General features: G+C 39.8%; 1 protein-coding gene across 1 annotated transcript; it reads right to left on the reverse strand.

Annotated features, from left to right (window-relative positions):
- Nucleotides 1-31257: 31257 nt before the first annotated feature.
- On the reverse strand, nt 31258-97970 carry LOC122787774 (glucose-6-phosphatase catalytic subunit 1-like). Its single transcript, XM_044054673.1, has 5 exons — nt 97648-97970; nt 59401-59510; nt 52140-52245; nt 43525-43640; nt 31258-32484 (listed from the first exon to the last, which is right to left on the reverse strand). The coding sequence occupies exons 1-5, from the start codon at nt 97875-97877 to the stop codon at nt 31973-31975; spliced, it is 1074 nt and encodes a 357-aa protein (XP_043910608.1). The 5' UTR covers nt 97878-97970; the 3' UTR covers nt 31258-31972.
- Nucleotides 97971-144179: the final 46209 nt, after the last annotated feature.

The raw sequence follows: 144179 nt of genomic DNA on the forward strand, positions 1-144179 counted from the left end.
TAACTGTGAGACATTTTTCATGTACCACACATGGTCCAGCAAAGGGAAACACTAAGCCCAATTCTAATGGTAAGGACTCTATTTGGCACCAAGCTAGCCTCTGCTTGTATGGTGATAATCAGCCAATCAGAACTACCTCTCCCTTACCTCCTAGATAAGCACGTGAGCACTGACTTTTCATTCCCACCCCACCCCAACCCCTTTCTTCCTTTGCCTGAGCTTCTAATCTAACTTGGGTAATTTAGATCAAAGTGAAAGCTTTAGTCCTCTACACCACAGATCTAGACTATGCTAATCAACACCTTTGACAAATAACAACAAGAGGATAGGAAAACAGCTGTGGCAGCTGCTGTATTGAAGGTTCAAATGTGGAAGGAGTTTAATGGGAGTATGAATAATAACTTTTAAATGTCCCAAAATGGCTCTGGCAAGCCACTCTGCCTCATGGAAGGGGAGGTGGGAGAGGGACTCCTGTAGATGTTTTCAACTAGAGTGGAGAATATTGACATTGACTTTGGGCACTATTGGGAGATGAAAGGAGGAGTAAGGAAATCCTGTACCCACTGGATATACATTCCTTTGAAGAAGCATAACCAGAAACAACTGGAGGGACGGGATCAATTTCTGTAGAAAAGTTTGCAGGTGTGGCTAAGTTGCTCTGCTGTGACAGCACAATAAGAATGGATAACATGCATCTGGTTATACTGTGAATATTTCTTGGGATGCTGTAGCTAATGCACCTTTTCATTGTTATGAAGAAGGCAGAACTAGTACCTTCAGACTGGCAAACTGAGTGGTAGCCCCATTATGAAAAAGGGATCAGGAAGGTGCGTCCTATTTAAGAATGGCTCATGTTTCTCAGTTAACTTGGGGAAAGCTATGATGTATTGTCTAACAGCTGCACATCTGATTAAAGAGGAATAGTAAACAGTCTGTCATAGCATTTATTTGAGTACAGACAAGGCAGTTGTCATAGTAGCAAATGAGGGGAGACTGGAATAAGCTGAAAACTGAGATAAAAGAGAACTAGTGGAACACATCAATATCTTCAAGTATCTGGGAGGAGTGGTTGATGAGAAGGCAAGTCTGAATAAGGAGGTCAAAGCTAGAATCAATGATGCTGCCGCCAACTGGCATAGAGTTTCACAGGTAGTGTGTGACAGAAGAATGCCAAAGAAGCTGAAAAGTAAAGAATATAAAACAGTGGTGAAATCAGTAAGATTTTATGGTGCAGAGACCTGGGCAATGAAGGCAGAGCAGTTAAGGAAGCTACAGCTGATGGAGATGAATAACCAAAGATGGGTGCTATGGTGCACACTGTGGGACAAATTAAAGAATGAGGACTTCAGAGCAGAAGCCAAAGTAGCTGCAATTGCAGAGATGGTCAAAGATCACAGATTATAGTGGTTTGAGCACATGTGCAGGAAAGCAAAAAAAATTATTTGGTAATGGAGATTTGGGAGAGGCAGGAAGAAGGCAAGTGGAAACAAGGACATCCAGCAAAGAGATGGATGGATGGATTACATGAGAGTAAACCCGTGATGGTCAGGCATGATCATCAGAGAAGGTAGGAGAGTGGCATTGAATCAAGAGAGATGACTCAAAACCCTAGCTCTATATAGAAAATGGAAAAAAGGTGGTTTAATGATGATGATAATAATAATAATGCTGAAGTCAGAAGGTATTCTGAAAATAATTTAAATTAAAAAAGGACATTATCTTTGTTAAGAGAAATAACCCTTCTGATATGTCAACTGTTTCATCCACAAGTTGACTTTCAAGGTTATATGCTTAGCAGAAAATATCACCTTCCATGTGTCACAGGATTAGTAGCACATGCCTTTGACCTATATTCTAAAACATGCCTATTTGTTTTTATTACTTGATAAACACACAGCATTCAGTGCACAGGAAACATTATGTCTAGTGGAGCGGGTAAGGGTAATGTCCCTTTTCAGCTGATTTATCATCTGGAGTGAAGAGTAATACAGAACTCTCTCCCTGCCTTGCCTGTTTAATTAGGAAAGTAGAATGGACTTTTAAGAAGGCTTCTACACAGTGGTGACTGGTCAGGGTAGGATAGCAGTGAGCAGTCGACATTGGCTTATCTATTCTGGTGAGACAGATGGAGGGAGGTAGCTTGGCTCAGTGCATTGTCAGTACCTGCAAGGATAAAGGTATATTGTCACAGTATGAAGAGCATAGTATACTCCTGCTACAAACAGTTTGCCACTTAGCTGAGAGGTTGTGCTTGCACAAAACATGCATGTACCTCTCAAGGCAGCTGTACCAATGCTCACAGACTAGTGAGAGGGTAGGGATAGGATGGCCTGTAGACTTTGCAGACCAACCAGCTTCCTAACATGTGGCTCTTGCCTCCACTAGGGAAAGATTGGATTGAACAGCGCTGACCACGATGTAGGAATAAATGGGTCTGTTGGTTGTATGGAGGGGAACCGCTTGTCCAATCCTTCATAACAAACAAGAGAAAATATACTATTACCATGAGACCAAATCAGGCAGATTGTTGCATGCATCTACATTATTTTCTTAGATACAGACAGCTACTTGACTTACTACTGGGACTAAAATGGGTGATAGTGGGCATCACAGGTAAAGCCCCAATGGACTACGTAGCTTACTTCTGTTATAGTGAAGATCCCCAGGTGAAACATTTGGTAAGTTCCATCTACAAATTATGACAGCTGGTTGGGATTAGTGATAACTGATGATGGTCAATGAAAGAGGCCTGGTGACTGCATTACCTCTGTGACACTGGGTTAAATTATGGCAGCTGCATCAATATGCTACCAAATAAGAAGCATTTAAATCATCTTTTGGAAATGTGTTCACAATTATGTTTTTTCCCACTTCATAGACTGAAAAGATTATAGTCAAGTTTATACTCAGGAGTATACTTTGTTGGAGATGCTTACAGAGGTGTAATGAAAATGAAAACTTTTTTTTGGTAAAGTGCTTCCTTGGAGGAGTTCAAGAGAAGTATTCATAGTTGTTGTGATATGATTTGGCTGATAGAGTAGAATCAAATGCTCTACAGTTTCATTTTGCATTTTTGTTTAACAGGGACAGACAAAAAATTAATGAGCTTTATTATCATTTTTGATGTTAGCAGGAAAAAAGACAATAACAAGGAGATTGAAAAGTGGGATTTCCTCACTGAGCACAAAGTCAAACAAATATTGAAGGAAATTTATGCAAAGAAAATTGTCTTAGAAGATACTAAGAAAAAGGAAACACTCCGAAACAAACGGGCACTGCCTGTAGTGAATGGTGGTTGTGGACAGTGATATGGTCCAGTTTACTATCACTTACTTGAAAGTACTGCCTCTGAAACTGACATGACCATCACGTAAAATGCAGAAAATCATATAGTTGGCAGTTGAAATGTCGAATACTGATTTTTGAGAGTGCAGTTCCCTTCCCATTGAGATATTGTTGTTGACCATTGCAAACGGGGGAGTTAGTCTTTTCCGCACTGTAGTGCGATCTCGGAGTTGGAATATGCAGGAGGTGTGGGGGGAGGGGGGCTTGGCCCCCTAAAAAATATATGACTGTCAGCTCTTTGTAGTACGGATCTGGTCCGTATTGATTGCTGCTGAGGTTTTTGTACGGCAGAAGTCGAATTCGACTTTGGTTGTAGTAGTTCCAATATTTTAGCCGGTTTACTGTTGTGAACATCGAACATGTGAATAGCATTTTTGATAAGTTTACGTTCACGTGTTCGATGTTTTGATAGTAAACCATATGGTCCAACTCTATTAAATGATATGTGGGTCAACCCTTTCAAAGAAGTCGTTAACCCTCACCTACACTGACTTACAGAGAGATAAATAAAGACTTTCATAGATTTAGACTATCCAGTGTGACCGAAAAGATTCACCGTCATCTGTTTAAAAGAAAAATATGTATGAATTTCTCTTATAGTCATATTCTTTATTGTAATTTGAATGGGTTGTTAGGATTTGCTTGCTTTCTTGTTAACTATATTGCCAGTGTTAATAAACATCCCAGCCAAATAAGGACTAATATATTTTCAAAATTTTAATGAGACCATGTTAATAACTGATATATTGGTTGTATTATGTTACCTGTTGTCTTATTATTGGAGATGCATGTGATTATATTTTTTGTGATTTTTAGGTAAATTGGTCTAGCAAATACTAAAGATCCCCCAGAAAGAAAAAAAAAGTTAATTTACTGAGAAATTAATGTCTATATATGAGAAGTAGCTTTAAGAATTTCTGGCAAACAGACATGAATACAAATAAAACATTTACTGCCTTTTGATATATCAGCATAAATGTTACTGTGATGCCATAGAAGAGAAACAAATTTAAAAGGTGATGCCTGTATTTTTTTTTCTTTCTTTATTTCTTTTTTTCTTTCTTTCTTTCTTTCTTTTTGTTTTCCTATTTCAGGCTGTAACACACTTGTAAGCTATATTCAAGCACTGTGAAATTTGTAACAGAAAGTGCACTCTAAAATTACCTGTTCAAGATGTCTTAATACTAAGAGGCGAATTATATCTGTTCTCTTGGGTAATGTAGAGAAAAATATGCACTCTGCTGGATACATGCAACAGTTTTATGATGAAATGCAGAGGAAGTTCTGACACAGGAAATAATTTTTTACAGGAAGATTATAAAATGGAACAGTCAGGAAACTTTGAGTTACGGCTGTAAAAGAACCAGGTGTCAGGAGGTAACAACAGGTGAAATACTATATTTATATCCAGCTATTCTTTCTACTGTGTTTTTTGCTGCAAGTGAGGAAAACTGAGTTAATTACCCCTGGTTCCTGTGGGAAAGAATTGCACTAATATATTTTGAGCTGAATCAAATGTACTAGACAGCTAGTCTTGCTGGTCTACCTTGGTATGTCTGTGTAAGTTGCTGTTGACAAATGTGCCTAAATAAAATTTTGGTAACTAAGCCCAGCTAGGCTGTAATATTCTTTAACATAAGTCAGCCAGGTTATTTACCTATTGTGAGTTATTCTATTTGTGATATTAATTACCTTTCTGCGTATTGTGCAAATGTATACCTCTGCATATTTAAATTGTATCAGTTTTGTCTAGCTTCTTTATTTTCCAATTAAATTTATTATTCACTTTTACAATATTGTGGCTGGGTATTTATTTGTGAATGTATGTATGCTTTTATTTACTTATTATCCAAAGTGAGGGCAGTATGTAGCACTGTGAGTTGGCAAGCTGCTAGGTATAGGTTTATAGTTTGGTTCTTTATTACAACGTTGAACTTGTATAAGTTCGAATGTTGTAATATCGAACCCAAAAGTCTGAAATCCAAAAATAGTGAAGCCACGGCACACCAATTTTTTTCTCAGGGAAAAAAATTGATTGGCTCTTTTCAGGGCTTTGCTATTTCCTCCACTGTGGTGCGATCTCGGAGTTGGTATATTTAAGTAGGGGGTGTGGGGGGCAAAGCCCCCTCAGTTTAGTTTAAGTTTAAGGTTTATTTTTTTTTTTTGTCTAGGAAAAAATCTCTGTTCTGTGTTTTTGTTATTATTAGGTTTTGGATTTTTGGGTTCAATATTACAACGTTCAAACTTATGTTAGCTCGACATTGTAATATAGACCCTTATAGTTCATAGGTGTGTACTAGGCTAATGACAACTAGAGTCCTTATAAGCCTAGCTGTGAAACCCAAATGTGACCCAAAAATTGAATTTATATACATTCTGATTTACTGACTGTCTCTGTCCATCAGAAACATAGGTGACAGACAAGGGATGCCTTGTATGCGAAGTAAAGATCACCACTCAGAAGTGTGTATAATACCAAGTAAAGAGACAAGACTTTGAGGTGATCAGTGTAGGGCATTGTCTTTACTCCCTGTATTCTTTTTCTAAGGAACCTTTGTGGAAATTCCAGTTGCAGCATGTGTCTCCTCAGATACATACCTAAAGGTGTATTATACTCTATGATGGGTCTGATGAAGGCCAAATGCAGTAGTACGAAGACCTCTCTGGACCTAGATGCCATTCTGTGTCTTATAAGCTGAGGAACATAGAAGGATTTTCTTACTACCTTAACACATGTTGGTGAAAGGCTAGGTTACTATCTACATGAGTTCCCAGATCCCTGACTAATGAATCAATGTTTAGGGATGTTTTATTGATGATGTAGTTACCCAGGAAGACCAAATTCCAAAAGGTACTATAATGCATTTCTTGATATTAAATTTTAAGAAATGGCTTTGGCACCAAGCATTTGTCTGTGTTAGACCTTCTCATCTTGGAAGGATTCAGTGGCTGCTCCCAGTTTGCAATCATCTGCAAACGTGGCTAGCCTGATACCTTTGACATTGGTTTTGACATCTGAGAAGTAGATGATAAAGATGAGTGGGCCTAGCACAGAGTCTTGGGGGATGTGGAGGTGGCCTCATCAATTCTAACATCCTGGATCCTGTCAGTAAGCCAGTTTCATAAGTTTGTTTTCAATGCCTGAGTGGGATATTGTATTAAATGCTTTAGCCAGATCTAGGTAGGCAGTATGCACGGTTTTCCCCTCATTCATTGCATAAGTGACCTTTATAAAGAAGTCCACCAGATTTAGTAAGCATGACCTTTCATTGACAAAGCCAAACTGGGATGGATCAGTGTCTGGAGGTCTCCTATAGCCTTGTTGATAATTTTCATGGAAATTCTTTCCATGGCTTGAAAATAAGATGAGTCAGACTAATAGGTTTGTAGTTTCAAGGATCTGTTGAATGTCTTCCCTTATGAAGGTTATGGCCATTGTAGTCCTCCTGTCATGTGGCACAAAGCCAGTTTTAAGACTATAGTTAAATAATGACTGCGGGGGTCCTGATAATTCATATTTTAGACTGCTCAGGAGGCATCCTGGAATGTTATCAAGACCCATTAAGGCTGTGTTGTTATAGTTGGAAGGGTTATGTTTAAAGGCATTTTGGGAGGATGAGTGGGGGTGAGAGGGGAGTAAAGTTAGAACTGAATTTGTCTGCTAAAAGGCATACTGTATCACTAGGCTCAATGAATGCAGCACCATTAACCATCAGTTCATCACATTATTGTGAGCAACACTTGAGGTCTCTGACATAGCTGAAGAAAGCCTTGTGATGATATGAGGTACTGCCAGCCATGCCAGAAGTACGGCAGTGGATGTATAACTTGTGCCAGTACAGTCAGCTAGAATTTTGCAAATAATTATATGTCATTTGTAAATCAAACTGATTTGTACAGATGCTTGTGCTGAAGATGTATTTGTGAGGTTTACTTGTGCACCCTGCTAGAATGAAAGGAAATGTATGTGTATTACTGTAACTAAATTAAATGTATATGTTTTAGAGGATGCTGAGACAGCAGAGGTTAACCAGCTAGCTTACTTTAAAGAAAAACATAAAGGAAATATAAATGAGCTGTTAAACCATTAAAACGGCACCATACAGTGCTGAATAGGACTGGAGATGGTGGGTCTGGAAGAAGCCTTTGCTATTTAGCCCAGTAAAAACAGTGGAAGCCACAGGCACTGCCATAAACATTTAGATGTGTATTGTATCCATCTATGCTAAATTCCTGTCTCAGCTTCAAAGGGGGATGCTGTGAGAACCTAGAGTCAAGTGACCAGATGAGGTCATTCTGCAAGCCATCCTGGATATTATATTTTACAAGGAGTACTCTGAGTATTGAGTATTTTGTTTTGGGGAACCTGCCTAGAAAGACTGCTCACGTATTTCACTGTGTCTTGCTCTATCAAGTAAGCTATTAGGGAATAGAACTTTTCCTAGATTCAGTCAGGAATATAGTAAAGCTTAGGTTAGAGATTGTTTTTCTTTATTTGTATGAGTCTGCCCATCAGTGTTAGTTTCAATATTTCCTGTGATTTCAATTCTGTGGTTTAATGTCAATATATATATTCAGTATGTTCATGTTCATTTATTATTTAATACTAAATATATTTAAAACTTTTATTATAGCTGGTCCTTGTAGAAAGTATTTAACCTTTGAGAGATTTTATCTCTGTTTTGCATTAATTGTTTTGTTGATTTGGTTAACCAAGGGGCATAGTTAGATTTAATTTTTGTAGACTGAAAGGGTACAGGTTTGTTAAGAATTTCTAAAAATGTAGTGTTAATATACTTGCCTACACAAGACAAACTTTAAAATAAAATCCTGAAGTCCAAAGCAACAAAGCTTACAAGCTTAAAAGAGTTGTAGTTTAATGTTGTAAAATTGAAGCGCTTTTCGTCACGGTAAATGCGGTAACTTCTTCAGAAATGATGTTACAATGACCAAGAAAAATACAGGTGTTCAAAAAGATTTTTAAATACAAGGAACAAAGTATCACATGGTCAAAATCCACCATTCGGATGGAAATACCATTGGTGGCAACAATTTAAAGAAACAATGTACACAAAATGTTCCTGTTCATCTCATAGTCAATTTAAAACATAAAAAATGTCCATTATTATACAATCACAACTATCCTACATAAGACTAATAATCAATAATGGATACCAGTAATATACAATGTAAACAAATTGTCAATAAAAATTGTTAAACCCATTTTAAAAATAAATGAATGAGTGCAACAGGTACATATTATCTATTTAAACTCTTCCATTTCAATAAACAAGAAATGTTACAAGCTTCATTTAAGCCTGGAAAATAAAAGGCATTTAACAACAACTGCCAAACTAATTCACATTTCACTAGAGCAAGGTTGTAGGCCCACCCCTAACATCAGGTTTAATTTGATCAATAGCTTTAAAACTAAATTTATGTCCACCATAAGAGTAGGAATGTTTAGCTAAAGCATTCTCACATTTATTTTTATCTATGGCATATATATGTTTGTATATTCTCTCACGGAACTTGCGATCCATCTTACCAACGTAAAATGCCATGCAGTTGTTACACTTTGCAATATATATATCACTGATTTAGATTCACAGTTCAATTTATGCTTAAGTTTTAATTTTTTATTATTAATGGTGAAAGAAGCTCCTACTTCAATGTGTTTACACATTCTACATGCACGACAACTAAACATACCTACATTTTTATTATAATATGGTACACCATCAGTTTGCAATACGTTCTTTAAATTAGACCCCCTTTAAATTACTGTACTAGGGAAATTACCCAACTTTTCAAGAAGAGAATTATCTCTACTGATGAAAACCCAGTTTTTATACAGTATAGAACACACATTTGAACTATCTTTACTATAAGTTGTAATAAAACTGGTGTTGTAGTTAGGTTGTGAGATAACATTAGATTTAATGTATTGGTAAATGTTAGGATTAAGATTAAGGTTACTGGAATAACCAACGTTAGAGGCCCAAGGTAAAGTGTGACCTCTTTCCCACATAATATAGACTGAAAATAGCCATTGTACCTTTTACACTGTATCTCATCAATCAATGAATTTAATAAATCAATGGGGTATCCTCGTTTTTGAAACATACCACTGAGAAAGTTACATTCATCAAGAAACTCTTCATCAGTAGAAACCATCTTTGCTGCCCTAATAAGTTGGCCTTTAACAATAAACCTTTTTTGTGCGAACGGATGTCCGCTAGTAAAATGAAGAAATGAATTACAGTAAGTGGCCTTATTAGGTCCTTAGATAGTTTGACATCTAAATAGTCAATCATATCACTACTGAAGTTGAATGTAAAGTTGAAAAAATCAGTGGTACTATTTAAGTAACTAACAAATGTATGTGCTTGTATATCGTCGCCTTGAAAGATGATAAATATATCATCCAAAAAATGGTCGTAGTATGTCAGGCTCGCCATGTGTTGAGGTTTACTGAAAATAATTTTTTTCTCCCAGTAGGCCATGACAATCTTTAAAAATTTTTTTGAACACTTGTATTTTTCTTGGTCTTTGTAACATCATTTCTGAAGAAGTTACCGCATTTGCGGTGATGAATAGAGCTTCAATTTTACAACATTAAACTACATCTCTTTTAAGCTTGTAAGCTTTGTTGCTTTGGACTTCAGGATTTTATTTTAAAGTTTGTCTTGTGTTTTCGTTGGATTCAGTTTGTTTTTTGGCTTCGTTTATGGCATCTGGAGGTCCTGGCAGTCCAAGCAGTCCTAGTCTGTTTGCTTCCATGCAACAACAGACAAATGATATGACCCTCACAGTGTTACTGAACGCATTGTCTAAATGAGTAGATTACATCGCAACTCGTTTGGAATCAACTAATGGCCAGAACAGTAGGGCAATGCAGTCTAGCAATGGTATGTCTCTGGCTCATGACACAATACAAGGGACTTCAAATCACAGTATAGCAATTCCTAATTCTAATTATTCAATTCCTTTGGCACAACATTCAGGCCCACGGTCGGAAACCAACAGCCCCAGTGTTAGTAACAAGCCTATGCCAGCACAATCTGATGTTATGGGGCTTATCGGAGCTCCGTGTTTTATGGACTGGGTCAATGATACTGCAAAACTTTCAGCAGGGTTCAGTCGAATGCAGGAGCAACCGGCTGATAACATCTCGGCTCCCCAGGTCAGTGCACAACAGTTATCTGATAAACTGAAAAATCTTGACCATAAATTATTGAAACTGAAAAAATTACAACTTGAAGTTGTTTATTTTAAAGAATGCCTGCAAGAATGAATTGTACCAAAGGGCTTGTGGACCTATCAATATCCAACGGGTCTTGTTCCTGATTCTTTGTTTCATCTTGAATTAAACTCTTTATTTGATCAACAAGGCGTTGAACTTATGCAACTTATGATTAAACATTACACACTTCAGATTGAAGCACTTTCGAAAGAAGTTGCTGTTTTAGACAGTGACATTAACTTAGACATTGATTTTTTGAGATACAAATATGATTACACTCAAGTTTTTTCCAGTATTGAGCAACTAATGGAGAGGCTCAGGTGTAACAAAATTAAGAAAATGAAGCGTGACTGTTTTTCATACAGTAACGGTACCGCATATCCAAAGCCATCAACAGCACAGGTGTGGCTATCCAATGACAATTCTAATGTTCATAATGGGAACACTAACATTACAATTATTGAAGAAGAGGGGGTAGAAGTGAACAATGAAGTAAATCCTGTCAGACATAGTGAAAGGATTCATAATTACAATAATGTTAATTACAATAATATTCCTGACAAGCAGCAAGAGACTATGTTTAATCAAAACAACCAGAACTGTCCTAACCAAAACCAAAATTTTCACAAACACCCAGGTGCTATTCTGAAAAGACAGTCTTATCAAAAGCAAAAAAAAACAAAAGAACAGACTGCGCAACAACAGACGCAGGTGTCAGTTTAAGATGAAAGTGTTAAATTAAACATAGTATAAAATACTACTGGTGACTTTAACATCTTTAATTACTCTTCAGTTAATATTAACCCGGTATTAATTGACTTGCTTGCAAAGGGTAACACTTTTGTTCCTATCAGAAATATGAACATTGCAAAAAACATTATTGATTTAAAGTGTTTTGTTAGGAAGCTTAATTTAACAGCTTTATTAGGTAATTCGATAAATATAAATCGTCCATTTAAAGTTTCTAGTATATTCAACCCCCCACTTCATCCAGTGTTAACTGTGTTTGAAAATGTTTGTGAACTAGATTTAAGACATATGGCACAATCAAATTTGGTTAATATTGGCAGAAAATCTAGAAAAAGTAATGTTAAGAATGAGGAAATGCAGGCTTTACAACAGTTACGCTCTTCACAAGTGAGAGTAATTAAGCCAGACAAGGGAGGGGGGCTACCTATTTTCAATATAATTGATTATAACAACAAAATGAAGGAGGTCTTAAATGGTGTTGCTTATTCAAAAACATCAATAAATGAGATGAATATAGCTTACAATCATATTAAGGGATATTTGAACGATTTGTTAATTGATGCTAAAATTGATGTCGAAATGTATAATTACATGTCTATTTCATTTCCAAAAATACCTGTAATGTTTGGCATCCCAAAGGTGCATAAAGATGTGTTAAATCCTTCTATGAGACCACTTATAGATGGGAGGTCTTCCATCACATACCCTTGTGCTAAAGTGGTCGATGTCATTCTACAGAAGTATTTAAAGTCCGAAACACAAATTTGTGAGGACTCATGGACCTTCTTACAGAAGAGAAACAGCTTAGAATTTAGAGAAGATAGCAACTTCTTAACCATTGACATGGTGGATCTTTATACTTCTATCCCCCACCTTGAGAGAGATGAATGCTTGAGCCTAATGTTAAAAGATAAAGGGGCACCATTGTCAGAAATATACTTGATAGAAGAATTAATAGATATCATTCTTACTAACAACTATTTTATATTTGATGGGGATTTTTACCTCCAAAAAAGAGGTGTTGCTATGGGCTCGCAATGTGGGGCCAGTTTGGCCAACCTAGTCATGGCCTACTGGGAGAAAACATTTATTTTCAGTAAACCTCAACACATGGCGAGCCGGGCATACTACACCCATTTTTTGGATGATATATTTATCATCTTTCAAGGCGATGATATACAAGCACATACATTTGTTAGTTACTTAAATAGTACCACTGATTTTTTCAACTTTACATTCAACTTCAGTAGTGATATGATTGACTATTTAGATGTCAAACTATCTAAGGATCTAGTAAATAAAAGGTTAACATCAAGAATCTTTAGGAAGGCCACTTACTGTAATTTTACTAACAGACACCCATTCGCATAAAAAAGGTCTATTGTTAAAGGCCAACTTATTAGGGCAGCAAAGATGTTTTTTACTGATGAAGAGTTTCTTGATGACTGTAACTTTTTCAGTGGTATGTTTCAAAAATGAGGATACCCAATTGATTTATTAAATAAGGATACTGCGGTGGTGGTGCTGCGGTAGCGTTATCGCCTCATAGCAAGACGTTGTCCCGTTCGATTCTCAGCTAGAGCATCTTCTGTGTGGAGGCATACGTGAATGGGGCGTGCCTTCGTTGAAGGTTGTGCATCAGAGCTGGTAACCCGGTATGTAAAAATCCACTACCAATCATTAGCGGACCAGAGTTCCGCTGTGGCGAGCCCTAACCGGGAAAAGCCGAAAAACACAAACAAACATTGATTGATGAGATACAGTGTAAACGGTACAAAGGCTATTTTCAACCTATATTATGTGGGAAAGAGGTCACACTTGACCTTCAACCTCTAACCTGACATTCCAGTAACCTTAATCTTAATCCAAACATTTACCAACACATTAAATCTAATGTTATCTCACAACCTAACTACAACACCAGGTTTATTACAACTTATAGTAAAGATAGTACAAATGTATGTTCTATACTGTATAAAAACTGGGTTTTCATCAGTAGAGATAATTCTCTTCTTGAAAAGTTGGGTAATTTCTCTAGTATAGTGTTTCAATGGGGGTCTAATTTAAAGAACGTATTGCAAACTGATGGTTTACCATATTATAATAAAAATGTAGGTATGTTTAGTTGTGGTGCATGTAGAATGTGCAAACACATTGAAGTAGGAGCTTCTTTCACTATTAATAATAAAAAAATTCAAACTTAAGCATAAACTGAACTCTGAATCTAAATCAGTGATATATATTGCAAAGTGTAACAACCGCATGGCAAGACGGATAGACGGTAAGACGGATCACAAGTTCCATGAGAGAATATACAAACATATATATGCCATAGATAAAAATAAATTTGAGAATGCTTTAGCTAAACAGTCCTACTCTTATGGTGGACATACATTAAGTTTTAAAGCTATTGATCAAATTAAACCTGATGTTAGGGGTGGGCCTACAACCTTGCTCCTAGAGGAACGTGAATTAGTTTGACAGTTGTTGTTAAATGCCTTTTATTTTCCAGGCTTAAATGAAGCTTGTAACATTTCTTTTTTATTGAAACTGAAGAGTTTAAATAGATAATATGTACCTGTTGCACTCATTCATTTATGTTTAAAACGGGTTTAACAATTTTAATTGACAATTTGTTTACATTGTTTATTACTGGTATTGATTATTGATTATTAGTCTTATGTAGGATAGCTGTGACTGTATAATAATGGGCATTTTTTATGATGAACGGGAACATTTTGTGTACATTGTTTCTTTAAAATGTTGCCACCAATGGTATTTCCATCTGATTGGTGGATTTTGATCATGTGATACTTTTTTCCTTGTATTTAAAAATCTTTTTGGACACCTGTATTTTTCTTGGTTGTTGCAACATAATTTCTGAAGATGTTACCGCATTTGCGGTGAGAAAAAGCGCTTCAATTTTACAACATTAAACTACATCTCTTTTAAGCTTGTAAGCTTTGTTGCTTTGGACTTCAGGATTTTATTTTAAAGTTTGTCTTGTGTTTTCGTTGGATTCCAGTTTGTTTTGTGGCTTCGTAATATACTTGCCTACGTCATCTAGGGCAATGGTTTTCAGGATATTTCAATCCATCTTTTTCAATAAGTTGATAAATGTCTGAGGATTAAAGTTTGCCAAATTCCGTATTTATTTGTAGTGATGTTCTTTTTGAAGGGAAAGGGATATTTTGAGCACATAAGCAGGGAGCTGATTGCTGAGAGTATTTGGGAGAGTACCTGCTGAGGAAATTTTGTTTGGGCCACTGACAAGTATCCAGTCTTAGATGGAGCCTTCAATATTACCTTTATTGAACCTACTTGGGGATGTAATTAATTGAGTAAAGTTAAATAAGTTGATGTTAGACGATGGGACTTTGGTGCAGAATTGTGACCAGTTCATATTAACATCTCCCAATATAATGGTTTCATTTTTGATTGTGCTAGAGATCCAGGCCAAGATATCTTCCAGAATGGGTATATTATTGCCTGGGTTATATACAATGCATAAGTGTTTGGTTTTATTTATTTTTAGGAAAGAGATGAGAATTTCTGCAGTAGAGAATTGCGGAATGGTGTTAAAGAGGTTATTTAGTAGGATTTAGGAAAGAGGAATTCAATGCCTACTTGTTTCTTGTGCTGCCTATCTAGCCTTCTAGTGTTGAAACCTGGTGGAAGGAATTCTGAGTATTTTATGTTTGGTTTGAGCCAGGTTTCTGTTGTGACAATAATGTCTGGTTGTTTGTGAGATGTCCAGGCATTGAAGTCAGTGATTTTGTTTTGAATACTTTGGAAGTTTAGTGTGACTAAATGTAGTGATTTTTGGCAGTTATGTTGATGGGAAACATTTCCAAATGCAAGACCTGGATTGGGTTGGATATCACCACTGGGAAGAATAGTTGAAGGTCTAGGTGTATAAATGAGTGGCTGTTGGTGTTTTTTGGGTCTGCTAAGGTATAAACTGTTGATGACTGTTTGAAGTGTTACAGATAGAAGTTTACATTTGGAGAAGAGCAGTGGCTTTATAGGAAAGAGGTTAGAATATATATTAGAGTAACTGTTTGAGTATGATAAAGGAAGATGATGTAAATTTTGTGGGTTTAGAGGGAATGGAGATAGGGTTAAGAGTTGTGAGTTGAACCAGTGCAATGAGAAGTAGGAAAATCTGATATCAATCCTTTATGGGGAAGGCAGTCTCTAACCTGCAGCCCAAATAAATTATTGGTCTCTTCCCATTCTATTACCTTTCCCTCTCTAATTATTTGCTCCCAATACCTTGGTTCTTTTGCCAGTTTCTCCAGTAAATTCCAGCCCCTTCTTGCCTATTGTCTGTATCCCTAAATGCAGTCATCCCTATCAGCAGAATCTCTTTTCTCCATTCCTGTGTTGGCTTAGTTCTTAGAATACTTTCTGCTACTTTATAAATGTAATATTCTGTATGATTATTATTATTATTCTTAATGATTTGCATCCAAAATCCCAGTCTCTCCTTGTTTCTTGAGCTTCTCTCCTATTTTGTCTTCTTCCCTCTCCACGTTGAATTTTAGGTTTTTGCTTGTGCTATGTATAAGAGCCTTAACTGTGTAACTCTGAAATACCCCTTCAAATCAGGTAATCCCAGACCACCTTGTTATATTGGAAGAATCAGCTTATCCCAATTGAATCTTGCTGTCTTCCCTTCACAGATAAAATTATTCAGCTCTTTATTAATTGCTATACACAACTTCTCTACTTGATAAAAATATGCCTGATCTCTCCATAAAATTAAAGGGACTAACACATGCTTGTATTTTGCTATCCATATCCATAAAGCAGAGCTTCCAGTTTCTGAATTATTTTTTGTTTAGTCTTTTCCCACATATCCTTAGCTGCCACACCAGAATCCTTTTGAATCCATACTCCTAAGTACACCATTTTATCATGTCCCCATAAATATGGATACTGCTGAACCAATTTGTGTGCAGATACATCATCTACAGCTATTGCCTTTGTTTTAGCGTCATTAATTTTGTATCCTGAAAAGATTTGAAACTGTCTCAAAATGTTCCACAACACTGAAATGTCCCTTTCTGGTTTTATCAGGTATAAAATATCATCTGCAAATAGAGACAGATTTTCTTGATTACCATACCAGTTATATTCTTGAATCCCTTATTTTCTTTGACGTTTCTAAATATTATGTAAATAGCAAAAACGAAAAAGTACAGCCTTGCCTGGTTCCTCTGCTGAAACAGAAATTACCAGAGAGGAACTCACCCACTTTAACTTTCACGTCCCTCATATACATAGCCTACTAATCAACCTTATAATTTTATCAGGGAATGCAAATGCTTCCATGGCCCTGCTCATAACCTTCCAGCTTACTATGTCAGATGCTTTCTCTGTATCAAGACCTGCTAACAGTAGTGGTATTTTCTTACATTCAGCTTTCTTCTGGATCATCAATATTCTGTATGTCAAATGTTTGTCTCCCCTCCACAAAACCACACTGATCCATGTCTATCAATTTTGGCATCACCTTTGCTATTCTTTTAACCATTATAGACATAAACACTTTATAATCATGGTTTAGGATTGCAATGGGCCTGTATGAAGCTGGATCTGATGGATCTTTACCCTCTTTATGTATTACAGCCACCACAGCTTTCTTCCAGGAAGTTGGTGCTTCTCCTCCTTTTAAAATATTGTTAAACAAAACCTTCCAGATTTTTATCAGTTTTTCCCTTCTAGCTTCTAAACTTCTACAGGAATACCATCTATTCCTGGGGACTTTCCTGCGGATTGGTTATACATCACCATTTTTATCTCATCTCCTCCTGTCCTAACTATTAGTAATTGAGCCTCATCTACCTCTTACCCTGGCATATTTAACTCTTCCATAAACATTTCCATTTGTACCTTTTCTTGATTTCCATATTTCTCTGCTGTTTACAGACTTTTATAAAATTTTCAAAATATTTCTAGTACCTCTACAGGATCTCTTGTTATCTTCCTTGTTATAGGCTCACTAAGCTTTAGCAATTCAGCAAAGGCTGCTGTGTCCTCAGAGGTTAGGAGGGGCATTGAATTTTGACAAACCATCACTTAATAAAAGGTAATTTGCATTGTAATAGTTCATATTAGTGGTTTTAATGTCATTATGGAGAGTTGATTTTCTTTTTGAAGGAGATCGCTTTATGGCTGGACATTACCAGGGAGGATGAGACATTTGGGTGGGGGGTGCAGTGTTCTCCCATATCTGTGAGCATAAAGTCCAGAATGCTGGAGACGCTAGTGAGCATATTCAAGGGCATTTGTATTTACAAAGTCCAGGAATCTCTGTCACTGTACATTTGTGGTTGTGTAGGATTATCAGTCTACAGAGGGGTAATTAAAGTCTCCTATGATTAGGGTGTTAGGTTGGATGGTAAGTGTCTCCAATAAGCCCAAGTTTGGATTGTTAGCTTTTTGCAACATGGAGGGTGACATATAGCTGGCCAGGATATGGTACAGGATTTTGTCTATGGCGATCTGCACATGGAAGAACTGCAGCATGTCATACTGTTTGACCCCCTAGAGGTATGCTTGTTATTGATGTATATTGAGATGCCTTGACCTTTAGCTCTTATCTGTGCAGGTACTGGTCTAAAAGTGTTGAAGGCACAGAAACCTTGCACTGCTGGTGTACTCTGCTACGATTTAAACCATGTCACGGTAACTGCACAGATGTCTGTATTCTCGAGTGAGTGGAGGGCTCGGAGGGACTGAAGTTTTTAATTTAGAATTCTGGCATTGAGCAGTAACACGCTGAGGTTTATTTGAATTGATTTTGTTATGTCGGTAGGTTTGTCAATTTGGCATTGCCTAAAAAAGGCACAATGAGAGTGGATCAAGTTTTAGCCAGTATTCAAAAGCCTAGAGGAGTAAGGCACAGACCGTCCTTGGCAAAGCAACATGGTTTGTTAACCATATCCTCCCAAGCTGACACGTATTGGATCCCCTTTATTGGATCCCCTTAGAATGACACCAGAAAGACAGCCAGTTTTTGAAATCAATAATTTTTTGCTCATATTTTGGTCTCATCCTCATTGATGGTCATATGCTGCTCAATGCTAGGCTCGTACCAGCTTGAGACACATAGTCTTAAAGCTTCATAATGTCTTTCTTCATATAGTCCATGGAGGTACATCTCAGGTCATTTAAACCTACATGGGCTTTGATTATAGCGGTATCTGTGGCATAATGACTTGAGTGTGTGCATGATTTAGCAGATCCTGGCTCCAGATAAGCGACTTCTGTTGTCTGCTCCTTGTTCAGCCTTGTTAGAGGGGCATCAATATATCTTACAACGGAGTCCCTTATGATGAGACCCCTGAGAAGTTTGCTTGTTGCCTTAGGGGCTTAGTGTTTGGGGCTCAGCTGAGAGTGACAGTATGTCAGTATTAGATGTTGTTTTTTCTGAGTGCCTTTAGGCTTGCTGAGGCATAGCTTTGAGAATGGGCAGTGTAGTTGATCTTTGTTGTTTAGCAAGATTGCTTTTAAATGCCTCAGCATACATTAGTCTGTGCATGTGTTGTATGTTCTGTGAGGTGGGTGTTGTGTGTGTGTGTTGTTTCAACAACCTTATGTGCACTTGTGTGTGAGAGTGTAGCCTCTAGTGTCGTTGTGTAAGTACACCTCTCACAAATTGTGTCAGCTTCTTTAAGGATAAAGTGGTTGTCAGTAAACATGAGATAATTGCTACATTATCTCAAGATGCCCATATCCACCAAGCCGGCTACAGAAACATTAGGAAATTGCATCTTCATACTGTCCAGTCCTTTGATTGGTGACAATGGCTACAAGGGGCTGGTGTATTGCGGTTAGAAGCCTATTAAGGCTTCTTTGTTGGTGCAAACTAATAAGGGTGCTTTATTTTGGTGGATTATGCTAAACAATACTAAAGTCTACTAACTTTAATGTTTACACGCTACTGAAGTCTACTAAATTTGTAGGTATTGCCACTCAATGCCCAACTAGCTGCTCTAAGCTTGTTGGCGCACAAGGTATTTGCTTTATATTATTATTTTACAGGATACAGTTTTATGGACAGTTCTATAGGGAAATTTTTCTTTCTGGGTGTTTGCTACTGTAGAGGTTAACTCATGCAAATTTGCAAAATTTATTGCAGCACAGAAAAATCAGAAAACTAAATGAGCCCTCTGGCCAATAAAATGACTACACTGTCAGTCCTTTTGTGTATTTCCCAACTCAGATAGACTAAGTAAAACACCTCCTGTCACAAGATGAATAAACCCAGTCCTCTTAATGTAAAAATACAGTAGAACAGACCCACAAGTACAATGCTACCACAAACCAATTTAACAGCTAGCTGGAAATCCATTGCTGAAGGTGATTTCAAGACATTCTTACAGCAATGAAAGTGAAAGGAAGAGAAATTTTGTTTTACAAAAAGTACAGTGAAATGCACACACAAGAGCAGGAAACAGTAGTGATCACTCAAAATAACCTAAGTGAGTAGTATCTGCCTCTAATTTGACACAGCACTCTATGAAGCTGCAGTGGTACAGCAGTAGCATTGCTGCCTCACAGCAAGAGGTTCTCCTGTTCGATTCATGGCTGGAGTGCCTTCTGTGTGGAGTCTGCATGTCCTCCCCGTGGTTGAGTGGCCTCCAAAAGACATGCATGACTGGGCGTGCATTCGCTGAAGGGTGGGCGTCGGGCTGGCAACTTGGCACCATAAAAAATCTACTGCCAATTATTAGCAGACAGGAGTTCCGCTGTGGTGACCCCTAACTGGAAAAAGCCAAAAAGACAAACAACAACAACAAACTCTATGCATTACCATTTGAGTATAGTATTACTATTTAGCTATTGATCAAGAGTGGCACAATAAGTGGTGGGTTCCTAACCCAGTCTGGGGTGCTGCCAGAACTGCTTTGCCAGGATGAAAGCTGCAGGTAATTTGTGTTGGTTTGTATTGTGTGTCTATTGTGTAAGCATGTTTGAGCAATAATATGTTTGGAAGGCAGTTACCATGAGTAAGGGAAACTGGAGGAAACTGAAGTTCAAAGACAGACTGGTACGAAAGAGAAATGGGGTGCTACACCAAGTTCAGCAAGTGGTCAACATGGAGTCCTAATTGGAATTTGGATATTGAAAGCCAATGCCCAGGGCAGTAGTGCATGTTGCTCTATGCTGTTGTGGCAAGTATATATTTGATTAATTCTTTAGTGAATCAGATTTTATTTTGCATCTTTTCTGCTTTAACCTGCTAGGTTCCAGTGGTGTTACTTGGTGGACCATTTCTCTGATGACCATCAGACATATTAGTTGGCAGGATTGTGCATCCAAGGACTACAGCACATGTGTCAAACATATCCAGTACTTTGTTGGTCAGCAGTGCTGGGATTCAAACCCAATCTATCTAGCAATCAAATTTTTGTGGTGACACCGTTTAAAAATATATTTTTGAGATTTTGTTGACTGCATAAGCTGATTAGGATACAGACATCTTCCCAAAAGCATAAGCATCTGAATCAAACAGGTTTGATCACTTTGTTGTTTCCCAGTGTATTTCCCTTTCCCATTCTGATTTTGCCACATTTAAATAACAAAAGTATTTGAATATTGACAAAATTTGAATACACCCTGTTTGTACATATATGTCAATGTTGGAACTGAATATATAATTTAAAGGGAGTGTGCAGGTAAAACTCATAACGTGATAAGATGCTTGCCCTCTGCAAAAAAAAAAAAAAAACACTTTTTTTAGAACTTTCTGTCTTTGTTGTCCTATGATCAGTATTGTCACTAGTTTTTTATTCTCAGACGAGAAAGCCATAAATAAATCTTTTTAAAATTTTTATAATTTATGTATTAGTTTAAAAACCATTTTGCTTAATGTTTTTATTGTTTTTTTTAGACTGGAAAATGCTGCATAATGCACAAAGAAAGGTATTAGTGGAGGTACTACAGACTACATTTGCATGTGTAAATAGTGAACAATCACCGTTGTAAAGATTTCTCAGAACAATAGTAAGAGTACTCAAGGCTTGTCATACTTCTCAGCTGTCCAGATTATCACAGAGTGTCCTGATTTTTTTGTCTCATATTTTTTATCTGTTCCTCATAAAATGTTGTAGTTTTCTGGCAAACCGCTGGGGTTTGAAGTCATTAAATAATGACAAACATTTAAGTTTAAGATTAATTTCCTACAGAAAATGCATTCTAACACCATACTTGTTATTCTAACAACATTGTAAATTTATAAGAGTAATATTTAAAATATGGCCTTATTTTTTAGCCTTTGTCCACCATTATTTTATGGCTTTGCCCGACTTTCTTGCACTAACAGGTTGAGAAGTATGAATCTCGTTGGGATAAAGCTCTGTGAGTGTGGCTGTACTGAGCATCATTACATTTTATGAATTCAGTACTTTCACTTTTAAAATGAACTTTGTTAAATTCATACCACTGAACAATCTAGATTACAGTAAATATCATATTTTCTTGTTTTTATTAGAAAATGTGCTTCACACAACAACAACAATACGTCATATAATATGTGCTACATATTCACACTCATTGTTTTATAAGGGTCACAATATTGCACTGTGTAGGTGATGTTAAATAAATAGCTTCATATAATGACAAAAAAATATCTGCAGTATTTGGCCATGTCTTAACTCCTTACAAATACACAGATGCCAACTTATATTTTCTGTCCCTGAAACCTGTGTTTCCTAAGTATCACAAGCACTTAAAGTGTGTACACCAAGAGATTTAACATCACTTTATATAGTTGTGATGATTGGGGAGAGATGGGCAAAGGCTGCCAGCCTAGTCAAATAGAATTTGATACATAATTCTATCAACTGTATAAATACATTTAAAATACAGGCATGTTTTCTTGAGTGTAAAAGAATGCTGTGAAATGTGGAACAGCAAAATATGTGCCAACATTGCACCCTACTGGCCCACTGAAGCATGTTATGACCCTTTCATGTTTTACAAGTCAGCTCCAGTGCATCTGGATGAAGGTTTCATGCCCATTGTTTTAAGGCTAAATTTTATGACCAGAATTTACATGTGGAAGGTGCTTTATTGCTCTAGTTTCTGCTAGAGTGTATATGTGAAATGTCTTGTATTGTTGTAGTTTACTGAGCAGGTGTTAGCTTGCTAAATAATGCAGTTTGTGGCCTGAGAAAACCCAAGTGTCAAAATGATGTAATTTGGGAGGGCCTCAGCAGAGCTGTTGGTTAGTGTTTAAAAACTATTGTTCAGTGAGAGATTGGGGCATTTTGACTTTGGACATCTAACTCAAAACTTTGCCTTATGCTGACATGTAAGTTTTAGCACGTTGATTTCTTGTAGGAATAGTTAAAGCTAGTAAAGATTAATTAGGTATTTTTCTTTGAAATCAGACCTCTACTAATGTATTATTTTAAGTTTATGTGTGATCTCTGAACTCTTAGATATCTCTGTGGTGTAGTAGTGTTGTCTTGTGTTTTAATTATTTATTATTAAATATTAAAAAAAAACTCTACCTGTGGCTGGTTTATGTAGAGATAAAGTATGCTTTAGAGTACATTATATATTTATAGAGTTTATTGTAATACGCCCTTCCAATAAGCCTTGAGACTGATTAATCATACTACCATTGGATTATAATATTGCACAGTAATAATTGGACACCCTTTTAAAGGCCTTTTAGTAGCTGTTAATTAACTGGGTGGTGGCAGGAATTACTACCATATGGTCTGGGTAATAGGGGCACAGCTGGAGAACGTGTGCCAGCCTTTTCCCAGGAAAGTCTATGTGGTTGTATAACCTCTTCTCAAAGTGTGTGTGTGTGTGTGTGTGTGTGTGTGTGTGTGTGTGTGTGTGTGTGTGTGTGTGTGTGTGTGTGTGTGTGTCTGTGTGTGTGTCTGTGTGTGTATGTGTGTGTGTATGTATCAGCTACCTGGGCAGAGACACGAAGCACTGGTTGGACAGAGAGGGTACTGGAGGTTTTAGCTTGCCCAGTTAGGCTGAGACCTGGACCCTATAGGTGTGCCAGTGGGGAGTCTTATTGGGGACCTGGTGAGCAAAGGAGCAACCAGCCCCAGACTGACTGTGATCTCTATGTGCACTTAAGGGAAACTGTACTTTACTGTGTACATTAGTTATCCTTTCCTCTTCCATGGAGACGACCTCCTTGGTGTTAGTGGTGAGGACTGAGGCTCCTTAATTGCTGCGCCAATGCACGGCCATCACATGTGGTGGCAGTGGTGGGATCTACTTCACATACTAATTGGCTTGTAGTGGTGTGGGGTAGAGCGAATTCCTGTAGCTTATGTACAGTGATCTCTAAAAGTGTTTTGTACTCTAAAACAGCCATGCAGTGTATACTCAGAGTTCAGATCACAATTGGTTTATTTCTTTTGTTAACTTAGTGTTAGTCAGGGTGAGCAGGCAGCATGTCAGCAGAAGAGTATGGAAAGCTGACAAGGAGCCAGCTGGCGGAGATGTGCCAGACTAGAGGACTGGTGCATGGAAACCTGACTAAGGAAGACCTGATTGCAGCCTTGGTTACAGCTGCATCAGAAAACAGCAGCCTGGAGGACAATCAGACTGACAGTGGAGATACAATATCCTCAGAGAATGGACAGCTCAACCTTTCTGTAGTAGACTTAAAAATCCAGCTGGAGCTAAAGAGACTTGAGTTGGAGGCCAGGCATATGGAGCTAGAAGCAGCTGAGGAAATGAGGAGTCTACAAGCTGAGGAAAATGAACGTCAGAGGAGGCATGAGAGGGAAATGCTGACTCTTCACCAGAGTCATGGAGGTAATAGGGAAGGGAGTAACTGGACCCCAGAAGCGCAAAAGGTCAGTGCATTTCTTCTACAGTTTAAAGAGGGGGACAATTTTGATAGCTTCATTCATATGTTTGAGTGGGTATGTAAACAGTATGAAGTCGACCAAGGGCTCTGGGTATGGTTCCTGACCCCCCTTACTCCATGGTAAAGCTGTAACGTCTTTAGCAAAAATGCATGACACTGACTGTTTTGATTATACTGCTGTAAAAAGACACTTGTTGGAATGTTTTAAGCTAACACCTGAAATGTATAGGAAAAAGTTTTGTGAGCATAGACGCAAGGCAGATGAAAATGTATGTGAATATGTTGCTGAACTGAGCACTTTTTTTCATAGCTGGGTGAGTGAATGTCAGGTCACCACTTCTGAAGGGCTGACAGACTTTTTGGTAAGGGAACAAGCCCTTAGCACTTTGCCTGAGGACATGAGGATCTTGTTAGCTGATAGACGGTGTGCTACATCAGAGGAGTTGGGGAAGAAGGGAGACCCATACCTAACAAGCAGGGCAGCCCTGCACAGAAAAGGGACCCTCAGTACTGCTCATGGGACTAAAGGAACCCATGGTGGGCAGCACAGATTGCCCCAACAGAATCCACCTGTAGCAGGGGAAGCCACTAGTCCAGGTATACGTCCAGGAGCTAGGGTTAAATGTTTTGAATGCAACCAGTGGGGCCATGCGGCATACAGGTGTCCACTGAGGCAAGGAGGTGAACAAAAGGTGAAAGAGACAGTAAGTGGGAAAGACAAAATGTCAATAGTAGGTTGTCTTGGGACAACAAGGGTACCAAACTACCACCAGAGGTTATATCCTATTGTAGTGAATGGCAAGGATGCCATTGCTAAGAGAGACACAGCCTCTGATATAACCATTGTAAAGCTTGCACTGGTTACAGAGGAGCTCTACTTGCCTGGGCAGTCTACTCCAGTCAGGGCTTTAGGAGGGATCCCATTCCAGATGCCTTTGGCTAGGGTTCACCTTGACTGAGAGGGTGGAAAAGGAAGCCAGCAAGTACGTGTGTTTGAGGATATACCTGCAGATGTCCTGATAGGGAATGATTTTGATAGTGCAGTACCCTGCGCTTGTGCAGTTACATGCAGTCAGGCTTGGAGACAAGCATGTAAGTCTGGTAGCCTGAGGAAGACCCAGACAGACTGCACACTTGCAGCCAGGACTGCTGAGGTGGTTACTTCTGGGAGGGAGCTGCTCTGCAGCAGTGAGACTGAAGGTGAGCCACAGCTGCTTGTGGGTACTGATGGTCCCTTGGACAGAGTGACTGCAAAGGTAGAGGTGAGTAGTAGTACCCAGGCTGACAGTGAGGCACCACTGTCAGAGGATGCCAGACTTCCTGTGGAAGGGGAGCTGGGAAGGGTTACAAGTAGAGCTTGAGATAGGCTCAGCTCTCAGACCCTACATTGCAAGGCCTGAGGCAGGTAGCTAGGGAGGCACCTGATTCTCAGGGGAAGAGAGAATCCGTATACTGGGACAAAGGGTTAATATACAGAGAGTGGACCCCTGAGGGAGGGCTAGAAGGTGAGAGAGTAGAGCAGTTGGTAATGCATAGAGCTTACCAGCTGGCGCTTCTAGCCATAGCCCATGATATTCCCTTTGCAGGTCATATGGGCATAAAATGTACAAAGAGGCATATTATGCAAATCTTCTATTGGCCTGAAATTTCCAGAGATGTAATAGGGTACTGCAGGACCTGTGAGCAACGACAAAAGGTAGGCAAGGCAGGAGACAAGGTGAGAGCTACTTTGATGCCTTTGTCTGTGACTGAGGAGCCATTTCAGAGGGTAGCTAAGGATATTGTGGGTCCTCTGAGTACCCTAAGTTCCGCAGGGAAAATGTATATCCTAATGATTGTAGATTATGCTACACGATACCCTGAGGCAGTGGCTTTGTCCTCCATTGAGGCCGTGAAGGTGGCAAATGCTTTGCTAGAGATTTTCAGCAGGGTAGGTTTCCCAAAGGAAATACTGTCTGACAGAGATGCCAATTTTATGTCAGACCTGCTGACTTGTCTGTGGAAGTCCTGTGGGGTGAAGCACATGAAGACCACCCCTACCATCCCCAGACTAATGGTCTTGTTGAGAGATTAAACTCTATAATCAAGTCCATGCTACAGGCATTTGCAGATCAGTTTAAGTGGGAGTGAGACAAATATTTGCCCCATCTGTTGTTTGTTTACAGAGAGGTTCCCCAGGAATCCATGTTTTTCACCCTTTGAGTTGCTGTATGAGCATAGGGTGAGGGGACCTCTAGATTTAATTCGAGATGAGAGGGAAGGCAAGTGTGAGTCTCACAAGGAGTCTGTTATGGCATATGTCCTGAACCTCAGGACAAGGCTCAGGGAATTCATGGGCCTGGCCCAGGAGAACCTGGCAGAAGCCCAGCAACAGAAAAAGGTGTGGTATGACAAGAATGCTCGAGCTAGGGAATATGCTGTGGGGCAGCAGGTAATGGTTCTCATTCCTGTCAGACACAACAAGCTGCAAGCAGCTTGGGAGGGACCCTACAAGGTGGTAAGAAAAGTAAGTGATGTTAACTACATGGTGGAAGTGCTAGGCAGATGGCAGGGGCACAAATTGTACCATGTTAACATGATGAAACCTTACCAAGATAGGGAGGCCCTTGTGCTCCACATTTGCAGTGGATTGCAGGAGGAGTCTGAGAGAGATCTGGGGACTGATCTCCTCAGTGAGGCTCGGGCTGACACCTCGGTGGAAGGGGTAGCAATATCCCAGCAGCTATCTCCTACTCAGGTTCGAGAAATCCAAGCAGTGTTGCAGGAATATGGGGACGTGTTCACTGGGAAACCAGGGTGCAGCCACCTGGTGCCGCACCAGGTGGATACAGGACCCCAAAGGTCTTTAGACAGGCCCCTTATAAGGCGCCTGAGAGAGTCAAACAGACTCTGAGGGAAGAGGTACAGGAGATGTTGGAACTAGGGTTGATTAAAGAGTCCAACAGTCCCTGGGCCTCACCAGTGGTGTTGGTGCCAAAGAAGGATGGCAGCACCAGGTTCTGTGTGAATTACAGGAAATTAAATAGTCACACAGAATCAGATGCTTACCCCTGCCTAGAACAGATGAGGCCCTAGAGCAGCTGGGTGGGGCTAAGTATCTTATAACCATTGATCTTACCAAGGGTTACTGGCAAGTGCCCTTGACTCCCAGTGCTAGAGAAAAGTTAGCCTTTGTGACTCCTTTTGGCTTGTATGAGTTCACAAAGATGCCCTTTGGGATGAAGAATGCCCCAGCAACTTTCCAGAGGCTGGTAAATCATATCTTAGCAGGAGGGTTTGCCCTTGCTTACATGGATGATATTGCTATCTACAGCCATTCCTGGCAAGAGCACCTTCAGCATGTCGGGGAGGTGCTCAGCAGACTACAGAGGGCAGGGTTGATCATTAAGCCGAGCAAATGTCAGGTGGGTATGGCAGAGGTCTCCTACCTACGTCATAGAGTGGGGAGTGGTAAGATAAGGCTAGAACCTGCCAAAGTGGAGGCTATTCAGGCATGGCCTGCACCTGTTACCAAAAAGCAGGTGAGGGCATTCTTAGGGACAGCAGGGTATGGCAGAAAGTTTGTTCCCAATTATAGTACCATAGCTGCTCCCCTCACAGACCTGACAAGGAAGAACAGGCCAGATAAGGTAGTGTGGACCCCAGCATGTGAACAGACATTTCAGAAGCTTAACGAAGCTTTGGGAGGACCCCATGTGTTAGCCAGTCCAGACTATAGCAAAGAATTTGTTGTGCAGGTGGATGCTTCAAGCTATGGGGTGGGGGCTGTTCTTAGCCAGATTTCTTCAGAGGGAGAAGAGCACCCAGTGGTTTATCTAGCACTACAAAACTTCAATCTTATCTGTATGGAAGAAAATGCATTGTGATGACAGATCACAACCCTCTAACATGGTTAACCAGAGCCAGTCAGCAAAATGCTAAGTTGCTAAGATGGAGCCTGGGGTTGCAAGCCTGTGATATGTCAGTGCAGCACCACAGTGGGAGTAGCAATGCCAATGCAGATGGGCTCTCAAGACAGGGAATGGGATGAGGTACACCCAGATAGACCTGACACTCTCAAGCGACGTTTCTCAAGGGGACTTGAAAAAATAGCTTGAGTTCCCTGAGGGGAAGAGATGTGACAACTGGGGAGAGATGGGTGAAGGCTGCCAGCCTAGTCAAATAGAATTTGATACATAATTCTATCAACTGTATAAATAAATGTAAAAAAGGCATGTTTTCTTGAGTGTAAAAGAATACTGTGAAATGTGGAACTGCAAAATATGTGACAACATTGCACCCTACTGGCCCAGTGAAGCATGCTGTGACCCTTTCATGTTTTACAAGTTGGCTTCAGTGCGTCTGGGTGAAGGTCTCATGCCCATTGTTTTAAGACTAAAATTTATGACCAGAATTTACATGTGGAAGGTGCTTTATTGCTCTGGTTTTTCTGCTAGAGTGTATATGTAAAATGCCTTGTATTGTTGTAGTTTACTGAACAGGGGTTAGCTTGCTAAATAATGCAGTTTGTGGCCTGAGAAAACCTAAGTGTCAAAATGATGTAATTTGGGAGGACCTCAGCAGAGCTGTTGATTAGTGTTTAAAAACTATTGTTCACTGAGAGACTGGGGCATTTTGACTTTGGACATCTAACTCAGCGCTTTGCCTTATGCTCACATGTAAGTTTTAGCACTGTGATTTCTTGTAGGAATAGTTAAAGCTAGTAAAGATTAATTAGGTGTTTTTCTTTGAAATCAGACCTGTACTACTGTATTATTTTAAGTTTCTGCGTGATCTCTGAACTCTTAGATATCTCTGTGGTGTAGTAGTATTGTCTTGTGTTTAATTATTTATTATTAAATATTTTAAAAACCTCTACCTGTGGCTGGTTTATGTAGAGATAAAGTATGCTTTAGAGTACATTATATATTTATAGAGTTTATTGTAATAAGCCCTTCCAATAAACCTTGAGACTGATTAGTCATACTACCACTGGATTATAATACTGCACAGTAATAATTGGACACCCTTTTAAGGGCCTTTTAGTAGCTGATAATTAACTAGGTGGTGGCAGGAATTACTACTGTATGGTCTGGGTAATAGGGGCACAGTTGGAGAACCATGCCAGCCTTTTCCCAGGAAAGTCTGTGTGGATGTATAACCTCTTGTCAAAGTGTGTGTGTGTGTGTGTGTGTGTGTGTGTGTGTGTGTGTGTGTGTGTGTGTGTGTGTGTGTGTGTGTGTGTGTGTGTGTATCAGCTACCTGGGCAGAGACACGAAGCACTGGTTGGACAGAGAGGGTACTGGAGGTTTTAGCTTGCCCAGTTAGGCTGAGACCTGGACCCTATAACTGTGCCAGTGGGGAGTCTTATTGGGGACCTGGTGAGCAAAGGAGCAACCAGCCCCAGACTGACTGTGATCTCTGTGTGCACTTAAGGGAAATTGTGCTTTACTGTGTGTATTAGTTATCCTTTCCTCTTCACTGAAATAACCTCCCTGGTGTTAGTGGTTTGGATTGAGGCTCCTTGATTGCTGGGCCAGGGCACGGCCATCACAGTAGTCATTTTTGTTAAGCCTTTATGACATGCACTGGAATTCTGTTGTACTTATATGGGTTGTGTGTCAGTACTATAGCAACCAGGCAGATGTTTGAACCTCAGAACCAAACTGTCAGCATTGTTTGAAGAGAGAATCTACCTGTATACCCACAATTCCTTAGTGAAATTGACTGAGCATATTTACTTACTGTTCAGTAACTGTCCCTTTAACCTATATCCCCTGAGTGCTGCCCCTTTGACCAACATCCCCTGAGTGCATACAAAGTAGGGTGTTGTCATACTCTGTATAGTTTGGTAGTGGTTAATCAATACCATATGGTTGAAAATAATTGTGCTACTCCTGTACACACCCAAACCTCATTAATGAGCATGAATTCCCAAAACAGACGACATCTCAGGAAAATATCTGTAAGTGGAGTTCCCTCTTTACATACCTTCTTGAAGGGAGGCTAAATCCCCTTGTTCCATACAACTTGCAGTGTCTCCTCACTTTTTGTTTCTCGTTGAAAAAGCACCATATAAGGAAATACCATCTCTCAGTATCACAGATCTCCAACCTTCCTGGAAAATACATGGTTCAGCCAATGACTAGCAAAGCTTTCAGTTCACCTCCATAGTCATTTGCTGACTGAATCACAACAAATATGCATACATCTGCTCTGGACATTTCTATATTAATATATTTCATATTACAATCAACATTTCCCAAATAAAATGGGTATGAGTTTTCAGTGTTTAAACAAATGTTTTGCAGTCTTCTTGTTTGCTTCAGCATGTGTTGATCCAACTTTCTGAACAAATGTGAATTGCACAATTGCTGATATGCAGCTAGATATTTTCTTTATGTCTGCTGAATACGTACACTAGTTCAGTCATTTTGGAGACCTTAAGACAAATATGGATTTTAGTTGCAAATATCAAGTTTAAAACAAAAGTTTTCATGTATAACAGAGAAAGAGAGAAGACAGAGAGAGAAATAAAAAAGGCACCAACTAAGAATTAAGGCTCCTCAAGTACTTCCAACTTACTGTGATGTTACATAACACAGTACTGCATTTCTGAAAAGCTGGGAAAATGATCACTGAATCAGATATCTCTTCTACATCAAAATGTATGTGGATTACAAAAGCCTAATGTATTAAGGAGAAGTAAGAAATACTGTGATCTGTTGAAACTTTTAGGGATATGAGAATTTGTAGTGGCAGAGGGCATCACGCAGACCCAGGACATTTTTGAGAGATTATATCTTTCTACTTCATAGGAAAACTATGATCCCACAGAATGAGCTGGAGACATTAATCAGCTTGCTGCCCTTTAACCTACACTATTACAAGTGGTTTAGAAGATGGCGGGAGGGAGGGGGAAGGATGGAGGGAGAGATGGATGGATGGATGGATTGATGGATTTTTTGGATGGATGGACTGATACCATTACTATAGTCATTGTTAATGGTGTCACGCAGGGTTATTGTAATACAGGAAATTTAATGTCACAACAAACTAGTATTAGTCTTGTGAGTCCATTTTGAAGATGTTCGTGTATTTTGATTTTGTACAGTGATTCACATATAATTAGTGCAAGTAAGCAGTAAAAATGTGACATAAGTTGTTACCAGTGTTTGCTCAGCTGTAGCATTCATATCAGAAGCCATGTTCCATATAAGTCAGTTCTGTGCACCCCTATTTACCATTGTTTACAAACACTAGCTTGCATCCATACTCTACTGTCCCCATTATACACATTTTTTATACAAAAAATTGAATTGTCAATAGTATTTATTTATGAGCCGAAAATGTGCGGGTAATAGTATGTCTGAAAATTACTAACTGCTGTGTAGTGATGAAAGTAATACACCATCAGTTCAAACAGCCTAGTCTAGTGAAACATGTATGCTTTGCCTTTCTCTCACTTTCTCTGCTCTGATATTGACACAAGCCAAGTTCTGTAACAGTGATAATGTATAATAAATACCATAAAGGGTATACTCCATTGCTAGTTGTGATAGGCCCCTCATTTCCTCACATAATTATGTGAAGCATTTTCATTACAGGACAGCTTTTCTGTCTACATGTGAGCATTTTTAAATTTCATTTTGCTGGAGATAAACAATGTATTTGAAGCGCTGGGTGTACTATTGTCTATAATTGCTGTACAAAAGAGTTTTTAACATTTCTTTTAATGTGAAATGGGGCCATGAGTACTTTATGGGAAATATAGTTCCAAAGTGTTTACTTTATACCATTTTTTTATCATGTGTCCTTGTGATGTGAGAGATACAATATGGAATGATTGCTACAGCTGTCAGAGGTACAGCAGCACTCTTGCAGAAGGACAAGAAGTAAAACAGCAGTTCGATCTTAGCTGGTGGCTTGAATGAATCAAATAAATGTAAAATTATCAAGGACGACACAATACAGTACAATTTGAATTTGAACTCTTGTCCTTGTTTTCCTTTACAGCTTTCAGTATAAAGTTGGGAATTGAGGGCTAACCCCAAGCCAAAAAGGGTCCCAAGGTTCCTTAGCAGGCCGGCAAAGGGGGTGGTATCAATGTGAACCCACTCAGCATTGACACACCATCTCTTAGCTTTCTCCACAGACCATAGAAGATCCACTCCAAAGACTTTCAGGAGAAGATAAAATCCAAGTGCAAAGAAAAAGAGGAAGAGGGTGATTGACACATATCGCTTCAGGCTTGCCCTGTAGATCAAACCGATGTGACCAAATGCTTCTGCGACTGCCATGCCTGTAAAGAGAACATAGTGAGCAATTATAAAGGAATCACAATCTTACTTAATTATCGGTTAATGCATTATATGGTAATGCTGTAATAAAGCTGATTTTACTAAAGAATAAGTTATGTACTCACCATAACGTTCCATATTGGTAGTCCATCTCACCCTTTATTTTTACATATGGGTTCGGAGCTAATCCTCGGCTCCAACTCAGCTGATTTTCAAGCTCAAAGACTTCTGGTTGGCTCATGGCTAAGTAGGTATCCCATGGTGCACCAGTGCAATCCCCAAATCTTGTTTGCTGCTCACTAGCAATAAAAAGAAATAGAAAGAAAGCCCTAACCAACAAACCAATACTAAAGGGTCGCCAACCAAGAAATTTACAATATTACCTCCAGATCTTCTAGGATAGGGGCAGGAGGGAGGGTTGGTAAAACTGAAGGGTGAGATGGACTACCAACATGGAACATTATGGTGAGTACATAACTTCTTTATGTTAGGTAGTACAATCTCACCTTCATTTTTACATATGGGACAGCACCCCTAGCGCCTTATTCTTGGGTGGCTCATTGGAAGATACTTCTGAGCACCGTGGAGCCAAAGGATGCTCTATCCCTAGAAGCCAAATCCAACTTATAATGGGTAATGAAGGTGTGAGGGGTAGCCCACGTAGCTGCTGCACAGATATGATCAATTGGTACCCTGGATTGAAAGACTGTAGAGGTAGACAGAGACCTGGTAGAGTGAGCCTTGATCCTGTGGGGTAAAGGTCTGCCCTCCGAGCTGTAGATGAAAGCTATGCAACTCAAAATCCAGTTAGACAATGTCACCTTAGAAACTGGTAAGCCCAATCTGGAATCAGAAAAGGAAACGAACAACTGGTCTGACTTCTGAAATTCTTTGGTCCATTGCAAATAAAAACGTAGCTGTCTGTGAACATCCAACTGGTGAAAACGATATTCCGCTGCATTGCTATGATTGGGAAAGAAGACTGGAAGCTCAATGGACTGGTTCAATGTGGCAGAAGAACAAACTTTGGGAACAAATGAAGGGTTGGTGCATAAAGAAACCCTGTCTTTATGAAAAAATAAATAAGGTGGCTTAATAGACAGGGCATGCAGCTCAGAAACATGTCTGATTGATGTAATAGCTACCAAGAACACAGTCTTCCAAGACAAGTACTTTAAGGAAGCTGAATGAGATGGTTCAAAGGGAGGGGATGTTAGTTTGGACAACACAAAATTTAAGTCCCAAGAAGCCACAGGTTCCTGTAAAGGTGGTCTCAATAAAGTGGCTCCTCTCAAGAAAGTTTTACATAACTTATGAGACATAAGGTTAACATTTGGAGATCCCAAATAAAAATGTGAGATAGCCACCAATTGTACTTTGATGGTGGCTGTGGCAGATCCCTTCTGAAAAAGCTCCAAAAGGAATTCCAGAATTACAGGAATGGGAGCGGTGTAAGGATCCACTTTCATTTTCTGTGCCCAAATAGAGAACCTTTTCCATTTACTGTCATACAGCCTTCTGGTTGATGGTTTATGCGAGGATAAAAGAATATGGGATACTGATGACAAAACATCATGAAGCCTGACTAGAGATGGAACTGGAGCAGCCAAGCTGTCAATTTGAGGGTGTGGAGAGAGGAGTGTAGCGAACCCAACATGTGGGTCAATAGATCTGGAACTGGGTCCAGGATCCAAGGATCATCCAGGAGAAGAGGCTCGAGGAAGGAGAACCACACCTGATGAGGCCAGTAAGGAGCAATGAGGATCAACTTTCTTCCCACTCAGTTGGCTTTCTGTATCACTTTGGGGATAAGAGGGAATGGAGGAAAGGCATAGAGAAGTCCCATGGGCCAGTCGTGGACCAGAGCATCTCTGGGTGCTTCCCCCAGAGGGTGAATTAGGGAAAAATAACTGCTGCACTTGGCATTGACTGGACTGGCAAAAAGGTCGCAGCAAGGTTGTCCCCATTTTCGGAAAATTTGTTCCACTATTTCCCATTTCAGAGACCACTTGTGGGGCAGCAAGATTTTCTGGCTCAGCTTGTCGGCTATCACATTGGTTGTCCCCGGAATGTGCATTGCCACCAGAATGCGCTGGGAAGAAATCACCCATTCCCAAACTCACGTGGCCTCTCGACAGAGTGGGTAAAATCTGGTACCAGCCTGTTTGTTGATATACCACACAACCAACATGCTGTCTGATTGTATAGCAATCATCCCTGGAGGAAGAAGGTCCTGAAGTGCTTGCAACGCCAGAAGCACCGCTCTCATTTCCAGAACACTGATATGCAGATGAGCCTCGTGTTCTTGCCATGTGCCATGGACAGTCCTGCCAAGATAATGCCCCCCCCACCCAACCTGGGAGGCATCCGTGGTCACAGTGGCAATGGGATGGGCAGGCACAAAGGGAGCTCCCATGAACAAGTTGTTGGGGGCTATCCACCAGCAAAGGTGATTCGCATGATTCTGTCAGCAGAATAGGGTGTGTCAGCGGTAGATATTGGAATGACCACTGGGAGAACAGGAGCCATTGAAGGATTCTCGTGTGAAACCTGGCTAAAGGTATTAACAGAATGGTTGAGGCCGTCGTTCCAAGAAGTTGAAGAATCCACTTTGCTTTGACCTTCCAAAGTGGGAGAAGTCACTGAACTTGTGAGATGAGGTTTTGTGCTCTTTCAGCGGGAAGGCGAACAGTCATATCCACTGTGTCTACCTCTGCGCCTATAAAAATCACAGATTGCGAGGGCAGTAATGCAGATTTTTCCCAATTTTTGGAGATCCCTAGTTGAGCACAAAGCTGGATGGTGGCGTCCCTGTTTTGGAGAAGTAGATGCCTGGTGGGGGCGGTCAGGAGCCAGTCATCCAAATACGGAAACACCTGGAATCCCTGACATCTCAGGTGAGCTGTCACTACTGCCATGCATTTGGGGAACACCCTGGGAGCTGTGGTGAGACCAAAGGGCAGAGCACGAAACTGAAAATGACTGGCTCCCAGCTGGCAGTGCAGATACCTCCTTGATGTCTTGTCCATTTTTATATGGTAGTAGGTGTCTTGGAGATCTAGAGAGCACATCCAATAGTCTTTCCCTAACAACGGGAGTATCAACTGCAGTGTTACCATCCAAAACTTGTCCTTTTTCACAGATTTGTTTAATCTGCTGAGGTCCAATATTGGCCTCCAGTCTCTGGTTCATTTTGGGACTAAAAAGAACCTGGAGTAAGTTCCGGATCCTGTCTGGTCTGCTGGATGGGCTGGATGACTCTTTTTGACAGCAACTTGTTGATCTCCACAGTTGTCTGATCCCTGTGATTGGGTGGAACATCTAGGATCTTCTTGGGAATAAACGGTGGAAGGGAAAAGGGCGTGGTATAGCCTCTGGTAACAACTCTTTGTACCCACTTGTCTTGGGTTATATTTAGCCAGGCTTCTGAATACAAAGAGATGCAACCCCCGACTGGCCCCAGAGAAACACTGTCAGGCCCCACATCAGGAGCACTGATAAGGCTGTCCTCGAAAGGAACCACAGCCTTGCTGGTATTGTGGACTGCCCCTGCCTCTAGTGCGATGTCTACCATTTCCTCCTCCTCTGCCTCTGAAGGAGGATTCACTCTGTGTGTCCGGAAAGGCCCTCTGGGACTTTTTGAACATCTTACCTCCCCTTTGACCTTTGGGGTATGGTCAAGATGGGATGGTAAAATGGGCTCCCAAGGCAGAGAGTCTTTCCTTCCTGTTCACACCGAGTGAGTGTTTCTTTCACCTTGGAACCAAACAAGGAGGAACCATCAAATGGGGCATTGGTGAAGGTGGACTTAAATGGCTCCACAAAATTACACAAGCGCATCCAGGAGTAGCACCTAAGGGCAACTCCTGAACCCGCTGCTCTGCTCGCTCCATCAGCCGCATGAGATATAAGCCACATGGAGGAGTTAACTACCGAATTTAGGATGGACAACTGAGCAGAGATCCTATCCGGGACTCCTTCAGGACAAGCACCCTGTATGAAATCTCCTAACTCCTTGAGGAGATCCCTCTGCAACCTCGTGAAATGGGTAAGATAGTTCAGGGATCAAAGTGTAAAAGCCGCTGAACTAAATACACACTTCCCAAATCTGTCCATCTGTCGAGACACCTTGTTTGGCAGATGAACAGAGGAAGAAGTCAACGCCAACTCCTTTGTGGCTGCCACCACCACCATGGCATCTGCAGACAGGAACTTATTTGGTCTTCTAGGGACTGGCTGCATGGCATCGGGAGTATCCCACACCTTCTGACTAACCAGATCCATTAGCTCATCAAAAGGTGGAGACACCCAAGAGACAGAGGGTTGAGACATGAAAGCCTTCAGGTACACTAACTCCTCATCAGAAGGGTTGAAAGTGAGCCAGTCGCACCTCTGTTTAAGGATCTATAGAATGTCCACAAAGGAGACATCATCAGAGGATGACTTAGGGGACCCCTCCAACTCATCGAGGTCAGTGTCAGAAACTCATCCTGGGAGTCAATATGCTTCCTCTTGCATACTCTCTTCCAAGGGGGCTCCTTGAAAGGACCTTCTGGGGAGGTCCCGGAAGAGTGGGGGCCACCAGCCGGTGGCTCCTGAGGCTGTGGGTCTCTGCTGTCTCTGGAGAGAGTAGGTACTGAGACCAAAGTGGGAGCCCTGGGGGGGGAGTGCTTGTACCACTGGCAGGGGGGTGTAGATTGTGACAGCACACTCCTCATCACCTCAAAAGCAGACCTCTCCAGCTCCGAAGATCGTCCCGCTCTGAAGAGACAAAGGACGGTGCCGGAGCCCAAGCCATTGGCTCCGAGATAGATGCAGGGTCCGAGCTCACCCTGGCGGATGCACCGAGAGGAAGGCTCAGAGTCAACGAAGATCGATTCAAACCCTCCCCCTCCCTGGACATGATGGGTGGAGCCATATGTGTTGGAGCCAAACTCATCTCCAATGCAACAGCAAGGGGAGCTGGAACCGAGGGTTCCTCCATTGGTAACAAGCACTCTGGCTCTGAAAAACCAACATGGCTTGGAGGAGGAATCACGGATGAGGACAAGACAGGTTCGAGTGGCTCCAGAGCCGATTGGGTCGGAGCCAACAAAAATTTAGGCAGGGCAGATGACTTGAGGAGTCTCAGTACTACCCTCTCCACATCTTCTTCCAAAAGACTTCTGGAAGATCTGGCAGATAAGGTTGGGGATCTTGACCTAGCAGGCACTAGAGATTTGACCATCAAGGAGACTGGTGGGGACTCTACAGACTGGCTCCAAGAAGCAGAGTCAACTATTTGCAAGGGTTCAGCAGTCAGCACTGAAGTACCTGTGACTGACTCTGAAACCACGGTGCTCTCCTTTGGCTCCGAAGACTGAGGAGTCGAGGAGGCAGGTTTTGTTAATTTGGCAGGCAGCTCCGAAACACTAGCTGGTGCTAGAGAAGGCCTTTTTTAACCTTTTGATTTTGAGTCAGATCTTGACTTCGAAGACTTAGACGAAGAAGCCAAAGAAGGTTGGCTTCAAAAGACCTCTGAGTATCAGTTTGTTCTTTCTCTCCTGCAACACTCTATGAGAGAATGCATGACAGAACAAACATGATTCTTGCAAATGGATGGCTCCCAAATTGTAGACACAGCTACTGTGGCCATCAGTCAAAGACATTTTCTGGGAGCACTTCATACATTTTTTAAACCCAGAGGCTTTGTGCTCCTTGCTATCCTTAGACATTGCAACACACAAGCAGCCAGAGGGGAAGATAAAGAGAATGACTGAGGACTAGGTCCTCTAACTAAAACAGGCCTAGCCCGGCAGAAGAATTACATGAGGACTAGGTCCTCTAAGTTAAATGGGCCTAGCCTGGTGTAAGAAAAAAAAAATTAGGTTTTTCACTAAACAACAGACAGATTCAGTCACAAAGGAAAACATTTCAAATAAAAATACAGTGAAGTAGCAACACGAGGACTAGGTCCTCTAATTTAAAAGGGCCTAGCCCTGTGAAGAACCAGGTCTTCTAATTCAAACAGACCAAGAATACCACAACACACACACACACACACGCTCAAAAGGTAGGAGCAAATTAGCAACTGTAAGTAATTAAGACTTTAGCGGTTCCCCGCTAAAGAGCACCAGTCAACAATAATCGCTTGTCAGGAAAATAATCAATAGGAGCTCTTATTGATTAAGAACAGCGAAATCGCCAAACTAACTGTCTAGACAATAAATCGCAACTGCGCCTAACTACTGATACACAGGACACTACTAATATGGGTCACACAAGGCCACAAGGCAATTAAGGTAAACCCTATCTGTATACTTTCCAGTGAATAACAGGAAAAGGTGAAACTGTCAAAACTAACGATTTAGGCAAAGCACAATTGTGCCTAACTACTAATACAGTCACACAAGACCACAAGACAATAAAGATAAAGCCCTATATATGTATATATTCAGTAAATATGCAAAAAAAAAACACTAGATAATGAAAACTGCAAAAACTTAGCCAGAGGCAAGAGAAGCACATCCAAACTCATCGACACGGCAAACAAGATCTGGGGATTGCACTGGTGCACCATGGGATAACTGCTTAGCCACGAGCCAACCAGAAGTATTCGAGCTTGAAAATCATCCGAGTCGGAACTGAGGATCGGCTCCGAACCCATATGTAAAAATGAAGGTGAGATTGGACTACCTAACATCAAAGGTTGTGTAAAAACTAAAGCAAACATTACTGGATATCAAAGCACAGAAACATCATTGTATGTCAGAAACACTATCATTAGTATAAAAGAAGACACTCCCCAAACAGATTTTTTTTTTTTGCATGAGGGTGGTGACACTGTTATTCTGTAAAAAGTATGACATGTGAATCAAAAATGCTGAGAGTGATAGTATTTTAACATTGGTGTAGGTACTACATTTATATATGAGAGAATGACATTGTCAACTTGTCAGTTTTTATGCCCTAAGACTGCATAAGAGATCACCTTTATGAGCTCAGTTTACTTTTCACGGACCTATTATATAATGTATAGTATCATTTTATCATTGATTGAATATAGTATCAAATAGAAGAGATGCCATTTAATAGAACAGTGATTTGGGCTCCAAATATAGAATGTTGGCTTTTGGGAGGCATCAAGACACTTGAGCGGGAATTCCATAAGCAAATGTTCACTGTTGGCCAGTTGCTTTAAACATGCCACTGATTACATGCAGTCAAATAAAAAATCAAGAAGCAGCTAGGTATTGCTTGGAAAAACATCCGTAACCCTATGCTAGGACAATGACAGAAACGTGACTGCTACTTGCACGGATAGAATAGGGGGTTATCATTCACTGCCTGTGCCTGTACAACAAGCCAAGATGCATTACAAACATTACAAAATAAAATCTGCTCTTTCATGGCACTTCTCCCAAAAAGAGAGCATCCATAACTCACAGCTGACAAAATCAACTATCTTTCCGCTAAGGAATGTCCTAATTATCTTTTCTGCACACTACTATAAACTTAAACAACTAAATCACTGCCCATACTGACAAGCAGAATAAACAGCTATAAGTTCAGCTATACCATGACATCCAGTCTGACTACCCAGTACAGCTGTTCCATGCCTAGAAGCTGCAAAATTAAGAAATAACATTGATGCCTTAGAACACAAAGCCTGGTTATTACTATCAGTTTAGATAAGATTACATGAAACCCTGTAGAAAATTCAGTTAGTCTATATTAGCAACTCATAGGTGCATCAAATTGTGGTCTGGCTTGTACTCCCCTTAGAATGACCTAGAAACTTTCCCCAGGACATCAATATCCTCTAAGTGCAGGTGCTTCAAACCCTACATGCTATGGCCAGTCATATTAAGAGAGCTTCTCTGCTTGGTCATAATATAGTCTCTTATGTTATATAGTTATTTCAAATTCCTAGTAATGCACATGTTAACATTTCAGTTGGTATTGGCTTTAGAAAAAGTTGTCCTTGGAAGAGATAATGACATTCATTAATACTGAATGTTATGGCCTCTCGTTATTTATACTTGACAGTACTGGACTGCTTGGGATCAGCATTCATGAGTGCTATTCCATGGTATGTTAATCTTGCTTCTTCTCCCTTTGTGGGTATTTATATGGGGGTGTGGTTTTTCAGCTAGAGTGAGCAGAGGTACTGCGGTGGACAAGCTTTACTTCTTTGCATCCTTTCTTTTGTGATGCAGCCCACATTTTTGTGCATTGATTTGTGTTGGTCTTCTTTGAGGTGTGCGTTGTGCATATTTTACTCAGCACTATTACTTCACTTTTTTGTTTTTTTTGAGTATGAGGACAAATAGAGTGACATAGAGACAAATAAACACACACACACACATCAAACATGCAAGCACACACACATATGCATGCACATACACAGGTGCACAGGTACACCACAAACGCACATGCATCATGTATTTTTATTCTTGAGATTCTGTAACCCATGAGTTCACAGACATTAAGAGTCACAAATACATTTAGATATACTACAGGACATGAATGTATGTATTGTTGACATACCTTTCATCTTCTTTGCTTAAGAATTCTGGACAAACCCAAAATAATGGATGGAAAAGACTCAGAATTAAGGACAATTTTTAAAATATCAGGCTAATTCACTTTAAAGGTTAATAGAACAACATATTTTTCATCAGCATGCATTTCTGAAGAATCTCAGTTGTCAGACATTACTTACTAACTGTAATCCTTATTGATTTACAAGAAAATCAGAAAAAATCTAAGGAAAATAGGAGGCAAAATCAGGGACAGCTGATAGGTATGATTACTTAATTTACAGATATTTGCCATGTTGATCCACTATCTAAAATATGCAGTCATTAAGGAAGCATTAACTTATTTTGTGTCTGGGTCTGCAATGATGTTTTTCTGTTAGAAAGTAAAAGTTTTATTTTATACAGCTCTGTAATGCATTGCTGTAAAATCTGTTGATCCAGTAAGGAATATCTTTTTTTTCTATCTTGCTGTTTTTGAAAATGTATATGAAGAGTTTTGATTATTCTTTTATGTTGATAATGAATGATTGTTTTGCAGGTTTGTGTCAGGAAAAAAAAAAAAAATATATATATATATATATATATATATATATATATATATATATATATATATATATATAAATAAATCCTATGCAATTTACTATTAATTGTTTTCAATAGTTTGGGTGTTAAAAAAAAGGATTAATTTTTTCCACTTCCATGATACTAGTTAGCAGTGTGCACAAAATAATCAGTCACTTCTCAGCCGGCGCAAGAACCTTTTCCTGGAACCATCTTAAAATGCTTGTATAAAGCATTAAGTGATTAAATGTGCTGTCAGTTGTAGATTGGTCTGGAGCCAAAGGGAGGCCAGTGAACTAAAAAGCATGCATTTAACTCCTAACAGGCCTACAGTCTGTCTTATTAGTGCCATAATGCATCTGCAGTGTGCATCTGTTACTGCAATGACATTTCAGACTGTTTAAAAGTGAGGCTTTAGTATTGCAAACAGGTGTCATTTCAAAATACTTTTTATAAAATGCTTTTAAAAATCTAATCCAGTTAAGACTCAGTTTTATTTAAGGAACTATGGCACAGGCTTTATATAAATCTACCAGTACCTTATCCCTTCTAGCTGATAAAGCTGCAAATATGGGGCATAAATATATCTATGCTTACCCTGTGTATACAAAATGCTGCATAAATATAGCCTGTCAAGTACAATCACAATAGTTATTTTAATAAATTATACCAGTTTTAGCTAAGATATTTTTTTCAAAATATGTTGAATGATCTTTTACTTCTGTCTGGAAGCTGCACCTCATAAACATTTTGAAACTGATTAATAGCTTGATCAAAGAATCATAGTAGTGTCATACTAGTTAGCCTGCTGTGAGTAAAAACAGACTAAGTATAAAATACTCAGTTTATTTGTTGAAAAGGTACCCAGTATATCAGCCCCTTTAAAGTACTTACTTAAATTATTCCTTAAATTTCTGTGTGTGTGTGTGTGTGTGTGTGTGTGTGTGTGTGTGTGTGTGTGTGTGTGTGTGTGTGTGCATGTGGGAGTGTCTGGATCTTTCAAATTAGCTCTTGGATTTGCGTGTGTGTGGGGGGAGGTCACAACTTTTCAGCTATGATTTTAAGATTGTTACTGATCTTTGCTCTGTGTGCTGTCATGTCTGTAATTGATCTAGTTTTTACCTGGTTAAGATGGTTACCATCTGAGTGAACTGGCCTATATCAAACTCTTTTCTGCCACAGGAAGAAGAAGGGCAACTGGATAACTTACAGTAACCAATCCCCTAGTCTGACCAGGGAGTTAGAAGGAAACCAGATTACCTGAATAAAATTGAATGAGGCACAGGCATGCCTCTCAGCTGTCTAGAACTTTTCAGAATGTCCTCATTTTGCCTCATATTTTTTGACCTGTTCCTCATAAAATTTACTGTTTCCTGGCAAATCAGTGAAGATTGCAGGCAGTAAATAATGACAGCCATTTGAGTTTCAGACTTCATATCCTTTAGAAAATGCATGCTAATGCAAAACTTGTTATTCTAACAATGGTTTTATATTTGTAACAGCAATATTTAAAACCTGTCCCTGATTTTGGCCCTTCTTCTCATTATTTTTGTTGTTGTCCAGAGTACTTGGGGAAAGAAGTTGAGAGGTAAGAGCACAGGGAGAACTAACAAACTCTACACAGACAATGACCACAAGTTAGGATTGAACTCTGGACCATCGAAACACATTAGAGGGATTTGATCCCCTGAGCCCCTGTGCTGCCCTGTTTCTCTTTTCTTATTATTATATTGTTCTTCAAGTCTTTTTGAATAAGCCTACACATTTAGTTTATTCTAAACAACTTCATAATGACAGCACCCATTTAAAAGCCATCAGTAGGTATAGTTTTCTTCAATGTTAAGTGCTATGTGCGCTCCATTTTAAGTGTGTGCTTGAATGCTTTCAGAACCTGCAAGCTGTTGTTATTCCTCTGATGAAATATTTTAGAACAGTACTTGTATTATTAATGAGATTTACCTGAAATGACACCTGCTATGACCTGATGAGGAAAATGAGCTGCCAGAAAGATCCTGGACAAAGACACACAGACCTGTATCCCCCAGAATGCCATCCACAGCATTCCACGCAGACACCTGCAAGAAATGGCAAAAGAGGGATTAGAATACAACTTTCCCACTTCAGATGCTTTAATTGTCTTCTTCTTCTTATTTGTCATTAATTTTGCTTTATTTAGAAAACATTAAATGCTGCAAACAAATTAATCTGCCATAGCAATGAAAACTGTTCCTGGAGATGTAAGAAACCTGTCAAATCATGAAGCCCTCATGATTAAACAAAGGCAACCATGGATAAATCTTTACTATATCATACCCAGGAATTGGTTATTGCTATTACGCAATAACATTATTTAAGAAAATAAATTGCTTACTTTTCTTAAGTAATGTCTTTATGTAATGGCACCATGGTGTTTTTCTTCGTTGCTTCCGTATCTTACTTCTTTGTCTTTGTTGATGTGTTGCGCATGAGTATAGGACTTAGGTTCCCAAGTTTGCCCAGTAAATCAGTGCTTTGGAAAGCAAGCAACAGAGATGGGAAATCTCTGAAGATTTTTCTTTTTCTTTTTCTTTTTTTTTTATTTACTTATTTATTTATTTATTTTAAGAAACTGTGAAATTTGGACAGTTTATGAGTATAATATAGGAGAGACCATTTCAGAGGACAGAAATATCATAGTAGCTATTTGTGAGAGAGGGATAGTCTCCATGAACTAGACTGAATAGTGAAAAAGAGATTTGGTTTTGTAGATTAAGCCAGTTTAGCTGACAAAGGTTTGCATTTGGTGGGATCTGACAGCCGTGATAATAGCAAACCTGCTTTGTTTGTAATAGTATTGCACATTGGTGGGTTGTAAAAGGGGAGATGATAGCAAACTTGCTTCGTTTGTAACAGTATAAGGCATGACTTATCAGTTTTAGAGGTTAGTTAGAATTGTAGACCCAAAGGAGGAGCATAGCATAGGTTGTAACCTATTGGCATTGTTAGTTAGCATACTTTCTGCATGGTGCAGAATACCTATAGCTGATTTGTTTTTACTGCAGCTTAGAGTTTCTATAAAATTAGGTCTTGGTTGATGTTTATTCCTTAATATTTAATGCTGGATGCAGACTCACTGAAGGCTCCAATATCAGTTATTATTGGTGTAAGATAATTTCTGTCTTGATGGACAGTTTTGTAGTCCAGGACCATCTTTATAGTACGAGCTTGATTTAAAATGAGTTCTATATAGTATTAAACCTTAACTAATTTTCTTGGAGAAAGTTTGTTGTTAGTCTTAAAGTCATTACCTGAAAAGATCATTGCTGAATCTTTAGCATACTGACAAAGTCCTTGAAACAAAGTTTCTTGTGGTTGGTAAAGTGCACTAACAAGCACCAAGGATAAAAACTGAGACAAAAGCTGAGTGCACACCACGCAGAAGTAAGTAAAACTTTAATGAATAGACATGAAAGGCTACAAAACAATAAAACAGGCACAAAAGTTAAGCGCTTTCACTACCTGCCAGGTACCTGGCAGTAATTAATTCTTTTATTTCTGTGTGGTAACTTTGCAATGTCTGACTGACAGAAGGAAGTCAACCAAGAAAAGTCAAATCTTTTAACTTTTTTCCTCAGGAATTCTGGACAAAGCCAAAAATAGTGGTGAGACAAATGTCTCTAAATCAAGGAACAGTTTTTAAATATTACTCTAATTTAAAAAGTTAATAGAACATATTTTGCATTGACACGCATTTTCTGAACAATAAGGTTTATGAAATTTAGACCGAGTGCAATCCACAGTAATTTATCAGAAAGTCATACATTTTACAAGGAATAGGGCAAAAAATAAGAGACAAAATCAAGGACATTCTGTAAGATCGGGGACACTTGAGAAGTGTGGGTTCAGGAGCGGATCTAGGAATTCAGGAATTCCAGGAATCACAGAAGGAGGGTGCAGTCTTGAAAGCTAACAAGGGGACTGGAGGGTGGTATGTAAGGAAGTAGAACACTGGAGGTGGGGGCTGTGAAAAGGTCACCATGAGATGCTCTTGACAGCACTTACATATCACTGTGGTATGGTTGAGTAGTGCAACTAGGTCATTACTGTCCATCACCCAGCAAAATTATAGACTCTGATTTTAATAAACACAATACATTCTCATCATTACTGTGTTGCTTTACCTGTATCAGGTGTGATAGGACTGTACTCATAGTGGCAATGCCCAGGGTTGCAAATGGGATGCTGCAATTGATCAGACACCCATTCCTGAATTAATATGGACACTGAAGACTGGTGATCTGTTATCACTGTGAATCCTTTTTTTTCTATTATGCTTAGAGCTTCACTGTCAATCGGGGTATAACGTAACTAAGCTGTTGTGATTGTGCAGCAGATGCATTGGATTTGTTTGTTATACAAGAACTTTTACAAAAGTGTCACCAATTCACCAATTCACCAATTCCATAAGCTAAAGGATTATGTGCCAAATGATTTCCACTGATTCACAAAAAGTCATTATTTTTATTTTGGCAGGTCATCCATTAGCTTGGTGCCTTTTTAAATGCAAGAGTTACTGTACTTTGCCACAAATTTGATCATCTATATAGCTCCATGAAACTTGGCTTAGTTCTGACTCTTTTTAACAGAACTGAGCCTGAAATTGGTCAATACTGATCAGTGCACTATACCAGGAAAACAAATATGAATAAATAAATCAATAAACAAATAGTAATTATCTATAACATTGATTCTGTGCTAACTATTGTAATATCACATCATCTGTCTCTGTTAGGTAAATTTCGTAATTACATCCTAGGAAATGTTTCTTTATACTGCCATATAAGAGTACACTAAAGTGATTGTTAGAATGAAGTGTTTGCAGCCTACAATCACATAGTATGAGCCATTTTGTAATGTAAATATTTCTGAAAGGGGGGCTGAGAACCACAAAACAGCTATCACAAGATTACAAATAAACATTTGCCTAATATGTTTTATGTGAGGGCATTACCCTCCCAAAACCACCTCTGAGGTTTCCATTACATTGAGAAAAGGTAAACATGTTTTTTTGTTTGTTTGCTTTTAACAAAAATATATCATTTGTATTATCCTTTCTGCACTGACTCTGAAATGGAAAAGTAGCATTATTAAATACCTGTCTTCTGATTTGTCCGGCAATGTAACTTATGGACATGCATTTCAAAAGTAAGAATAACTCTATTTTGGAAGCCTTTTTTTATTATGGTCACATTTAGATCACACTTTGAAGAAATCTTATTCATGCAACCCCCTAGTATCCATCTTGGTAAGAATGAGGTTTCCTTCTCTTCTGCATCAAGCTTTGAAGCATTTTTTCATACTGCTAAATTCTTCTGCTTTATGATCTGTGATGCTCGTGCAGACATGAGCCTACTTCATCACCAGAGCATTGTATGTTTACATGAAAAAATCATTATACCATGAATAGATATGCATTGTCAAAGCTGCTGTGCAATAATCCTTTATTTATTGCTGCAGGAATGCAGTGACACTCACAGCTGGGAAAATTGTGCAAGCATTTGCAGTTGCTGTGTAGGCATATGAGCTACAGGTACTGTAGTAATGCAATACTAGCATTGTACAGCTTTTCCAACTGTGTTACATAATAGGGACAGTGTAATTCATGCTTCAGATCTTTATGAATCCTGTCAACCTCTCATCTCAAAAATAAGGAATAAAGCATAAAGTACACTAGGATAAATAAAATGCTGTGGCCAAAAATGATTCATCTAGAAAAGATCAGTTACCTGCTTAGCAAAAGAATTAACAAATACTTAAAGAGGCAATGCAATATAATACATTGTGCTAATTTTAAAATCTTTGTACCACTTCGTAAGGAAGATTCAACATGCATTTTCAGAAGAATACAAAGACTGCAATGTTAACATCTGACAGTGATCATGTATGACTCATACTAAAAGAATGTGTAGGCTCAGGGAGCACTGTGAGGCCAGTCTCGGGGAGAGCTCAGAGCAGACACATGCTCTGTAATTATGCTCATGTGTGTAGCTAGAAATATTTGCACATCAGGATTATATATCGCTATTCCCACTCCCTTCATCAAACCTTCATTTTGTTCTAAGGTGCATTTTGTATCAAAAATGTGTAACTAAAGATAGACCACATAAACCAGCTCTGAGACATAGATGGATAAGGTCCAGACTATGACCCAGTTATTGATTAGAGACCTGGATAATGGAACAGTGAACAATACAGGATACAAAGTGAGAAGCTGATGACATACCTCCTCATCCTGGAAAGTAGGTGGGACATGTCCCACTGCAGTGGCCGTACCTGTGGATTAGACAGTAGGAGTATGTTGCATGTGAAAAATGGGGTGGGGGTGGGGGGGCACAGTCATATGTGTCTGCTGAGGGCAACATCACTCTCAAGCTTAATATATCAGATCCAGGATACCAACATGGAGGAGCTAAACCTCTCCATAGCACCTCCTTCCCCATTCCCAAAAATCCCACCTTAACTCCCCTGCTTTCACTTCTTCCTTTACCATTTACAGACAAAGTAGGAAGTAGGCTGTCCTTTTTTGCAGACCACTGGTAAAGTATTACCCAGGACTAGTGGCTCTTCCAGGTCATAAAAAGAAGTTCAGCTTACAGTTTCAAAAATTCCTAGGCATTCTGTCTTTTCCAAGAGACCAGTTACATCTGATGCTACGAGTAGTAGATAGTCTTCTGGCTCAGGATACTATAGAGAAAGTATCAGAAAGAAAGAAAGAAGGGAGAAGGATTTTATTCAGGACTTTTCCTTGTCCCAAGAAAACAAGGGTCTTGGAGACCAATACTGGATCTGTCAAGACTGAGAAGATATCTAGTAGTTCTAAAAATAAAAATGTTAGCTTTACAAAAGTTTTTATTCCTGATTTTTCCTAGAGACCTGACAGTGACCTTAGATCTGAATAATGTCTATGTACATATCCCCATACCCCCATAGCAAGGTGGGACAGGCAATTTCTATGGTTCAAAGTGGGGGTGTTCCTATTTCCAATTTCCATCCTTGCCATTTGACAATTCTGCTATAATCAGGCTTTTTATAAAGTGCCTGCTTCCAGTAATCACATACTGCAGAAAAAAGGTGTTTACATCTATCCATATGTGGATGACTGTCTCATACAGGCCTCTTCCCTATCAGGGATTCAAATGGCTGTCGAAATCACTATGACATGCTTCCAGAGAAAAGGACTGTCTGAAAATCCAGAAGTCACAGCTCACCCTAGCAAGACAGATTATTTTCTGGAAGTTGTCTTACATTCAGACATGTAGAAAGCACTCCTACCTCCTGACAAGACTGTCTTCCCCTCTCACTATTTCAGCAAGGTGACCAGCTCCATCAGAATCTCAATGAGGAAACACTTCAGACTGCTGGAATTCATGGCATCCTACAAACTGATGGCAGAGTCTAAGGGACCTGGGATAAGCCATTCAGAATAAAACACACATAAATAGTAAAGGAAATGGCGGTAGTCATCCTTGCCATCAGAGCATTCAGAGACATTTAGTAGCTGGGGTCATTCCTGATAGATAATACCAAGTCATGTGGTACAAAACAAGCTTGACATGCAGGTTTGAGAATTGATCCCAGAGGTAGAAATGACACCTACGGTCCAGTATATTACCAGTCAGGACAGCACATTGGCTAGCAGTCTTAGCAGGACAGCATTACATCCCATGAATGGATGCTAAAGAGTGAAGTGCTTTTGGATCTGGTCCACAAGTACATGTGCCAGAGATAGGCCTTTTTGCTTTTCTAGAAACAGACAGCTCAGGAAGTCTTGCAGTAAGATTCTCAAGAAAGAGCCTTGGATAACCGATGCCTTCCACATCTAACAGGTAGGTTTATTTCAGTATGCTTTCCCTCCCATCCCACTAACCTCTGGAGTACTGTGGAAGATAATGAAGGAGAGTCCAAGGACAATTTTAGATGCACACTTTTTCAACAGGCAGAATTGTCTCTCTCTTCTTCAGTGCCTTGATGGAAAGTAACCCCTAATGCTACCACAGCAAGTAGACATCCTGTCTCAGGACAGGAAGTTAGTCATGCATCACATCCTGTGAACTTTCAGTCCAACAGTGTGATCATTTAGCCCCTCATCCCTTCTAAGCACATCTTTTTATAGAAGATGTGATACACATGTCATTGGAGGCCAAAATACACAGCACTAGAAAATCTTACTTAGCTAAATGTAAAAGTTTCTCTCATTGGTACCTTAACAGAAGACAGGACCCAAGACAAGCACAGGTACCCCTATTTCTCACCTGTCTATCAAACATGTTATGTATGATCTGTCTTATGCCTCTGTCAAGATATGCTTTACAAAATCTGCTTGTCCACCATTACCAGCCCCTCTGGTCTCACAACTGGTTATAAAACAGCTCCTGAAAGAGATTCTTCATTTGAGATCTACCAAAAATGATGTTACAACACCTTGGAACCTCAATTTTCTGTTGGGAAAATGTAACCTTCCCTCTACTTTGCATCACCTGCTTCAACCTCCATTGAGTTGCCATCCTGGAAGATTGCCCTTTTGATAGTGTTGAACTCAGCCAGATGGAGCTCTGAACATCTGGGTCTCAGATGTAGAGAGTCCTTCATAATTTCATATCATTTGTTCTTTGACAATATACAGCTGTAATTATCACACAGACACCTCCTTTTCTAAATGAGATTTCTCTTGATTTACTGTAAGTAATATATACTGAAATTGTGCATACACTTTTGCATTACACTCTTACCTTCTCTCACTAAATGTAATTCTAACTTTCTTTGTATTCCCAGACTCAGACTGAAATTGGTCACTTTTAATCAATGCTCTGCCATGGTATATAAATTTTAAATAAATAACTAAATGGATATCAAGCAATTCACCTCAACAGCAGAGCAAAACAAAGTTTGAGAGGTGAATCTTGAAGTCCATTTTGAGAACACATAACTAGGTAGTTATGATCACAGACATCCAATCATAATTCTTTATAGTAGGTGGAGCTTGAACTGCATCAATATACTTACTATCAATTACAGAGAAAAGAAAACAACATACGAGCACAGAGTTTTTTACAGCTTTGCCAGTGGCCAGAAGGAAAGTGTGCTGGTGATCAACAGACAACTTTAAAAGCTTTTACATTTTGCTGTGACACAATTTTTTGTGTGGCAGCATGATGTGTTTTGCACCTTTCAAACTTGTTGAAGGTTTTTGACACAGTTCTGTGGTGTCTGCCATGTATACTGCAGTGTGACTAAAGAATACAAACTTTGAAATGCCATGTGTACTGCAGTGTGGTGCTGTGGTAGCGTTGTCGCCTCACAGTAAGACGCTGTCCAGTTCGATTCTCGGCTAGAGCGTCTTCTGCGTGGAGACATGCGTGAATGGGCATACCTTTTTTGAAGGTTGTGTGTCAGAGCTGGTAACTCAGCATGTAATTTCAACTACCAATCATTAGCGGACCAGAGTTCCGCTGTGGCGACCCCTAACCGGGAAAAGCAGAAAGACACAACAACTGCAGTGTGACTAGAGAATACAAACTTTGAAATGCCATGTGTACTGCAGTGTGGTGCTGTGGTAGCGTTGTCGCCTCACAGTAAGACGCTGTCCAGTTCGATTCTCGGCTAGAGCGTCTTCTGCGTGGAGACATGCGTGAATGGGCATACCTTTTTTGAAGGTTGTGTGTCAGAGCTGGTAACTCAGCACGTAATTTCAACTACCAATCATTAGCGGACCAGAGTTCCGCTGTGGCGACCCCTAACCGGGAAAAGCAGAAAGACACAACAACTGCAGTGTGACTAGAGAATACAAACTTTGAAATGCCATGTATACTGCAGTGTGACTAGAGAATACAAACTTTGAATTGTACATAAAGAAGACTGTTGCATTTTAATGCAATCAGAAAAGTGGGTAACAAGCTTAACAACTGCTGATTTCAGAGCATAATCACTGTGCTACATGTACTACAGTAATGCAGACTTTGTTCCTAGAAGCAATTGTAATTATGCATTTCTTGAGAAACTCACCTAAAAAGAAAAGGAAATGGAAAAAGTGTTTCCAATGTGTATTCTTTCTTTATTATAAATACATGATTGACTACTATTATCTCTGTGTTGCTGACTTTTTGCATGACTAAACAAGCAATTCAAGCGATCTGTTTGACTTCCATTATTTATTTTAATGTGGTCAGTTATCGGATAGTGGCAGCATGTTAATGGCTGTTTTTCCTGGGAATTTTTTACTCTCACATTGCACTTTTACTTTGTTACAGCTTGACATTCATGTGTGTTTGTACAGCTTTTGTAACATCATTACCTAAGTGGGAACAAGGAGCTTAACAGCTTAGTTTTTAGGGCCCTCCAGTGTGCTACAATACAGTAATGTGTATGAACTGCTTTTCTTCTGTGTTTAAAGATTTTGCTTCATGATAGTGTAATCAATCAGTATATTTTCTATCCTATGTATTTGCAATCAAGCTTACAGTGTTTTCTTCACAGATGCCTTTAATCTTTTCAGGACTTTGTATTTTTCAAACATCTTAAAGAAGGAAATTCCTTACCAGTTTTTATAGGATGGCTGACATTTTTGGATAATTAATGTCAGGACTGCAGATACCATCACATAGTAAACTCCTGCTGAACCCATCGAGTGTCCGGAAGGGCTTCCTGTGAGAAAACATGTTCATGAGGCCCATGTTGGAATATTATCTTTCATCACACCCTGTTTTAGTTTAGCATTGCATTTCTTACATACAATATGCATCTTGTTGGGGCCCAGCTACATGGAAGCTGCCCACTTCTGTTTTAAACATTGAGATGATAGTAAAGAAATAACATTAGCATGTTATCTCACAGCATATAATAGCTCGTTATATTCTATATGATAGAGGAAAAAGGATGACTTTTGAGAATGGATAGTGATAATCTATCTTTTTTTAATATTAGTTTAGGAATAGTTTTCAACCCATCACACAGTAGCTAAACATGATGATGAGAAACAGACCTGTAAACTTTCTCTTTGGTGTATTAAAATTATAATTAAGTTACTCTTTAGATAACAAACTGACATGCTTTCCATATCACAGCAATACTTTGTCTTAAGAAAGCTGTCTCCAAACTTCACATAGGCAAGTATGCAGTGTGCATACACACACACACACACACACACACACACACACACACACACACACACACACACACACACACACACACACACACACACACACACACACACATATGGGTTACCTTCATTTGATCAACAGCCCATTTGACTAAAACCAATTTGATCGAAATTTCATTTGACTGACAACCAGTAATTCAGTACACTTCAAGGCAAATAACAGGGATTGGTCCCCCTCACCAATGTCATGCGACCCTGGAGTTGGTATATATAGTTAGGGGAGTGTGGGGTGCAGCTAGTTTCCTTTAAAAGAAGAGAATAACACAAAAAGAACAGATTTTGAATGAAAATAGGTGGGGGGCTTCGTCCCCCACACCCCCCAATGTGGGGGGCTGCACCCACCACACCCCCCTAACTATATATACCAACTCCAGGGTCGCACGACCTTGGGGAGAGGGACAAATCCATATTATTTGCCTTGAATACTGGTTTTCGAGCAAATGAAATTTAGATCAAATGAGTTTAGATCAAATGAAATTTCGATGAAATGAAGGTAACCCATATATATATATATATATATATATATATATATTTATATATATATATATATATATATATATATATATATATATATATATATCATCAATACACCGCACATTAAGTTCTGTTACATCCCACTGACTGTTTTAGTATCTTGTTAACTCTAATAAATTCATAACTTTTCTTTTTCTTCCATTTTATCCTTATATGCTTAGCTCAGAACCAAAAGGGCCATTATAACTAATTATAGCACAAGAACCTAGTGTTAATCACCTGACATACCACCTTCTGTCTTATTCTTGAAATATTATCCTTGACTTATCCTTGACAATCTCATTTACATACAATTTTCTCAGCTCAGGTCTATTTCTGCCATCTCTCTCTACATGATTATCTCCCTGCATGATTATCTGATTGTCCACTACTGACACGTGACTACTGACCAATTTCCTGTCTCATCTAATTTTTGACTTTTTACTCAGTCATTTCCCCCACATTTTATTCACCCCTCCTACGTTTGAGCCCTCCTTCCAAGTTCAGTCTAGTGCTCTTCACTCGCCTCCACACTGCAGCAGGTTAAACAGCTCACTTTTCTCTGACGCCTTCATTGTTCTCCACTTGCGGAGTAATACAATTCTTACCTCATTTGCTGCTGTTGCCACCAGTCTTCTTTAACTCTCAAGCAGCTTTTTTTTTTCATTCTCCATCTCCTGACACAACTGATGCTGCTGAACTTGACAAAATTATTCCCAATTCCAGCTCACACTACTATAACATTATTTTGCAAAAGGACCCAACCTTAATATGAATACAGGTAATATACATCAGCCTCACCTGTCCCTATGCACACTTGTAACTTTCTCACATTGTTCTCAAACCCATGCGCATCACTTTTGCCTCTGTATCATTACACTTTAAAGTACAATTTGCTCAGCTTTATTTCTTCTTTTGTTCTTACTTTTCTTGGGCTTTCTTTAGTCTATCTTTCTAAATTTTCTTTCTATCTTCCTCTCCAGATTCTTTCCCCATTCCCTTCTAATTTACGCTAGCAAATCTCCCGCTGTCCCTAATATCTGTACATTGCTTCATCCTCTGTTTACTTCATCTTACCCACAGACAGTATAATTTTCCTTCATCATCTTGGAATGATTCAGTGTTATTATTTTTTCTTAACAGTTTCCATACCTTACTTCTTATTGCAAATATTTCCCAAAATCCTCACTGCTTAGCTTAAACAATTCTCTCACCTGCTGGATCTATCTTCTGATGCACTCTTTCCCACTCCTCATTTGACTACTTCCCTGCCTTCGTCTCTGGAAGAGGGTGTTTCTCCTCAGCTCTTTGGCCTTATTTGGAATTTTACAGTAGAGGGTGTTTCTCCGCAGCTCTTTGTCTTTATTTGGGATTTTACACCTGATGCTCTTGTCCATCTCTATGTTCTGATACCTTCTGTACTTCTACTGCTTGTAGTAATATTCCCTTCACTCCACAAACCCTTTCCATTGTCTCTGCTTACCACTTTTCTCCATATCTCAAGCAGCCTTCCAGTTAAATATCTCACCTGCCATATCATTTTCCACACTCACCCACATGCTACCATTCTACTACCCCCTCAGTGTTATCAGTATTGCCTGCTGATACTTTATCACCATGCAGTAATGCTGCAGAGCCAACATTTCTTTCCTAGTCCACATCCTTCCACCTGCTACACATGCGTATACATTTTCTATCTTTATCCCATAGTTCCTCCAACTCATTTGAAACCAACATACCTAAATGCATCAGCATTTTCTCTCCCTGTTTTACTTCTAAAACAGCTACTTAATAGTTCTATTCCCTTAGCTGTGCCATCCTCTGGAGGTTCATTTCTAAACCCGATTGTTCTCAAAATTTCCAGATCACTCATATCAAACTTCCCATATCCTTACCTGGCCTCTCCAAATCCAGTACTGAATTATCTGCATAACTCTTGTAAATCCTATTTCCCATCTGCAGCTCATCCCAGGCACCTACTGCACTCAGTCTTCTGTGAAAGTTGTCTAAAGCCATCAGAAAGACCTAAAGCAGCCGTGAGAACCTTTTCTTCATTGTCCTCTCCTTGCCTTTGGTTTAATATATAAAACTTTTTGTTCAGTAACCTTTTCAAATTCAGGTTCTGCATTACACCATCCCATTCCAGTGTGTCAAACACCTTCACAACAGCTACACTTATCATTATTGTCACCTTACACTTTCCCATGTAAATCTCAGCAAAGTGTGACTATTATGAGGCTCATCCAACACTTTCCGAGTCCCGTATCCTTATCACACTCCATCTCTCCTGTCCATTCAGAGCTTGTATCTATTTGCTGATGCTTTTGCTAGCAGCTTTGTATGCTGTTCCATCAGTGCTTTGGGTACGTAGCAATTGCATGCTGGTTTTCTGAGTCTAGCTAGTAACCCTATAATCACATCCTCCATCCTCAATACAAACAGGCACATTTGCATATCACCAGCACTCATTTAACCATGCAGGTCAAACCTGTCAATGTACCAGAACCCATTGTATCTCATAAAGATACCTTCCATCCCATATTTAATCTCCAGAGCAACATATCTATTTACTGTCTTGTGTATCCACAAATATGCATATGCTTTCTCTGTTCCAAGTGGTCCATCAGCTAAATACTCAGTAAGTCCTCATCTTCCATGAATTGTCCTAGCAACAATCTTTATCCATCTTGCCCCCCATACATCATTGCTATCCACCTGTTCATCCATTATCATGTTTTGAACCACCTCATAACAGCATTAGCCTCTTGCTGCAATCCTTTATCCATTTTACTCTGCCCTCATTCAGCCCACAGATCACTTCCGTTGCTTCTTTTCCTTCATGTAACCAAAACCTTAGTAAAGTCATGCTATCTGTCCACCCTTCCTCACCTTCTCAGCCTTCCAGACCATAATGCTTATGCCAAATTACCAGCACCCCTTTTTTTCTCATAAAGCCCCAAAACCCACCTCCATTCTATTAGTAACTTCTCTTGTGGAAATCCATGTCTGTGTACCTTCAGCACTTTTATTCTAACTCCATTGAAAAAAGCAGTTAGTAAAACTTGCAGCAGCACTCAAGAAGGGGTATAGGTGCTCAAAGTTCAAAATGGCAAAAATGGCAATTTTAATATTTAATTTCCAAAGCTGGACCATTGCATGTATACAGTATTTTGAAGTCTGGCAATCAAGTGAAGTAGTATGAAAGCAAGTAAACTTTTTACTATGACAATAAAGCAGTCTAGCAACACAGCTTTCCTAACTCCATATCATTAGCACAGTGTAATACTCCATAAAACCAGTAAACATAGCAAAACACTCCCTTACTAACAACACACATGAATACAGAAGTGTGATACAGTGTTGCGTACTCCAATGTAAATAAAGGCATAAAGCTCTGAGGGCATCACAGAAGAAGATATAAAATTACCAAAATACTTAAGTGCACATCTTTTATGTGTGGAGATGTCAAGCCCACACAGTAATATTACTTCTTCTAACTCTACAGTCAGCAGTGACACTTAAGAAAGTGCCTGGTGAAAGTCAAAAGAAACAAATGCAAATAAATGGATATTTAAATGCATAGTACCGGGTATGTGAAAGATGGAAAGCTCTGAAGATAATTTTAGATCCCCCTCAAAAAAAAGGAAACTGCAATAACCTGTCAATTAGTACATGTGCATGCTACCTAACAAAATGTTTCACATCACATAATCTCCCATTCATAAAACATTGTGCAAACTTCTGCAATCTTGCAATTTTTAGACATGTGCAATGAACAAATATGAGCTCTACAGCATTTGTTTTTTATGACTATGACTTATACTTACGGGATTTGTAGTTTTGGCCAGCTTTATGATTCCACCCTCCCCTTTCACCTTTTTAAACTATGATCAACCTTAGAAATTCTGAATGAAATGACCAGCTAACTTGATTAATTATGCATAGACTGTGATTTGCCCATTTGCCTTTGTGCAAATATTTAGATATTCATTAGTGCTCATTATAATCCATTACTCCCCTATCCCCGTCTGCTGGCATCAATGATTTGTTTCCTTTTGCATGCATAACAGGCTGTGATATGTGTGTGTTATACCCAACAGCTGTCACCTCTTGTCTTGTGTATTCATACATCGTATATATATACACTCTCTCTCTCTCTCTCTCTCTCTCTCTCTCTCTCTCTCTCTCTCTTCTAAGTGGTCCATTCTCTAAATACTTGGTAGACCCTCCTCTCCTATGACTAGTGACTCAGTCAATAAACATATTTTTAGGCATAACAGAGGTGATGGCCTGCTAGTACATCTCAGATGAATCTGAAACATCTACCATCACCACTGACTCTCTCCAGCAGCATTGCTCAGAATGCTACCTGTTTTAACTTGACAACTTCATTTAACACTGTTGACCACCAATGGGCCATAAGATTGTCTCAACATTAGAAACTAACCACCTTATTGTAACATATCCTCATAGAGGCTTTCAACATGGTCCATTCAGTCTCACTGTCTCCCTACTTACTCAGAATACAATAGTTGTCTTCTCAGGATTAGGAATTAAACTCATCTCACACGTTAGCTTCATCCATATTTTAAGAGGTCCACACTGTTCTTTTGGGTCTCTCAGGTCTATATGGTCAACTTTCTGAACAAAGAATCCAACTCATCAAAAAGTGGTGCTCATTAAACAGTTCTTCTCCCTACTTCATTCATCTATCCGGAAGACATGCCATCATCTGTGATGACATGATCTCAAAGTTGATCTTTGGACCACACTAGTGAGCCTTCTTATGTTCAAATATGGTGTTTGTTATGGACAGGCTATGACTTGTACTGAAGTTCCTAGACAACTCACCACCGAAGTTCAGCTCCACAAGACTATTTCTCTCTGTCCTTGTCCTCCAGGTACTACTGACTTTCTCCATGTCTGCAATGAAGTCCCACAGTAGACGTCAGCCATTTGAACACCACACCCACCTTCTCAAATAAGGCTGAATAATCTGTATAACATCTATGCAAATAACTACTGGCTGCTAATAGAGTTTTTTTTTCTTTCTGACTCACAGCTACACCGAGGTAATATTCCATACCCAAAAGATGGTTTCTATTGCAAGAGTTTGGGTTGTCTGAATTTGTCCCTTTCATATCTGCCAGTCAACTGATGCTGCATCTAACCCTCATCCTTCACCTTCCAGATGATTAATCCACAAGATGCCCTCCACGCAGTCATTTTTGATTCCATCCATCTGGGCTAAGTATGTGATCAGGCCGCCAAACACTGACCTGCAGGTACAGCTTCCAGGCCTAGCTCCAAGGGGAGGTACTGCTAACTATGAAATCTACTCTGCATAACTACAAACTATAACAGTGGTCTTCCTGTGAATTGCATTTTTATCTAGTCCATCAGGTGAGACCTATTCCTCAATGCCCTTGTTCATAAAGGTAATGCTGCTACTACGCAACATCTTGCAGCAGGAGGTCAAAAAGTCAGGGCAAGCAGATTGGTGAAAATGTGTCTAGTGAGCTTATGACTCAAACTATAACTTGATTTATTCACAAGCATTTCCATCCTTGAATTTTGGTTCAGAGATAATACATTATAGAGGGCAAAGTATGGAGCTTTGAACCTGGGCTATAACAGAAGATGGATAACAATCACAGAATAGAATACCTGAATGAAATTTCAGGGACAACATTTGCCTCTTCTGTTTTATTCTTTATGTTTAGTTGAAGAATAGGCTAAGCATATAAATATACAAGCACATTTCTTTTCATTGTTGCATCTGATAACCAAAAATATCCATTTTCATAGGGCTAAATTATATTCAATGTCATAAATTTTGCTTTCAAGTTGAAAAGGATATTATACCTACAACTCAATAAAACAAGAGTTTACTAGTTACAGTAATGTTGCAGTATTATGTCTGTATCAAACAGAAATGTAATATTTATCATTCACTTCTCAATATTAGTCCATATATTATATCATAAAAAATTATATCATAAAAAAATATCATAAAAATAGTATTGTTTTCCTTATTTAATGTATGAACAGTCACTAGAAGTTAAACCTACATCAGATTTTAACTATCATACCTGATTACTTGCATAAACTATATTTTTTGTAATTACCTGGCCCAGTTTCACATGTGCCTGGAAACTGTTCAATATTTGGAATGGAAGAATTCCTATAGTATGAAGTTTCATGTACCCACCAGTATGGTCGCTCACCGAAAAGTATCCTGGAATCATAGAAATAGAGTGACAATTAATAGCATTGTATACAGAAAACTTGTGTGCGAGAGATACAATATTATATCCACGTATAACACATCTGAAATTATGTAAAAAATAAATCATGAGATCCATTGTTATTTCTGGAAAGTATATGTGAAAAGCTGAAATAATTCTGAGCAAATTCAGGTTTTCTGCCTACACTTGACTAATAAATGACTTGCCAATGTCTCAGATTGTACCCAAATTCCTTAAGGTAACAAATAGAATACCTCATACTGATGAAACACTGGCACAAGCATCCAGACTGCTACTATATAAATTCTGATCTTCCTTCACAACAACCACGCTTCAATGGTTATGTTTATTGGACAAACACTTCCACTCCCACATAAATTGATTGATTGATCATTAAATGTTGTGTACATCATTTGATTTCATTATGTGTAGTTAAAATCTGCTATATCAAAGAATTGAGTTCAGCTTAGAAACATTGATTGTTCCCTGCAAACATAGCCAGCCTTAGGCATAGGCCAACTAGGCATCCGCCTAGGGCGCTGCTTTAGCAGGGGTGCTTTTCCAGTATTTATTTGGTGTAGGTAAACCAGGATGGGGGCACGGGTGGTGTGCTGGGGGGTGCCATGGAGCCCTTTTGCCTAGGGTACCAGTTGATCTAAAGCCGCTCCTGCCTGCAAACAATGAAAATGCTTGAATTCAGAGTTGGCTTCTGTTGGTAGGTGTTGTGACCTGCACTAAGCAGACTGTATTTTAAATGTGTTTGTGGTTTTACATTTGGATACTGCATGCTTTAATCTCCCGGAAGACAGTTATTTTACATGTTGATCTTCTGTATTGTGAGTACAATGTTGATAATATTTAAATGGGGGGGGGGCAAGTTACTATACTCCATTTCTTATCAAGTCTTCTCCTCCCCAACTCACTTCCACGATTTCTTTACCTAAGTATTTCTCTGTAACTACCCACTCTCACCATTGCAACTTTTACCGTTACTTGAGTCCTTCTAACTGTTGTGTCCTACTTTGTTGTCAATTCTTTTATCCCCCACACATTTCTGTCATACTTTTCAATCTCTTGCCCTCATTCCCTTCTTTTGACTGTTCTTTCTATAAAATTTACTGGATGTTCTGACAGTTCATCTGAGGTTCTTCTGTCTTGTTTTGGTACATTTAATCTCCTCCAGCATCTATGAACAGCATAGTTATAATTGCTATCTGTTATTCCATATGCATGCTATCCATAGCCCATATCCTATATCCTGTATGCATCTTGTCTCCTCTGTCACTGGCCAGGTGTTGTATATTTCTATTTCTATTATATTTACCAAGTAACCACAGTTTCTCTTGATACTTTTATTATTCTGTGCATATGCTAATGTCATGAGCTCACAGCTGCATTCCATTCACACTAAGCATTGCACACTGCCTCTCTGGTTGTCATTTAGATAATTTATTAATGACATAAAAAGATCAATCATCATTGTGTAAACAGTATGTACAACACTTTCTTCCAATGTTGCTTATTTACAGATGACACACATGCTTCTTTTCTTCATTTTCAGGGTACCTAATGAATATTCCTTTTTGTATGGTCAGTTTCATATCTGTAGAAATTATATTTATACTATGATTTTCTTCTTAGTAAATATTGTATGCCTGGAACTTTTCTCACACAGCCTCTGCAGTAAATAGGCTCTGCCTAGTTGGAACTCATGGCTAACAGGACCAACCTTAGGTCAACTGGTACACTAGGCAAAAGGGCTTCATGGCGACCCCCCACACCACCTGGTGCCCTCATCCTGGTCTACCAACACCAAATAAATACTGGAAAAGTGCCCGTGCTAGAGCGGTGCCCTAGGCGGCCGTCTAGTTGGCCTATGCCTAAGGTCGGCTATGATGGCTAATGATGAAAGACAGATAAATGCATGCATAAATGCATACTGACTGAAAGCTTGTGGGATTATACTAAAAGAGAATTATGTGATGTGACTAAAGAAGGTCCTAAAGTGATCAACCAGCAAAAGTGATAGAGCTTGTGGAAGAAAGAAATCAAAAGACTTTGAAGTGTGTGTGCATTTATGTGGTTAGAAGATGTCAGGAAATATTTGCAGTAGCTTAATTTACATTTCTTGACTTAGCAGACGCATTACAACAAATAAAGTGGTAAGTAAGCCTGTTAAACTAATTCTTACATGTCACAGAGTGCTCTTCCATGTTTTTTTTTCCCATAAAGTGGCTAATAATATGTGATATTTTGGCTTTACCTTAGTCAGTCATGTCATCAGTTTACTTAAACTTTACTCTTAATGGCAAACCAAATAAAAACACAAATGGTCTTGTCTGGTAAATTATTTTTACAAGTAGGTTACAATATAGTAAGGCTGATAGGTAACCTTTACCCCTTATTCTGCAAGAGCAGTGGAAGTACTTTTTTACTGCATTGAATTCCCTGATCTCCCTTTTAAACCACCTAGAAGAGCTGTGTCATTGGAGCTTTCTTGGCAACTTAAATCTTGGTGCTAGAGAATGCAAATATGTGCCATACCTGTGCCATACCTTATCTTCAGCTTTAGTAATGGACCTAGAGACTTGGAACAAAAACCTGTTCTCAGAATTAAGAGTTCAGACATTAGCTTTGATCCTGGGGAGGTCACTATGGAATCTCCAGAGGGGACCCAACACATAATAATTAAATATGCTCAGTTTTCTATTGCAATTCAGTCCACTTGTGAACAGCTGCTGGGCACCAGAGATGAATCTGGTTTTGTTGTCACAGGGCCTTTTATATCTTGCTGTGTTTCTGAGAAGTGATACAGTAACTACATTACTACTGTAGAAATGAACGAGCACTGGCAGTGACTGCGATTGTGCAAAAGGAAGATTAGGAATCACCGTTGCAAATATTATGCATCTGTATAGCAAAGACTTGTTCCATTTGGAGATTGCAATATAAATGTGAAAGAGTCAGTTTATGGTCCACTACTAGTGCCATACTAAGGTACCTGAAATATTTCATCAGTTCTGTAGAGCCACCTTGCACTGGAGTTATTCTTTTCTGGAGCTAACCACCAAACTGCTGTATCTTAAGTACAATTTTAGCTATCCACCTCTCCAGTACTTGAAATCCAGCTATGTTAACTACAGAGCAGACACTTTATAAGCACAGAAGTATGTAGTTTCCATCCTCTGAGCTCCAACACACTACTGGCTAATGTTATCCATTACAGTGTATTATGTAAGGAATGTAGTTCCTAGTGTTGGCTCTTTTGTAATGCTGCCTTGTTTACCAGGGATTTTCTTTCTCATAAGTAACTGTTCATACAGTTCTGTCATGCAGTCTCAGATGTTTCCGTTGCACCTTGGAAGCTATGACCTACAACTGAGAAGACACTCCAGAAAGTCTTAAAGGGACTGTCAACCATTCAGCTAACCTTTTTTCAGCGGATACTCAAAGCCTTAGAATGCTTCCAAACGATGGGTGGTTTCATGATAACTTACTTGTAGTTTGTATTGTTGTAATTTATACAACCATGAAGACATCATGATGTAGTGGTCTTCAAAGAAAAATTGGTGCAGTCACACAGTAGTTTTGTTTCAAAACAGATTCTAAATCTTTTCCGTACAATCCCTTTACTAGACACAAAAAATGTGTTATTCATAGCTGTTAGATCTGTACTGTAGAGTTTTTCTTTCTTTAAATATGAAAAAACTGAATTTACAACAACCTATGGAATGATAAGACTGTTCATCAACAGAACTTTACATCATAGCTTCATAACTGTTTCATGATGCCTTGCGGTGTAGTGATTTTTTTTCAAAAGCTTTAGCTACAATTTTATGCAGTACCTGCCTCTAAGTGTCTGTTTTTCTGCCACTTTCTTTTTCTTTTGAGATACTACTCATTTCATTTCTATGCAGCATTTGCTTTAGCACTATTTCTAGCCCTGACTAAGAAACACTAACAAAGACAGACTGCCATATTTTGGTACAGTAAAATGGTCTGTGTCTTTTAGTATTGCTGATTTGACTTGGAAATATTGAAAAGCTATGCCGTGCTCCAAAACTACCTTTGAATCGGTGAGTGTGTGTTCTGTGGTTATCAAACTTCTTATATGTACTTCAACTCTAATTCATTCCAACTGATGCAGCAGAACCAAAAACGTGATGACATTGGAAGAAAGTGTATTGTACATGGCCCTAAACTCTGCAGTGCTTTCCTTTTAAGTATAAGACGACAACCCCAACTCAGAAAATTTTTTGTCATCTTAGGTGTGCATCAGTACAACTACATGCCAAGAGACACATTAATGGGATTCCAGATTGGTTTTCATTAATGGGACACGGCTGTTGCAGCAATCAATTATTAATGGCACTACATGCCAAGTTACTTGCTAATTTGACTCGTCAAAAAATGAATTAGTGAAATTCCATGCCAATGTACTCATTCATGGCATTCCATACAAACCCACTCATTACTTGTAAATTCATTCATTAATGGGATTCCATAGCAATTCGGACACTAATAGGATTTTACTGCTAACTATTCACTAACAGAATCCCACAGCGACTTACTAGTTGGTGGAATTTCAGTTCACTTAACAGTGTCATATTAAGGTAACTCATTATTAACAAGATGAAGTCACAAAGTAATCCATGCTTGATTATCTGGATATATATGTGGTTAATAAACAGACAGCAGGGAGAACAAATATTTTGTAAATATTCAGACTGAGCCAAATTCTATTCCATTTCTACTTTTCATAGGAGGTCATAGGATCATAGGAGGTTACTAGGTTAACAGCCCAAGGCCCCTTACAAGCCTAGCTGAGTTCAACCTGTGTTCCCAAGGGTGTCTGGTTCAAGCAGACACTAAAATCAGTACCTATTGCCCTGTCCAAGAGAGACACAGGTGGAACCCCTGGGGTGAATTTCCAGTTACCCATCCAATCATCCAAATCGCGCTTAAATAGGGCCAATGAGGAGCTTTGTTTGACATGAATAGGAAGCTTGTTCCAAAGGTGGGGCAACATCTGTGAGACAAATCTGTCTCTCCAGCAGGTTCTGTTGATGTCACATACCAGGTTAAGGTGCAATGAACGAGTGACCCATGTGCCATTTGACTTGCGAATGTGCAACATTTCCATCAAAGCTGGGTCAGAGATTGCTCTATATTTAAGACACAGGTCATCTCTGAGCAGTCTGTACAACACAGAGTAAGGTGACAATGATTTCAGCCTGTCTGCATAAGACAGATCTTGAAGACCCTGAATTTTCTTCGTAAGGAACCTTTGTGATATCTCCAATTGCTGCAGGTTTTTGGAAAGGAATATACCAAAGGGAGCATTGTACTCTGTTATTGGCCTGATGAGGGAAGAGTAAAGTGGGGTTATAACCTCTTTTTTCTGGAGACAATGCCCTTACTTATGAGATGAACAATATAAAATGTCCTTCTTACCACTGTGGATACATGGTGATCAAAGTTAAGGTTGCTCTCAACCTATGAGCCCAGATCTCTCACCACTGACTGTATGCTTAGGGTATTGCCTTGATATGATAGTCCACAGGAACATCACCCTTGCCGAAGGGGATAATAATGCTTTTTTTTTTGCATTAAGTTTAAGATCATGACTTTGGCACCAGTCATTAGTCTGCATAAGACTTTCTTGCAGGATGCTGACATTGCTAAGGGTTTCAATGATCGCTCCCAGTTTGCAGTCATCAGCAAACTTTATCAACCACAGTCGTTTCATTTTAGCCTGTACTTCGGAGAGATAGATTCCAAACAGTAGGGGTCCCAGAACTAGTCCCTGTGGAACACCACAAGTTACGGGTCTGCTGGAGGAGGTAGAGTCCCTTATTTTGACCATATGAGTTCTATCAGTGAGCCAGTTTGCAACCCACTTGACAATATATGGGTTGATACTCAGTCACATGTCACACAGCATACCCAGCTGGATGAGTTTATCAATGATGCCTGAGTTCCCTACTAAAGGATCCTTTGGCTATATGAGTATGCTGATGGCTGCAAAATCGGAATATTCTTTATGTCTGGCAGTATCATAACATGCAACATACAGTACTGAAAGGAAGTGTGATTTTGATGAACTGATATAGATACATGCTGCAGCTATATTAGAGGTAAGCTATGTTTAGCTTACAAGAGCATTAAAGAAACAGCAATAATAACAATGATAGAACAGCAGTGCTATATATATATGGCAGAAATTACCGCCATCAAAACATGAAGTACACAACAATAGACAAAATGGCCAACCAAAATCATTTTGTCACTTATTTAGCATCTGTGTTACGGAATACATTACTGGCAAATATAAAAACTTCACACAAACTTCCTAGATTTAAACATGAAGTTGGCACATGAGCAAACATTAGAAAATAGACACATAAGAACAAGAAGTCTGAGTTCCGTAATGATCTCTATTCCAGAGCAAATGGCCCACTGAACATATACATTTATAAATATGTGAACATATTAACAAGATTCTAAACTGGCGCCTACATATAATGCAAAATGTTGTTTCTTACCATTTCTTAAGGAATGGTCTTTGCCTCGCATTTTTAGTTCTTTGAAAGTCATTTTTGCGTGGTAGTGGAAATAAATTTGATATTAGAAAGTGTGGGAACTTGTCGAAGTCCAGATATAAAAAGGTTTTTTGAGACTATGAAACATATTTCCAATAACCTGCAATAGTTAACATGGGATTTCAATGATTAACACTTCTTTTGTCATTTTCAGGTCGTCAGTTAAAGCCTGGCCTCCAGAAACGGATATACTACATTCACTGTTATCCTTGTGATATGTGCCATGTTTGACTGAAAATGGTCCACAAAGGATCTGATTACAGAATGTTAGCATAACATAATATTAGTGACAGTAACAACAACAACAACAACAACAGTAATAAACATAATGAATATTTGTTAGTAGGCTGTACAGAATGAGTTATCAGAGAGACATATACAGGTTGATGTTCATAGATTCATAGGTGTGTACTAGGCTAATGGCCCTGGAGCCTTTATAAGCCTAGCCCACAGGATTACCCTGGCATTGTGCCATCCGACCTTAGTTCCCAGTGTCTCTGTTGAGCAGAGCCACTGGAGTGATCCCTGGGGTGAATTTTCTATTTCCCATCCACTCATCAAGATTTGTCTTGAAGAGGGCCAGTGAGGTGCTCTGCTTGACATGTATGAAAAGTCTATTGCATAGCATGGGCAGTCTCTGAGTTATGAACCTGTCCCTCCAGCATGTTCTGTTGATTGTGGTAATGAGGTTGAGGTCTCTGGAGTGTATGGTGCAGAGGGATTGAGATTTCTTTAGATGTAGCATTTCAAACAGAGCTGGGTCAGACATGTCTTTGTATGTCAAGCAGAGATCGCCTCTAAGTAGGTGATATGAGACAGAGAACAGCTGGAGTTTTTTGAGTCTGTCCATATAGGACAAGTGTTTAAGGCCTAGGATCCTCTTTGTGAGGTACTTTTGCAGTCTCTCCAGTTGTTGCAGGTAGCTAGCGAAGTACATGCCAAATGGGGCATTGTACTCAATGACTGGCCTAATGAGGGAAGAGTAGAGGGAGACAATGACCTCTTTCTTCCTGGAAGCAAAACCTTTAGTAATGATATGTGCCACATAGAAGGACTTTCTGGTCAAAAGAGAGGCTGCTGTCAACCTGTGTTCCAAGATCTCTTATAATACCTTCTGTGTTCAGTGGACTACCATCGATGTGGTAATTCGTGGGAACTGGGTTTTTCCCAAGGGGGATGACAACACATTTTTTGGCATTGAGCTTAAGGCCATGGTTCTGACACCAGTCGTTGGTCTCAGTGAGGTCTTTCTATAGGATGTCAACATCACTTGGAGAGTTAATAATAGCTCCCAACTTGCAATTGTCTGCGAACTTTGTCAGCCTGAGTCCCTTTGTGTTGGCCTGGACTTCAGAGAAGTAGATACCAAACAGGGGAGGATCCAGGACTGAACCCTGTGGGACTCCACTTGTGACTGGTCGGCAGTCTGACTTGAAGTCAGCTACTTCCACACTGTGGGTTCTATCTGTGAGCCAGTTTGCAGCCCACCTAGTGATATAGGAGTTGATGCCTAGCTTAGTGAATTTTTCTATAATTGTTGAGTGGAGAATGGTATCAAAAGCCTTGGCCAGATCAAGGTAGGCTGTATGAACCACCTTGCCTTCATCCACAGCTTTGGTGACTGACTCAAAAAGTCGACCAAGTTGAGCAGGCATGATCTACCCTTCACAAAGCCAAACTGTGTGGGATCCAGAGTTTGGAGATTCCCTATATCCTTGTTTATTAGGTCCATGGTGATGCATTCCATAGCTTTGCATATCAGACTCGTCATTTCTCCAACTAAGTTCCTTGGTATCTTCCAAAGTGCTGAACCTGGACAAAATGAGTGAAACTAGCTTTTATATTAATGGCCTTGTGGAATAACTCACTCAGTCTCACTCATTAATAAGAGCTTTATGCCAGCTAAGGTAATAATCAGGTAACACGCCTGCTCTTTCATTAATGAACTCCCATGTCCATTCACTCATAAAAATTTATTGATTGATTGCTCATTAATGAGACCTCATGCTAGCTCATTACTTAATAACATATCATATTAGTTCAGTAACTACAGTGATCCCAAGCCATCTTGGTCATTATGTGATCCTTGTAAGGTCACTCCTTATGAGATTCCACACCAGATCATTCATTAATGAAATCCCATGCCTACTTACTCAATGAGATCCCCTGTCAGTGTATTTATTACTGAAGTCTCATGATGCTTATACATTCATGACATGCCACTGACAGCTCCCAGGTCAGCTTACACATTAGAGAGATCTTATACCAAATCCATAACTGAAAGTATGCCAAACTAATTAACTCACTGCTGAGATTCCTTGACAGATCACTCATTGTACCTAAACTCAAGAGTTTAGGTACAAACTCATATGTCGCCCAGTGGACAGCCAACTGCCTCACAGTCAGGGCCCAGGAAGTTAGAACTGGGGACTCCACCTCTACAAAGAGGCGAGTCACAAGTGGAGTCCCTCAGGGATCAGTCCTTGAACCGCTCTTTTTTGGCATTTACTCATGTGAAGTCAAGGACAATGTCAGTGGCATATGGCTAACTAAATTTGCAGATGACTGCAAATTAGGAGCTGTCATTGAATCCCACACTGACACAAATGTTATCCAGGAGGGGCTGACACAGACAAACAACTGGTGTCAGGGCCATGGACTAAAAGTAAATGCCAAGAAATGTATAATAGTATCCTTTGGAAAGTCATCCACCCCTGGTAACTATCATATTAACAACACACCCCTTAGAGTTGGACCAGTAGTCATACTCTTAGGAACACACATAGATAGTAATCTAGCCTTTGACCATCACGTATCTACAGTGGTAAGGAAATCATTCTATGCTGAGCAATTTATAAACAAAGGTATGGCATCTAAGTCGAAGGAAGTCATTGTTCCACTGTATTCAGCATTCATCAGACCTATCATTGAGTACAATGTCCCCTTTGGTATGTACCTAACCAGGCATATCCAACAATTGGAACGTCCATAGAAGTTCCTCACTTAAAGAATACAGGACATAAGTAAAATGACCTATGCAGACCGCCTCAAGGCCATATCCCTGTATTTTGTCTCCTATGGGCTTTTGAGGAGAAATCTATGCCTGGCATACAGGGCATTGATAGACCCTACTCTGATGGACCTCTTGCATATCCACAAAGTAACAGCTCCAGAATTACCCATTCTAAAGACTTAAACCTTGCCTGTGATATAAATAGGAGCTGCTGGAGAGATAGGTATGTATCCCAGAGATTACCCCGTCTATGGAATAGGCTCTCCATCCATGTGAAGCAGAGTTCCTCCCTAACCCAATTTAAGTGCAGTTTGGACAATTGGATGGAAAACCAGAAATTCATCCCTGGTGTGGCACTTATGCCTCTAATGGACACAGGCAACCTGTAAATGTTTCATTTCCCAAACCCCTGCTTACACTTATCAAGGGTATCTGAACTTGTTAAAGATTTGGGATACGTGGCTAGACTTAAAAAGGCCCTTGTGGTCATTAACCTAGTAAACTCCTATGAACCTATGAACATATGAATAAGATTCCATTTCAACTAATGCATTCAGTTCTGTGCAAGCTAATTCTTTAATGAGAGCCCATAACGTATCAATGCAGTCCTGTGTCAACATTTAGTAATGAGATCATCTGACAGCTCATGTATTATTTAAATTCTATGTCAATTCATCTACTAAAGAAAATCCATGCTAATTCACATGAAAACATGACTCAGTGCCTGTAAGTAATGAGGTTGTATGCCAGCGTATGTATTTATTAGATACTATACCAATTCATTAACTATTGGTTTTCCGCATAAATGCATTCATTAATGGTGATTCATGCCAGTTCACATATGACTGGGATTCTGTACCATCATACTCACAGATGTGAGATGGTGCAAACTCACTTATTCCTACCTTTCCAAGATAACTCATTCAGCAGAAGTATCCCATGTAAACTCAATCATTACTGAGATTCCTTATCTGCTTATTCATAAATGCTATTTTATTCCACTGTACTTATTACTAGGAATATATATCACCTCACTCATTAATGGATTTCCATGCCAGCTCAGAAATTATGGATGGCATCCAGATCATATGCTAATCAAGGGGAGGAGGAAATACATTGTCAGGTATTTCTTTCATCGCAAACCTACACACAAGACACCTACTGACAATTTACAAGTCACACATTACCTACTCTATGTCTTTGGAATTGGGGAGGAGACTAGAGCACCCAGAGAAATCCCCTGCAAACACAGGGAAGACATGCAGACAGCACAAGGAAGGTACCAGAGAACCTCTTGCTGCGAGGAGACAATGTTACCTACTGCAACACTTTACATATCACTCAGTGACTATGATGTCTGCTACTCATTCACTAGTGGCCGTTTTTGCCAAAGCATTGAATAATGCATTTGTGTGATGCATTATTCATGTGTCTGATTCAATGCCACCTGTGCTGGAGACTGTACCTGCAACTGCTTTATTTATAATTGTTCAGGAGCTATTCGGAGAGCTAGACAAAAAAGGCAGCTTTTAAGAGGCAGTGACATATAGAGAGGAACCTGAACAAACAGTGATATTAGCATCCAGCTTATTCTTTGTGTTGGCTGGTCTTCAAGTCGCCAAGCTGAAAATTTCCAAGAATCAACTACCTGAGTCACAAGGCACCAAAGTGCAAAACACCAGGGACTGTTTTCCATAGGTGTGGTGTCTTTGTGTGCTCCACCAATGATTCATTTGTTTGGGGGTATTTCTATTTTCTTTGTGTTTGTGTAACCATGGAGCTGTTATATAGAACTGCAGATGTGTGAATCTTGCCCCACAAATCATGGTTGCTAAGTGCTGTCAATGTACAAAATGCTTACAGTTTGAGTTTTTGTCCTTTGGATGTTTTTGAAAATTTGTGTTTGGTGATGTAGTCCCTTGGTAGGGCAGCCATGGTGGTGCAGCGGTTAGCATTGCCACCTCACAGCAAGAGGTTCTCCGGTTCGATCCTCAGCTGGGATGCCTTCTGTGCAAAGTCTGCATGTCCTCCCTGTGGTCACATGGGTTTCCTCTGGGTGCTCCAGTTTCCTCCCACATTCTAAAGACATGCTGTAGGTGGATTGGACACTCTAAATTGGCCCTAGGTGCGAGTACGTGCATGTGTGCCTTCTGTGGAAGGTTGGGCGCCAGGTTGGCACCTTGACACCATACAAAAAAAACTCCACTGCCAATCATGAGCGGACAGGTGATCCACTGTGGTGACCCCTAACTGGGAAAAGCCAGAAGAAGATGTAGTTCCTTGGTGTCTTGAGATGGGTTTTCTTAGCGGAACTTCTGTATGTTTACATTAGTGATGCTTTCCTTCTTTGACTGTTTATTGCTGAAGACATTTTTTTGCATGAAAATACATACATTGTTCTCCAACAGTTTTGCTTTTCCTGTCATTGTTTTTCCTTCCTAAGATCATAAAGCAGTGTTGTGGTGTCAATATTATTGTCCTACCAGCAGTTTATGTCATCACAACAGAGGGTTGTAGCCATACCTCTCAACTTCTTCGAAAGCCATAAATAAAAGTGGGACAAAGGCCCAAAACATGGGGCCAATTTTTAAATATTGCTCTTACAAATATAGAAAGTTAATAGAATAACAGGTTTTGCATTAGCATGAATTTTCTGAAGGGTATGAAGTCTATAACAAAAATATTTGTCATTATTTTCTAACTTCAGTCTTTAATGATTTGCCACTAGTTTGCCAGAAAACCACAATTTTATAAAAATGGACCAAAAATATAAAACAAGAATCTGGGCATTCTGTAAAAATCTGTACAGTTGAGAGGTATGGTAGCATAAAGCAGGGAGTAAGCTGCAAAGAATCTGGAAAAAACTAAGACAAGAATTTATGCCTAATTCCTTTGTAGCAAGCAATGTAGAAAAGACATATATAGACAATAAATGGAAATTAAATTAAACTCTATACTGTGCTTCGAAAGAGTACTGCGGTGGTGGTGCTGCAGTAGCATTGTCGCCTCACAGTAAGATGTTGTCCTGTTCGATTCTCAGCTAAAGCATCCTCTGTGTGGAGACATGCGTGAATGGGCGTACCTTCGTTGAAGGTTGTGCATCAGGCCTGGCAAGTCGGTACATAAAAATCTACTGTCAATCGTTAGCGGACCGGAGTTCTGCTGTGGCGACCCCTAACCGGGAAAAGCCGAAAGATACAACTGTGCTTTGAAAGAGTTTCTTTTAGCAACTTCATAAAATATCTAATGAGGCTAAGGTAAAATTGAAAATAATATGAATTTTAGGTACTTTTCCGTTAAACCCCTACAACGCATTAGTAAGCCTGTAATAATGTAAAAGTTTTAAGAGTTGTACCTTTAACTTCACTTTACAGTGTTTTGCCTCCTATGTTATACAAAATGCAGCATTTTTAGGACACACTTTAATGTTTGTTTGTCTTTCGGCTTTTCCCGGTTAGGGGTCGCCACAGCTGAACTCCGGTCCGCTAATGATTGGCAGTAGATTTTCACGAATGCCGAGATGCCAGCTCGACGTTCAACCTTCAACAAAGGCACGCCCATTTACGCATGTCTTTCGAACACACACCGAACCGCAGGGAGGACATGCAGATTCCTCACAGAAGGCACTCCCCGCTCTCTAGCCAAGAACCGAACGGGAGAACCTCTTGCTGTGAGACAACAATGCTACCGCTGTACTACCGCGGATGTTTAGGACACACTTTAATACTATTAAAATTTAACAGTACATGTTTGGCATCAACATGTATTTTTGGAAAAATATTAAGTAGAATGTAAACATTAATTAAAAGAAATGTTCAGTGATTTACCAAAGGATCAAACGCTTTACAAGGGACAGGGCTAACATTATAAAGTAAAATTGTGGACTGTTGAAAAGTAGGACAATTTATTTATACTAATATGAAGTTCGGCATCTCACAGGAAGCACATGCTATTACTCAATTACTCATGTATGTGGCATGGCCAGCCTTAGGCACAGGCGAACTAGGCGTTCGCCTAGGGCGCCGTACAGGCCGGCCTCAAAAGGGCGCAATTCTGCTGTGAAGTAACGCTAACCGGGAAAGCTGAAAAGACAACAACAAATTTATTTTTCAAATGTCAGTCACCGACGCGCGACGCCCATACAGGCTAGAAATGCACCCTCCCCCACTTCAACTTAAGCACGAACTTGTTTTCCATCCTATCCACAGTAGCACAGACAGCCCCCACCCTAAGTATATGCTTAAACTTAATGTGATGTGAGTGGCCGCATTATTCAAATCGGCCTATCAGTGATGATTTCGCACCACTGACATCACTGCCACTAAGCCATTTGAGCAGCCAATGAGCATATATAAAGAGCTACCTCTTCCTACCTCTTGTTCCTTCCTTCATTGGGAGTCGGGTGTACCTATTGGCTAGGCGATTGCAGTTCTCAGAATCTGTGGATGTGAGTCAGCGTCGTTCTTCCACGTGGAGTACTACAAACCGAACTGAGCGTGTTTTTGGCATTTTATGTTTTTTTACAACTTTTACACCGGAGGCTAGGAGGTAAGTGACTCGAGATGGGGTCCGGGGGTTATTGATGAAATGTAATTTTTTATAGTGTGTGTGTGTGTGTGTGTGTGTGTGTGTGTGTGTGTGTGTGTGTTTATTTCTGAGATGTGAAGGAATAGTGTGTGTGTTTATATTTCTGAGATGTGATTTGAAGGAAGCACAGTAGCACTGGGACACATTTATTAGAAGAACAAAGCAAGCAGACAAGCATTTTGTGTAGTGTGTGTTTGAAATGGAAGGGAAATTCAGTCCATGTTTTATTTTTTAAATACATTTTACTTTTGTGCTTAGAATCAAGCATGGCTTTGGGTTTGGGGATTGCTTTGGGTGTGCGCTTTTGGGGTGGGTTTCTCTATGCTTTGGTTTGTTTGTGGAGCGTGTGAACTTACTTTAGTCTTTAATTTTAGCAGATTTGATAACATATCATGGATGTATATAAGCCTGTAGTCACATAACAAGAATGTGGGTGCTTTTGGGGTGGGTTTTTCTATGCTTTGGTTTGCTTGTGGAGCGTGTGAACTTTTACTTTAGTTTTTAATTTTAGTAGATTTGATAACATATCATGGATGTATATAAGCCTGTAGTCACATAACAAGAATGTGGGCGCTTTTGGGGTGGGTTTCTCTATGCTTTGGTTTGCTTGTGGAGCGTGTGAACTTTTGCTTTAGTTTTTAATTTTAGTAGATTTGATGACCTTGTGTGGTAGAATTTTGCCATCCAGTTCATTAAAGTCTACAGATTTTGCATTGCATCTTTGATAATGTGCTTGTATGTTTCTATCATTTTTGATATTTTGTTTTTTAAAAATATATTTGCGAGTAGCATCAACATTTGTACTGGAAGCACAGAGAATTGTGTTAGACAGCATTCATATTTTATGCTAATTAAATGTCCATATTTTATCTTCTTTTCAAGGACTTTTGCTCCTGTTTTCAATGTCTGCATGATGAGAGATATGTCAGTTAGTTATATGTACTTGAGGTTAGAATAATAATTTAATTTTGCATTTGGCCCACTTAAGAGGAAGCATCATATATGCATGATAAAAATCCTCTTGAATTGTGCCTTATTATTAAAGCAGATGACTGCCATAACAAAATCACCATCTTCTCTGTGAAGAAACCCTTCCTTCTTGCTCGCTTAAATTACTGGTGCTGCTCTGTCCACCTCTATCCATGGCTTCCAGGGTCAGCAGTGTGTTACAAATCTCACTGTGGCTACTCCTGCAACTCTCCCAAGGAAATGCACAAGATAATACAAGTTTAATCTCTTCCTCTAGACAGTGATGAATTAATTAATCAATTCAAAATTTAGTAAAAGCTGAAACACATCATTATGAAGAGAACTATATGCTAGGCATAGTTTACTTTGAAGCATATTTTCATAATTTTATAATTTATGATTCCTGCATAAGGGTTAGATAACCATTAATATGGAGATTACAACTTTCCCATACCTTTCAACCTGCAGACATTGAAAATCAGAGAATCAAAGAAAATCAATTTTGTGTAGTGTGTGTTTATATTTCATTCAGGTAGCCATCAGGATTCATTTTTGGCTTTAACACCCCACCCAGTGACTGATAATGAGCACTCTGATACGGGGCCATGCCATATCTGTGTGTCTAAGTGTGCATGTTTCTAAACGTGACCAAACAGTTTAGCATAACAAAGATAAGCTCACGTTTCCCAACCCACATGTATATGCTGCATACCTCTCAGTCCAGCAGGTCAGACTGCTTTCATCTCACCAGGTTGGTGATTTGCTGTCACCCTGCCCTGTTGGCTTCTCTGTTATCTGGGTTGTCTGCTCATCCTAGGAAATTTGTTTTCACTGTCAGGACTTCAGCAATTTTCAATGAAGAGTTTGCAGTCCTATGTAGTGGTTATTTTTTCTTTAGTCTGAAAAATTAGCATTTTAAATACTGTGCATTTCAGATAAAATTTGATGTCAGCATAGCAAAGAGCTTTTGGAAAAGGTTTTCTGTCATGTTGTGAGACTATGTGAAGTCTTTTTAAGGCTTAATGCCCACATGATCCTAAACCCAGAATTAATGCATATAATCTTTAATGGTTATTTTCATTCAAGCAGTGGATCATAATCCATTTTAATTAGTCAAACATTGAGAGGCTGAAAGTAGAATGATTCTATTATTGACTGGTAACCAGTTTAAATTGTGTTCCCTGTTCTTCTACTAGGATAAAATGGCAGATTTTGATTAAAGTTGTGTGCAGCAAATGAGGGTTAAGGAGTGCACTGATTACTTAAGCCAAGAGATGAAATTATGTTGTGCTGTGGTTGCTTTAGTGTTTGCCATTTGGAATTGCCTTAAAGTGCATTTTATGACTTCTGGTATTTGTGACACTCCTGACTTCTGCTGGTTTGTTTGTTTATTTTTAGTTTGACAGTATCTGAAGTACAAGCAATTATTACAGTCAACCTTAATCTTGAACAAAAATCCTTCTTTTCCACCTAAAGTGGTCCCAGAGTTTTCTTAGAGATAGAGCACCCATCTCCCTGTTTTATTTCAATATCCAAAAATAAAGGAGAATATAATATAACTATAGATATCCACAGGCAACTCAGATACTACATTAAAGGGTCAAAAACCTTTGTGAACTCTGATTAACAGTTTATTTCCTTTGAAAGTTTGAGTTAAGGGGCAACTTGTTTCTAAATGTTGTCTCATGCATTTTCCTTTAGCAACACTAACCATGAGTAGACAATTCCAGGCAGGGTCAAACTCAGGGGCAGGGGCATTTTTGTCATGGCTGTGGTTACTTCTGTGGTCTTCTGGAAAAGGGTGGACCATAGAAAAATTTTTAGAGCCAGCATCTTGGTCTTAAGTGCACAGCTTTACCAAGCACTACAAACTGGATTCTTGTTTTGTAGGTCCAGAGAAGGCCATGCTAGAACTGTCCTCCCTAGGGGTTCCAGGACTGTGATCCTTATTCTTCCTCCCTTTTTTCTAAGTTCTGGTAGTTGTCTGTTATAGTTTAGGCTTTTGCAACAGTGATCAAATGATGAACATAGTACAGTTCTGTACATACAGGGTGTGGGATTGTATCCATTTACCCCTATCTGGCAAGGTTTTAGCCTCCCTCTTCTGAGACAAGAAAGCTCTGAGCTATTGGTGCTGTAGCCACTGAATTTATACTGACTGCCTCAAGCTGTGCAGTGGCTAGGATGCATGAAAGGAGCCCTAAAGCTTTTGAATCTGGCCAACTGGTCATATTCTTGGCAGGACATCTCTTGCAGCTTAGGCTGTTTTAAATCAAGCAGACTGGACAGTTTGTACGAGTGAAACACTTTTTATTGAAGACTGCAGTTGGAAATGTTCATCTGGTAGCCAGCAAAGGAATAATTAAATGACAATTTCCAATGTCTTTCACATGAAGTGACAATTCAAGTGCACCTGGCAGTTTACAAGTGTCAAACAATGCATATTGAACTGTACATGTAATGGGAGAGCAATGCAATAAAGTCATCTGACAAATTTATGAACTGTATAAAGTAAATGTCTAGTAGCCAGCAATGAAATAAAATCTGACTATTTCAATGTCTCTAGCATTAATTGTGCCAAATGAAACCTGTTTTCAAATTGGTCAACCAGACCTGACAGTTTGTACAAATGCAAAATTTTACTGTCAAAGATTGCATATAAAAATGTACTTGACAAGTAATGGAATAAATCATTTGACACTATCAATGTCTCTCGTCTTAAATATGTCTTCAAATTACTTGCATTGACCTGATGGCTGAAAGTAGTACACTGCTGTTTAAAACTGAATTTAAAGGTCCCATATCCATCTGCAACCCTTAATGGATAAACACTGCCAATACAATTCTGAAATCTGCTTAGTGTTAAGTTGTATGCAAAGATCAAGACATCACTGACTGTAGTAACACTGCTTTCCTTTTTGGCCTCTGGGTCAGCATACAGCTGCAGCACCACCACATCACAATATGTAGCTGTCTGAAGTATGTAGACTTGATTGCTGACCTGTGAAGACCTATGACCTGTGAAGAGCATGAAGCACATCAGGGTATATAGTAAAAATGTAGAGTTGCTGCTGCACTAGACCAAATGAGAACTTCTACACAAACATCAATGCACATTGCAAAAACAGTTAATACTGTCTCATGACTGCAGATGAACACTACACAAGCAACAGATCAACCAGGTTTAAGGATATTCAGCCTTCAATTGCAGTCAAACTACAAGATGTCTTACAGTATGACTTTGATTTTCATGCATTTAAACATGGGAAGAACTGGAGTTTTTGTGGGAGTGACCCTTCTGTGGGTGTGGCTCAAATAGGGGTGTTCCTTGTGTTCAGTGTGGGTGGGGCTTAAGGGGCGCCAGAGCAGTGCTTCGCCTAGGGCACCGTTTCAGCTAAGGCCGGCCCTGGTATGTGGATATTACTTCCTGCAAAGTGACAGTCAAGCTTTACACGCTGTGTATGTAAAATTACAAAAATGCAAGGGAGCCGTCATCATCAGCTACTGAAGGGAGTGGAAAATGCGTGGATTCTTCCTACTGACTTTTACATTGCATTATTATCCAGTTATAATCCAGTCTCTCAGCTGTTCAAACAGGTTAATCATAACTATACAGCACGATATCACCAACAGGTTACAGCGTTATCAAAAGAGGTGAAAGGTATGCCCTGCAATTAAGAATACATTATACCGAGATCGTGAAGAACACATTTTTAATACATAGGTAAAGACTGACATTCACATGGCAAAAACCAGTCCCCTCCTTGCAACGTGGGATATTAAGTTATTACAAACAAGTTGCAGGTCCATAAACCATAATACCATATTTGACTTTAACATGACCAGTAGCAATCTTACAGAAACAAACTTCCTCCGCCGCTTTTTTCCCTCGCTTTCTCTTTTCATAGAAAATGCGTTTTAAGCAAAAGGCAGGCTTTTTAAATATTGCTCTCACAAACTTAGAAAGTTGAAAAAACAACAGGTTTTGCATTAGCAAACATTTTCTGAATGGTAGAAAACCTGAATCTCAACAGAGCAACACACGCCAGTCTTCGTCCCAAGACGCGTGGTAGGGGTTTAACGGAAAAGTACCGAATTTTTAAATGAAATCAGTTATAACTTTTTATTTCTGAAATATTGCGTGTGCACAAGAAAATCTTAATTCAGCCTGACGTTTTAGTTTAATTCCAAGTCGGGATGATAGCAGCAACATTATTTCCCATCTGCAGAACCAACACAAACAAAAGGCTAATTCTCTTTGTATTTGTGATTCCAGGCAGCAGTGATATTGTCCTTAATGACATCACAATGCTGATGACTGAGTACAAAGAATAGAATCTGGTACATCAGCTGTGTGGCAGAATGCTGCACCAAACATCCAACCTACTTAAGTCAAATAAAGAACTATGTGAACAAAATAAGGGGTACATAAAATGTTATTATACAACACTAATATCTATCTGAGTAACTTTAAGTACCATTTCTGTGGAACTCCTTTAAAAATTGTATTACTTGTTAAGAGAATAAAACTACGTTAGCAGTAATTCAGGTGGCAAGATACAGTCCAGATGCTGGCCTGAACACATCCTCTGCAATTTAAGAACATAGATAGGTTCATAGATTAGTAGTAGGCTAACTGCCCTTGCAAGCCATTTTAATCCTTGCCAATTATCCCTTGTGAGACTCCAACCCTATACCTTGTGTTTGTAAGGTAAACACCTTAACCAGTAGGCCACCCTCAGTTAGATCACTTTATTAATGATGGCAGAACTTGCCTGCAGTCATGACTCTTTTTCTTTTCATAGCTACTATATATCACAGGACCCAACAGCAAGTATTTTTTTTTATTTGTCTGTTAAGCATCTATGGCTAATATCATAGAATTAAGCAGTACTGATAATTCCACTAACATTAGCATTTGAAAACAGCAGCAGTCCAAATACAGTCTTAGTAAACGCAGGCTTTGAAAGCATCACATGTATGGTGTTGAAATCTAAGTGATTTGGCCTTGTTTTTAAGATTGTTATTTATCTAATATTAAACCATTTCTGAAACGTTATTGTCTTGAAAAATTAGTTACTAATCTCCAAATATTTTGTTGTATCAGTCCATGTGAAAGAACTTTAAAACTCACTTATTTCAGCTAAAAACAAGCATTATGATCTCTGCAAATCTATATGGCCAAGTAAGTTTAATACACCTTAATCTTCTGATAAAACAAGAGTTTTATTCTGGAGATTCACATTTCAAATAAATGTTTAAGACATCAGCCTCCAGAGGAGGAATGGTCTTGTTTCATACATGTTGTCAGAAATTCCTTCACAGAATTTATTCTTAAAATAATAAGCACTTGTAATTTTTTTTTTTTTTTTTTTTTTACAATTGGATCACTTGCAAAGGAGCAGCACATTAGTGGCCACCTGCAGAGACAGTGTCCACAGTATTGCTCATCTACTTTCTCCACTTCACAGAAGGGCCTACTAGTGGCTAACATGCCATCACCTCTATGGCCACAGGACCGCTGACAGACACATCATCAGGGAGTTAGTAGACATGTACTGTTCCCACACAGACTCAAGGCAATGCATGAAATGCCTATCCCAGAGAGCACAGGATTTGAGTAGCATTAACCAGCCTTGCTACAGGGACTTTTCAGCATCCAGCAGGGGACACAATAGGAGTATCACAAGTCTGGCCTCTGGATCTCTTTGGCACGATGTTACAGCAAGTGGAGGAGCATTATGGTTTCCAAAGAGAGCAGAGGAGAGATCCAACAGTATGAAAGTATTCTATAACATGGTCCATTTCTCTGCAGTACTGGGAGACCATTGACTGCACCCACATTGCCATCAAAATCCCTCCTGCTCCACATGGGGTCTGGTATGTCAGCTTTGACTTCACCAACTACCAGGTGGTGTGGAATGTATAAGGTACTATTACCAGTTCCCTTGATTCCCATACCCAGAATATGTATGACCTGTACCAGCATTTCATGTGGGGTAACCTTCTTCAAGGTCATGCAGTTGGTCAATACAGATTGCCAGCCACAGAAACCTAGATACATTGTTCTCATAGATGGAGAAATCAGCCCACTCATAATGATGTCCACTGTCGTGTGCTGCACGTGATGTTAAATATGCCTTAGAACCAAGGCTGATGACCTCCATCTGTAGACCCCAAACCACGGTGGAGATGTCATACAACACTGCATTGTTGGACATGGACATGGAACAGCATTAAATATGTGTTCAGAATTATGAAGGTTTATTTCCACTGCTTGGATACATCTGATGACACATTCCAGTATGCACCAGACACCTACAGTAAGATATTCATACTCTGCATGTTACACCACAATGTAGTGGCATGAAAGTAGTTCAAACGTATGAGCATCGTAGTGCTGTGCAACACACCAGTCCCAGTACTGGGGAAGTGGTTGAGTGTGGGGAGTCATGAAAGGAACTAATTGCAGCAGTACTCCAAATGAAGCAAAATTGGGCACAATATGTAGTGGCAGTGGCAGCAAGACAGCATTTTGTCTACAGTTATAAGCCATGATACAAACAAAACATAATAAAACTAATGCATACATGAATACACTCAGGCTTTCTTTTACAATGCAGGGGCTGGCTAAACTATGCACCAGACATTACTTTACCTCTGCAGGCCAGAGGGCAGGGTACAGTCATCATCATTTGAACAGGTGAGGTGGAGTATACTGATAGGGGGAAAGCAACACTATCAGTGGTAGAAGAGTTATGGAAGGTAGTATCCACACACACACACACACACACACACACACACACACACACACACACACACACACACACACACACACACACACACATGCACACATCTAGGAGGTTAGGGGAATCTTCCAGTGTCAAGATGGAACTTCCACATTGCAAGGGTGTACAGTGTGACCCTACAGTATAAGGGCTGAAGGTGTCCTCTCTGATGGAAGGAATATTACTTTGGGAGCATATCCTAGAATCCTATTGTAGCCCCTTAGGCTGAGAGACAATAAATGGTCAGCATTTATGACCCTGCAAACAGCCCCAGTTAGACATTGCTGTCAGTAGGCCAATAGGGGATCGACACAGTGTGGAAATGGGAGACTCAGAGCAGAGTTTCCTCACAGTAGGACTGGACGTGTGATGGACATGGCCAAGGGTAGTTACCATAATGAGTGGTGCAGGTTATCATGGCTAGATTTAACAGTGATGTAGTCCTGGAACAGTGTATGCCATCTGTGTAGACTTGGCTTGTGACTGTACACCACACAATTGAACCCTTATATGGTCAGGGTGGAATTTGTCAGTACCCTCAATGATGTACCAATAGATGCCAATATAACCACCTGTGACCTCAATAAGCATATCTGCTGCAAATCACCCTGCATACTGTGCAAGATGTCTCACAGTCCATGAAGCAGTTGCATTTCATTACACAGTCCATGTAGTACACTCAGCATCCCCAACATTGTGTGCATAGTAGCTCTGTGTGTGCTACCTAAACTCCTGCTGACTGGTGTCAATGGTGGCACCCAGGTGGTACCTCCTGTGGTAGATCTGCACATCCCTCCCTTATGATGGGTGCCTGCAAATTGGAGTCAGTGCTGTCTGTGGTGGTGACTCCTGTGTAGCTTTGTTAAGGCTGACATGGACAGTACATTCATCTCTAAACATGGGTGATGTATGCATACCATCTGGTAGTAGCATTGCTGACAATGTCACTGCATCATTGGAGTATGTCATATGCATGTTTCCATCATTGTCAGGCACAGATGACCCAATGCTATTAAGGCATGTGCCTACCTGCTGTACTGGTCCCTCTACTAGTGGAAACTGCAAAGGCATAAACATAACATATTTTCGGCAGTGCTGGAGCATATATGTCACCAGAGCTGTAACTGTGGCAGGACCAAAGGGGGGGGGGGGTCCCAGGTCAAGTTTCAAATCTAGGTGCTTAGGATTTCCCTCTTTCTTCCCCCCTTGGCTGACCTGGTGTGACTTAATTTGAACTCTACAGTTCCCTACAAAACGGTGTCTACAGGACTGCAATCAGTTTCTCTCAACATTTAAACAGATTGAACTCTACAGTTCCCTACAAAACGGTGTCTACAGGACTGCAATCAGTTTCTCTCAACATTTAAACAGATTGAACTCTACAGTTCCCTACAAAACGGTGTCTACAGGACTGCAGTCAGTTTCTCTCAACATTTAAACAGATTGAACTCCACAGTTCCCTACAAAACGGTGTCTACAGGACTGCAATCAGTTTATCTCAACATTTAAACAGATTGAACTCTACAGTTCCCTACAAAACGGTGTCTACAGGACTGCAATCAGTTTCTCTCAACATTTAAACAGAGTAGGTTACACACAAAAAGCATTTGTTAAGCTTTCACTTACAGTGCTTTGTAATTAAGCAGGTCACCATACTGGTCAGCCATAGGGCTCTTTGTTTCTACTTGAGTGGTTGCCTCCTTCCCCTGTAACTGAAGTAAATTGACTCTTACATTAGAGCTGTAATACTTACCTTATAGCTTTAGGACACCTTAGGAAACCTTGTAAACTGCAATAGCCCCGCTATGTTCACCCTCGCTAAGCTCGAGCTCTCTTCGCTCCCCGCCCTGCCCCCAATTCCCTCCTGCCCACAGTACCTCTAAATTTATAGTACTACAGCCACAATTCCACCCACCCCTATTCTACTACCTACATTTAATAGCATCTATTAGCTTTCATCTGCATTCTCCCATCCCCCTTCCAGTACCTTTACCTCACCACTCTATCTTCTGGTGTTGCATCACCAGGTAAAACAGTTCCTTCACTCACTAGCTGAATCACATATAATGATATACTCCTCTTTACTACCCCTCTTGTTCACACCCCTCTTGTTCACACCATACCTCCGTACCTTGTATGAAAACCAGTTTCTTACGGGATTTCAGGTCCCAAAAGGCCATACTATCACCCCAGCTGTAAATCCTTCCACTTTCAACCATACTTACAGTACCAGATCCTATCCAACATCTTGTTCAGTCTATCAACATCTCAACCCCAGGCACATTAGCTCTAGATCCAAACACTACCACAAACTAATAAACAAATTCCTGAAGTTCATCACCAAGTATAGACTCAACCTAATAGTTCGTGGTGATATTCACCCCAACCCTGGCCCACTCATATCAGATACACATACCCCCTCTACTTGTAATCTAAGCTAAAAACCTACAATTAATAGGCCAACAAACTCTCTCCTAGTCTGTCATCACAATATTAGAAGCATTAATAACAAGGTACATGAATTGCATGCACTTCTGGATGTCCACTGCCCTGAGATTCTCTGTTTATCTGAAACCTGGTTAAAACCTAACACTAAAGACAATGAAGTGTTACCACATGGGTACAACATACACAGGTTGGATCATGCTTCAAGGAAGGGGGTGGGGTAGCTGTACTCTATAAATCTGAGTTGAATGTCACCATAGATGTAATACAACCTCCTCAGATTAATAACTCTGAGATTCTTGCCACCAAATTGCAACTTAATAAAAATAAATGCATTAATATCATCTGTATGTACATTCCCCCAGGTAAAAATATATCTACATTTGAAGATATCCTGCACTGGTTATCATGTCACTACCCCCAAGAAACCCTACTACTTGGAGACTTTAACATAGACTGGGGAACCTGTTCCTTAGAATCCCCAACCACCCATATTAACCTGCATGCATTTACACAAATAATATCCACCCCTACCAGGATAGGTAAACCCAACCAAAAAGAAAGTATACTTGACTGGGTACTCATAAACAGTCACCCCCAACTGTACACCTCTGGTACCCTCCTTAATGGCCTAAGCGATCACCTTCTCACATATGTAATTAAGCACAAAACCATTAATTCCCAACAACCCTTACTCAGAAAGGTTAGAAACAATAAAAACTTTGACCCTGCCAAATTCCAACAAGAACTAAACTCATGTAATTGGTCTATTCTAAAACACCTCCCCTTAGAGGAAGCAGTAGCATACTTTAACAACAAATTCCTTGAGATCCTTGATTTGCATGCACCTGTTCGCTCAAAGAGAACCAAGGCAAAAACTGCACCATGGCTTTCTATAGAGTCTAAACTCAAAATTACCCTTAGAAACAAAGCATGGGCTTTATGGTGTTCTTCTAAAGACCCTCAAGATCACATTAAATACAGGCAATCCAGGAACGAAACCAAAAAAATCAATTTTACAAGACAAAAACAATACTACTGTAATTTACAGACAGTAAATCAAAATAACCCTCAGAAGTTTTGGGCAGGTTTAAATAATCTACTACATCCTGGGCAAACTTCAACCCCAATCCCTGCTACTACTATTGATAAAACCCTGAAGATGTTTCTGATAGTTTTAACCAATTCTTTACTGAGACAATTCAAGCCCTAGCTAGCCAACTACCTCCTAGCTTCCCTGGTCCTGAAAGTAGCACCCCTAGAAACCTACTTGTGTTCAGCTTCCAACCAGTCACCACTTCACTTATCCATACCTTGATCAAAAAATTAAAACCCACTACACTTTCTGCTGATCAACTCCCTGCCGAGTACCTACAAAAATCAGCTGATGCTATTGCTTACCCCGTCTCAATACTAATCAATCGAACCATAGTAGAAGCTAAAATTCCCACCATCAGGAAAATATCCTATGTAATCCCACTTCACAAAGGAGGCAGTTCTACTGAATTCTCCAATTATAGGCCAATAGCTATACTCTCTCCACTTGCAAAGATTATGGAAAAATGTATTCATAGACAACTCATGCACCACCTAATCCAAAATCGCCTTATGGCAGACACTCAGCATGGCTTCCATCCTCATCACAGCACTACTTCAGCCCTCCTAGCCTTTACTAACACCATAATCCATAATTGCAACAATAATTATATATCCTCAGCCCTCTTTTTGGATCTTTCCAAGGTATTCGATATGGTTGATCACCAACTTTTAATCCACACCCTGCAAACATTCTGTCTAGATACTGGAGCCCTCCAATGGTTTCAATCCTACCTGAATGGTTGACAGCAGGTTGTCCTCTGGCAGAACAAACTCTCTAACCTTCTACCTAACACCCTCAGAGTACCACAAGGCTCTATACTAGGGCCCTTGCTGTTCTCCATCTTCATTAACGACCTTTATACTGTCATCCCAAAAGTCAGCTGCATCCAATATGCTGATGACTCTACTCTGATTTGCTCAGCCACATCTCCAGTAGAGTTATGGTCAGCTACCCAGACCACCTTTAATACAATAGAAAACTGGCTTTCTGAACATCGTCTGATCCTAAATCCCCAAAAATTATATGCTGTTATTTTCACCAACACGTAGGTCTACCACTTTCACCTTTACCATAAAATCAAATGAAGGCACAATAATCTCCCCTGACCCATCTACAAAACTATTAGGTGTCATCATAGACAATAATCTCAAATTTGACCTACATGTTAACCAAACTATCAAAACCATCAATAAAAAACTAGGGTCACTTTACAGAATAAAAGCCTTCCTAACCCCTCCAGCTAAAATTGCCATAGCTCGCTCTCACCTTCTTTCAACCCTTCTGTATGCATCCCCTCTACTCTCGAATTTGAACAAGACTGTCCTTAACAAACTCTCAATTTGCTACAACCACATTGCCAGGTTTGCCACTGGGTTGCCTTTTAGGATACATCATTGCATCAATCTAAATCAGCTTGGTTGGCTTGAGCTACCCAGCCTAATCCAGTATAACCAACTGATTATGGCCTATAAAATCCTCTATAATCCAGACAATATTCCTGCACTTAAAAATATTATCACTCCCTATAACAATCCTAGACCGCTTCGATCCTCTAACAAACTACTAATTCAGACTAGCAAAATTAATAACACAGCCGGTGATTCTCTCTTTGCAAACTCTGTAAGTAGATCCTGGAACTCTCTTCCAGCTGATATTACCTTACTTTCCACCTTAGGTCAATTTAAAACTAGACTCAAACAACATTTGTCACTTAACTGGCTATGTCAATGTATCAAGCCTGGATAACTCTCTCTAGAATGTGTAAAAATCTGTTAACCAGTTTACTGTGTAATTTAATTTAATCCTGACTTGTGCTCAGGATTAACTGTAACCTGTGGAACTTGTTTAACTTGCTTACTTATGTAATCTCTGTAAATAGTCTGTTTGTAATATGTAATGCTGGTATTATGTAATGCTGTATCTGCTTACCCTTGGAGCTTTTCTCCCCGGGCCTCCGCTGAAAATGGACATGCATCCAGTCGGACTATCCCGGTCAACAAATGTAAAATAAATAAATAAATAAAATAAATAAGTTGTCAGGAGTTGTAACCTGTATGTGCCAATCATACATGAATGCAATACCGACATTGATTTATGAAGCCATCAGGTTATCATAGCTTCATAAATCAATGCCAATACTGCATTTGGAGAGTACTCTTTTTCCAACTTTAAGTTGAGGGGATGCTATTTTGTGGAACTACTCAGGACACCAGACATCCTAGCTAGTATAGATCTGTGTGGCACTGTTACCAACATGTCATACTGTTACATGGGCACTGTGACGACCGTGCCCTGGCCCAACAATCAAGAAGCCTCACTCCTTACCACTAACACCAGGAAGGTCATCTCATAGAAGAGGAAAGGATAACTAATACACACAGTAAAGTGCAATTTCCCTTAAGTGCACACAGAGATCATAGTCAGTCTGGGGCTGGATGCTCCCTTGCTCACCAGATCCCCAATAAGACTCCCCACTGGCACAGCTATAGGGTCCAGGTCTCAGCCTAACTGGGCAAGCTAGAACCTCCAGTACCCTCTCTGTCCAACCAGTGCTTTGTGTCCCTGCCAAGTAGCTGACACAACACACATACACTTTGAGATAACTATTTATACAGCTTCACAGACACTCCTGGGAAAGGCTGACACAGATTCTTCAGCTGTGCTCCTTTACCCAGACTATACGGTAGTAATTACTGCCACCACCCAATTAATAATATCAGCTACTAAAAGGCCCTTAAAAGGGTGTCCAATTATTACTGTGCAATATTATTATCCAATGGTAGTATGACTAACAGTCAAGGCTTACTTTAGAGTGGCCTATTACAATAACCTCTATAAATATGCAATGTATTCTAGAGCGTATCTCTACACAAAGCAGCCACAGGTAGAAGGTTTTAAAAATATTTAATAATAAATAATTAAAACACACGACAAAACTACTACACCACAGAGATATCTAAGAGTTCAGAGATCACACAGAAACTTAAAATAATACAGTAGGACAGGTCTGATTTCAAAGAAAAATACTTAATTAATCTTTACTAGCTTTAACTATTCCTACAAGAAATCACAGTGCTAAACTTACATGTGAGCATAAACAGAGTGCTGGTAAGTTGGAAATCAAGATCAAAATTCTCTCTAGTCTCTTGTGAGAAATAGTTTATAAAACATCACCAGATTACATCATTTTTGACACTTAGGTTTTCCCAGTATTCATATTGCATCATCTTGACACCTGCTCTGAGTTTCCAGGCTAATAGAATTTCCATTTACATTATTTAGCCAGCTAACACCTGCACAGGAGAATACAACACTAAAAGGCATTTCACATATATACTCTAGCAATTAGTCCTTAGTTAACAAAATAGACAGAATGTCTTTAGCCAGTCTGACCGGAACCAACTTTAAAGATCAATTAATGTCATAAAATCATTTCAATTTCAAAAGACAAATTTCAAAGACTTGACTTAGTTTTTCTTTACAGCAAGGGGGCAATGTTATAATAATCTTGAAGTTCACATTTTACAGTGTTTTTCTACACTCAAGAAAACATGCCTGTATTTTTCATTTATTTACAAATGCCAGAATTATATATCAAATTCTATTTGACTAGGCTGGCAGCCTTCGCCCATCTCTCCCCAATCGTCACAGGCACATAAATACCTTGTGGTGCAGATTATTGTGGTTACAGCCCTGATATACCTGAAGAATAGACATGCATGTGTGTTCTGTTGTATAGCCTCCTTCAAACTATCTTATCATTGTACAGTAGTAAGGGAACATGTTGTTATTAATTTAGTGCACCCTCTACAGACACTCTGGCATTTGTAACCAGCCTGACTCCTAAATTCAAGTCACTCACCTGCTCCTTAAAGGGTTGTTAGGAAATCCTTCACTTTGCTGGGATGTCCCGCAGGTTGGTGGTCTACTTCCTGTGGTAGACCTACCCTGTGAATATCCTGTTCCTTGGCATGTAATATCACATCTGTGACCCCACAATACACCTATTATCTTGTGACCACCCCGGCACCAATGTCATGTTCTACTCACTGTCTCAGTTGGCCTCAGAAAGCCTTGTTTGTTTTACCTTTCTCAAGGTACACATGAATAGAGCCTACAGTAACACCTCTATCACTGGTGTAGGGAACTTTTCCAGATTACTGCTGTCTCAGTTGCATGACAGATATGTACAGCAGTGGTTTGCAAATGCAGATCAGTGAGTATGTATGCATGACTGTTCTTGGCATACACCAAAGTCTCAGCACTATCACCCTGACTCTATTTGGTGGCCAAAGACCTGTCTTTTAATAAACTGTCACAATTCACTCCCTATGCCACATAGATGTCAGCAATGGATATAGTATCACTGGCCTCCATCTTGTAGCACTGTTCTAATAGCACATGGTGTGATGTATGAACAAAAAGCCTCATATCACCCATATCATGTCTTGAGGTCCATGTGGGTATAGTACAGTGTCACTCACCCAGACAGCTGGATAGTAAGTAACCTGTCATAACCTTGTGTTGTATTCCATGACAGAGTGAGCACTCTCCACAGCAGGACAGTGACCTGGCATGTCCTTGTAGTCTGCTCCCTGTCAGTGTGAGCTCTCTGTCATGTCTTTATGGTCTGTTACATCAGGGTGTGCACCTCCAGCAGGACAGTAATCTATCATGCCCTTTTGCTATGTTACCCACACACACACACACACACACACACACACACACACACACACACACACACACACACACACACACACACACTCCAATCTTCATTATTTGTTTCTGTTACCACTGTCCAGCCTTTTGTCCTGAGGTCCATTACTAATTGTCTTGCCTGCTGTCACTATGACCCCGTGTATAAGATCTAAGCCTGGCACCAGCTGGCACTACTCACCAAAGTGAGTGATGCTTTTGGCAAGGTGATGGAGGTGCCGTCCCAATATGCTCCCTGAGTCAGAGATAAATGCTAGGAAGAAGTCAACTTTCTATTGCAAGCATTGTGTACAGAAGCCTAGCAAGGGTGGGGCAAAGGGGGCAGCCATTCCAGGTGCAAGGTGTTATGAGTGCAGTCAGGAACTGCAAGTTCATGCATTCTTTTCTATACTGGAATGAGCTGAGGTGGTGGGGAGCCAGAGTGGGGACTAGCACTGGCTGCTACATGAACCAGCTATGGCTCTGATTATGTATATTGTTTCACATGGTTCTCATGTTGTTATCATTGCCTTCTGTTGAGAGGAAAATGTTGAACTGTTTACTGTCTGGTTTATGTTTACAGTGTTAGAGGAGATTGCATTGAATCATGACACCTGCCTAAGCAGCCATGACAGGCTCTTCAGGAGGGAAGGTAAGTAGAGAATATAGATTTCTGTAATGTCAGATTTAAATCAGTTTGTAATGTATATGTGTTCAACTCTGTAGTATTGTAATTCCTTTTTCTCCTTTTTCTATAGGATTTACTTACAGGATAAGGTACAGCAACCCGAGACTGCACTGGCTAATGTAACTGCTGTTGGGTCTGCAGGGCGATGAAGATTACCATATAGGAAGTGATCTGGAGGGCTCACTGGTGGCTTCTGTCACCATCTCTGGGGGGGGGGATCTGTCTTTGAGAGAGATCTGCAGGGGTCCCTGGTAATGACTGAAGTGGCTTGGCAGCTGAATGCCCACACTGGCACACTGGAGCTTCTTCTGGTCAGCCCTACCCATTGGACCACCAGAGGCAACAACTGTTCATGATGTCAGCCATTGAGTTGACTGACAACTGGGTGGATTCTTATTTGGAGGTGTTAAGCATGCCCTTCATACTATTCCATATAAACCATAATGGTATTTGTTCCCCTTTCTTATGTTTCACTCTTCCCCACCCTGTTTGTGGTCTAGTCCTCCCCATCTCCAGTTGTCCTTACTTTGTCTATTTGCATCTCTCCTCTGTCTTCCCACTTGTGTCCATATCTCCCCTAACAGTCTCTTACAGCATTGTATGTCTGTTCATATGCCCCTGATACCTTTTGTATACCTTTTTCCTTCCTGCACATGGTCCTTGCTACCATTTCCCTCTATATAGCTTAAAGAAAACAGACAACTGGCACGTGACACAATAAAAATCAGCCCTTCTTTTTCTCCTCCAGTCTTCCCTTCATGTTACCTTTGTGTGTTTTCCTCAGCTTCTATGTCCCACTTCGGTCTTTCCTATTGCTCCCTTTCCTTTCCATTGATCTGATAACTGATGTGGCATTTTCCTGTAGTGGCCCCATATAACCTGTTCACAGTGCTTATACTGCAGATATAAGATGCTTTGTTGCACATGTGAATGCACATATCATTTGCACATCACCTTCTGGTGCTTTTCATGCTAGTCATGTGGCCATCCATAGCAGGGCTACTGCAATAGCAAAATGACTGTTAATGTATCTGCATTTATTTACTATGTAGCCCATTCTTCAGCATGTCAGTGCTATGTCAGACATCATACATGCATAATCAGTTTTAGTTCATGTCATGCTAATCCAACTGCATTATTTATCACAGCATTTCAGCATCATGGACCTTTCTGAATGCTCCGCAGAGATTCATGATTTCCAGCAACACAAAATAGCATCATCTGCATACTGCAGCAAATACAAAGAAAATGATATACCCTACCCTGTCAAAAAGACAATAATTCTTACAAATAATACAAACAAATGTTTTAATTTTAGCAAAGATTGTATTTATTTTGTGATTTGTCCACTTGTGTGCCATTACTTTTACTGTACATATCATGAATTGCAGGTACTAGTAGAACTGCCCTCTACAGCTTCCTGAGATGTCTTATGCTAAACAAAATCCCACAGATAAAATAATGCTACTCATTGCACCCCTCCCAATGCATTTACTAACATTTTATACATTCTGCAATCGTCATAATGAAGACAGCAAAATGTTACAAGGCCCACGTGTAATAAACTTCATTATAGTAAGAGAAATGTGTGATTTAATACAGTATAACAGAAATGTGAACACACTAACACACAACCTCACTTTATAAAATGCTGAACTTTGCAAGTGCTAGACTTCCAAGTCTAGCACTCAGTGGTGCAGCATTTAAGACAACAGTCTTTCGTTTAGGCTGCACTTGTGTGGTCCTAAATGACAATAAACCTTCTTTGAATCTTTTGAATCTTTCTAATTAGTTCCCTCTAAATGATATTCAAAAATGTACTGCACTTGAAATTTCAGGCTAGAATTGTGTTACTCAAAACTATATTCAGTATCAACTTTGTATATTTGCTCTTCTTCTTAGATCATACAGCTGTCTTATTTGTTTCCTAAATTTGCATTCATTTAATTTATAATGGCTGCAAAACAGAATCATGGCCCCTAATTATCTACAAAATTATATGTTTTCTGTTTTTGAACCATGTATTTTATGTATTTGTGGCATATTGTGTGATGGTATAAATAGAAACTTGCCCATTAACACCCTTGCTATACTGTCTTGCCAATACAGTCACGATGACACTAGTCTGTAAATTTATTAGTGACATCCCAAGAAATAAACATCATCAATATACTCTTCTCAAAGCAGGTTAGCTGCCCACAAAGCTATATTTTGCCAGATTTTTAGTTGGCATCTTCATCTATAAGCTAATCATTTTAGATTCTCTTCTAGAGAATCCAGCAACCAGAACTCTGAGATGTAGTTACTGTTCTACAGCATCTACTGACCATCTGTGATTATTACGTATAATACGCTTCAAAAGCATTCTGTCTTCTTGGCCCCAAGCTGTGCAATTCCCATACCCACAAATAGAAACTTTGCAAACATTAGAACTATTTAGGGAAAAAGAAACTTGTACGTTTATAATCAAATAGTTTTGCAAATGTTCAGAATACTAATTTAATTGCCTTCCTAAGGGTAACTGTAATCTAATCCAGATTGCAGTTAAATTTGTTTCCATTTCCAAAGAAACAGAAATATTCAAACATTGTTTTATATCTATGTTTACCTAATGTTGCAACTGCATAAATGTGTAGCAGTTTTGTTCCTGCCTAGGTTGTGATCCAAGACAAGGCCTGGTATTCCGGTTCACCCACTAAGATAGATCAATCAACAGATACACAAAAAACGATCCATGCACTGATGAAGTCTCTAGTGCAGTGCAACTTTGTAAAGAGACGAAAGTGCTTATCCTTTATCTGTTTTTATTTTACAAATTAAAGAGTTGTTAATATACCTCTCAATGGTCTAGATTTTCACAGAAGGCCATATTTTTGTCTCATTCCTTTTGGTCTCTTCCTCATAAAATGTGTGGTTTTCTGGCAAATCACTGAAGGCTGAAGTCATTAAATAATGACCTACACTTGAGTTTCAAACTTCATATCCTTCAGGAAATACATGTTAACACAAATCCTGTTATTCTATCACTTCTGCAAGTTAACAACAGCAATACTTAAGCCATGTCCCTATTTTTGTGCTATTGTACCCCCATTAATTTAGGTTTTATCCAGATTTCTTCCACTAAGAGGTTGAGAGTTACAGTTGTTAACATTATTATTTCATCTGTATTCAGTGTGTAGATCATTTTGTTTGGTGTAGACGGACAGATAGTTAGATAGATGGATAGACAGATAGATAGATAGACAGATAGATAGATAGATAGATAGATAGATAGATAGATAGATAGATAGATTAATGAATGAACGACTGCCATTTTCATGTGTGGGAAGAATCATATACCAGTAGTTGCGACACAGGCAGGATATCATATCAAGAAAAAGCTCAGTGGTCATTCAAGACGAATGATCCTGCAGTGGAGATGTGGAACCCCTGAATCAATTTAATTGAATTTATTTATTTATTTGGATTTGTTTACTGGGGTAGAGCACTGATAAATTCTAACCCATTTTAGCCTCAAACTGAGGATTTTTTTCCTTAACTTTTTAAGATTCAGAGTGTATCATCATACTTTATTACAGACGGATGATGAAACAATATAAATGTATAGCAGCACATTCCATTCCTAAACAGCAAACTGCACTATCAGAGTCAGTGTTGTGGAAACATATAAAGCATTACTAGCAAATATAACAATTAGACTAGGATTATATGTATGATAAACTATTAATAAAATAAACAGTGTTAGAAGCATAAAAATAAGTAAAACTTTATTTGAATCAAGTCAAATAATTATATACTACAGTAAGCTACATGTAGTATAGTCAGTATAATATCTGTATTAATAAAAAAAGCTCTAATGCTCAGTTTAACTTCCATCAGATTTGTAACTAAATGCTGCTGTAACTACAGATACTTTTGTGCCTGGTTCTGGTGTTTTTCACTTTGGGACAGCCCTTTAAATGGATTGTGCCATATCCAAGTCAACAAAAGTTTATAAAAAAGGTTTATATGAAGACATGTGTGCAAATATAGTACTTTCTGAAAGCACCAAATTCATTTAACTGTAAATCCCATTCATTTGCATTGACTGCATAGCCAGGAAAAACACGAATAATAAAGATATAGCAGACCATGACTTATAACAAAGGTGTATCTGTACAGTCTGTACAGCAGACTTAAGTTTGAATCAGGTATTCTGTATGTGTGACCTTGAGGTAGTCTCAGCTAGACCAAAGCTCAAAAAAATCCTTGAAAATTGTTACATATGTCTAGCAGGTTTAACCAAATCATAAACACTAAATGAAATAAAAATAAATAGTTTTCAAAGATGTCTTGCAAAAGTATTTCAATGAATACACTTGTGTGTAAAATGCAGTAAAAGCAATGACTATTGTGTGTATCACATGACTTTATTAAAATGTGTTTTTGTTTTTGTTCCCTCAACTAGGACATCATAATGCACAAGAGCAACAATTTTATATAACATTCATGGAAAGGTGTAATACAATTGAAAATTCTGGAAGTTTTTTGAGAAAAGAGATGAATGAATAGATAAATAGTAATATTAAGGATAAGGCTACCTATTAGGTTACATTAAGACAGAGGCTAATTGTGCAAACGTACACGCAACAAATTTCAGTATGAGAAGCAGCCATCAATTATAAACACAGAACAATAATGTAAATATAAGCAGCAGAATCAGTATGAGAGTACACAATATGTAACATGCATTGTTTAAGTAAGGTATATTCCAAAAGTACTGAATTCTGTACCCAATGTGTAACAAACATTGTGTTAGTAAGGTATATCGCAAAAGTACTGAATGCTGCAACCAGTGTGTAACAAACATTGTGTTAGTAAGGTATATCGCAAAAGTACTGAATGCTGTAACCAGTGTGTAACAAACATTGTGTTAGTAAGGTATATCCCAAAAGTACTGAATGCTCTACCCAATGTGTAACAAACATTGTGCTAGTAAGGTATATCATAAAAGTACTGAATGCTGTAACCAATGTGTAACAAACATTGCGTTAGTAAGGTTTATCCTAAAAGTACTGAATGCTCTACCCAATGTGTAACAAGCATTGTGTTAATAATGTATATCCCAAAAGTACTGAAGGCTCTACACAATGTGTAACAAGGATTGTGTTAGTAATGTATAGCTCAAAAGTACTGAATGCTCTACATAATGTGTACAAACGTTGTGTTAGTAATGTAAATCCCAAAAGTACTGAATGCTCTACCCAATGTGTAACAAGCATTGTGTTAGTAATGTATATCCCAAAAATACTGAATGCTCTACATAATGTGTGACAAACATTGTGTTACTAATGTATATTCCAAAAGTACTGAATGCTCTACACAATGTGTAACAAGCGTTGTGTTAGTAATGTATAGCTCAAAAGTACTGAATGCTCTACACAATGTGTAACAAGCATTGTGTTAGTAATGTATAGCTCAAAAGTACTGAATGCTCTACACAATGTGTAACAAGCGTTGTGTTAGTAATTTATATCCCAAAAGTACTGAATGCTCTACACAATGTGTAACAAGCATTGTGTTAGTAATGTATATCTCAAAAGTACTGAGTGCTCTACACAATGTGTAACAAGCATTGTGTTAGTAATGTATAACTCAAAAATACTGAATGCTCTACACAATGTGTAACAAGCATTGTGTTAGTAATGTATAGCTCAAAAGTACTGAATGCTCTACACAATGTGTAACAAGCATTGTGTTAGTAATGTATAGCTCAAAAGTACTGAATGCTCTACACAATGTGTAACAAGCATTGTGTTAGTAATGAAAATAAGTTGGCTCAACAACCAAAGAACCAACTCCCAAACCACATAACTTCTACAACCTCTGCCTTCCAATTTAAAAAACTCCTCAAAACCCACTATTCAAACAACTGGCTTTGCTCTTGTGTCTCCCCAGGTTAAACCACACCACTGTACTGTTGCATGAATTCTTCTTCTACGGATCACCTGTTTCTTCCTCTAGTTAACCAGATATAACTGTTCTACCCCAAGCATAAGGGCTTTTCAAAATGAACTCCTATCAAAACATTTGTACTTTTTTCCTCAATTATTGTACTACTTTTAATCTTATAATGTACTGCATATATTCCTTACTACAAGAAATGGTTAAACTCTGACTACTACATGCTGAAATGTAGTCTTGTAATGTACTATATATATTCCTTTCAACAACAAGTTGTTAATATCTGCATATTGCATGCTGAAATGTATTCTTAGATGTAAGCTCATATCCTCACTTATGTACTGTACTGTATTTGGAGTTTTTCTCCCCGGGCCTCAAGTGAAAATGGATCTGTTTCCAGTCGGACTTTCCCAGTTATCGAATGCAAAATAAAATAAAATAAAAATGTATATCCCAAAAGTACTGAATGCTCTATACAATGTGTGACAAGCATTGTGTTAGTAATGTATATCCCAAAAGTACTGAATGCTCTACCCTGACTGCATAAAACCATAGTCAAAAGACCAAAGATAATGGTCTGAAATCAGTATTTTTACTAAGCTGCAAGACCCTGTACCCCCATGTGAGGGGATACATCCTCTACACCCCAAGATGGCAATTTCTTAGAGGAAATGCAAATATTTATCCTCTCTCTCTCTCTCTCTCTCATTCACACACACGCGCTCGTGCACACACACACACACACACACACACACACACACACACACACACACACACACACACACACACACACACACATATGCATGCACACATGCATATTATCCTTTCTCCTTTCATCACCAAATGACTCCATAAATAAAACAATAAATATTAAATACAAAAAGTAGTACCAATAACACAGTACAAAAAGGTAAATATAAACCATAACATCAGAAGCACTTTACAAAGTAGTTGTTTCATCATCTGCACAGATCACGTTTAGAAAGCAAAGCATCTTTTAATACACATGAACAGCAGTATAATACATCACAGCATGCATGCAGTGGATATAAATATGTTTCTTTCTATAAATAAATATTAGATGGATATGTACTGTCAAGAATATTACCTCCAAATGTCTAGCAAACATAATTAATATGCCAGTGGCAACCTTACCAGCTCTGAATTTTATAAATAATAAAATAATGATGAAAACTAGCCTGAAAATATAATATAATATAATCTAATATAATATAATATAATATAATACTAGAATTTTGTTGCATGATTAAATCCTTTAGTTTTTATAGTGCACTCACCATTTAAAGACAAGGTTCAACCAGTCACCAATCACAGCCACCCAGATGAGTTTGATGCCCACTGACTCGCAGAGATAGAACCAGATCGGGAAAAAGACAAAGAATGTGTTTCGTAAATCTGCAGCGAATGACACAAAAATGAACAGTTGTTGGGAATCCTTATAGCTGGTTTGAAGGTACTGTACCATCTGGACCCCAGAACCATGGATCAGATCCATTCTAGACTCCATGATCCCCTATAAATAAATACCCCCAAAATCAGCTGCAGCAGGGGGTCTTTGCTGCTCGGGTCACACAGTTGTAAATCTGCAACAATTACATTCCTGCCTCTGTGCTTCATTATATACTGTGATACACATGTGCAGACAGTGATCTTTGGACCCAGAAAGTCTTTCAAAATGCTGTTGACAAATGTTACCTCGCAGGAACCTGTTGCAAACATGTTTATAACAATTTCTATGAAAAACAACTTACAATGTCATGCTTTGACACAGTGCAATAAATAATTAACCTTTTGCTGTACCTAGGCCAATCCTGATTCACAGTCAATAGGGAGACAGAGAGAATGAGAGAAATAGATAGAAAGAAGTGAAAGAGGGAGAGAGAGAGAGAGAGAGACGGAGGGAGGTGGAAAGAAATGTTTATCTTTCTAATTTTAAATCATTTCCTTTTGTAAATATAACTACCGCCACTACCTTTGAGACTCTGTAATGATCCTTCATAGCTCTTTACTTTTATTTAGAGTAAAAACAGTTTCAGCCTTTTTACCGTTACATAGTAACACTTGCAGCAACAATATAAATTAAGATTATAAACCATAATACACACACACACACACGCACACACAGATACACATATGAGCAGATGCACAGAGACACAGACAGAAAGACAGCTAGAAACACACACATATGCACACACTGTTTGGGACAGTATTACTCTGTGCAGAAAGGGTTCAGCATCCACTTCTGAGTACTGGCATTTTAGTACACCTACCACTGACTAATCAATTTAAGATCACTGTTTTCATGCGCTAAAATGGCACCATCAAGTACCACATGGGAAACAATACATAATGACTGAATGTTCAAATGCATAAATGTGGGTTAGTAAATAATCAAATATCTGAAAAATAACAGTTAATTTGATTTGCACTGAAAGTTTTGTACATGCAACCTGGACACATTGATGACCAGTATCTTGCCTGTGGGATTCAAAGCAGAGCATATACAGTCCCCCTAACTAAATATACCATTTCAAAAAGTGCTAGCAATACGATTTTTTTTTAGTTTATGCTTTTTTGTAGTACTCAGTTGCATTTGTTTTATGATACCTCCCAAGAGTAGAATCCCACACCCAGGGCAGACATAAATGCCATCATTTAATGGCAAGGCTTAGCTGTCTTGGTCTGCTGCCACGGACTAGACTGTTCATGGTTGTTAGGCTTCTATATTTTAGGAGACATTACACTAATAGTTTTACCTGATCAGGAGCAAATCAGGGGGTTTGGCTTTCTACGTTACCTACATGTTTAGTCCAAAGATGATTCAGTGCATACATTGAGGGCAGCACCTGCCCACATAGGTCACTGTTTTACAGAATGACCCTGATTTTGGCTGATATGTCTGCCCTGTCCATCATAAAATGTTTGATTTTTTAGTAAATCATTGAGGATTACAATCGGTCAATAATGCCATACACTAGAGCATTACACTTGTTATTGTTCAGGTAATGCATACTGATGCAAAACCTCTTGTTCTATTAACTTTCTAAGTGAGCTAGAGTAATATTTCAAATTGTCCCTGATTTGGGGCCTTTATCACCCATTATTTTTTTACTTTAACAATATTAGTGATCACAGTTTGAAATCATTAAAGTTATTAAAGCTATGTCTGAATCAAATACAGTACTTGCAGTTGTTTAATAAGGTCATAAAAAATTGAATTTTACAGTGACTGCTGCCATGCAAGTACACAAGCACACATACACACACACAGACACACACACACACACACACACACACACACACACACACACACACACACACACACACACACACACACACACACGTGCATTAGTGATGCTATTTTATTTTTTATAATATCCTTGTCAATTTTGTTTGGAAATGCCACTCTTTTGTGATTAAATTGCATCTCTGTCTGTCTACCTATCTATCTATCTATCTATCTATCTATCTATCTATCTATCTATCTATCTAGCTAGCTATCTATGTACATTGTTATGCTCTAGCATGCATCAAAATTGCTTTTAAGCATGTCCTGTTGCATGTCAATGTTTTTTTCAATTTTTGTATGTTGATGTAAGTGATGTTGAAATTTGGGTGTTGTGATTACAGCAAGTATACACACACACTCGCGCACACACACACACACACACACACACACACAAACTCTGTGTGTGTGTGTGTGTGTGTGTGTGTGTGTGTGTGTGTGTGTGTGTGTGTGTGCGCGCGCGAGTGTGCATCTATTTACTGATAATATGGGTCTACTTCAAAATATCGAAGTCCGACAATCATCGAATCCCAAATCATTGCAACAAAAATATTGAAACCACATATCTGCAAAACTTTAAACCAGCGAAAACATTCACAGGGAAAAGAACCACTTGAGCATCAGGACAAAATACACACAACGAAGTGAGTAATACCCAACAAAGTGGGGGGCTTTGTCCCCACACCCCCCTAACTAAATATACCAACTCTAAGATCACACTGTAGTGGAGAAAAGGGTGAATTCCTCCATGGTGGCAAAGTAGTTCCTTTCCCAGGCATCATTTTCGAAGATGTGACCATTTGTGTAAGTGAAGTTTCGCTGTTTTCGTCCCGATGATTTGGGATTTGATGATGTGGGACTTTGATATTTTGAAGTAGACCCATATATAGATATATATGTGTATAGATATATATATATTTTATATATATATATATATATATATATATATATATATATATATATATATGTATATACATATAACACACACTCGCTCTCACACACACACACACACACACACACACACACATGTGCACGCACATATATATATATATATATATATATATATATATATATATATATAGATTCATAGCTGTGTACTAGGCTAATGGTCCTGGAGCCTTTACTCGCCTAGCCCATAGAAGTGCCCTGGCATCATGCTGCCCAACGTTAGTTCCCAGTGCCTCTATCAAGTAGAACCACTGGAGTGATCCCTGGGGTGAACTTTCTATTGCTCATCCACTCATAAATATTTCTCTTGAAGAAGGACAGCGAGGTGCTCTGCTTGACATGTATGGAAAGTCTGTTCCAGAGCATGGACAGTCTCTGGGTGAGGAACCTGTCCCTCCAGCATGTTCTGTTGATTGTGGTAGTGAGGATGAGGTCTCTGGAGAGTGTGGTGTGCAGGGATTGGGATTTCTGTAGATGTAGCATTTCTATCAGAGCTGGGTCAGACATGGCTTTGTAAGTAAAGCAAAGATCGCCTCTAAGTAGGTGAGACAGAGAATAACAGAAGTCGTTTGAGTCTATCCATGTAAAACATGTGTTTAATGCCTAGGATCCTCTTTGTGAGGTACTTCTGTGGCCTCTTCAGCTGTTGCAGGTGTCTAGTGAGGTACATGCCAAATGGGGCATTATACTCAATTATTGGTCTAACGAAGGAACAGTAGAGAGAGACGATGACCTCTTTCTTCCTAGATGCAAAATACTTGGTAATGAAATGTGCCACATAGTAGGACTTTCTGACCACAGTGGCAATGTGGTGGTCGAAGGAGAGGTTGCTGTCAACCTGCATCCCCAGATCTCTTATAATGCCTTCAGTGTTCAGTGGGCTCCCATCAATGTGGTAATTACTGGGAACTGAGTTTTTACCAAAGGGGATGATGACACATTTTTTGGCATTAAGCTTCAGGCCATGGTTTCAACCCCAGTCATTGGTCTCAGTGAGGCCTTGTTGTAGGATGTCTGCATCACTTGGGGAGTTAATAATGGCTCCCAGCTTGTAGTCATCTGTGAACTTGGTCAGCCAGAGTTCCTTTATGTTGGCCTGGACTTCTGAGAAGTAGATACCGAACAGGAGAGGACCCATGACCGATCCCTGTGGGACTCCACTCGTGACTGGTCAGCAGTCTGACTTGGAGTCTACTAATTTCAGACTGTGTGTTCTATCTGTGAGCCAGTTTGCAATCCACCTAGTGATATAGCAGTTGATGCCTACTTTGGTGAGTTTATCAATAATTCCAGAGTGAATAATGTTATCAAAGGCCTTGGCCAGATTGAGGTAAGCTGTATGCACTGCTTTACCTTCATCCACAGCCCTGGTGACTGACTCAAAGAAGTCAACCAGGTTGAGCAGGCATGATCTCCCTTTCACAAAGCCAAATTGCGTGGGGGTCTAGATTTTGGAGATTTCTTATATCTTTGTTAATCAGGTCCATGATGATGCACTCTATAGCTTTGCATATCAGACTCGTCAGACTAATAGGGTGATAATTCTCAGGGTCTGTAGTTGCTCCCCCTTTATGGAGATGGATGACTGTAGCAGTACGCCATTTGGTAGGGACAAAGCTTGAGGTGAGGCTGTGACTAAACAGGGCACACAGATGTTGTGCCAGGTCACTTTGTAGTTCATATAGAACACAGCGAGGGATATTATTGGGTCCCATGGAAGCTGTATTCTTGGCCTTGGACAATGCAGCGTTAACCTGTGCTGCAGTAATGCTGGATGCCTGGCATTCTTCCGGTATTGTGATTAGCCCTTTGGGGGGAGTTGGCACTGAATCTGTCGGCCAGTACGTTGGCAGTATCTGTTGACTCAGTATAGGAAGTACCATTGTGCAGTAACTCAGAGCAAATCTGGGTATTGCCATGGAGGTTATTTATATAACTATAGAAAGCTTTGTGATTGTTTTTAGTGTCTGTTGCAATTCTGCCTTCATAGTTGGTTTTAGAGGATTTGATGAGGGATCTCAACTTTTTGTTGAGGCTAATAAGGGAGTTTTTCCAGTCTTGGGACTTCACCATTTTCTGAAACAGTTTCTTCCTTTGGTTGTAGAGTTTATTAATGGCAGGTGACCATCAGATTGGCTTCTGTTTTTTGGAGGAGAGCATCTAGGTTCTGTTGGGTATGGCTAGTTGCATGCATTTATGTACATGTTCGTACAGTGCACTGGTGTATGATTTGGCAGTTATGCAGCTATTTTCCACTGGAAAGGGTGCCTTGAAGTTATCCACCTCTGTTTTTAGCGGCCCAAAGTCAGCTTTGGAGAAGTTTTTCAAGGTGGTTACCTTTGTAGGGGGTGTGGGTGAGATGTGGATTTCCATAGTGATTAGTTTATGGTCAGATCTGTCCAGGGAGGGATTAACTACTGGTTTAGAGCAATGGTTGCCCATGTTAGTAATAACCAGGTCAAGGATGTTGCTTCCTCTAGTGGGAGTCAGAGTGAGCTTGTCCAGGGCATTGGAATTGATGAATTCCAGGAAGTGTTGGGCCAGTGTACTGGTGCTTGAGTAGTTTTTCCAGTTGATGGAGGGGTAGTTGAAGTCTCCTAGTATGAGAGTATTGGCTTGGACCTTGATAGCTTCCAAGGGTGCTTAGGAACATAGAGTGAGAGTCTACAGACATGGTTGGGGACCTGTAGCAGGCTATGACCTGGACTGCCATCTTACCCAATGTTAGTTGTACCTGAAGTATATCAGATGCATTATCCTGAGCTACTAGTCTTTAGGTGTGCATATCCTTTATGAATATGGAGACACCACCACCTTTGGAGCTACGGTCCATGTTTTGGGGCTGAAAGGTGTGGAATGAGTTATAGCCTGGTATTGCAGGGTTGCTTTCTGCCAGTTTAAACCAGGTCTGTGTTACAGCACAAATGTCAATGTTCTCCATTTTGAGGCGTGCTTTGAGCGAGTGCATCTTGAGATTTAGACTTCTAGTGTTGAGCAGCATGACCCTCAGATTGCATTTATTTATAGCTGTTACAGTGGTAAATTGGTCTTTGGAACACCACCTAAGAAAAGGCACTATAGGGATGGCAAGAGCCTTAGCCAGTACCCGGAAACCCAGGGGTAACAGATGCAGGCCATTTCTGGCAAAGCATCGAGGTCTGTCAGTCATGTCATCCCAAGCAGACAGATACTGGATCCCCTTAGAACAACACCAGAAACCTAGCCAATTGTTGAAGTTAATAATTTTTTGTTTGTACTGCAGTATCATTCTGGGTGAGAACAGGATACTGCTCAGGGCTAGTGTCATACCTGCCTGGGCCACATAATCCGAGACCTCCACCATGTCTCTTTTCATGTAGTCCAGGGAGGTGTGTCTCATGTCATTCACACCCGCATGGACAATGACAGAGTCATACTTGTACTAGTGGAATGACCTGAGTGCGTGTGTTATGTGTTGGATTTTGTCAGCTGATAGACAATTGACTGTTACCTTCTTCTTATTCACACCTAGTGAGTGGGACATCTGTGTGCCTTGCTATTGAGTCACCTATGATTAGTGTATTAGGTAAGGTGTTTAGCCTTAGGAGCTTAGGTTAAGGGGCACACTGTGGAGGTGAGCTATGTGTCCTGTGGTTTGTGTTGTGTTGTGGTGGTTGAGTGCATTCCTGTCTTGGAGGTCTCTGCTGTTTGGGTAAATTTCTATAGAGAGCCTCCGTGAAGGTGGGTGTGTGGTTTGTGTTTTTATGTGAGAGATGTGATGGTGGATGTACTGGAGGGCTATGTGTTCCATGCGGTGTGGTGCGGTGCAGGTGTTGACCTTCTCCTCTTGACCAGCTATATAAATATATATATATATATATATATATATATATATATATATATATATATACATACACACACACACACACACACACACACACACACACACACACACACACACACACACACACACACACACAGAAAAGTCTAAAAGATATAACTTGCCATGACCAAGTCTAGCAGGAAATGGTGTAGAACATCATTGTTCTGGATGGCCATAACACTAATCCAGGTTCATCAGAGGGTCAGAAACATGATACTGCAGATCATGAGCAAAACACAAGACATCTCCAAAGACTGGCCCACCACAGGAGGTAGACCACCAACATAGATGCAGCTCACAAAGAGGTGGAAGAGTTCCTGGTATCCCTGTCTGGGACAGGTGAATGAAATCTCACACCTCCTGGTGGTCCAAGTATGTTATCTTTATGCTTTCATGGCTTTCACTGGTGGAAGAATGAGCACAACAGGATGGCACATCCCTCAAAATAAGTTGTTCACATGTGGCTGACAGTGACGCCAATCAGTATATGGCACAATCAAGTGACACAAGGACACTGTCAGCAATGATAACACTGGAGGGCTCACACAGGTCCTGCACATATGAGGTGATGGTGTGATGGTGGAGGTGTACACCAGACTTCTGGCATCACCTGCATTTAATGATGAATGCCCTATCAGTGTGAGCTGCATTCAAGGCTAGACAGTGTCATCATCATAAATGGCATGCCTATTGCATCACTGTTGTGAGGAGACATATTGGTCTGTGTCGTCACCATGAATCCAGGTCTCCTCACTTGGCATTCATCACTGTATGTGCAGGTCAGTGATCCTGACAGAGACAGCCACAATGCACACCATGGAAGAGATGATTAGCATGATGTGTGGCCTGCGAGAGGAAATGAAGCAACAGCTGCATGGACTGTGGAAAACCAACAGCACCTGCAGAGTGACCTACATATAGGAACTGGAAGCAAACACTTATACTCAGAGCATTAGTAGTCATTGATGCAACCATGATACCCATATGAACTGCCTTCTGTTGCACCTCTGCAGACCATACCAACCATGACCATGCATGTGTCCTTATGTAAGGTGGATTGTCACAAAGTAGACTAACTCAAATGGTCCACTTTCCTCCATTCCTAAGTGTGGCTGTTCTCCTGGTCATGGGTAACAATGCTTCTTGGGCTCTACTCCTAGAATACCCATCTATAGTTCTTACACTTCTAAAGTATACCTTTCCCCTGTTGGTTGATGGAATACACCACAGCATGTATGTAGGCCATCTATTTTCTCCAAACATAAGATGACACATCAGGGTTCCCATACCTGCTCCAAAAGTGCTACAACATCTCTAATGCAGAATGCTTCCAGCACTGAAACTGCAGGTCCATATAGTACATGCTGCTAACCTTTCTGACATGACAGCCCCACTCCACTACTGGAGGATATGATCTGTGACTCTCCCAACCCGATATTTGCTTGAATGACTACTGCATCCACCTCCCATGACTCCTTTTCTTGTGATAGAATTTTTTCACTTGACACTGTGCCTGCATCCATCTATGCAAATGATGATGACTGGGCTACATCTACTGTCTGGCATGCATGGATAAGGTAATGTCTGATGGACAGAGTGGCCAGTTAGAGCACTGTAATGCATAGCCAGAGTGTGATATACATCAATCAGATTTATTCTATGTTGTTGATATCATGGCCCATAGTTATGAATCAGATTCTACATCTTTATCATTGCCACAATGTATTGTGCCTGCCTTTGCCTTGCACAGTGTGCCCCTGCAGCCATTTCCTCCAAAGACTGTATTCAGTTCCACATCCAGTGCTGTAAAAGGTCTGTCTGGCAGTACTGTAATGTGCCCACATTGTACCTGCTTGTATATTACCATACTGTGTAGCATGGTGTGCACCACATATATCTGGCTGCAGGATTCAGGTGCTTGCTGCAGTATGCAGCCTGATGTATCCAAGCAGTGGAAATATTCCTTTATAATTCCAAATACGCATCCAGCAATCTTCCATGTCTGGAAGTGCATGGTGTTACACCACATCTCAGCCATGGCCCTGGAGTATCTCATAGGGGTCATTATTCACAGCTGCATGGCATATCTAGCAGCACCTACAACACACAACAGTGTACACTATATGGCCTGCTACCTGTTTGAATGTGAAATGTGTATCCTGCCCAATGTGTGCACCTACCAACTAGCTGACTCTGTGGAAAACCATCCTATATGAAACACTGCTAGCGACTGCATATATCCAAGTTGTGAGAATCATGGGAACTGCCTGGGTGACTCAGAGGTACATTGTATATAATACCATGTACATTACACAACACCCAGTGGCGAAGCTGGGGGGGGGGTCTGCACTGGGCGGCACTTTTTCCAAGGGACTGTCGCATTTACTTTAATTTAAAAAAAATACTGTGTTGTCTTCTTTAAAAATGGTCCAGTTGCACACACCATCGCATCTCATCTGTACGTGCAAAATTTAACATTCACGGAAACCTGTTCATTGCTGGCTATTTATAACAAGTAAGTGCTCAATTCACAAGGTTGTTGCTGCTTTACTTGTTAAGAGTGTATGAGTATATGTTTGTGTGTTTACAAAATTCATTCATTGCAGTGTGTGTGTGCATATACAGTATTCATTCATTGCAATGTGTGTTTGCATTGTACAGAATTCATTCATTGCAGTGTGTGTGTGTGTACTGAATGTGTTCATTGTAGTGGGACTGTGTGTACAGAATTTGTTCATTGCAGTGTGTGTACAGAATTCGTTCATTGCAGTGTAGGTCTGTACAGAATTAATTTATTGCAGTGTGTGTGTTTGTACAGAATTCGTTCATTGTGGTGTGTGTATACAGAATTCGTTCATTGCAGTGTGTGTGCAGAATTCATTCATTGCAGTGTGTGTGTACAGAATACTTTCATTGTAGTGTGTGTGTGTACAGAATACTTTCATTGTAGTGTGTGTGTACAGAATTTGTTCATTGCCGTGTGTGTGTACAGAATTCGTTCATTGTGGTGTGTGTATACAGAATTTGTTCATTGCAGTGTGAGTGTACAGAATTCGTTCATTGTAGTGTGTGTGTACAGAATTTGTTCATTGCAGTGTGTGTGTACAGAATTTGTTCATTGCAGTGTGTGTGTAAAGAATTTGTTCATATCAGTGTGTGTGTGTGTGTGTGTGTGTGTGTGTGTGTGTGTGTGTGTGTGTGTGTGTGTGTGTGTGTGTGTGTGTGTGTGTGTGTGTGTGTGTGTAAAATGCCCCAGTTAGGGATACCTGATAGTTAGTGTTACTCAGGCTCAAACCCTGTACCTTAGGTACAGGTAACAAGAGCCTGAATTCTCTAACCCTACCACCACTTGTGATTCACAGATATGAATTCATAGCTCTCAACTGTCCAGATTTTCACAGAATGTCTGGAATTTGTGGCTCATACCTTTGACTGTTCCTCTTAAAATTTGTGGGTTTCTGGCAGATCAGTGAGGAATTAATTCACTAAATAATGACAGCCATTTCAGGAAATACATGGTAACACAAAATATTTTATTCTAGCAACTTTCTAAGATTATGCAAGCAATGTTTAAAAGGTGTCCCTGGTTTGAGGCCTTTGATCCCTCCACATAAATGTTGGCTTTTTCCAGATTTCTTGTGCTGCAAAGCTGAGAGATATATTTGAGTGTCAAGTGCATTTTACAAGAAGCTGAGAGTTTCAGGGGAAGAGAAGTTTAGTGCCACTTATGCCAACTATGTTTGCAATGTGCAACTGTTGTTTTGCAAAGTATATCACTACTGTGCTGAAGTGTTTAAAAGCATTGTTAGTAGCACAACAGGTACTATACTTGGTTTTGATGCAGAGGATGTGGGTTCTACTCCCACAGTATGTAGATGATTGCTGATACTGTACTGTGTTGTACTTTAAAGGAGGTGGATGCTGTAGTCCTGAGTATGTCCTTCTTTGAAGGAGATACCTAGTAACTATGAACCTGCTATACGTCTGCCATCCATTCCCTATTGCAATATTACCAGCTTATCATTTTTTAATGTAGCATAGGCAATTTATTCTTCAAGCACTTTATTTGTAGATGAAACAATGAAATATAAAGTTTGCTAGCAGCAACCTCTTCTTTAGTTACAGATCTCTTTAATGTGGAATTATTTAGATGACTTTTACTTCTGCAGAGATTGTGCTTATTTATTGATATTGGTGGATTGTTAGGACACAAGTTTGAGTAGACTTTTATGACGGAAATGTTCTGAACTGGGCAGTTTTGTCATTATTGGTTCATACATTTTGTTTCATTGCTTACTGGAAAAATGTTCAAAACAATAAATTTAAAATATGCTCTAACAAATGTGCCTTATTATACAAGGAATATAATTTAATACAATCAGGAAGATGAATCAAAGAACACATGTATGTTTGCATGGTCCTAAATATGTGTGCAAGGGGCCTATGATTTGAAAATAGCCCAAAGGCAAATTTTATCCGCCACCGGCCAAATGCATTTTTTTTTAATGTGGGTTTCAATGCTGCTTCAAGGAATGTGAGTTTCAAGGGCAGAGGAGTTTTAACGCTAAGTCTGTTTTCATTGTGAGCTTGTATTGCTTTGTTTAACAGATGTCGATCAGTGTTTATGCTATAAAATTTAAAATAAAAGTTTTAAATTAAATCCAAATAATCATTATAGAAGTAAAGCATAAAACAGTATGTACATTACAGTGTTTATGGTAAATGGGGAGAAATAGCCATGTAATGGGATACTGGAATGGCTGCAGGCGGGGGAGGGCTGTTTATGGGAAGCCCCATTTGACCATGATTCTTTGAGGATGGAGGGACAGCAAACTCAAAGACAGCCCCGGGCGGTACAAACTCTAGCTACACCATTGACAACACGTGACAGCCAATGGAGTGGAAGCCTTTCTGGTTGATGTACCAAGCACCATGGAGTGCAAGCAGGACCTTACTGGCAATGTGGGTGCAACCAATGACCCTCAGGACTTCAGGGACATGGGCTGTGTTGTAAAATGTAGAAACCAAAGACTGGCACTAAATAAGGTGGAAGAAAATGTATTTATTCACACCTCAACAAATTTATATGCATAAATTGCCTCTGTACAGTGTGGGAAGACTGATGGGCCAGGCATCACCTTTCTTGAATGACTATGTTGTAAAATACTCACATAATGCTGGATATCTGTTCTAATGTCCACTAAAACCATATATGCTCCTGCACATGTTGCAGCATCACATTAAGGAGTAAATGTAGGGTCCATGAGGTTAATTCCCGGGATATTCCTAGTGTGTCCCTTGTCAGATGCTGAAAGCTCCCCATACAGAGGATGGTTAATGCTACACAAACCTTTCTGTCAGAAGCATGCATAGTCTGCACATTCTCCTTTATTCTACATGTGCTCGACAAATGTCTAGCTCCCATATTCCTGTATGGTGTCCCCTACGTACATCATTGTGGTTGACAATGTCCTGGCTATTGAGTGATGATATAGTAGCTGCTGTAGAGGGTGACTTGTGAGCATCATAGCAGATACAAGGTCTGACAGTGGACACTGGTTTATCATTGTTCAGCTAAGCTGCTGCTATTCCTAGTGTATTAGCATGAGTAAAGCTCCTTTACATCAAAAAATTCTGGCATTAAGAATAGAAAAGTGTTGAGGCTCATAGTGCTGGATTTGTACATATCTGGATCACTCTGTCTTGTTAGGTTTCATCATTTATGTATGCAATAACTCTCATTTGCATGAAGGCACTCATTAACATGGCATTATGCAGTCATTTGCATATCATTAATACCATGCTATTTCTCCAGTAGCACAATCAACTATGTGTGTCTCTGAACTGCCCTTCCTGTACATTGCTGCTCATCATACACATTATAATGTTTTTGAATACTTGTAGTCTGGTACACTAAATGTTTAACAGCAAATACATGTCAAGGGAAATTTAGGAGAATTGCTTAGAACTACTGTTTTAGAAAAAGGACAGTAGTGCAGTCCATTAATACACAACCCCACAGCAGTCCCCCAAGGATCTATATTAGCACCGCTACTATTTAACATTTTTATCAACAACCTTCACTCCTCCTTCCAGCAAGGATCTCTTGTGCAGTATGCAGATGACTCCACTATTGTGTGCTCTGCTGAGAATCCTTCACAACTACAGTACATCACCCCATCAGCTTTCACCACCATTGAAACTTGGCTACACAATAACCACCTGTCTTTGAATCCCAATAAAACCAAGTTCATAATATTCACTCCAAAGAAACAAACTTCAAAAAGCAAACCACCACTGAACATATTATCCTTGAACCACACAAAAATAGAATGTCTCTCTTACAAAATTGCTGGGGGTCATAATTGACAAAAACCTAAAATTTGACCTACACATTCAAAATTGCATCAGTAAAACACACAAAAAACTAGGCCTTCTCTACTGACACAAGCTGTTCCTGTCTCCCCCAGCTAAACAAATCATAGCCTCCACCTTCCTTCTACCTTCACTTCTTTATGGTGCCCCATTACAAATCAACTTTCAATCTTCACTGAAAAATAAGCTAGAAATATGCTACAATAAAATTGCCAAATTTGCAACAAACACTCATCTTTCTGCATACCACTGCACTCCACTTAAAATGCTTAACTGGCTTGAACTTCCCCAGCATCTCATCTATCTCTAACTAACTATTGCACACAAAATACTGACTAAACGTCAGGCTTGTCCTACACTAACTTCCATATTTTCCCAATATAACCCCAATAGGCCACTAAGATCAGAAAACCATCACCTATTTGAAGTCCACAAACCTAAGCTGCCAACAGGGCAACTCCTATACTCCTGGAATATTGTTAAAACCTGGAACAGTCCCCCCCTAAACATCTGCACTACTCAGAATACTGCTGCCTTTAAGCTAGCCCTTCATACTCACCTTCACTCTACATGTAACTGTAACTGTACACAGCCTCCTCCACCCATAACTTAATATTTATTTTCTTCACTTCTCACCTACTTCTTCTCCAGCCCACTACTAATGTACCTTTTCTTCTCCTCTAATTTCTTCTTCTCCAACCGACTACTAGTGTACCCTTTCTTCTCCTCTTACTTCCCCCTATCCAATTTATATTGGCCCTCTTTTGTCCGTTCATTTCAGATTTACTCTACTCTGGCTGTTCCTTTTACTCCTTACCCTCACACACCTATTTTCTCTGCACTGTTACTAGTTATTTTCTCTCATAACGTCATTGCCTCACTATTACACAGTTTTTCATTGTTATATTATGTAACCTATTCTATTTTTGTTATATGTAATATCTACAATCAAGTATATCCTGCACAGGCTTGCTCAGTTAAATGTACTACTTAGAATTTACTTTATTGTATTGTATTACAATTGTTTTGTACTAATTTCACTCATGGAGGGTTTCTCCCCAGGCGCCCAATGAAAATGGGCACTACTTGGCCCAATGGACTATCCCAGTAAACAAATGGCAGCCAGTCAATAAATAAATAAATAAAATAAATAAATATAAATAAATAAATAAATAATATGTCAGGTGATTTGTCTGTACAAAATCAGTGCAGAAGAAGTTGAAAAATAAGGGTGTGAATTATCTAAGAAAAATGTTAATCTTGTAGTGGAAAGGGAACAAGGGATATAAAACAAGCAAGGAAATTAAAAAGGCTAAAGCATCTTTCTTTCTCTCATTCACTGTGAACAGGCAATAAATCCTGAGCCAACAATCCCTTTTTAAACCAAGAGATAGAATCTATGTATTTTTTTTAATCTCCCCAGGACAGGCCTGATGATTCCTCTACCTGCACCTAGTCATTGGTTCATTTGTTCTTTTGGGGCCCAAGCCAGGCATTCATTGGACAGGTGAGTGCCCTACTACCTCTTTGATTCAACCCAGTTGACCCATTAATTCCCACATGGTGAGAGTCGAATAATAGAGAGTGGGCCATCTTGCTGGACCAACACATCTACCTCCCTGTGGACCACAATCCATATCAGCAGCTCTTCCAAACTCAGTTACTCCTGCTTTGCCATGGGTGTGTGACTCTGCATGCTCTTTTGGCCATGTGTGAAGGCACAATGCTAGTGCATGCTCACATGTTCATTCTCCACTGGTGCAATTCCTCTTTCTTCTGCTAGATGTCACCAAAGACATAAGCCAGTGCCACCTCTCTCCCCCCTGGGATGGACGAGCTTGCAGCAGCAGCTGCCAACCTCCATCCTCTCTGGCCAGCTCTGTCAAGCATTCGAGCTGCTAACTGAATGAAGATCACCTGGTCTATAGTGAAGGCTTTGGTCCACTATACTACTGGCACTGGGCACTGCCTACATATCAGGTCTTAATTACATTCTGCTATTGTTAATTACACCTTCAGACTGATCTCATGTTATGGACTAAGGAGCAGCATCTGTACTTGAAGAATGTCAAGTTTCAGATATGTGTTCTTATCAGTGGGAAAAGATTGCTAATTCTCCCATTTCCTCTGATCATATTGTGGGCTGGTGATCGGTTTTCACTGTTGCAACTGTTCGTGATACTTTAAAACTGTACAATATAAGTATATTGTTTATGGCTACTTTTAACACTACTGCTTTTCAGTTTTATGTGAACCTTTTTTTAACATACTGTAATTAGATTGTGGCTGAAAATAATCCCTGTGAGATCATAACTGAAAATGGACAATAAATGATACTGCGGTGGTGGTGCTGTGGTAGCGTTGTCGCCTCACAGGACGACGTTGCCCTGTTCGATTCTCAGCTAGAGCGTCTTCTGTGTGGAGACATGTGTAAATGGGCGTACCTTCATTGAAGGTTGTGCGTCAGGGCCAGCAACTCGGCACGTAGAAATCTGCTGCCAATCATTAGCGGACCAGAGTTCCGCTGTGGCGACCCCTAACCGGGAAAAGCCGAAAGACACAACATATATATAAAATAAATAAACATTTCTGAATTCTGTATAAATGAGTTTTCTTTCTCTGAAAATCACTGTATTTTAGCTAAGAACAGCTTATCTTTATCTAGTGCTGTCTGATATCAGCTGAGGTGAGGTGCAGTTTGAATTTGCACTTGTTCAGTGTTAAAGTACACTATATCTTTTTTAATACTCTTAACCCAATCAGCTGAGACTTACACCTCCCAAGCCATCCACAGGACACAAAGTCATGAAGTCAGACCTTTGCATTGCTGCAGTGTACGTTACATTACTTGTTCTGCATGTCCTATTAAAAAAAAGAAAAAAAAGGAAAGAAAACTGCTGAGCCAGTAGTCTCTTTGGAAACTGGAAATGCAGTGAACCACTGTCAATGACAACAGTGATATCAACTACTTAGAAACTATATTTTATTAAGGAAGGCAAGGTACAGAACACCTGTGTGATTAGGGTGATCTACTTATCTTTTTGAGCCATTCTGTCTCATTCCTGGAAATCTAAATGACTGTCAAGGATATTCTTACAATTGTTTTGCATACAGTCTCCTTTCACATGCCTATAACCAATAGCAGACTGCATTTAAAGGGATTTGTTATATTGTGACAATACACAACAGTAGTACAAAGAACTGAGTAACAGGCCTTCATGACAAACAGGTTAGGGTCAATAAAGATGAGATGAGTTTTGTTTTTACATGTTTACAGAAAATTACAACAAAAACTTAAAAGATAAAGTGTTCAGGACATAAAAGTTGCATATTTTCTCTTTATGTTTGGAGTGTCTCACAAATACATGAGGTTGGGATTTATTTGTATAAATACTGTGGAGCAGTATCTGTGCTTGAAAAACACAAGTCGATTGTTGCCCCAGCACCACCTTTCTCATGTGTGCTGACCCTCGCCCTACCTCTGCCCCAGCCCCAACCCTACACATTATATTACTAAACAACCCTTAGTTTAACAGTACCACTAATAAGACATGCAGACGCACACATTTCTCACATACCACTATCAAAGCATAACAGAAAAACCTTCCCTGGCTCTTTCTAATCCTAACCTGCGAACACTTGCACATACTCACTGAACACTGTAATGCAATCTTGAACAGCTTCACAACCATCTTTTTAGTCAAACATTTTCTGCATACTCCTACTTACATAAACTGTATAAAACATTAATTTAACCATATTATATTCTCACAAATTAGCATTCAGTCATACATACAGTCACTGTTTTTCACACTCACACAAAATGTTCTACTAGATGAATATTCTGCCTTTTAATTACAACCAAGATGGTATATTTAAAAAAAAAAAGCTTAGCTTTGAGGAGCTGCTACATCTCACTGAAAATAATTGCAATGAACTGCAATTTATCTATTCTCTTACATGAGAAATTGATAACTTAAAATCTGGATGAGTGTAACTCCCTAACTCCACCCAAAGGGGAGACTTTGCTTCTGCAGTACAGATGTAGTATAATCTTGATAGGTTATAGGCTGGCTGCATTTTTTTCATAGGTCATTTTTATTTCCATGCATACTTCTCCATCTCTTAACACAAGAAAGTTGGGCAAAGCCTAAAATAATGGGGAACAAAACAAATGCCAAAAATAGGGATCGGTTGTAAATATTGTTCTTATAAACTTAGAAAGTTGATAGACTAACAGGAATTCTAAAGGATATGAAGTCTGAAACTCAAAACTATGTCATTGTTTACAGACTTTAAGCCTCATTGATTTGCCAAAAAAAAACCCACATTTTATGAGGAACAGAAGAAAAATATGAAGCAAAAATCTGGACAGTTTTGCATGCTAACCATCAAATCTCCTTCTGCTGGACTTCAGCCTATTTTGTTTTCTAATACTGATGAATGACCAACTAGATGTACCGAATGTTGTAATGCAGGTGTCCATAAGGGAGTTTTGTATCTCTGATGGCATCCTGGCTGTGAAGACATTTTTTTTACAAGCCCTAACCCCACCCTATGGTTGGAGAATGAGCAAATATCTTAACAATGGAGGCTGACAATTCCTTTCACTTTTGATTGAATGCAATTGAAAACTTGCCATGAAAGCTAGCACCATGCAGTGGCTTAGTAAGCCAAATGCCTGCTCCAGGATACTACACAATTGTATTATCAACCTGCCAGTAAGGGATTGTGGTAATGCGCATCTTGGTATGCCCTGCCTCCCAAGATAGTAATGTTCAACCTCTCCTACAGGCTGTGTCAACTGCCTGAGCTTCAAATCTAAATTAGGTCACCTTGGTCTACCCCACCCCCACCATCTCCCCAGGACAGGTATGCTTATCCTCCCTTTCCAGCTCTAACAGGAGCCCAGGTCACTAATCAAACTCGGGTTGTCTGGGTCATAATCAGGCTCTATACTGAATGTTCAAACATTCAAAATTCCGAATCTCATATGGTCAACACCAAATATCAGATTTTTGAATGTTCGAATGTTGTAACGGAGATCTCCGTACAGCACGTAATGGGAAGATTTCCCTTTTCTGCACTGTAGTGCGATGTCGGAGTTGGTATATTTAAAGAGCAGGGGTGTGGGGTGCAGGGGGGCTTGACCCCCTGCTTAGAGCGTTCAGGCAGGTGTTTTATGTAATTTAATTTTTATTAGATATTCAAACATTTGCAAGTTTGATCATATGGTGTCGACCATATGGTAGCCGAACTTTCAAACGTTCTAGTATCTTAATATAGACACCATGGCTTTATCCCTCTGTTCCATTGGAGTTATCTTGACAGATACATAGTATTTCCTACTGGATTTTCAAGCACCACAGTTCATAGCTGTAGTGAGCCAAAATAGAAAAACTAATTTTTGATTGAGTCCATGACATCCAAACATTGCTGTATTAATTTCTAACTCCACATATGCATAGACAATTCATTACAGAGAGGACATTTATAGAGTGAAACTATTTATGTTTATACACATTTCTTCAGAAGACTATTAGTTTACGTTGAACACTACAGTTTGCAGCCACTCTGCCAATAATCAGTTTAGATGGCTTTGGTCAGCAGCTGTTTTGAAACACTAAGCCATTTGATAGCTACATGGTATTGACAACGCAGCAGTCAAACACAGTGCTGTCATCATCTGACCAATGTGTGACTGTTCCTCAAAAATGAGTTTGACACCCAATTTGCTAATGACCACAGCATCAACAGATAAGTATCCACAAATAAAACTAAACAACCCTTTTTGTGGACTCCACATGCCAAGGCACAGTGCATAACCCCTGTACCTCTACATTTAATTATTGTAATTCCAAAGTTGATGTATGTTGGCAAAATGAAATCCCCTACCACAACAGCTTGATCTGACATGAGAGATTGCTGCTTTTGAACCTAAAGACATTATCAAACTGCATTTTAATGATTCCATGAACTCATGTCTCCCTGTCTGACTCTCCATCTAAACATGTAGGGGTCAGTTCATAGTAGGAATAAGACTGAGACAAGCAGGGAGAAAAAAATGAAATTACCAACTTCGGAAGGACATAAAAATAGAAAGGAGGGAGAAAAGAGGGAGGAAGCAGTGTTAGGTTAACTGAAAACTGAGATAGAATGAGGTCATATCTGCATTCTTTGGTAAGAAAGTTTACAGCATAGGATGGTCACAATACTTGTCAACTTCTTTTCCCCAAAAGAAAAAATATGCACTCCCTACCTCCCCAAGAACTCTAATGTAATCTCTCCTGAGGTTACACCATATCTCTAGTCAAGGTGCACCTTTGAGAAAAAAATAACACTGAAGGCTGGCAAAACCTGTCCCTGTATTCAAATGTACACACACACACACACACACACACACACACACACACACACACACACACACACACACGCACACGCAAAATAACACTGAAGGCTGACAAAACCTGTCCCTGTATTCAAATGTACACACACACACACACACACACACACACACACACACACACGCACGCACGCACGCACACACACACACACACACACACACACACACACACACACACACACACACACACACACACACACACATACATGCTCACACACAAAGCACATCAAAATACATGTAACACATACATACATACATGCATGCATTCACACAAGCATGCAAGCACACACACATGAAATGGAGGAACACTCCCATCTCCAAATTCCTGCCCACTTTTAATGTAAATGGCAGCTTGCATTCACCCATGATCCAAAGAAATTTGAACATTTGTATTTATGTCACCACTTCTTTATACATTCCCAGTCAGTGGTCATTTTCTGGCTGTGTAAGTATCTGAAGGGCTATTCAGTGCATTGACTCTATCCCCTAAGTGTAACACCCCCATATATGGGGCAATCCTTCTGATGGACAGACAACTAATCAGCTTATTTGGTGCTACATGATTAAATACTACTTTATCTTTTGTTGACCTTTCTAAACAGTGTTGACATAATGCCATATATGTTATAAAAAAAAATCTAGTTTGTTAAGAAATGTACAGTATATTTAAGTCGTGTAACCCAGGTACAGTGCTGTCAGTGCATAGCAAAAAAAAAGTAAGGCACTTAGGAAATTCAATCTAAAGTAAATAGGCTACTACGAGAACAGAAATTACCCATTAGTGACAGTTTTAATGTGACCTTTGATGCAATAACATGCAACTATGGCTTTAAATTGTTTAGTTAGCAAACAAAATTGGTCGGAGTTTGTTTCAAACTGGTACCAAACGAGAGAAGAAAATGTAAAGAGGCACTGGCAGGATTGTGGAACACCATATTACAGACTTTGCTAATGCAGAAACAACATTATGCCTTGCAAGGTTTAAGTGCTTTATTCTAAGAAAAATACTGTAGATGCCATGGGTGATAAAATGAACTGCATGACATTGGGGTAATTTGTGTGTGGCTCCTGGATATGCTGTTGCACCGTGTTACTATCTCCAGGAGACTGTTCATACAGCACTATATTACCCTCATTCAATAAATCCAGTCTGTTAAAAATATACCTGAGGTTGTGTAATTCCTGTAACCAAGACTCACGCTGCTGTACTGTGCGTCATTTTTATTTTTTTATAAATGCCTCTCAGTACATTTTTACTGATTGGTACTGCCTGTCAGCCACAAGCCCATCTGGACAGAACCCAAACCAGTCAGCTTGTAATGTAAAACGTAACTCACCTCCCTTTATTCTCATACTTGAATGTTTGTATGCAAATTTGTTTAGTGTGAGTTGCCATTGTAGGAAGGATAGGTGTCTCTGAGTAGTTATTTCATTCAGTAGGTCTTTGGTCTAGTATACCAAATCAATGATTTATTGCTAAATATTTTAAAATATTTGGCACACTGTTTTGACCAGATGGCTTGTCAGAGTTACATTTCCTTTGTTTATGAACTCCCCATATTCCCAATATGATTGTTTATGCTTGAACATTAACATACATAAGCAGTGTGATTGCAGAAATCATATTTATTTATCAGACAGACATGGTTTATGCTTTATTCATAAAACAGAAGTGCTTCTTCAAAAACATTCATTACTAAATAGAAGGCAGGTTTAAGAGTGCATTAGGTCAGAAATATATTTACAAATTATTTTCTTCCTCTGTTGTCAATTTTCCCTGAGGAAATAGTTTAAAACGGAAAATTAATTTTCTGTATATCAGGAAAATCCCAAGCAACTGATAATTAACAATTCAGAAGAGTCAAAAAAAAAAAAAGAAAAAGGCTACGGTTAAGCTACTATGTGATGGCAAAAAGAAATGGTAAAGTGTTTTTGTCGTGTGCCCTAAGGTGATCTTTGGAAGAATACTTTGTCTTTAAATTATAAGCAATCTCAAATTTCAGAACAGGTTCACTAATTTTATTTCAAGTACACTCCTACATATTTTAACATAAAACCAGCTGCTTGCAGTTTTTCCATATTAATGTTCTTTGTTTTGGGTCACCAGCACCTAATTGTGCTTTGTGATGTTAATATCTGGGTCAACAACAAATCGGTGACTCTAGCCAATAAATTCAGTTGTGTTATGCACAGCAATGTTTTTGTTCAGGTTATTACCTCTTCATCTCATTGATTAGGTCATACCGTGGACTTGATCTTCCTACTAGACATAAAGACATGAGACTTAGCAGTGTAGCCAGATTCTTGATGGTCAACATCAGCCTGGAGCTTTCACATTATAGTCCCCCTGATCTTTAACAGATGAATAACTTTTCATCTGCACTCCTTGAGTTCCTTTCAGCAGATGGTGCTGACACCTTTGAAACAATGGTCAATGGCTTTAGTAGGTCATTCACTTTGGTAATGGACGTACTAGCCTCAGGTCATGTTCATCTGGTATCTACTAGGTGGCATAAGCTTTGGTGCAGTCATTATCTTCATCTGCTACAATGAAAAGAGCACAGTTTGGAGTATCATTTGTGTAGCCATGCGGGTCTATGGGGTATCAAACTTCAGCCGGACAAACACTTGGCTCATTACCCGTAGAGATCACTCACAGGAAGGTTGCATTTCTATCCAGAAAGACTTCATCAGAAGTTAAATGAAGAGCTGCACTTTTCTATGTAGTGGAAAGGTTGCGCTGTCTAGCCTGTCTTACCACTAGAAGAGTTTTATCAGCCTCACAATGTACAGCATCTGCTCATTTCTTTGAATAAAACTTTGCCACCATCAGGTCAGCACAACTGCCAGCTGACTTCATGGAAGTTACAGTAGTTCTAATCTTTTTATGCCCTTTATCTTGCATGGTGTTTGATATTCCCAGTAATGATGACTTTTTGACTATCTCACGTTTGTGACCAAAGTGTCAAAAGTGGGCAGATGCATTGTTTTATGCCTGGGACTATGTTTTCTAAGTCATTTTACTTCATTTGTGTGTGCTTCCCAGATTTGTTTCTGAGTAGTACAGGCAACGTTCATTTTGGTCACTTAATTGTACTCAGCCACTCCCACCAGTTCCTTTCTGGTACTAAAAGTATTGTTTATGCTATTTTTCCAAGAGAGTTTACTTTAGTGACCAAAGGAGCAATACAGTATTTACACACAAAGTTAGCATTGTTTTCTCCTTCTTTGTCTGAGGCATCCCCTGTAGTTATAGTATCCCCAAGGAAAGCTATGTATGGCTGTCTGCATGTCATCTACAGGAGCTGTGCATGTGAGTTTAGGATATTACACTGATACACCTGAACATTTTACCACTGATAGGGAAGAGACATCATTTAAACTCCATGAATTCATGCCTGCCTGTCATAGGTTTATAAATGTACTAGACTAATGACCACTGGGGCCTTTTTAAGCCTAGCCTTGCATCCCAAGTCTTTGACAAGTTCTGGTACCCTTGGTAGTGTAAGCAGGGGCTTGGGAGATGAAACATTTACAAACAGGAACCTAGGAGATGAACTATTTATAGGCTACCCATGTCCATTAAAAGCATAACTGCAAACCAGGGGTTAATTTCTAGTTTCCCATCCAGCTAAGTTACACTTCAGTTGGTTTAGCGAGGAACTCTGCTTCACATGGAAGGAAAGTCTGCTCCAGAGAAGGGTCAGTCTATGGGATACCTATCTGTCTCTACAGCAGATTTCTTATATGTCACAGACAAGGTTTCAGTTTTAAGAACAGTTATTTCTGGTGATGTTTGTTTTGCAGATATGTAGGAGGTCTGCTAGAGTGGGGTCTGATGATGGCTCGTATGCTAGGTATAAATCTCCCCTCAACAGCATTTAGAAAATACACTATAGATTTAGGGCCTTGAGGTGGTCTACACAGGGCATGTTATTAACATCCAGTATTCTTTTAATGAGGAATCTGTGAGGACATTCCAATTGTTGGATGTGCCTGGTTAGGTACATACTAAATGGGTATTGTACTCAGTGATAGGGCTGATGAGTGCTGAATACAATGAAACAGTGACATCCTAGGACCTAGATGCTATACGTTTGTTTATAAGTTGCACAGTGTAGAATGATTTCATTATTACCATAGACATGTAATGGTCGAAGGCTAGATTCCCATCTTCATCTGTTCCCAAATTCTGGGTCGATTCCTAGGGGTGTGTTGTCAATATGGTAGTTATCAGGGGTGGCTGACTAACCAAAGGATGCTATTGTGCATTTCGTGGCACTTAGTTTTAGTCCATGGTATTAACATCAATTATTTGTCTGTATCAGACCTTTTTTAAGAACGTTAGTGTTAATGGAAGAGTCCATGACTGCTCCTAATTTGCAATCATCTGCAAATTTAGTCAGCCAGAGGCCCTTGACATTGGCCTTGACGTCAAAGAAGTAGATGCCAGAAATTAGCAGAGCCAATCACTGAGTGACTCCATTGGTAAATGGCCTCTTTGTAGAGGTTAACTCCCCACTTCTAACTTCTTGGGTCCTGTCTGTGAGCCAGCTGTCTATCTACTGGGTGACATATGGGTTTAAATTTGAGTTTGTCAACAATACCCAAGTGGAGGATTGATGGTTTTCATGATAAGTCTTTCCATGGGTTTGCATATGAGAATAATGAGACTCATGGGTCTGTAGTTTCTAGGGTCCATAGATGGCCCACCTTTGTGCAGAGGGATGATGGTTGCCATTCTCCATTTGTAAGGTATGACGCCAGTTTGTAGTCAATGGTTAAATAGTGATTCCAGAGGGCCTGATAGGTTTTGTTTCATGCTGTTTAGAAGGTAGCCTGAGATATGGTCAGGGGCCATTGATACAGTGTTCTTGGCTCAGAGAGAGCATTGAAGACCTATTCCCTAGTAATAGTTGTGGGAGTTATATTGAATGGTATTTCTTAAGGGGAGGCTAAGGGGAGAGAGGGGTAAAGTTAGAGCTGAATTTGTCTGCCAGTAGGTTTGCTATATTTTCTAGCTGAGTTTAGGCAAGTCCATTAACAATGAGCTCTGCACACAATTGTGTATTGCCTTTGAGGTTGCAGACATAGCTAAAAAGTGTCTTACAGTTGTCCTTGGCCTGGCAGACCATCTTTACCTCAGATTTGTCTTTGATAGACCTTATTTGTCCTCTGAGTTATTTGTTAACGTTCGATGAGCTTGCCTTTATCCTGCTGAGTGGCACCTCCTGTAGTTTGCCATGATTTTCTTCCTTCTTCTACACAGCCTATTGATGCTGTGATTCCACCACAGTGGCTTGTTTTTTTTTCAGTTAGTTCTGAACTTATCCCTGATGGATAAATCTGTCTCTATGTAGCAACTGACATGCTGGTATGGGGTTTCTGTGAACAGTTCCATATAAGCTGTAGTGTTCTCAGGGTTTAAAGGGACTTGAAATTTTACCATGTTATCACTATAGACCTATTAGCCTAACTAGCCTTATCTACAAGGCCATGGATCATATCAACAAAAATAAAGGTAATCTCCAAACACTTGTTCCTACTCAATTTGGATTTGTCAAAGGGAGATCATGCCTGTTAAACCTGGTGGACTTCTTCAAGACAGTCACCAAGGCCCTTGATGAAGGGAATCTGTGCATACAGCCTACCTAGACTTAGCCAAGACTTCTGACACTATCCCCCACTCAGGCATCATTGACAATCTCACCCAGCTAGGTGTCAACCCTTATAGCATTAGATAGGTCACTAACTGGCTCACTGATAGATCCCATGTAGTCAAAATAAGGGAATCTACCTCCAACAGCAGACCTGTAACCAGTGGTGTTCCACAGGGATCAGTCCTGGAACTCAACTATTTGGAATCTATTTCTCCAAAGTACAAGCTGACAAAGTTTGCTGATGACTACAAATTGGAGTGGTCATAGAATCTCCAAACAATGTCAGCATCCTACAAGAGGGTCTTACTCATACAAACAACTGGTGCCAAAGTCATGGCCTTAAATTCAATGCAAAAAAATGTATTATCATCGCTTTCAGTAAGAGTGATGTTCCTGCTAATTACCACATCAATAACAACACCCTAAGGACACACTCAGTGGTGAGAGACCTGGGCACACTAGTTGACAGCAGCCTTATCTTTGACCACTATGTCTCCACAGTGGTAAGAAGGGCATTCTATATTGCTCATCTCATAAGTAAGGGCATTGCCTCCAGAAAAAAAGAAGTTATAGCCTCCCTGTACTCTTTCCTCATCAGGCCAATAATTGAGTACAACTCCCCTTTTGGTATGTACTTTTCCAAGCACCTGCAGCAACTGAGAGACCAAAAAGGTTCCTCACAAGGAAAATTCAAGGTTTTCAGCATATGTCCTATGAGGATCATCTGAAATCACTGTTACTTTATTCTGTTTTATGTAGACTACTCAGAGGTGATTTCTGCCTTGCATATAAGGCAATGTTTGACCCAGCTTTATTGGAAATGCTGCATATCCGTAAGTCAAATGGTACACAGGTTACTCACTCTAAAGGCCTTAACCTGGTATGTGACATAACTAGAACCTGTTGGAGGGACAGATTTGTCACTCAGAGGTTACCACACCTTTGGAGCAGACTCCTGCTTTATGTCAAGCAGAGCACCTCATTGACCCTCTTCAATCACAATCTGGACGATTGGATGCGTAACCACAAATTCACCCTGGGGGTTCTACCTGTGTCCCTCTTGGACAGGGATGATAGGTGCTGATTGTGAAAATAAGGGTAAAACTTGGCTAGGCTTGAGAGGGCTCTAGGGTCATTAACCTAGTAACCTCCTATGATCCTATGATCGCTTAATAATAGGAAGTTAACTTAAGTAATTCCTGACATTTTCCAGTGTTAGCTGGGGTTCTGGGTTTTATTTTTACTTAAAAGGAGACCATTTTGTGGTCTGATCTTACCAGTGAGACATTACACTAGAGGGTGTGCAGTGCTCTCCCATATTATTGAGGACCAGATCCAGTATGTTTGCACCCCTGGTTGGTGTATTGATGATCAGGTCCAGGGACTTTGTATTTATAAAGTCAAGGAATCACTGGGCCTGCACGTTTGATGTTGTGTATAATTCCCAGTCAATAGCAGGATAATTCAGTCATCCCTGAATATAGTATTTGGCTAGATGGTGAGTGTCTCCATTAAGGTTAAATACATGTTATGGGTTTCCTGGGTTATAGAGAGGGACCTATAGCTTGCAAGGAAAAGGCATTAGATTTTGCCTATTGTGTTCTGAACGTGGAAAAGCTCAAATGCTTCATCCTGTTTGCCCAGCATTGAGGTATATTCATTTTTGATGCAAATCAACACACCTTCACCTTTAGTCACTACCTGTGTAGCAGCTGGTCTAAATGTATAGAAGGCATTATAGCCTTGCCCTTCCAGGGTGCTTTTTGTGACTTTAAATCATGTCTCAGTTGCTGCACAGACATCACTATTCTCTATGGTAATGAGAGCTTGTAGTGAGTGGAAATGCTTGTTTAGACTCATGGCATTCAGTAATAATACCTTAAAATTTTCTTGGTTTTGACTTGCTGTGTCTGAAGAATTGTCAGGTTGGCATTCCTAAAAAAAGGTACTATGGGGAGGACAGTGTTTTAGTCAATAATTGAAAGCTTATAGGGGAGAGGTGCAGACAATCCCTGGCAAAACAATGTGGTCTGTTGACCATCTCCTTCCATGCTGACAAATATTGCACTCCCTTAGAATGGCATTAGAAACTAAGCCAATTATCAAAGTCAGTCATCTTCTATTCCTATTGTGGCATCATCCTTAAGAAGGCAGAATGCTGCTCAGTGTTAGGCTCATACCAGTCTGGGACACATATTCCAAGAGCTCCACAATGTCTGTCTTAATATAGTCCAAGGAGGTATTTCTGAGGTAATTTACACCCACCTGTATTATGACTGAATCATACTGGTACTTACGGTCTGATGACCTGAGTGTATGTGTAATATGGCAGATCCTGGCTCCTGATAACCAACTGGCCATGACTTTCTCCTTGCTAGCCATGTTGAGAGGGAAATCAGAGTGTGTCACAATGGAGTCTCCATTGACTGGAATGCTGGGTTGTGTGGTGTCTTACCTTATGGCCTTAGAAGTAGAGGCTATACGAGAAGTGGACGTATGCATTAATGCTGGTGTTGTTTTGTAAGAGTGCATTTGGGACTATTGAAGATATTTATGTGTGCTTCATCTAGAAGGACTTTGGTGTTTAGGAGGGTTGCATTTAAGTGCCTCAGCATGTATGGTGTATGTGTCTGGTTAGTGCTGTGTGCAATGGGTGCAATGTATGCATTACTGACTACCTAATTGACATTAGGAGTGCTTTTATGTGAAAGCTTTGCCTTCAGTGACATTGTGTAAATACACCTCTCACATACCTTATCAGTTTGTTTGAGAATTATCTGGTTGCCAGTGAACATGAAGCAATTTCAACACTGCCTCAGGATGCCCATATACACCAAGATGGCAATAGCGATAGTGAGAAAGTTCATATCCATGGCAGCAAGCCCACTTTTATTGATTAGATTGTTGCTGTGAGAATATAGAGCAAAGTTGGTAGTATCTGGTTAGCAACTCTGGGGGCAGTGCTTGTCACTGTGCAAACTACTTGCCCTGTCTACAACTAGATATTTGTGAAATTTGAAGGGTGGTTTTACAGGAAAAAATTCAACTCGAGATGCCTGCTTCTATACAGGGCACTGCAAAACACTTCATTGCTTCTTTTCACTGTTCCATCATTTCTTTTAACCTTGAATGTTTGCTGTCTCTGCTTAGAAAACTTAAAAGAAATTATGGAATCCCTGAATGTTTACTCTGTTAAAGACAAATGACAATCCATATTTCACATTATTTCTTTACATTTCTCCTGATGTAACGATGAATCTAAAACTTTTACAAATATGCTTTCCCCATGAGACAAAGAGTCAAAAACTTTAAGAAAGTATGGTAAAAAGATCATGCCTCTTTCTTCATAACTATAGGAACATGTGATGGGTCCCTACTCCAGGCCAACAATCAAGGAGACTCAATCCTCACCACTGACTCTGGAGAGGGACAGTCACTAAGAGCAAAGATGCATTCACATAGTATTTTCAGATGCAGCTCCCTGCATCAAGCTCAATTTCTCTAAAGAGCACACAGGGAGCATGCTCTAGACCTGGGGCTGGACACTCCTTCTCTCTCCAGATCTACACAAAACTCCACACTGATCACGATGGAGCTCTGTGTCCCTGTTCCCAGTAGCAAACACACACACTTGGGTATTTCAGCTTCATACACACAGACACCTAGGAAAAGTTAGCACAGATTTACTAGCTGTGTCCCTTTCTTCCCAGACTCTGAGGTAATCACACTGCCACCAATTATCTACTCTAAGGCTCTTACAAATGGTACTCAATATACTGTGTAAAATTAATACTAATACAAATGGTAGAGTGTGACCAAATCAGCAAGGTTTTCAGGAGCGGCCACAGTATCACTAAAATAAGCATAAGTACTGCTCAGATGTTAAAAGTATTCTCTAAAGGACCAAATACAATGAAAGGTATTAAAATATTTAATGATAAATAATAAAACAGAAAAATGGAGAATACTGAATACAATAAACAACAGAATTTCAATTACAGAGATATAAAAAAAATACAGTTGGATAGTGTCTCACAGATGCAGAAAACAATACTAAACTATTCTCACTAAATGTCCCTGACTGACTAAAGAATTACTGTTCCCTGACTACGTACTAAAACAAGGCAATCTGATGTGTGCTGAGTGTCTTACCACAGCAAAAGCCAGATGATGTTTCTCTTTGTCTGTGTGTATGTGTGAATATATATCCTGTCAGAAATCTTTCCTGTCAGGTTCCAAAGTGCTGCAGTGAGAGTTCCAAAGAAATCAGATGCTGGTTAAAGGATGACATCACTTCTGGTCACCTGACTCTAGTATAACACACATACACACACAACCCCCCCCCACACACACACACACACACACACACACACACATACACACACAGAGCGTTGCTAACATCTGTGGCAGCATCTGAAAGCTATAACACAATTTCAAACTTTCCACCCTTACAGGGTTCTCTGATAAACATACACATTTGATCAGTTACAACAATACAACCTAATGTACATGCATACATTATTTCTGCCCAACAGGACCTACTGTTGATCCATTTTTAACACAAACAACTTTACAAATATATTTTTAACTCAAACAACTGTACAAATCAGTGTGACAGTCAAGTAACATAAAATGATTTACAAAACTCCAGCTAGCAATGCTGGCATATGTACACATGTCCTGCCCTACTCTCCCTGGCACAGATGGCACTACCTCATAACATCACATCTCCCCTTTCCCTTTGAAAAGTCAAGCTAGTTTTTCAAGTGACCCTAGAAAATGTTTGAGAGAAATGGGCCTAGCTGGCAACACATTAACCTATACCCCATCTTGAGAGCCCATCTGCATTGGCATTGCTGACCCCACTACTGTGCTGCAATGTCACATCATATGCCTGCATCCCTAGGACCCATCTTAATAACTTGACATTTTACTGGCTGGCTTGATGTAGCTATGTTAAGGGATTGTGGTCTGTAACCACAGTGAATTTCCTTCCATATATATATAGGGCTGAAGTTTCTGCAGTGCCCATACCATGGCTAGACTTTCTTTTTCTGCAGCTGCATAACATTCCTCCCTGAGTTGGAGTCCACAGCTGAGATATACAACTAGGTGCTCTTCTTCCTCTGAGGAAACCTGGCTGAGTACAGCCCCCATCCCCATGGTTTGAAGCATCCACCTGCACAACAAATTATTTGCTGTAATCTGGACAGGCTAATACATGGGGACCTCCTAAAGCCCCTTTAAGCTTTTGGAATGCCTGCTCCTGCCTTATGGCTAGCATTTTTACCATGTAATTAACATCACTGACCTTCCTTGCCACTTTGAATGGTCCCTCCCAAGCTGCCTGCAGCTTTTTTTGTCTGACAGGAATGAGCACCATAACCTGCTGTCCCACAGCATACTCTCGGGCTTGAGCATTCTTGTCATATCAGACCTTTTTCTGCTGTTGGGCTCCTGCCAGGTTCTCTTGGATCAAGCCTATAAGCTCCCTAAGCCTTGTCCTGAAGTTTAGGACATATGTCACAACAGACTCCTTGTGGGATTCATACTCACCCTCTCACTCATCATGAATCAAATGTAAAGGCCCTCACACCCTATGCCCATATAACAACTCAAAGGGTAAAAATCCTGTGGATTCCTGCCTGTATGCAAACAGCAGATGGGGCAAATATTTGTCCCACTCTCTCTTAAACTGGTCTGCAAACACCTGTAGCATGGTTGTTAGTGTACAGTTTAACATCTCCACAAGACCATTAGTCTGGGGGTGGTAAGGGGTGTTTTTTAGGTGCTCCACCCCCACAGTGCTTTCACAGACAAGCCATCAGGTCTGACATGAAACTGGCACCTCTGTCAGTCAGTATTTCTCTCAGGAAACCTACCCTGCTGAAAATCACTAACAAAGCATTTGCCATCTTCTCTGCCTCTATGGAGGACAGAGCCACCACCTCAGGGTATCTAGTAGCATAATCTACTACTACCAGAATATACTGCTTCCCTGTGGAACTTTGGGTACTCATAGGCCTTACAGTATCCATAGCTACCCTCTGAAATGGCTCCTCAATCACATACAAAGTAATTAAAGGAGCCTTGATCTTGTCTCCTGCCTTGCCTACCTTTTGGCACTGCTCACAGGTCCTGCAGTGCCCTATTACATCCTTTGCAATCCTAGACCAATAAAAGTTCTGCATAAGACATCTATTGGTACACTTTATGCCCATATGATCTGCAAAAGGAATATCATGGACTGTGGCTAGAAATGCCAGATGGTAGGCTCTGGGCATTACCAAATGCAGTATAACCTCACTCTCTAGCCCTCTATTGGGGATCCACACTCTATAGAGTACCATTTGTTCCCTTTTAATTTCTCCATATCTTTTGAGTTTCTAATACTATGACTGGAATGGACCTGATTCCTAAGTCAAAGTATGATTAAAGTTTATGAAATTAGTATTGTTTCAGTCTTTGATGACAGCCAGAACCTGCAGTATGCCCAGTAATGACTCTTTCTGCAATTCATATGGAGTTACATATATTGGTAACCTATCTAAATATGATTGTAGATTCTGTCTGGGTATCTTTCTTCCACATTGCTCTCTTTTCTGCCTGCAAATCCTGATATTTTATGACTTTGTGTCTCTCTGTACGCAAAACACTGTAGTCACTGGGTGTAGCAATATCAATGATCAATGCTACTTTTAGCTTCTTTTCATGGACCACTATATCTGGTTTTCTCACATCTATCTTTTGAACTGTTAATGGGTGATCCCATGTGATGTAGACTTCATCATTTTCTATGATGCTGTGTGACTCATGTTTCCGGTATTTTTCAGCTACTTCAATATTATAATGTTTTCACAATCCCCAGTGCAACAGTCTTGCCACATTATTATGGCTTTCAGTATACAGTCCTTCTGTCATTAATATATCACAGTCAGCAACAAGGTGTGCGATTGTTTCCAATTCTGTTTTACAAAACCTACATTTGTCTGTTTCTCCCACATGTTCTCAATGGACTTTGTAAACCAATGTGTACATAGGCCACTCTCTTGGGCCACCAATATTAAGCTTTCATCTTTTGGTTTGAATTCACCTGTCCTTAACCATTCTTGTGTTCAATCCTGATCAACATGTGGTTCTTCCAGCAGTTTTCTATACTTGAAACTATATTTATGCATTTTCCACATTTCTTGCCTTCTCATCTGATCTTTCACCTTATATTCTTTCTCATTTAGTTGCTGCCTGATTTTCATCTACTTCTGGTTTGATGTCCATTCCCACTTGACGCTGATATTCTTCTACTAGACTAAGAAGGGAAATCATCTTACATTTATTCTCCTCATGTTTCAAAACTTTCACTATGTTTGAGTTTGTGAAATCAGTAGATATGTATGCAATCCCGCAATTGTAGATCTATACATGTAATCAATTTCAAGGAGGCTCATGCCTTCTTCTGAACCGGGAAAATATAATCTTGGTATGCACTAATTTTTATAAATCATTTGATGAGCAAGAAGCATCCTTCCTTTTTCCTCTCTAATCTATCCAACACCTTTTGGGGCCAGTAAATCACTCCAAAACTGTAAGTTAGGACAGGAAGAACAAATTGGTTTATAACTTGGATTTTGTTCCTAGATGTCAACGCTGTTTTCAGGATTAATTTAACTCTTCTAAAATATTCCTTACTAAGTTTTAATCACATTTGTTCATGTTTTATTGTTGATCCTTCATCAATTCTCAGATATTTATACACTCTCTCTTGCTCAAGTTCTTTTATATCACACTTTTGTCCCAAACGGATGTTTTCTTGATGCTGCTTTCCTGCTTTATCAAGACCAAATGACATTCTTTATCATCTGAAAAAGTTTTGACTACTTGCAGTTCTGCTTTCATTTCCTCATTTGATGAGCCATACAGTTTAAATAATCAACAAAGAGTGAGAAGTTTTGCACTTTGTTGCTTTCTGGGAGCCAAATTATAGCCATGACCTAATCTGTTAAGCAGACAGCGTAATTGGTTAAGGGCAAGACAGAAGAGCAGCAATGACAGTCTCACCCTGGAGTATCCCCATTTGGATTTTTATTCCTGTAATAATTTGTCCTTTGTCATGGCTTAACTAAAAAGTGATTTGCCATTGTTTCATGGTCACTGCAATGTAGTTTATCAGTGTAGCATGTATCTTATAAATTTTTAAGCACTCTTTTATGTATGAATGTGGGATACTGCCAGATGCTTTTTGTAGTAAATTCCTGCCATACTTAGATTCCTCCCCCATTTACAGTTCTCCACTATGACTTTATTTAACAACAAATGATCCTTTGTTCCATATGACTTTCTTTATTGCCCTTTTGTTCTACTGCCATAATTGACTTTTCTTCTAAATGATTATAAACTCTGTTGGCATCAATTCCGGTATATAGTTTATACAGCGGCGGATGGCAAGTTATTGGTCTATAATTTTTAGGGTTGTAAGATTATGCTCAACAAGGTTTTAAGGTTGAAAGTAATTTTGTTACAAATATGTAACATAAATAAGGTATAAAATAAAGCTTGTTTAAATGCAGAAACAGAGTTTAGTAATATGTGATCAGCATTCATACTAAATGACCATGGCTTGGAAAATAAGAAATCTGCTGAATGGACATTTTTCCCTTACAGACTTAAAAACAGGATGTATGCAAGAGAAAAAATGCAAAATCTGCTTTTAATGAATGGACAATGACACTGTGACAATGTGTTTCCTCAAAAACATGTTTTTCTGCATGGACAACAGGACATGTTTATCAGCAGTGGCACAAGAACAGATGTTCTTATAAAAAGATCCAAATAGAATACAGGATGTTCACACTGTCAGAAAAGCTGGCTTCTTATAAATTCAGCAAAAATATGACAAGACCTTATTAAACAAGGAAGCTTAAAAAATAATATTATCAAGTCAGCATTTGCATCAGCATCTGCAACAATTAGTACTGTTTCTACAGGATGAGCAATTCTCCAAAATAGAACACCAAGAGGAAATGTATATGTATGTGCATGACTAAAATTGTATATAAAGATCTGTATGAATCCAGTTATGTTAGAGGTATTGGTAGAGACATATTTGTCTTGAGGTAAATGTTATATCTCTCACATCATCTGTACTATATGAGAAGTAAAGTGGAACAGTACTTTAAGCTGTAACAGAAGTAAGTGTGGTTTATTATAAAAGTTATTGGTTACTGCTCTTAAAGACAGGTGCTGCAAAGTATATTTTCTCATCAGTGTATATTCTGCAAGTTTCTGTATGCAACAGACTACAAAATGCAAATATAACCAGACTTTGATTTTAGCAGAATCCAGTCAGCAAGACTGAGTGTCTTAAGAAGACTTCAAATCCATCACAGTACCTTATAATTTTTCAATGGCAAGTTAGCCTGCATTTGAACCTAAAATCTGCATTCAAACACAGGGGAAGTGATGGTAAGCCCTGCAGAGGGTCACTTCAGTCACATTGCAGTAACTAACATTTGTACGTATATGTAAATCCTAAACAGAAGTATTCCAGTTTTTGCAGCTTGCAGTAGTAAAGTTTTTTAGACATCTAAAATCCGGAGTGAGACTAGTTCAAAAAAGTCGCAGTGCCATATATTCTCCAAGAAAAGGTGGATATCCACTTGTACAGCAGTCTGCTGCCTGTTGTACTTCACCAGCTTCTCAAGTGACTGAAAAATTTCCAGCCATCAGCAACAACAGCCTGATCACCTGTTTTCTTGCTAACTGGTAAGACTTTTTTCTGGGTCACATTTTAGTGTGGATGCTATTAGACAGTTTGTATATTATTAGATAGTTTGGGTGTTATTAGACAGTATAGATATTATTTATAATTCATGTAGGAGTAAACCAAACTTTAGTAAATTGCAATGTTGGTATACAGAGCACATTAGTAAATGTAAAACCCTATTAGGGCAGGTTGATAGTAAGGCATTATGCAAATGTATTACAATATTTGACTGGTATCTCAAAGAAAACCATGTGGAATATGACAAATGTTTATTGTGTGCTTCCACAAAAACTGCATTTTGTGTATTATGCCATAAAAAAAGTATTGCATCATATTGCTAAAAAATAGACTGTAAAGACAGATCTGTTTATGATAAAGAATTAACTAAGGGTAAAGTATTTCTATTACATTCAGATGTTGAACAGTTATGTCCTGTCACCACATGTGAGTCAAATCAGTTACTGATAGAACCTCTAGTACATTTTGTTACAAAAAAAATGTAATAAACTTTTAAAAGACAGACACAATGAGTTCAGGAAGCTTAGACAAGTTATACATACATCTTTTCAAAAGTGCTTAGGAGTTTCAGATTCTGCAGAACAGGCTCCTGAGACATATCAGGCAGACTATAAGGAAATTCTTCAACAGCAGTTGCAGGATAAAGGAAATAAATTAGCTGAACTGACAACGTCCTGCATACACAGCTAATCTGTGCAAAAGAAATATATTTTATAATATGTTAGTGTTTTGAAAATGGTTAAATATACATGGTAGGATGGTAGGAACAAATCATTTTTAAATGTTTTACTTTCATTCAGTTAAAGCAAGACATCTATCAATACTACAGTAAAGTAAAGCATATGACTGCCATTCTTATCAAAGTCAAAAGGTAAACGAAACAGTTATAGTGCATAAAATTAAATAAAAATAGTTAATGAGTAGTCACAAGACTGACATGCTAGTATAAAGATACATAGATGCAAGACAGACATGCATGTATGTTCTTTTCATCTAGAGTACATTTGTTTACAATGCACAAAAGCAAAAGGCAGACAACAGCAAATATAAATAATGTAAATATAAACATGCTAGTTAAGCTAATATCTATTTTGTTTTTTTACATTTTTTTTATAATTGTATAGTAACAACAAACTGCTAAAGTTCTGAATTTTAAAAAGAAAATCACAGATGGTATTAGTCAAACAGTTTTTGTAAAATTAATGGCAGGACAGTTAAATAGTTAAATAAATAAAAAAATATTGAAATCCATGTAAGCTAATTATAAAATAATGCCTATTTATGTAGTAAAATGCATAGTTATGCAAATCACAATCAAATTAAAGGAAAAATGCCAAAAAAATTAACTATAGTTTATAGAGTACAAAATGTGAGCTCAGACCTTCCTAGACTAGATGAATAGTTACAGGAAATGTTGGAAAGATAAGATAAACAAGACTGATTGCCAGACAAGTAGTTTGAGTTTTTCTAAAGCATCATTGTTATCAAAACATAATTGTTGATGGGGGGATTCAGTAATCCTCCGTGTAAGACTAACTAAGTCCTACTCGGAGACCGCCGTCTAAGAGTATGACGTCAGCGCATCATGCATATGCATGAAGGCGCACTGACTCAACTCCCAGGCTAACACGGAGCGTGTAGGAGTGCAGGGGGTGTGTCAGACTGCCGAGCAGTCCAAATATCCACGCCTCTGCAAGTGCCTAAATCTGCAAATGTCAGCAGATATGAGCAAGTCCGCTCAAATGTGTATAGCCCAACACTACACTCCCCCACATTCAAAATCCCTGTACAAATGAAATAATATGTAAAACAATTTTTTTTTATTATTCCCGATATAGCTGCCCGTATTTGCGCGAGTGTGTGTGGGTGTGCCCATTGCTTAGCTACAGTTAGCAGTTTAGACATGGAAGAGGATAATAAACCACTTATATGCAAATTAAGCCAAATAGCAATAGTGCAATGGTAGAGCCGTCGCACAAAGAGGAAGCATTCCCGGTTCGAGTCCCACCACTCCCCTTTCCATTTTCTGTAGGAAATCTGTGCATAAAAATGATTCCTGACATTTACCTTTTAAATCTTATTAAAATGCATCAAAATGGTCTATGTAGTAGTGAACGATATTTTAAATATATATAAGAAGGTGAAACGGTCATGCATACTAATGAATGCATAAGTAACCTACCCTAAGCAATGTGAAGCACTGCTAAGCAACGTTTATCAGTATTAAGAACATTTAAGAATAATTGCCTATAGCTATGCACTGGTTTAAATAGCGCAATAGCTTTGCGCAGAGCTGCGCATCACACCAACTAGCGCAAACCAAACATGTTTGCATGAAGCTGTGCACCGCGCTAACTAGCGCAATGTCGGGCAATGTCGATAAACATCGGTAAACGTAGAGCAACATTGGGCAAAGTTGAGCAAAGTCAGCTAAACACAGCCACACCCCCTACTGGTCAGGCCAGTAGTAAAATAAAAAAACAATGACAGGTCTCGAACCTGGGATAGTGTGCACCATAATCACAGTCCTGATCCACTAAGCCATGACAGCATTTGATATTCATGGACTGTCAACACACATATACATATTAATCAAAGTTTACCCAGTGCTAAGCAGGTGTGCACTCAGCTGAAAAATTTCAAATCCGGCCAATCACAAATAAGTGCGGGAAATGAGGCATATTTAAGCTCCATAGGCGGGAATACTTGCCATAACTGGTTGTAGCTCCCATCTGCAGGCAGCAATGGCTTGTGTCGGAGAGGGCTCTCACTTCCGAGCGCAACGGTGGGGCATTGAGGAGTCAAAAGTGATGGTTTGGCTCCTCGTCCATCATCATGATGCTAGACTCCTGCAGGGCCAGTTCCAGGGCATGGAATACAAAGTGGAAGCCTGGAACCGTCTTGCACATGAACTCACCAGTGCCACAGGCGTCCCTCGGACTGGTGAGCAGGTTAGACACCACCATGCAGACCTGAAGAGACGCAAGCAGGACCAACTGAACCAGTGGATACAGGAGGCCCGTGGGATGTAAAATGCCCCACTACTGTGTAGGTAGCCATGAACTGAAGTATGCAAAAATTGCTAGTGTAGTCGATAGTATGGATAGGTATATGTCTCAATATCACTTCATTTACTTCACAGCTGCAGGTGTCTGTGCTTTGAATCAGCAAGCCTATGCAGATAGGCTGCTAAGGCTGCACCACCAGGTAGGTTAGTAATTATTCTGCATGTACTGTTATGTAAAATAAGTGAGAGAGCCTGACAAAAAGTGTCATAGCCCAGTAATAAAGGTATAATAAGGCTTGAATAACCTCTCTGCATGTACTGTTATGTAAAATAAGTGAGAGAGCCTGAAAAAGAGTGTTGTAACCAATTAATAAAGGTATAATAAGTCTTGAATTATTTCTCTGCATGTATTGTTATATAAAATAAGTGAGAGAGCCTGAAAAAGAGTGTTGTAAACCATAAATGAAGGTATAATACATCTTGAATACGATGTCTGCATGCACTGTAATAACAAATAAATGAGAGAGCCACTAGAAAAGTGTGTAATGTAATTAATAAAGGTATAACTCCTGTAGTGTGTCCGTGTCACTTTCCTCGAAATGTTGATGTACTCTTGCAGTATAGAAATAGTAGTGTTGTATTAAGCGCTGTCAACCCACACTTGGGTAGGCCCATAGAAAGAGGATGAAGGGAGTGCCAGTATCTCTTAAGCATATATACAGTCCTCAACTGTAGTTTCAAGGCTGGCATGTATAGGTAAATCTGGCACATGAGTAGCTTGTTATTGTGTTCACCGGAAATGTCAGTGTGCTGCTAGAAATGTAGGGGGCTGTTAAAATATAACTGATAATGTCACCTGAACACATCCAGATATGTAGACATATGAATATAAATAAAATATATAAATATGTAGCAGTAACATCTGCATCCTGGACAGTTTGTATATTAGATACAGGTCAGGTATATAAGGAACTAGCAAAACACATCTCACAAGGTAATGGACATTGCCTAGTGTAATAATACATGTAGGGGATATATACCTGCAGTCAATAGGAATGTAGTGCAAACTATAAGTTCATATAAGTTGTTAATGGAGGTATCTTTTTACACCCTACTGTATGTGTATAAACAATGCAATTCCACACCTCAATGGGTATGTGTAATCTCAAAACATTTGTTGGGACATATGTCCTATTGGTTTACAAATATCTGCATTTACTTTGATGCATGTGCCCTGTTCAGACACCACAATCTTGGTAGCCTGTTGCCACCAATCAATCCTGCATGCTGTTGGAATGTCCACTGTCATTCTATATATGCATGTGTTATGCTTGCTGTTCAACTGTTGGAACTCTGGTGTGTTGGGTTAATGGGAATATTACTGCATGCTGTTACAACTGATTTGGAATGCTGTTGGCTGTTACCAACCCATATTGTCATTAAATTCACCTAAACACAGAATGTATGGGAAGGACGGTCCCAGCAGACCCACCTGTCCCACCTCAGCTGGCGATGGCACCTGGCACTGTTGGCCCTATGCCACCTTCAGGTGGAAGCACTGCAGGGGATGGGGCTTGACCCCCCCCCCTGTAACTGTGGCCGGAGGAGGCCACCTATCACCCTCCAAATGGTCCGGGCTGTGGTGCATATGGAGATCGAGCGTTCAGTCGCTGATCCCCTACACCAGCTCGAGGTAAGGGTGGCGAAACTCACAGGTGAGCCTGCCCCTCCTATGCAGCCCCCAGCACAGCCACCCTCCAGGCTGTGAAGGTGCAGTGGTGACTGCCCATGGGTGGGGATCTCAGTTCCACTGTTGCCATCTGTGGGCTCATGGGCTTGCGATTTCCAAACATCCTTCCCCATCAATGGTGTTCACCCACCACATGTGTCATATTTCACCCCTGTATGCATCTTGTTTGTCCTGTCTGTTTACCTCCCCAACCTACCTCCCAAAACATACCTACTTCCCCTACCCCACATTCCACTCTCACCTGAAAAAAAAAAAAAACGGGCAATCTGCTCCCACAAAAAAATTACGCCTCATACAATGCTGCCCATTTTTCACAAATGTCTGCTGGACATAGAAACTGAAATTTAATTGGCAGTACAGCATACTTCGTTGTCCTCACCCCTCTCTCAGGGAGGTTTCAAATTTCCCTCCAAATTACTGGTATATGCACAGCTGTTGCTGTTAAAGAAATGGGCAGCTATGGACCTTCCCTACACCTGTCCTGCACATCTGAGCTGTTTTCCCTACTGTCTTTCCCTCTTTGTACCCCTTTTTCACCACTTTCCTATTTCCCCATTTTTTTTTCTTTCAAAGAAATGAGTGTGGGGGTTAGTGTGAGTAAGCACTTTTAAGCAGTAGTAAGCAGGTTTGCGTGAGTGTGCGCTTGTGTGCACTTAGCTAAGCATTGCTAAGCGTCACGCAAACCTGCGCAAACCCTCTTACAACTGCTTAAAAGTGCCTTAGTCACCTTGCATGTGAGGGCCCTTGTTCTGCTCATGAGCAAAATAAAACACCACTGTCAGTCCCAAACCCTGGACCTTGGACACACTAAACTGCATAAAGTACCACTAAGCCACAGTAGATGTATAGCAGGTTGTTACTGAAATATATATATCATGCATCAGAATGAGTGAATGTAAAGGAAAGATAGGAATGCCATAACACAAAACCTGTTCTGTGGAACTTTACCAGCAGTTGTTGTGGAATTGCATTACATGACTGTGATAATAGAACCAGACATTCTAGCAGTAAATAATGTTACAGCAGCACTTTACAACCCCCACACAGTATCATAGCAGGATAATCCCCACCCAAACATACAAAATACCTGTGTGTTCAGGGTCCAGCAAGGATGTAGGTAGGCATACTCAGTACTGGAATTGTCCAGTTTTCATGAGCATCCTGTGATAATAACAAAATAAAAAGCACAAACTGTGCAGAGGTGAGTACATTAATATCCACAGTATAGCAGTTCCAAACAGTTCATGTGCCAAATGAAAACATCTCAATAACTACATATGTATGGCAGCTAATTGTATAAGTAGAAAATAAACTACATACTCCCATGTATCTTGTGTTAGCATTTCAAGGGGTGAGTACAATTCTACACTGTCAACTGTGTACTGGAAGTGGCAACATTCAGGTCTGAGTACAACATTCAAATCACTGGCTACATCTACAGCAACTGGAAAGGGCACAGACATACCTCACAAAGAGTAATACCGTCCTCAAACAGATGCCTTATGCAGACCATCTCACAAACCCACAACTAGACTGTGTCGCATACCACCTACCCAGAGGTGACCTCTGCCTAACATACTAACATACTAAGCTATGTCAAACCCAGATCTGTTGGACATGCTCCACATAAACAGATCACAGTCTCTACAAGCTACACTCTCTAGGGACCCAAACCCTTTGACCACAATAAACAGCACATGCTGGAGGGATAGATTCCTATCTCAGAGACATCCCATACTCTGGAACAAACCAACTATCCATAGCAAACAAAGCTCCTAATTAGCAGTCGTCACAAATAATCCTGAAGATTGTATGGGAGATAGTGAATACACCCAGGCAGTCACCTCTGTGTCTCTGCTTGACAGGGCCACGTGAAATGTAATAACCTGTGTGTCAAAGGCCAGGGTAGCATACGGCTAGACTTCTATAGGCCCTAGGGCCAATAGCCTCTTACCTACCTATGAAGTGATACACACCCACATATACTTGTTGCAATAATTGCTATGTGAGGTTGACTGAGTGTGATGATGAATGTGCTGGTGAATGTGTCAGAGTTCAGTATATGTGTAATAGCTTAGTGGGAAACTGTTTCTGTCATGGTATTATGTGTCCTAGGTGTGATCCCAGCAAAAGATGTGTATGCAATTGCTAGGCAGAAAAAGCACTATGCCATATGGTCTGATGTAGTCCCTTGTTGTCAACTGGGGTGTCGCATTGTAGGCTAAAGCAGTACATGTATGCTTATTGAGTGTTACTGCTGGTGAATCCAACTCCTGTATGAACTGTAGTACTACCTGAAGCTGTATGCCTAAACAGCACAGTATGGTGTATGTCCACATTTATTGGAACCACTGTTTTGTGTGTTCCCTGTAGTCCTCACAGATTACATACCTCAGGCATAAGGTCTTGTAACTACTGACACACAGTACTGTAAGGTGCACAGGTAAAGGTCACCTGGGTTGCCATAACTTTGTGTCTGGCATGTATGTCTGATGTGTGCATGGGTATGCCTGTACCATGGCCTCAGTCATATGTATGTTACAGGATATAACTGCATATCTAGCAACATGTATAGTCTAGTACAGCAGTATACCACCTAAATTAACGAATGTGCACATATGTTAGGCAGGGGTCTGCCATCAACGACTAGTGTGGTATACTGGTAATATTGTCACTGGATTTTACAATCATTGCAATGGAGTACATATTTCATGATGCATTAGCATGATATATACCTCCTGTGGCTAGGTGGTGCATTGTGTCGCATACAGTGTGCCATGTACTGTTGTATAGTCTTACATGCTGTTTTAACTTTGTTGCTGTGCAAAACATGGTTTGATATATAGAGTGTGCCAGGCACTGTCAGGCATTTGTGGGTTGAGAACTGATATGTGGTATTGAAAGTGTGCATCATCTGACAGCCAATAGGTTGCTATATATGGCAGTTAATTGATATCTGTACTTTGGAATGCTATGTGTGCCACATGACTTGCTCACACATATTGTTTCATTATCTTCCAGGGTAATGTCCCACCATTGTAATCCCGCTTATAGCACGGCAGAGGAAGAACAGATCACAGTGAGCCTGGTGCAGCACTATGCCCTGCTGTTCTCCAGAACCAGCCAGGACCAGCATGAGCGGACTGCACTGTGGCAAGATCTTGTCCATAGGGTAAATGACATAGGCATGCATAACTGGACATATGAGCAGGTATGCCATCACTGCATTGATTTAATTAGACATGTCTGGCAGCATGCGTCTGGTATCTGCAGACAACAGCTGGCTACAGGTGGGGGGTAGCCATCCATCCCCCCCCTCACCAGAGTGGAGGAGCTGCTTTTGAGCCAGATGGTTCCTGGTCAACAACAACCACAACAAGTAACATGTATCATCGTGGAGGCCAGAGCCACCCAGCAAGTTGCCATGGAGCGTGCAGGTAACATGGCATAGCTGTAGACTACTATTACCTCTATTGGTAGAGCATGCTTATGTGAGATGTGTACTATGTAGTTAGATGATGTGGTGCCTAGTGTTGTGCAATGCTAATAATTAGGAATATAATCTGTAGGCCTGTGACTGCCAACCATTGCACTACTGTAAGATTGCAAACACACAGTAGCAATGCCACCGTTGTTGCCACTGACAAAGTGTCTCATATCCTTGTAGGTCCCTCTGGTGTGACAACAAGGCAGCAGACCCATGCTGGTGAGTGTGTTCTACCTTTAATATTGCTAATTAAATGTGCATGTCATAGGTGAGGTGTAGGCCATGTACACGTAACACACCTACGCATAATGCATATGCACATCCTAGTAACGTGGGTAGCTGCCTAAAACACATACAATACACAGAGCATCCCACACAATTGTGGCAACACTGCAGTGGACATTGGATAGGCAGAGTCGATACACATGCACACAACATACACAACTTTGTCATACGCAGTACACATTAACATGCTACACATGGCGTATTCAGACACCCGCTGTAAGGTCACACTACACTATCCCAAACTTCATCCACACAGCACACATAATATACCTGAGGGGTAGATGCCTCACATGTGTCTGTGCAACACTCTTCAACACATAACACATTCATGTTAGGCAATGCCCCCTATTGGGCACCTTACAAACCCATGTAACAAGTGGCCGTGAAGTGGTGAATGTAGCCATGGTACTGCAGTTCAGGTACAGCATGCACATTCTGGCACACATTAGTAGCCTTGAGTGACCACATGATGCTGCACGATGATGGCTCATGGTACGACACCCCATCCAGTTACAGTGGCCACAGTACTACACATATCATGAATTGCTATGCACCTCAATGTAGTGTGTGTGCAGACATATGCACCTATGCACAATATGCATAGCAATCATCATTTGTACAAAGTGACACATATGTCTTGTAATGCTATAGAGTGTATAGGTCACATGACACACATTGTGTATGTGTGATGTTTCATGTTGCAGTTGTGTGGTAGCATGCCATGTCATGGCTGGCACTGGCATGTCCACAATATGTCCTACACTCACCATAACCACTGTACAATGGCTATGTTGAGCAATGGTATTCCATCAGGTATACATGCACCACTCATCCTGTGTGTATACATAGCATGCATGTGCTAAACCTGCTTCGACAATTATCTGTAAAGACACAGATGCTCTAATCAGAAATGGATATCTATGTGACACACTGATACACATCCAGCCATGGTATGTATACCTGTGACTACCTGTGACTGATGGTGCACAGGACATTGCAGAGCTTTTAATACCTGCACAGCAATGTTGTGTCCATGTACACATTGCGTTCCAGGGTGAGGCCATTCACTGAACAAAACACACATGCATCAAAGCCATGTATACTGTTGTTAGCAAGGGCTGTCTACACTCACACTGCATGCTGTTGAGCAACACACGTCCTGCATGCTGTCATGTTTGATATAAATGTTTGGCTTGTGATACTGTACCCCACCATCACACGCTATTGAGTATGTTCAGGATTGCTGGTGGTGGTGTGTGTGTGTGTGTGTGTGTGTGTGTGTCTGTTTTAGTGAGGAGTGTATTTGTGTGCATGTGTGCATGTGTGCATGTGCCCATGTGTCCATGTGTCCATGTGTTCATGTGTGCATGTGCTTATGTGTGCATGTGTTCATGTGTGCATGTGTGCATGTGTGCCGACATCATGTACAGGTTGTAAAGTGTGTTTCCTGTCTTCCTCTCACAGGTGCTGATTTTGGGCTGGTTCAATGTAGCAGGGAAACTGATGTCATTGAGCATAATAGTGATAATGATGATAGGTGTGTTGAGGCACAGGCATGTTTGCCAGGGTCTGTCACTGGGCCACCAATCGACAGTACACAAGTGTCCACCCCATCCATGCACACAGTCATACTGCCAAGACATCCATCACCAATGCCCTTAGAAGAGGGTCAGCGTACAGTCAGCATTGACCAGGACAGTGTGGTATCCATGGCACATGCATCCCAACACAGCAGCCGTACCCAGATGTTTGGAAGGGTACCATGTAGGCAGATTCCAGGGGTTCTCGTCAGAGCACTGCTGCTCATCATGCCACTGGCAGACGTGCCACAGGTCTTACAACCTCATGCATGTTCCATGCTGTCATGGAGGGACAGGCACATATGGAATGGTACACCAGACAGGGACTAAGGGCACAGAGGGCAAATAACACTGCCGTATTAGACAGTATCCGTGACCAAGCTGGTGCCATCCGTAATTACACTGGGGTCACTGATAGACATTGGGGAGAGACATTAGATGTCCACTGCAATGTCATGTCCATGTATCAGGACAGTGTGGGACGGTTGAGTTGTCGACGTGGATGTATGCCAGCAACATCAGCAGCTGGCAGTCGCCGCAGACGTCCCTCAAGCCACAGCCACTCCCGTAGTGCCAGTACCAGCCCCAGCAATGTTGGGGTGGGCTGTCCATAGAACATCCTAGAAGACCACGTGCACGTGGCTCTGGACAGTCCCAACAGGGACCTGGATCCAGTGTACATCCATCTACCTCTGGGGATAGTACCCAGTCTGGCTTAGTACCTGATAGTGTCAGTAGCACCCCTGCCAGGCACAGGTACCATATCCATGGCCAGAGATGGTGATCTGTAAAGCCTCTCAGGTACAGTCTGTGGCTGTCCCACAAATGCCCGTATATGGCAGCCACATGGTGGAACTCTGTGCATGCAGACACACAAACACATAATCCAGACACCTAGGGCTAACACATACCCACACACATTACATCAACATTGGCCCATACCAGTATTCTTGCCCCTCACACACACACACACACACACACACACACACACACACACACACACACACACACACACACACACACACACACACACACACACACATGTCGATTGGATGGCTCACTGTAGGCCTCTGGCAAACCAACAACACACCCTGTGCCTATGACGAAACCTGTACCACCTCCTGTCATCTGTAACATCGATGCAGGAACAGGCTACCATGGTGCTGATGCACAGGGTACCTTTATAGCAGTATAGCAATGTTAGCATGTTGTCAGCAGTAGAGTGTAATTATATGCTTGAAGGTGTAGCTGAGCAGGCATGATGCATTAAAGCTATGATTGTCATTGTAGTGTTGCTTAGACCAGTGTTAGTTCCAATTGTATATTGTCTGCCCACATGCCACTTGGCTGATGTGTGCAGTACTGGCAGCATGTGTTAGAGAGTGGAC

The sequence above is a fragment of the Protopterus annectens genome, chromosome 13.part0 (assembly GCF_019279795.1).
Source record: "Protopterus annectens isolate FY-2018-M chromosome 13.part0, PAN1.0, whole genome shotgun sequence".
In the NCBI taxonomy this organism is placed as follows: domain Eukaryota; kingdom Metazoa; phylum Chordata; order Ceratodontiformes; family Protopteridae; genus Protopterus; species Protopterus annectens.

Coding starts and splice junctions, on each gene's coding strand:
- LOC122787774 (XM_044054673.1), bottom strand. CDS start 97,877: ATGGAGTCTAGAATGGATCTGATCCATGGTTCTGGGGTCCAGATGGTA. Junction 52,246..59,400: donor CACATGTGAAACTGGGCCAG/GTAATTACAAAA, acceptor GTTTTCTCACAG/GAAGCCCTTCCGGACACTCG. Junction 43,641..52,139: donor CAGCCATCCTATAAAAACTG/GTAAGGAATTTC, acceptor CATTTCTTGCAG/GTGTCTGCGTGGAATGCTGT.